This window comes from Molothrus aeneus, chromosome Z (assembly GCF_037042795.1).
Source record: "Molothrus aeneus isolate 106 chromosome Z, BPBGC_Maene_1.0, whole genome shotgun sequence".
Lineage (NCBI taxonomy): Eukaryota > Metazoa > Chordata > Aves > Passeriformes > Icteridae > Molothrus > Molothrus aeneus.
In genome coordinates, this window is record NC_089680.1 from 71,971,481 (window position 1) to 72,114,898 (window position 143,418).

Sequence of the window (143,418 nt, forward strand, 5' to 3'; positions counted from 1 at the left end):
AGGGTGGGCAGGCCCTGGCACAGGGTGCCCAGAGCAGCTGGGGCTGCCCCTGCATCCCTGGCACTGCCCAAGGCCAGGCTGGACACTGGGACACTGGGAGGTGTCCCTGACATGGCAGGGGTGGCACTGGATGGGATTTAAGTTCCCTTCCAACCCAAACCATCCTATGATTCTGTGATTCTAACTCAAAATAACATAGAGAAATAGAATAGAAATCTGGAGGAGAACCAAATTGAATGCAATCTATCAGAGCAGGAGTTCTTTTTAGTTCGGATTGTGAAACCATGTCCACACTTTATTTAAGAGATATAAAGAAAAAATAAAAAGGAAGACTTGTGCATCATAGTATGGTACCTATGCAGCAAACTTAACCATTGAGTCCTAACTGCCCTTGAAATTTAAAGATGTCCTTTGTGCCATAATGAAAAATGGAGTTGCACTTCTTTCAGATGTCAGAACACATTTTTAAATACCAAACTTTACAGCAATCCATCTCATTCCTAAGCACAGTGTTAGTGACACATGCTCTAAGTAATAATTCTTTCTGCATCTATCACTATGAAGATTAAGAAGATTCATCTCATAAATACTGGATTAAAACCAAAGCTAATTTTGTGCTGAGATATCTACAGTGGTGTAAAAAAAACCTGCCAAGGCAAAACTGGTTAATTGCAAAGCAGATGTTTGTAGCCTAAGAAAACCTTTTAAAAACAAATAAAATTCTTTTTTCCATCTTTTTTCAACCTTTTTTTTTCTTACTTATCTACTGTATTATAAACAATCTGATCTGAGGGTGAAACCAGTCTATATACCTGAGTGGACAACAATAAAACACATCTGGCAGTGTAAGAAAATTCTGATTTGGCAGAACCAGTCAGTGGTTTGGTTAATTGACCTGTGTTAGGCAACAGAATGACAATCCTGCTGAAACCAGGAAAGGAACACAGCCAGATCACTTCTTGCCTTCAGCAGCAATTTTGTTTAAATAAACTGACCAGTTTGGGCAGCTCTGTCCTCCAGGTTCCTCTGGGAATTTTAGACACATGTCCCACAGAAGGATAGACTTGCTTTGGGAGCAAGAGGGATAAAATTAATCTGAGACCTGAGATGTCAGGAGCATGCTGGTCTCTTTATTTAGACCTGCTGTCCAACCTGCCTCTGCCCTCTCTCTGGATGTCCTCCCACCCTTTCTTTCTGAGAAAGTAAAATCCAGGTGAGAGCCAGCTCAGCATTTCCCTTGTGTGAGGCTTGTCAGGTCTGTCCTGTAGCAGTGCCAAACACCAAAACCTGACACTGGACTTTATGATGCTGGGAAACAAAAAAACAAAACAAAACAAAACAAAACAAAAAAGCCCAAACCAAAACAAAACCAAACCAAAACAAAACAAAAAAAACAAAAAAACCCCACCAAAAACCAAAAACCAATAACAAAATAAAACAAAAGAGCAGCCAGTGTCAGCTTGCCAGCATTCCATCTCTGTTCAGCAGCAGGGATTAAGAGAGGGTCTGGAAAGGAGTCACCAAGATCCCGAGCTGACTCTCCCTCGTGTTAATTTAAATGCTGGTTAATTACACGTGTCACACCAGCAGGGTAGGATTACACCCCTGGAGAGCCTTTCCCCTGAGTGCTGTTGTGCTTCTCAAAGCACAGATGAAGAGGAGAAGCTGACTTGAGCCTCTACCCTAAAGATTTGTCTCCTACTCTAGGCTTAGGGACTGCTAGCTACTGTGAGAGCCTAAATGAGGGATGCAGGACTCCATGGGGCTCTCCAAAATGCAGTTTATTCCATCCAAGAGGTTACACCAGTCCAGGGTGGTGGGTGACAGAGCTGTGCCCACAGGCAGGCCTGCAGACCCTTTGGTTTTGGTCAAATGCATTGTAGACTTTTCTTTGCTGAGCATCTTAATACAGTAGAACCAATCTATACCTTAACTATTATCTATAGCCTATCATAACTACTATTAATTGCCATATTCATGTTACTGTTCTCCAGTCACTAACAGTCAGTACATTACAGTTTAAGCCAGAAGTTGTTTTTCAGTTTTCTTGCAGTGGAAAATTCTGAGACCTTTTTTCTACTTTCTGACTTGTTTGCCTGTGCTCTCTTTCTGCTTGGTAAAAACATCTTCTTGTTTGAGGTGGGTTTATCCTTTGCTCTAAGCCATAAGAACCCCTTCTAACTAACACACGCTTTGCCTCCTTGGTTATGCAGTAAGACTGGCTCAGCAATTCTTTTCTTCCATATCAAAACTTGCTTCCATCTCTATTCCTTTATCAGACTCTACATTTAAAAATCTTTCTGCCAAGCACACACATATCTGTGAGACTTTCTTGTCAAACTTTCATCCTTCCCAACAAGCTACTATGGCAAAACCAAACTCCTGACAGAAATACACTATGTATTTACAGTATGTAAACATGAGCCTGCAGCTTTAGCTGCCCAGCAGTGGACACTTGCTATTTTTTACTTAAAACTTTTTTGGGGAAAGGAAAATGAACACACCTGATGACTGAAACACCTCAAATGGAGCATCAAGGGCATCCTCCTAGCACCTGCCTTGGAGATATTTATATGCACTAATGAGATCCCATCTCAGTCACCTCTAGACTAAACAGGCCCAGCTCTTTACCTGTGTTTGGTTGTTGTGACCCTTTGTGCCCCAGTGATACCCTCCAATAATGTGGATTTTTTTCATTATACAGTATACCCACCTGAGTGGGTGCCCAAATTCCATGTTTCAGGTGGATGGAGGAGAAGATTTTGAGGCTGCTGCCCACTTTCTGGTACATAAAGAGTGGAATGAGGGGAATGTGGGAGCTACCAGCCTTCCCTTCCCTTCCCTTCCCTTCCCTTCCCTTCCCTTCCCTTCCCTTCCCTTCCCTTCCCTTCCCTTCCCTTCCCTTCCCTTCCCTTCCCTTCCCTTCCCTTCCCTTCCCTTTTTGTCCCCTACCTTTCACTCTACCCCTTTTATCCAAACCCAACCTTCATGCACTCACAGCAGTACCTCAGGGACTAACACACCAATTTTTATGGATGGTCTCCAACTTTTTAACAAAATGTCACAATAGAGTAAATATTACTATTGCTCTTGCTATTTCTATTATTACTATTACATTACTATTATTTCTATTGCATTGCTATTATTGCTTTTGCATTACTGTTGTGAAAAACGCGTATTTTATGATTGGATTTTTCACAAATATTAAAATGAATATTATGTGTGTTATGTTAGAAAGTTATGCTGTGTTAATTTTCTTAAGTAGTGTGTTAAACATAGTTTTAGGTTATAACATAAGGTTAAAATAGAAACTATGTTATGTAAGATACCTTTTTAAAAAAAAAAGAAAGGACTCACACCGAGCTAGCAGGACACCTAAATCTTTCAGAAAAAGAGAATTTATTGCTCTCTTAGCGAGTTCTTCCTGCCTCGCTGAGTGCTGAAGACGCCGTCAGGAATAAGAGGAAGAAGTTGACACAGACCAGACAGAATCCTGTGTTTGAATGGAATTTATGCATCACGTATGAGGTGTATGAATATGCAACAGGCTGTTTTTAAGGGTTAATCCTCTGTTAACGTGGGTCCTTTTTCGGGTTTATGTTGCCCCGAAAGAGGTACCCGGACGTCCGTAACTCTTTGGGCTTTTTGTCTCGTATTGTCCTAAATCCTAATTATCCAAATTTTAATTACTCTAAACATATTACTATTTTTATAACCATCTTATCACTAATAAGCTTCTAAAATTCTAAAATTAAGCGATTTGCCCCTTTTCCACCCTCCTATCCCCCCATTCCTATTACTTATTCGCATTTTACTTTCTCTTGCGGGCCTCGGCCGCTCCCTTTGTGCCCCGGGAGCGCTTCCCGGGCCGGAGCCGCTTCCTTCCCGTGGCGCGGGCGCGTCACAGCCGGCGCTGCCGCCCCGCCCGCGGCCCGGCCGAGCTCCCGCAGGTGCGTGCGGGACCGCCTTGGCTTCTCGGGCCTTGTTCCCTCGGGACGCGGCTCTTCGGCATGCAGCAGCCCCCGGGATCGGGATGCAGCAGCCCCCGGGATGCGGGTGCCCCGGGATGCAGCAGCCCCCGGGCTGCGGCTCCCCCGGGATGCGGCTCCCCCGGGATGCGGGTGCCCCGGGATGCGGGTGCCCCGGCTCCGTGTCGCCGCGGAGGGTCCGGGCACAGGTTTGCGGGTATCGGCATCAGCGTGCGGGCTGGCTCCTTGCGGGGCAGAGGGAGGAGGGCTCTGGATACACTGTACCCCGTTGGGCTCGCCGGCGGGGCCCGGGGGGACTCGCTCAGAAGTTTCCAAATGGAAATGTTTAAAAGTCTTATTATGTTACATGTCTATAATGAATATAATGCCTACATATACATAATGAATATAATGCCTACATATACATATACATATGCAGATTATATATCACACACACAGAGATATATATGTATGTATATTTGTGTATATATATATGTATATGTATATATGTGCATGTATATATGTATATATATATGTGTGTATATATACATATATTTATATGTATATCTACATATATTTATATATATACATATATATTTATATAACTATAAATATATATACTTATATTTATATATATTTATATATTTTATATATATACACATATATATACATATATTTATGTATATGTGTATATATACAGATATGTATGTATGCAAATGTATATATGTGTGTATATATATGTGTATATATATACATCTGTCTATGTATATGTATATATGTATACATATATGTCTATATATACAAATATGTATCTATGTATATGTAGATATATGTATATATATACATATATATACACATACATATATATGTGTGTATATATATATATATCTGCATGTGTATGTAGGCATTATATACATTATAGATATATAACATAATAAAGAGTTTTAAACATTTCTATCTGGAAACTTCGGAGCAAAACCACCCAAACCCTGCCAGATTGTATATATACATACATAAATATACATATACATATATATACACACACATATATATACTTATATATAAATTATAATTTATTTTATAATTTTTATACTTTTTTATATCTATAATATATTTCCTGATTTGTTTTTCACATATACACACACAAAAATATGTATCATATATCTATGTATTGTTATATATATAGGCACACAAATGTGTATCTTATATGTAAACATGATAATATATTTCATATTATTTTTATGTTAATATATGTGTATATTTGTATATACACATACATTAACATAAATCTGTATACATATATATAAATCTGTATACATATATATACTCATGAAAATATTTGTATATTTGTATGAATATATACATATGTATAGGTATATATATGTGTGTATATATGTGTATACTTAAATATATATATAATATATATATATTTATATTATATATATGTGTATGTATGTGTATATATGTGTATACTTAAAACACACAAGCTGTACATATAAATAAAATATATACATATCAATATATTGATATGTATCAATATAATATACAGTATCATTATATATATAATTAATATACAATATCATTATATACATATTATATGTAATATACAGTAGCATTAATATAGTTATTCATACAATACACCAAAGCAATATTAATTGTGCATTAATGACATATTAATATTACCTTAATATGACCTACATAAATATTGATATGTATTATATCAGCAATATCCTATATTTTAATGTTATTGCTATGTTTGGTAATATGATAACATAATAGGCTGTGTAGCATGTAAGATATTAATATAATTTCATAAGATACATGGTTATATATAAAATATTGTATGCTGTGTTCTATAATATATATGATGCATATCTTATCCTCTATTATGCTATTTTTACTGTTAACTTTTAAGCTCCATTAGAAACTTTACATTATGGTAGTAGTGTGGTTTTTTGTGCAAGTTCTGCACAGTATTCAGAACAGGCCATTACAGCAACCTGTTGGGTGCAATTTAAATTATCTGGTATTTGAAGTGTGGCCCTGGACCAGGTTCTAGGATGCACTCCCATGGCCTCATCCCTCTAATCTGGAGGGGTTACTGAGCAAAATATGTTGACAAATGTGACACTTCCATCTTTTCTGTGATGGAATGCAGTGTATTTCTGTGGCATTTTCCCCGGGTTACTGTAGGAGAAAATGCATGGAAACATGCACTGATTGATGCATAACATCACCCCACAGACACAGCTCGTATTGCTGATGGTATCTTTGAATTTCGAGCTGCTGCAAGAACCTGGTTCTCCCTGAGGGACTCCTAGAGTTATGAGCACGTGCAGAAAAGATTTTCTTGTGTTTTGCAGGCCTCCTCTGAATGTCTGGTGGGGTAAAAGCTGCGTGGGGATCTCCACAGCTGCAGGGTGTGCTGTCTCCACTCACCTGGGCTCCCTGGTCTGTGTCACCTGTTTTCCTGTTCAGCATCTCCTTGGTAGGTAATCAAATGCAGACTGCCAGGAAATTTAGTTTCCTTGATGGCCATAGCTGGTTTTGAATGAGGGATAACAGGAGATAGGTGTTTAAATTGCCATCAGCATGCATCCTGGTATTTGCACCTACTTTATCCCCCCCATTGTCTTTCAGCTGTTACTTAAAGGTAAATACTTCAAGGAAAATAAATCCATGCTTGTCTTTCCTTGATTGATGCTGAGATTAAGTTTATACAGATGCTTGCCTCATCTAAATAATGGATGGTTTTAGTGTCACAACTTAGTTTTCCTGCAGATGAGGATTTATTGGGTGATGTAAATTCTGTTAATGGGAATTGAGTCCAACTTGGCTTTGCAAAATAGAGCATGGGCCAAGCCCAGACTCAAAAGAATAATTTGTTAAATCTGTAGCTTTGTGGTTTAGGGGAGGGTAAATTCACAAGTTTGCAAGCATCCTTCTTTGCATTTATGTGTTCATTTTTTTCCCTCAAGCAAATCTTTATAATTGGGGGTAGTCTAGAGAGAAATCCAGAATGATGATATGGGAAGTTTTGTGCATTTTAGTGTCTTTGGTATCATTTTGCTTAGGTGAATAAATAGACAGACAGGACTCTGGTTTTTTCAGGTTATTTGTAAAAACAGCCAGTCAGACTCCTGTTAGCCCTGGAAACAGCAGATTCTTCTGGTCAGTGAAGATTTGCTGCTAGATTCTGAAGGTAGAATTTCTTGTAATTACATCAAATTGATGAAGAAGTTAAGGCACTACTGGCTGGGGTTTTTTTGGTTTTTTTTTGTTTTTTTTTTTTGTGGGGCCTCAAAGTTTAGGTACTGAAACTGTTTTATTCATTCCTCTTCAGCTGATGTTTTGGTAGTTGTTGTTTTCAGGACAGCAGAGTATGGACGGATCAGGAAGGGAACTCTGGACTGAACTGGAGCTGTTTTATGCACATATATGTGTGGAAGGGAAAATGTGATCTATGGAAATCTGTGCTTTTTTCATTCTACTATCCAAAAAAAAAAAACAATGTGAGAGCATCTTCCTCATTTGGAAGGCTTGCTAGGCTGGGAACAAAAGTGTTCTTAAAAAACTTGTCAGCAAGCAGACCCTTTTTTTTGCCTCCACTTTTTATCTTGCATGTGAACAGGCGAACATGCTGTGAACACTTCGTGCCAAAACTGCATCTGTTGTGGTCTTCCATTTGCTGTGGGTTTAAAAATTTTCCACGTCCGACTGAGGCTCTTCCTGCCCTCCAGATCTGCCTTTTTCCAAAAGGTTCCAAGCTTGCCCGCACATCTAACATTCAAAATCCCAGGCAGTTCTGTTTCCACCTTGCTAAGTGAAACAAGTGCAGTAGCTGCCAAGGACTGTGACCTTTGGCAGTGTGTGCTGTGCCAGTCGCTGCTCAGTGACAGGAATTTTACTGCTCTGCCCCTTGCAGCTGACTCTTACTAATAGCTGCTGTCTTTTGGCTGTGCAGGAAGATTGGTAGAGCAGTGCCCTGTCACCCATTTGATTTTTTTTTTCTTGTGGTTGTGGCTTAGAAATAGAGCATTTAAAGTTTAGAGTCCACTGCAGTGTTCTTCCTTAGTGGTTATTCTGCATAAACTTTCCTCTTAGAAAAAAGCTTCGGGATATTGGTACTGAGATATCCAGTGAAGCAGAAGAGCACTGGGTTCTGTTTGATTAAACATCCCAAACTGTGCCCAGAAGCTGCAATGAGTTCCTCCTCACTCTTTAGCTGCTAGAAATTGTGACATCACGTTGTGTGTTTAGCTTTAGATAATAGAAGCTACAGGTAAGTCAGGCCTGAAACTGAGCAGAAGCAGTTTGGCTTTGGGTAAAAGGGATTCAGTTTGGTTTTCCCAGTGTAAATTCTGACATCAGGTGTCATGGCTGCTGATAATGACCATGCAGACTCCCTTTGGCTTCCTTCTTTGTCCCTCAGTCTTGTAGGGGTCACATTAAGACAAAATCTTGGAGGAAGCAGTGTTTTTATCAATGACATTATGAACAGGTGACTTCAAGACTCCAGCATGGTGCCCTTCAATAACACTTAACTTATTCAGATTTTCTCAAAGGAATTACAAACCCATCAATTAATTTGCTGTTGCAGGAAGGACTTGGGGCAGTATGAATGCTTTTAATATTACCAAGTTAAATCATCTTGGCTACAGCTTTTTTTACTCACCGCAGAATGCATTGTATTAATATTCTGATTAGGCACAGATTAGTTTTTTTGATGGAATAATTCGGGTAAGTAGACTATGTCAAACGCTGCAGCAAGATTACAGAGGTTCAAAGCACAGCACTTTGCATTTTTAAATATGTAATTCCAGCTGGCATCTGTGGAGCTGGAACAGCATAGTGCATTTATGTCAGCATTTGTGTTAGGGAATTTAAAAGAGGCATTTCAACAAGGAAACGTAGGTGTTTTGTTGTTCTTTTCTTCTTTTTTTTAAATGGAACTGCTGCTTTTTGAGCTGCACAACGTTTCTGGCCTGCCACATAGTAAACCCACCTCCCTGATGAATGTGTTGATAGTGTGAGGATAAAAACCCTGGGTTGAATGTTTTGGCTGCGTGTGATTTAGAGCCGCCATGGAAGCGTCGCGTTTATCCTGACATTAAATTTCATGAGCTATAACTTGGAACAACTCAGAGGGGTTTTTTTGTTTTTTTGGGTTTTTTTTACTGCCTGAAACAGGATGATGGTGCTCTGTTTCCTGAGCAGAGCCCTGCCACGAGCCAGGCATTCACCCAGCCCACTGGGGAGACAACTCTGCTCAGCCAGCACGAATAAACCAACCTTGACTTTATTCACCAAGGTAAGAGCTGTTCACACAATAAAGCTGGGCAAGACTGTGTCTTTGTCAGCTCTGAAACACAGGAATTGCAGGTTAAATGGCTTGTCCTTGCCCTTTATTTTCCCCCATTCAAAGTGGTGTTGGGCGTTTTACTTAGTGGGTTTCTGCACACCAGGCTTTGCTGCACAGTCCCGCTCTCATTGTAAGAATTAGCAATCAACAATTAGCAATCAACAAATATTTCAGGGCAGTTTTGCCTCTGTGACTCTGTGGTTCATTTACCAGCTGAAGATTTGGCCCAGCTGCCAGAGTTTCACCCTGAAAATGGAGAGCAGAGATGAAATGTTACACACAATCTGCCAACCACAAGCATCAGCAGTCAAAGCAGGCTCTTCAAAGTGCTCATGTTTAATTTCAGCACCACCTGTGAGACTGTAAAATGTGTCCAATTAGTGCTGGGAGCACGTGAGGGAAAAGTAGATTTTTCTTTTACCCTCTTTTTTGCTTTATTGGCAGCAGAAAAAAATGGGTGTAGAATTCCTAGGCATATTTAGAAAACAGATGAGATGAGCAGGAAGGGTCATTTGTGGACTGTCACATTTCATGAATTGTTTTCAATTATTACCTGCATAGTTCTGCACTTTTATAAAGGATGGCACAAGATGGGTTATGCTGAATTTATGTGGTTGTTGCAGCTTTTAAGAGGAGAATAACTACAAATGCAAAGCACTGAGAGTGCTGACATCAGTGTGGTGGTTTTAGATATGATTAAAATATTTTCCTCCTCCTGCACAGTGTTTTTCATTCCTTCTGTAACCATACAGGAGTGTGGAAACTGTGTGACAAATGAATAGGTTAAAAATAATAGGTCAGCATCCATTTAATAATCAGAACTATACTTTAAAGTTGCAGCTTTCTCTCCCCGTGCCCAGTTCAGCCTCAACTAATTCATAATTCAAATGGGGTAAGGTAGGGAATAATGCTCTTACCTTTGGGTTAAAAATTGGAAAAAATTATCTTTTTAAATTTAAAATGTGTCTTAAAACTCCTAACTAGTAAGGCACTGTGTGAAATCAAATTTTCTAGTAGCAGATTTCCAGCACTTCCCTGAAATGGCCTTTTGTTGAAGGTGTTTTTTAACTCTAAATGTTTACTGTTAACTTCAAATGTTCCCTGGCAATTGCAAAGAAAAGTGCAGTCTATTAAAAAAATCTAATCTACACTGTTATCTTATGCTGAATGATCCCTTGTTTGCCTCCTTCTTATTTTTAATAAGGAGAAAAGAGGAGGAGAAAGCAGAAGGGGAGTTATGACTTCTGGATCAAACTGATAGAAACTATCAAATGGGTTTCCCTTTGTAGTCCCCTTTTCTGACCACCCCAGCAACATTTGCTTATATAAATCTACTTCTACAAAAGATTTCACTGTTAAAATAATTCACTTCTGATTTTAAGCCAGTACCACCTAGTGCTTAAGCTTGTCATGAGAATGAAACTATATTTTTTCCTAAAAAAAAAAAAAAAAGAAAAAGTTCAGCCACCTTTACCAAAAGCATTTATGCGCCTGGTATGTTGGGAAGCTCTCCACAGGCCTAGAGGAACCAAGTGTGTCCTGGTTTAACTGCACACACTTGGGGGTTTTTTTGTGGTTTTTGGGGTTTTTTTTGTGTGTTACAAAACTGGTGTGCAGGGTTCTGGGTCAATTCCTTTCAGTCACCAGTATCTGTCAAACCAAAAGCAACCAGGACTATGAGGAACACAGGACACTTCAGTGTCCTGCGCAGGTTTTCAGAGCACAAGGACTTTGTCCATGTGGGAAAGGCAATTTAGGCTGGATCTAAATAAAAGCAGAGTGTTTAATCTGAAGTAATTCACATTACTGGAAAATTCACATTACAGGAAATAAAAAGTAGCTGTTGCAAGTTAACTTCACATTTAAACAAGCTCAAGGAAGACTTTTCAGAGGGAGAGTGAGAAGAAGATCTTTTCCAGCAGCGGGAGGTGTTTTGGGGCAGAGGGACAGAGCAGTCATATTCACCTCCAAGTACTTTGCCATGTGAATTTTATGGGCCAAATTCTGCTGTTGCAAACATTGGAGCAGCATGCTTTCATATGAATTAATTCTTCAGTTCCAGCCTTGGTGTCAGCAGAACTCAGATGGGGGAGTTTTCAGAAATGTGAGGGGTTTTTTTTGACCTGATCAGGGGTTAAGACACTGAAGGTGTTTGCCAGTTCTCCTTTCTGGAGGTTACTTTCCTTCCAGCTCTGCTGTTTGGAGGATCCTGCTTAATTTCTTCCAGTCAAAGCCACCCAGTCTTAAATTGCCTGCTTTTCCCATTTGAGCTGAGCCATGTTTCTTGATCTGAGACAGGCTGGAAGTTACTTGTGTGGCTTTCTCATTCCTGTTTTAGCAGGAGTGGTGCCTGCAGCTGTCTTCATTTGCTGCTGAAAATACTTTCAGATCATTCCCTTGGATCTGATTTAGAAAACTGTAAAATTTGCCCCATGAGAAATGCAATAGGAAATGTAAAATGATTAAATTCAGTAGCTGGATAGTTTGTTGGGGTTTTGTTTTCATCCATACTGCACTGATAAGTAAAGTTTTAGAAAGCCCCTAAGGCAGGGAGCTTGGTGCAGGGAAGGGAACCTGAATTTACAGTAATGAATGTAATGTCTGTGTGTGTTATTTCACAGTACAAACAACTTCTGTGTTTTACTGCACACTTTAAGGTACTCTGAATGTTTTCATTTAGAAACCATGCCCTCTGTGTGATGAAGCAAAAGAAGTTCTTGAGCCATATAAGAGAAGGGTAATGTATGGAAATTCTGTATATGTTTTCTATATGGAAAGAACAGTTAATCAGGATTCATTCTTTGTAAAAAGAAAATTGCTTGGATTTATTTGCATCTGTTATTCTTTCATGGATGACCTCTTCAAGACAATTTCAGCTCTGATTTACATAAAACTCATTATCCAAAAGCATTTTGTGATAATGCTACTCAAATAAGTATTGGCAAACTAAGCCAATATAAACCATATTACAGGAGTTCTTGAAAATACTCCTTTTGCAAATACTGTTGCCTTGTCTGAAGGAAGAGCTTGGAACTTTCATGAGCCAGGATGTAATTTGGGAAAGATGTAACTAAGTGGGGTTTTGAATATTTGAACTATGTGGCTGCAGTTTTCGCCGTTTTTCAACCAGTTTTTGATGTCTCTGTTGAAGGATGAAACTTTTAATGGAAGCATTGAGGCCTGTTGCACTCTGCTGCCTGTTTTGTTCCCGGCTGTGTGTTTGTTGGGGTTGCTGCCCACGGGAGAGTGGAACAGGAATATTCTGGGCTAGGGAGGCAGTCCCTTGTGGGGAGGCAGCCAAGGGTTGTGGCTACATATATTCTGTACTCAAAAAAAAAACCAGGCCGCAACACAAAGAATAAACCCGCAAGCTTCAGGAAAACAGCCCTGCACTTGTGAGGAAAGCACTGATCAGAAGACAAGCAGGTTTTGTTTTACAGTGTCCACTGGGAACTGACATATCTCTTCTCTGCCACAGTTCATTCTGCAGGAGGTGGACATCACCCTTCCAGAGAACTCGGCCTGGTACGATAAATACAAGTATGACATACCTGTTTTTCACTTAAATGGGAAGTTCCTGATGAAGCACCGAGTCGACATTCCAAAGTTTGAGGACCGGCTTAGGAAGCTGGAGCTGCAAAATGAGGGAAACCAGTGAAGAAAATGCAGCTGCTCTGAGGCAGGCCTCAAAGGTGAAAAGAACTTTGTGGAAAAAAAACCAAAAAACCAAAACCAAAAGCAACCCATATTCATTCATCTGGCCTTAAATTTCTTAGGACATACGAGTGTGAAAAGCTTGAGTGGCTTGTGTTCTGTTTTGTACTAATCACCCAGCCCAGCTGCACCAGGAGCCACCTTTTCTGTGCTGTTCATTTGCTGCTCTCCTGGGCTGGTGTTTTTTCTCCGAGAGAATAAAAGCTGCTCCACAGCAGCAGATAAAGTAAACTCTGTCTGTGTGGGGTTGGCATGGCCAGGTTTGGGTAGTGGGGGGTGGCACAGGGGTGTTTTTTTCTGAGAAGCTGCTGGAAGCTTCCCCTGTGTCCAGCTGAGCCAGCCAGCTCCAGGATGGATCCTCTGGCCACATCTGAGACCATCAGTGGTGAGGAGGAAGAAGGAGAGAATGCTTAATAAAAAGACCACAAACCCTGTTCTCCATCTCCGTGAACCACTGAGGGGAAGGAGGAAGAGAAAACTGGGAGGGAAGTTAAGCCTTGGTAGAAGGGAAGGGTGGGATAAAGGAGTATTAAAGATTTAGTTTCCTTTGTCTTTATCCTGCTGTGGTTTGATTGGTAATAAACTAATTTCCCTAAGTCTCTTCTCTCTGTGTTCTCATCTCAACCCAGGAACCTTTCATTGTATTTTCCCTCCTCTGCCCAGCTGGTGATGGGGGGGACTTCTGGTGGGTGTGTGGCATCCAGCCAGGATCAGTGTTTAAAAGATGATTAGCACGTGTAGATGGAGATTAGACTGTAGATATGTCAGAGAATTCCTTGAAGAAGTCCAGGAGCCTACCCTAAGTGATAATTCAAAATAGAAAACAGGGCATTCAAGTTAAAAGGGCACTTGATTAAGGACCACACACTCTCGCTGGAATTGTATCTGTAAAATGATCATCACAATTTGATACAGTTATTGCTAACACCTCACACTGAATTGTTTATTTTTCACGTTTCAGTTCTGTCTGCCACGCAGCTGCAAATCCATTTATCCTGTGGCAAGAAAGCCATTTTTTCAAGGATTGCTGCAGTTACATTAGTTACACAGGCAATGCGGGCCTGTGAAGGAGACAGAATGCCCAAGTTAAACATGTTTTCAGGACGTAGAGAATGACAGATTCAGGAAAAGACAACCATTTTAGGTTAAATAATCTGTAACAGACTGCAGAAAGTTGCTGGTATTTTTGATGTACTTAATAGATTCTTTAACACAGAAACTAATCCCTACCTGCTGCATTTTCGTTCTTATCGTGGTGATATTCAGTCTTTTCTTCTCACTAGGAATTTAAGCAGGTTCACTTGACAGATGTGTCTTCACAGAGGGAAGGATCCAGATGCAATGCCTGGCTGGAACAGCAAATTGAAATACAGCAGGATTCAAGAAAGACTTCAAGAAAGAAAGAAAGAAAGAAAATTCAGAAAGATTCAAGAAAGTTTTGGAGTATGGTTTAATAAGAAGTCAGCTGATCTGCTGTGGTGAAAATGGGCTTTGTGGCCTCATCCTGCAGTGTCTTTAGCATTTGACAGATAATTTGCAATCTAGTTTTGATGTATTCCCCAAGGTGAAAAATTTCTGGGGAGGTGGGAGTAAGAAATTAAAACTTTCCTCCAGTTTAGCAGCTTCAGTCCACTCAGGCTGGGGTCTGAAACTATCCAAGGTTTCCCAGGAGAGAGACCTATGCCATTTTTATTGCACAGAACTTGAGGTAAGTTCAGCCAGATCATGGATCCACAGAGTTTTTCATCACCATTAGCAGAAGAACAGGGCTCTAGAGACAAAAAACTTCTATACTTTCTGTAGTTCATGATGCTACAGTCAAAATTCTGACTGTTCCATGGGAAATAAATGATGTTTTCATTTGTTAAATAAAAGATTTGAATTATCTCTGTATCAGCAAGTGCCACTTGCCTTTCTTCTATGATTTGAGATGGTTTCAGAGGGCCCAGGTTTTTTCCTTACTGAGGTTTTTGTGATAAGAGAACTGCATAGAGCACTTGTCAACCATAGCTCAAGTGCTCTTCTAAAATGCAACAGAATTATCTCTAAGATAGGGACAACAGAATTCATGTGGACTCACCCCACTTCCCAAAATACGTAACTGACAGAGACTGGCAGAGCTCTCAGAGATCTTTTTGCCTTTGTTTTATTCTAGTAAGATCTGTTTCGGGAAGGAAAAAAGAAAAGAGGAAGTTAAAACCAAACTTCTTAATCATTTTAGAGTTGATGAATCCCTTGTTCCTTTTTCTGTCAGACTGTGGAGAGTTTCCTCTGTAGGCACTGCCAGATACTTTTTCCCCCATTTATTTTGTAAAGTGAATGATAACAGTATTTCCATAATACCTTTTGTCCATTGCATAGCTTTTATGAGTGAGATTGAGCTTTTCCATTAGGGCTGTGCTGCCAAAAACCTTCCAGTGGCTTTACTGCTCTGCACTTTTAAGAGAGTGGGAACCCTCTTTTCATCAGCTTGGACACAGGGATAGGAGGTGGGAATGTGTCAATATGGAGTGTTGGTGGCACAGCCTCACCTTCATTTTCCAAAAGCAAGAAAGGATGCATACTACATAAATTTGAGGGGTTTTTTTCCCCCTTCTTCTTGAATGAAAAAAAATGGAGCTGTGTCCCAGAACATGCATCTCTCTAATCAAATGTGTTGAAGTATAACACAGGTATTAAAAGGAGAAGGTATTTGCCCCTGCTGAATATATATTTATGGAGCAATGTGCAACTTTGTGAAAACTGGCAATTTACTCTTTTGGCAGGAGTGAGTATTGGCAGGAGTGCAAAACCTTGTAATGCACTATCTCTGTAGTAAAAGGAGAATGAATACAAGATGGATTTATTTTCTATTTCTGGCCAATTAAAAAGCACACAGACAATGTCCCATCTTCTTCCAGTAACTATAAAAAGCCAAACACCCACTGGGCTTACTTTCTTCTATGTTCTGCTTCTCTGACTGTTTCTTTGTGTCTTTAAATTGTACACAAGACATGGAAGAAAATGTCTCATTTTCTTTTAGGCACAGCACTGCAGGCACAGTGTCTTCCTGTCCAAAGTGCCCTGTGGTACATAATCTCATATTCAGCTGTAATCACATGGCCATCTGGGTTAACTACACGTGGAAGTAAACAAAGCCCAGTGTGCAAGTGTTTACAACATCTTTTTTTCTTTTTTCTTTTCTTTTTTTTTTCTTTTTTTTTCTTTTTTCTTGTTTCTTTTTTCTTTTTTTCTTTTTTTCTTTTTTCTTTCTTCTTTTTTCTTTTTGTTTTTTAATTTCAGTGGCAATATCACTTTCCAGGCAGTTTCGCTTTACAGTCTACCAATAACATCCCTCTTCTTTTCCATCGTGCCCTGCTGGCAAGAAGGCTCCATCCCATTCCTGTGAAACTGCTTTGCCTTGTAGAACCAAACCTGAGTTTTTTTGAAAGTCATGACTGGAACTGTGAGAACAGAACAGTTTCCAGTTAGGAACTCCATCTGAATAATAGCTTGAGCTGCTTTGGCAAAAAAAAAAATCATGGTAAGAACAACAAATTATTTATTTGTTATAAATAAATATATATATTTTTCTCTGTCCTCTATCCTCACCACTTGTAGCATTTGAGATCAAATTCTGGTTCTTGGTCTGGATCTTCCAGAGATAAATGGCATATGAACATCCAAAGGGTAAAATGAGTTCCTGCAGGAGAAAAATCCTCTTTGCTTGTCCATGGAATGAGCTGCAGGGACTGAGGGCACTCCAGACCTTCCTCATTTTCCCTCAGTGCTGCCTTCTGGGGCACATATGGTTGATTACAAGGATAAAAACTAAACCCCTGCCAGTCATACACAAATCTCACTGAAATGAGACACTCCCTGCATCCACTCCCTTCTGGGGGGAAGGCAAAAGATGTGGATTGTGTGATGTGGATTGCTGGAGCGCCCCTGGACACGAGGTCAGCATGTGCAAAATTCAGGGTCTTGCTGCAGCCCAGGGAGTTTTACCCTGCCACATAAAGAAATGAGACTTAGACCATGTAATCTTCTGTCAGTCTCTTTTTCCCTTCTTTTCGCCCCTTCCTGAGTCCTTCTCGGGAATATTTAACCCAGGGACCGATACAACAAGGTGATACAGCTGGGTTTTTGTCTTGAGGGTTTTGGTGCTGCATTTTTTTGTTTAGTTGGTTTTGGTTTTTTGTGGGTTTTTTTGTTTCTTTGTTTGTTAGTTTGGCGGGTTTTTTTGTTTGAGTTTTTTGGTTTTGTTTTGGGGTTTTTTTTTGTTGTTGTTTTTTTAATGCTTGGTTTTGTTGTTTTGGTTTTGGTTTTGTTTTGAATTGGGCTGGGCTTCTTTCTTCAGTATGACATTCCCTGAACATTCCCTGGAGATCAGCTCCCAGAAAGGTGGCACCTTCCTCTCCATCCAGCGTAGAAAAGCACGGTGAATCAAACCACCAGACCACACGCGGGTCTGATTTGTACACCAGGCACCAATTCAAGCTTCTCCTCCAGCAGGTGAGACACCCATTGCTCCAGGATCTCCGAGGTGCCAGGAGCTGAAGCTGCAGATCCGTTTGCAAGGGTTGGATCCAAGCAACCTCACTGATGTCCCCACTGCACGGAACACCTAAATTTCTACTAAATTTACCTTTCCTGCTAAGATGGGCTGAGTAACTTGGGCATGCCAGTCTCTCCCTTTTTATTTTAACACACACACAAGTATCACCTGTGTGCTGTTTCCATCTCCACCTGGAGGTGTACCTGTGTTGCTGGGGTGGGGCGGGGTGAACATGCAGGTGCAAATATTGGTGGGCATTTTTTTGGGAAAGCCAAGCAAGGGCAGCTCCTCCCTGCCCCTGTGATTTGCCTTCAGGTAAAATTTTAGTGCTGCTTTAACAGCTGCATTCGGGCAGCAATTTCATGAAATACCATCTCAGTCCTTTCATTTCCAAACAAAGCAAGCGTGACAGAGGCAGTGGGATGGAGAACTGCGGTTGGGCAAGGAAAAACATTAGCCTGGGGGGTTTATCTTTGGAACTTGGGGCCGCACCGTTTTTGGACGCAGCTCCAACTGAGTCTCAGCAAACTCTCGGAGCTTTCAGCACCGAGGCAGCTCCGGGGAAGCTCCTTCCCTTCTCGGACCGTGGACACGGGGCTCTTGTGAGGTTTTTAACCAAAAAAAAAAAAAAAAAAAAAAGAAAGAAAGGAAAAAAAAAGACAAGACAACGATGAAATTCCTTGATTCCTCGCGCTGTTCCAGGCTGGCACGGAGCTGTCGCTACCCGGGCGCTCCTTTGTGTCGCTGCTGCTCCGCGGGTACCGCCAGGGGAGGAGGAGAGGAGGAGGAGGAGGAGGAGGAGGAGAAGGAGAAGGAGAAGGAGGGGTTGATGGAGAGAGGTCCTGTGGCGACAGCCGAGCCGGAGGCTGCTGCTCCTGGCTCTCTCCCGCGGGTCTGGCCGCTCCATCCCTGCTTTTGGAAGGAGAGCTGAGGGTCCGGGAGGAGGAGGTGAGTCTGACGCGGGAAGGAAAATCCGCGGTCCTCGCGTTTTCTGTGCGGCGGTAAATTGCTGCTTTTTTTTTCCTTCTTGTTGTTGTTGTTCTTCCTCTTCCTAATATTATTGTCATCGTCATCAGCGTTCCCCAGCGGTTCAGCTGGGGTTTGGGGTTTAACTCTTTCATTAATGAAAAGGAGGGAAATCCATGTGGAGAGTGATAATGCCCAGCGTGGAGCTGGAGCTGGCTGGAGGCTCTTTCAGGCAGAATTACCTTCGGGAACTCCGGGGAGGAAAGAAATGCAGTTTCTGTCTGTTCCAGAGACTGTGACAAACTGTAGCCATTTCTGGGATTCAGACTAGGAATTATAAATCCTTCTCCCTTTTTATTTTTATTTTTTAAAATTCCTTTTTCCCTTTTAATTGCCGGGTCTCAGAGGGCTCTTTGCAGATATAAGGGGTTATGAAACTCCCCAGTAATGTATCTGCCCATGCCAGAGGAGTTTAACTTTCAACGCAATTCAAAGCGAAGTTTAAATTTCAAAGCAATTGTTTGAACTTAAAATTTAACCCTGTGTTGCCCGCTCTGGGTCTGCTGGTGGTGCACGCAGGGTGTTTACCGAGTAGTGTCTCAACTTTGGACTGTGCAGGGCATCCCCGAGCCATCAAACCAGTGAAAGCAGAGCATGTAAATTAATTAATTTGTCTATTAGAGATCACTCGTTTGGGCAAGGATGCTTACGGGCCAGCCAAGGTCCCTTGGAATAAACAGGAAAACTCGCTGAGGAATGACTCATGTCCGTGGGCTTCGGACCCAGTGCAGGGTGTTGGAAATGTGCTTTGCCGAGTGGAACTCTGTGGGTAACCCTCCCTCAGCCCCCCTGGCTCGTAAAGGGTAGTAGGATGAGGTTTTTAACAAAAAAGGACAAGAATGGCCTTGGTGAGTGGTGTCAGACAAAAAAAAACTTGCGGGCTTGTGGCTTGCTTTAAATACATTTGCTAATTGCACGTGTGTTCCCCGGGGTTTCGCATGCCATTGATCTTTAATTAATTGCTAATGGCTGAGCCTGCTGCTGTTTGTGCGGCTGATGAGGCAAAATGCAGCCTGTCCTTCTGCAGTAATTATTTATTTGTGGTGGCATCTCGGGGCGTGCAGCGTCTGCCCTGAAACTTCCAGGTGTGGCGTGCTCGAGTGTGAGGCACCAGACTCACCTGGGAGCACACAGGGCAGCTGGATGACGGACTTCCCACTCAAAAGGGACTTCTTCTGGTACATTTTCTGATCTCTTGCTTGTCACAGGCTGCACAGGATCTCACGGATAAATCCTGCGTCGGGCCCGCGGCTTCTGTGAGGTCTCCGCTTGCCCCTATGGACAGGCCCCATCCGCGGCAGGGCTCCGAGCGTGTCTGAGCCACTGCCTGGGGGCTCGTAGGCTTGAGCTCGGAAAGGGTGAGTGACATCTTCCATTTAAAATGGCTGTAATTGGGCTGAGAGCCGTTTTGATCTGTCAAAATGCGTGGTCTTGCAAGTAATGCCTGTTAAAACACGTCAGGGTAGCTGTGGCTGTTGTGGCACTTGTGTTGGCAGAGCCACTTTCTCCTTGAATTTGTATTTATTATCTTTCTCTGCAGCAGATGCTAAGAGATGCGTGTAGTTTCTGTAGTAGCAGAAACTTCACCCATATTTGAAAACACATCTAGCTAGCATGTTCTTTGCATCCCTGCAGGGTCTCTTGATACAAATTTTAGGGGGGCCTGGCTTCTGAATGATGTTCTGAGCGGATTCATCCTCAGACCACCATTGCCCAGATAACAATATTACCCTAAAGATAACTCCAGCTAGTTGGATCAGGCCCAGAAGAACCCCTGTGGGCATCCTTCCCTTAAAATAAAACAGGTTATAGAGCAATGAAAAGTACCTGTGAGCATCACAGAAGTGGTCACGGCAGATTTCTGCTGCCAGGAGGGTGTCCTGCTTTCCTTATGGAACCTGGCAGGAAGAAATTCTGCTGCTGCTGCTTGAAAACCACAGTCTGAAAGGGAGGGAAATTACTTGTGACACGGTGCAGGAAGGCTCATCACGAAATCAGATTGCTGGAAACCACCAAAGTGATAATGCGGGCACCTGTCAAGGGGCTCCTGCACTGCTCCTGTGCCATCCTGGCTGTGCCAGCCCCCTTGGTGATATGCTGAGGATAATTTTTAGTGTCCTTGCTGTGGTGCACCCCTCCACACAGCAAAGAATCCCATATCTCTCTTTCTGGTGATTACTGAACCTGTTTTCAGAGCAATACAAAGCAACGGGGAGGGAAAGAGAGTATCTGGCATCTCTCTCACTTTGCTCTCATTTAAGCTTCGCGCAAGGTAATGTAGACCAGAATTAATTTACTAATCCTAATTATACTTGTCTTGGAGATATTGATGATATTTTCAATTTCGAATTTATGCATCTGCAGCTTCATATTTTTTTTTTCCTCCACTGCAGCAACAAAGCCAGGAAAGCTCTTAAACACATGCCTATTTTAAGCCTGCCAGCAGTCCCTTTGACTTAATTCAGCTGAGTGGCCCAGGGCAATTGTTTGATATAAAATTCTCTCTTTCCTGATGGCAGCTGAAATTGTTGTGCTTTTTTTTCATGGTTTTGAGGGAAGAGGAGAAGGGGGGAGAAGGGAAGAAGTTGTTTATTCCTGAAGCCTTGCACATCTTGGCCAAGATCTTCTGGGTAAACCCTCAAAATGGGGATCCTTGCGTGTTAAAAATTCTGGTGTCTTGGTACTTGCTTTCACCCTGAAAAAAACCTTTGGGTTTTGTGTGACACTCATTCCAGACAGGAATTTAGAAGGCCTTTTTCATTCCCACAACACTTATTAATTATATATTATATATTAATTAGTATAATTATATTAATATAATTAATATAGTGATTCTATTAATATATTATATATTAAAATATATAATATATTAATTATATATTTTATTAATTATAATAAAACTGCTGCTAGATCTGCCTCAGACATGTCCGTTTCTAACCTGGAGTGTGTCCATGCCTTGGCACTTTACCATCCTTCCACACTTCCTTGTCTTCACCTTTTTTCTGCATTAAGCTCTTGCACTTTCCCTTTTTTCCCCACAGTTTGCCAGTATTTACCTCACATTTTTTCTTTCCTTGATAGCCTTCCCCTGCTAAAATGCAGCTGGCAGAACCAGTAGATTTGCCAGCATCTTCACTCTGCATTTTGTGTTTTCTCTGTTCCCTGTCAGCTTGGACACTCTGAGCAGCTCAGGACAAGGATTTCAGTCAGATTTTGGACGTCAGCATGGTGATCACAGAGATATTTCTTTGATTATGTCTCGGAGAGGTGTGCCATTGGAAAACTGTTGGGTTTATGTGGATTTATATGGGATCAGTTTGGGGGATAACTCATCACCCAGGTCTGGGAGGTACCAGGGGAAAGGAGGATCAGCACCAGGGTTATAAAGGGAATGTAGCAGTGACACTGATGAAATTTGACTAATATGGGCTGGATATCACCTCATAAATTCCTCATCTTTGGACCCTCCCTGGCTCTTGAACTGAAAGCTGCACCTTGCCATCCTTATTTTTTTTAATACATGGATGTTTTAAGGAATTCCCATCCAACAGCAGTGTATTTGTTATGCTCTGGTCTGAGAAATGATGATTACTAGCACACTTCTTTCCTAACAACCAGCCTCCTCTTGGAGTTGTCACTCAGTTTGATTTTTATGCCACAGATTAGCAATATCAGGCTAATTCCTGCTGGTGAAACCCAGTGCTTGACACCCTGGTATCTGAAAATACACAGAAAGGATGAGGGGGCTATTTATAAGACAGGCAAAAAGCTTGTAGCCTGTGTGAAGTGATGGAGAAAATGAGGCACTACTTGAAAGAAGTGATAGCAAAAGAGCCTGCAAATTACCTGTCTTTAAATTCAGTATTAAATTGAAGTTATTACAATGTGGTAATATGCATGAATATGTGTTAATATTTTGTCTCATTTGAAATGCTCTTCTGTTTGGTTTTTTTTTTGTAAATTAGCATTTGGTCCCCAGCATTGAAGCTACCTGTGTAAGGTGTCTGTATTAAATTTTAAATATTACCTCCATCAATTTTTACCAGTCTCCACTTATTAAATGTATTACGTATACGGTTTTTAAAATGTCATTTCCTAAGAGTTTCTGAGCCACCTTTAAGCAGGTGTAAAGCTGCTTTCACCTCATTTTGGAGGTTTTGGGCAGCAGTGGCAGGGGAGGTGCAGAGCTGTTACTAATTCACAGAGGATTTCCTTTCTCAGGTCACTTACAGGTCAAAGGTAGCAAAAAACACCAGAGATTTCGAGTGGGCTTTGATAATGATAAATAATAAGTATAACTTAAATATATGTTACATATATATATATATATAAACTTACAAAATATAAGTATTATAAATAATAAGATAAATAATCTGTATAACTCCAGCCAGTCTTCAGACAGGTAATTTTCTTTCAAACAGGTATTTAAAAGGAAGGGAGAGATATTTCTAAATTCTAGTGGCTGTGATTTAAAAGTATTAACACTTAACACAGTATTTTAGTCCTAGTGATTATTCAAAATGAGGTTTTATGTTTTCCTTTTGCTTTCCAGCCTTGCAAGTGACTTTTCCTTGTACTTCTGCCCCTTTTTGGATTGAATTCTGCTGTCTGCACCTCAGTGAGGAAATTTGCTCTCTTGCAGCCACTGCCAATGTAAATTCAAAGGGCAATTTCTGGAGAGTTTTGAACATTATGCCCACAATACTTTTTATCAGAAACACATAAGAACTGCAGTTCTGCTATCTCTGTGAGGATAATATTAGCAGAGTTCTCATCATCTTTGCACTGTCCTTACTGGAGTCTTAGCTTTGTGTTAAGAGCTCTTCTGGAGGCATTCCATAAAATTAAATGGAGATTAAAACTAATTGGTTTCTATGTTTTCTAAGCCACTGTAAAAACTTGAATAATAAGTTGAGGAAATTGTCTTTTTGAAAGGGTTTTTTTTTTTTTCTGCTGTTGAAAAATTTTATCACCAAGGAGTTACTTTCCTCTCCCATCCTATAAAACTTTTACTAATGGCAAAGAATCATTCATTATATGTCTTAAAAGAAAACTGTAAACAATAAGAGATAAGATTCAATGTGATTATTGAGCAAAATTTATATCCCCAAAGTCTCGGTGATGCAAAAGCAAATTGCAGGACAACCTCCAGTATCTCGTTTATTGCATTCTGCTGATGTTAGTCATGGTGAGTTTCTGGCTAGAAAGATGAAAAATGCAGTTTTCATATTTAATACCTGATATTTAAGCTTTGAAAATCCCACCAAAAAATGGAATGAGGAGGTGATTTAGTGGTATAAAATGGGACAGGAAATGTCACAGCCCTTAGAAGCCAAACCAGTGCATTTTGTGACCTTTGCTGCTGTCCTTTGGTGCCCATCTGAAATCCACTATGAATTTCTCTGCTTAGGAAGAACTTTTTCTTCAGTCATTCCCCATTGTCTGCAGAGGGCTCATTTCCATAGTGAGGAAAATTAGGAATGGATTTTTCTGCTGCTGACCAAATCTTTGCAGCAGGATCTTCACTGGACCTTCTCTGATTTTTGAGTCTCCTCATCTCTGCCTCTGTTTCCTTGTGGAGGGCATTCTCATCTGAAAATACATTTAGGGGGGATTAGCTGAGGCATGGGAGTCAAGACACTTTAGAAATGCATAGCATTATAATCTGAAATAATTCAGTGCCCCTGCTAGGAACAGGTTTTAATTTAATCTACTCATAATGAAAAGGGAGAAATACAGTGTCAAGGGGAAAAACACTTACATATAATCATGTGAAATGTAGGTAGCTACTTTTACTTAAATACCTAGGTTACCTTACATTCTGTTTTACTTAGTTAATCTTGGCTGTTAGGTGTCTGTTGCCCAATCCAAATATTTGGGTCCTGTTTAAATTGAATTTGATTACTTCAAGTAATTTGCCAGTGTTTTGTTTGCTCTCAGTGTTAGTCAGAGAACACACCAGTGGCTATTCAGATCATTTTTTCTCTAAGATTACAATTTTAAACGAATATTTTATGTGAATATTTTAAATGGAAATCATTGCTAAAAGGCATTTGTGTATTTAGTATCAGCAAAGGATTACAAACTGACCTGTGAGCCAGAAGGGGAGAGGCAGAGGTGCTTTCTCAGATCTGTGAGATCCTCAGCATTCTGCAGGAGAACCTTCAAGGCTTTATTGGAAGTGGAAAAAGAAACTGACTCAGTTTATCTTTGAAAATTGCAGCTATTAAAAAAAAAAAAAAGAAAAAGGGGTGGAAAATAAACGTGGTATTAATTTAAACAGAATTTTGAAGCTAAACAGAAATCTTTTCTGCATCCCAGCTGCTTACAGGAATACATTTACTAATGCCAGACTTAGACTGGCTCTGGTTACTGATGGGAACCATCTCCTCATGCTAATTTAGGTGGTTGAATAGATGCCCAGAAGCCTGGGGTTATTTAGCTAAAAGTAGGTTTGTAGTAGAGTTTTGAATGTGAATCTGTTATGAGAGAGACTCATCCTTCGCTTGCTGCAAGTCCTGAGCAGAAATAACCCAAACTCGGGGTACCCCATGCAGGGGACTGCTGCAGAAACCTCTAGAAACTTCTGGGCTCACATTTCCACATAAAATTCTTTGGATTGAGCACTTTCCCACTTCAGGCAATACACTTTAAATCAGCCTCTCAGGCCCTTTTGAAAAGAGCATTCGGGGGGGGGCATTTTTCTTGTCAGGGGACTTCCAGTGCCGTGGAAGGTTTTAGTGAAGTTTCAGATCCATAAGCTTCATTTTGTTATGGATCTGATCATGAGCTCTGTGGGCACGACCTGGAATTCCCTCCCTTTTCAAGGGAAGGAATGGATTTGGAAGCTATGGGTTTGTGTTCTGAATGTTGGAAGGAGTTTGAGGTCTGACTGTCCAAAATCCTCCTGAGAGGCTGCTGCAAACACATCTGTGGCTACCCAGCCAGTTTGTGCTGGGTCTGGCTGGGGTGGAGATAATTCCCTTTAGTGGAAGCCCATAAATTGCTGAGATTTTGGGTTTTCCTGGAGTGTATTGTCAAGGCTTTTGCTCTCTGTGCCTCCCCTGCCCTCTCAGAGAGCAGGTTGTAGGTTTTTGGGGGGTGACCTGTGCTGGCCAAAGGCTTTTCCACAGAATGTGTTGTCATGCCCAGCAATAAAACCTGGGGTAGGGGAAGGTGGATTGGGGGTTCTGCCCCACAGCTGGCTTAAAGCTTTAATTGGCCGTGATATTTATAAACACACATGAATAAATAAATACTGTTGTGAAGCTGTTACAACCCAGGCAGTCTGAAGCCTTTTAGAATTGATAATTTGTAAAAAGCTAGTATAGACAAAGAGCTGCACCGTATTTCACCCCTGCAATGGGATTTCATCCAACATTTTACTTTTTACCCAGTGATCAGGTTATGGCACCATGCATTTGCTGCCAGTCTCCACTGGGACCATCTCCATCATTCCTTTTGCTCCTCTCTGAAGCCCCTGCTCCAGATTAGCTTCATGTTTCACCTATTAAACTGCTGAGTCCTGTCCACAGAGCTGAGGGTCACCCTGGGAATGTGGGGGCAAAAACAAACCTTTGTTTTTTCTTTGCTGTGAGTGCCACCACTAAAGCTGAAACCTGCTTCTGTTCTGTTGAGTGAGGTAATGGATAACCAGCAGTGAATTTGAACGCTGCCCTACAGGCAATTAACTGCAGATTGCTCCAACCTTGTTTTTCCCACTGGCCACAGCAGTCCTTGACACTGATTTGTCACCTTCTCCCTGGATTCCTCCATGGAACCGAATTAAAATCCTCTCCCAAGTCCCACATAACTCTCTGCCTGCTGGACACCTCTGTTCTGCAGTGTGTTGTGCCCACGTGAATCATCTCTCTGACCACTCAGGCCTGCCTCATTTTGTCCTTTGAGTTCTCTTCTCACCGTCTCTGTGTTTTCATTCGTGCTGCCAAACGTGGGAAGCTGTTCATGGTGCTGTCACCTGAATTTTCTTGCTGGTGGAGTGGAGATGGACAAGGTGGATTCTGGAGGTCCCTTCCAACCAATCAGCCTTTCTGTGATTCCGCTTGGAAGAGCTGTCATCAACCCCTCACCCTGTAGTTTTCAGCATTAGATATATGTATTGGATAGATAGATATGTAATATATTAGATGTTACATATTAGATATGTATCATTAGAGCTGACAGTCCATTTCAGTTAAGCTCCAGCCCTATCTCATCATTAATTCCTGTAACACTACAAAAGGGGAATTATCTAGATGTGAGCACCATTTGCCTAAATAAGCTGTCACATTTCCCTCTAATTTACACCCTGATGCTTCATTGTGTTTGGATTACAAATGCCCTAGGCTGAGGAATTTACTTATTTTTCCTATTTGGAAAATATTTTGTCTATCAACGCAACCATTAAGAAATTAGCAGAAAATGACTTTTGGGTGCAGTGAAATTATCACTTCATGGCTCTGGCCTTCCACAGGCGTGTTACTGCAAGTCTGCACGTGGTGTCCATCTGTTCATGTGATTCTGGAGAGGCAAAATGAAACTTCAGCCCTAACTGAGGCTGAAGTTCTTCTGCACGTGCACTGCCACCCATCCTGCTGTCACCAAACAAGCTGCCCCAGACCAGGGGGGCATTTTGAGACTCTGCCTTCACCAAGCCCAAGAGGATTTCCAGCGCTGACAAAGGCTGACGTGCACTTTTGCAGGTGGTGGTTTGCTCCTTGCTCTCTGGATATTTGAAAAATTGCTGTGGTAAGGAGGACGTGGTAAATGTGTAAGTCCTACCTTAAAATTTTTGATAGCAAAAGTGGTGTGGTCTCATTTAATCTGAAAAAAAGAGGAATTATTTATCTATCTCAGAACTGCTGATTAGTCCCTCTAGTATTCAAGGTGTTTAAGCAACATAGAACAACAATACAAGCACAACAGTGCTTAGAAATACAGATTTGAAGGCTGTGCTGTTGACCTACCAAGGAGTCTGTGTTCAATAACTCTACTTCAGAAGGGTGGGGATACTTTAAATTTGTTCACCATGAGTCCATGAGGGAATTTACAGACTCATGGTGTCTGTAGGTGATCAGCTGTAAGGTGAATATTCTCTATCCTGTGCATATTCTGTAGAATATACAGATTAATCTGTAAATATGTGAACACAACTTTTTTTGGAAATTTATTTTCCTTCCTTTTTGAACTTAACAAGTAAAACAAATTCTGTCTTGGTGCTGCTTGTGACTAAATTAATTTTTTTTAAGGCAATCCTTATGAATAAAATCTTAGTAGTGGTGCTGGGATTTAACACATTTCTCAGTTGCAGGCATAAAGCTAAAGAAAACTTGAATTATCCCTTGGCTCTTGTTCGAACAGTGAATCCCAGACAGCTTCACCTTTGCCAGAGTGCAATCAGTGTTGCCAAGGAGCGTTCAAGGGTTTTCTGGGCATTTGTAAATTGGGCAGAGGAGAGTGATCTTTCATCTCACTTAGGCAGTTTGCAGTGGAGACATATATGAGAATTTCAGGAAAAAAAACCCAACCTTTTCAGCAGCACCATTGCATCTGTGGAAGGACCAGTTGAAGCCCAGAGTTAAAGATAAATTTGATTTATAAACGCAGCAACCACAAACTGCAATGCAAACATACCTCTGTGTCCTACCTCATTAAAGAAAAAAGCAGTTTTTGTCTGTTGTGTGATCCAGTTGGTCTATGAAGCAAAAGCTGAAATTCCTCCCTTTTCATGTTTTTTGGTTTTCTCTGCATCCTGCTGGAGCAGCCAGCAGAGAGTCTAACACCAGAGAAAACGTGGGGGATTAAAGCAGGAGACAAAGTCTTGAATGGAAACAGTCTTTCAGAAAACTGTAAATTATTACAGAAAGAGATCCTGTGAACAAACTGCTGTCTTCTTTAAGGAAAAGTTAAAATTCTGGCTCACTTTGATCATGCCCACGATTTGTTGTGGCTGTATAAATGTTTTCTGGGAATCAGCAGAAGCTTAGTGTTTCTCCAATAACTTGTGGTAAACATAAATATTCTCAACCTCTCTTCCTTCCTCTCTCAGTGGCAAATGAGTTTAACAGGACTGAATATAAATCTTTGCAAATCTCCTCCTTCACAGAGGTGTTTTTCCCTTTCTGTCCCTCTCTCAGCTCTGGAACTGCACCTTCCTTGTAGACGAGAGCTTTGGGTGGTTTCTGATGTTTTCTGGCTGAGTGAATCTCTGTGTGGTCACACAGAAAATGAAAACCCCTCAGTTTTCAGGCCAAACCAATAGTTTCATCCCCAAAAAAGGAATCTGAGGGGGCATGCACGGGCAGACAGGAATGGGAACATGGACTGTGCTCAGTGCAAGGTGGAAAACAAGGCTCTGCCTGGAGGTGCTTCGGGTTTGTGTGGCATTTGTTCCACAGCTGACCTTAATGTGCTCGCTTTTGGTTGTGCTGCTCAGAGCACACCTCAGGCTGCGTGGTGCTTTGAGAAAGTGGTGGAAAATTGCCCTACAGAACCCTGCTCTTCTGTAAACTCACCGACTTTTACACTTCACTTGTAGTGGATACTGCTGCCGTGGCCTCTGGAGAGAGAAAAGGGAAATTTGCCAGCCTATTCCTGCCACTGCAAGTGGGAGAAAGCCAGGCAGTACTTCCTTCCACCTCGGTTTTATTATTTGTAGGATGAATATGACTGCCTGAAAGTGATGGTTTTATATTTTAGTATGGGTCCACTTGGCTTAGAAAGGTTGTAGCAGCCTTGCATGCTACCCATAACTTCAGTAAAATGACAATAGCAGAATTTGTTTATCTGTGATGGTCAAACCCTTCAGGACATCTTCTGAAGCAGCATCAGACATGCTGTCTTCCTTCTGTTTGTAGATTATTACCCGTTTCAGCAGTGCTCATCAATCACTGGGTTTTCCTTAATGGTAGGGAATGAGTGATAGCCAAAGGCAGGAGTGATTTGTCTTTCCTTAGCTTTGCATTTCACTTCCCTGTGCTGAAGAAGTTACATAGTTCATTCTGTTCCAAGGTTGGCTCAGCCTTCTGCATGAAATGATTGTGATCAAAGCTTCACTTCAGAAAGGAGCTTGAAGAGGTCATTTGAAAAGGACAGAATAGCATTTCTTGGCTTTTAAACCTTGCCAGTCCTCAGTTCATTTTTTGTAGCTGCACAGATATATTCCCCCTTCCAGGAAAAGCTTTGAATTTTGTTTATTGGTTGCTTTGGTTTTGTTGTGGTTGGAGTTTTTTGGTTTTTGGGGTTTTTTTGCCTGCATTGTGTGTTGTGTTGTGCCATTGATGAGTAACTGCTGGTTGATTACCATTTCCCTGTCTTCATTTTCCCTCTGCCTTGGTTTGTCACCTTTCCCTTCTGCTTCCCCTTATCTCTTTCTTCTCTCCCATCCTTGGTGGCCGCCCCATCCACAAACCCTCAGGGCTTCCCAGCAGCAGGAGCCACCAGCACCTCTCAGTTCCAAATCCTGTAATTCCTGTTGTGATTCGTGTTGTGATTTGTGTTGGTAGCGCAATTTCTGGGACAAAAGGCCCTTTGCGCTGCATTTTCCATGCTGACAATGATCTTTTCCAGGTGAACATGGCACTCACCCACAGGGACATTCCAAAGCTGATGACCGAACCTTTTTTGCAGTGTGTGCTAGTGCCTCATCCCATCAGAAACACCAAAATCTATTTCATTAAACACTGGGGGAAATAATTGTCCTCTGCAGATGTCTGCTTCCAATAAACTCCATTTATGGATTTGGGGATCCTTTCCAGATGGATCAGTAGGAAGATAAAGCACATTGTCTACTTCATTTGATGTGGTCCTGGATCCACAAAGAATTCCCTATTCCATGTAAAACTCCAGCCACCTGCAGTTGGTTGGTTCTCTTAAATCCATTACCCAACTGTGAACAGCAAATGGAAATACTGGTTTATTATTTATCGCCTTTTCAAGGGCAGTACTTCCTCACTGCGTTTTGGACACAGATCAATGAAAATATGACTTTTTTAGGCAATGAACCAAGCCCTGGATTTCAACCTTTGTGTGCCCCTTGTCTCGTGCCGCTGTGGTGGTGCTGACTCCAGAACCCTCTGCCCTCACTTTCCTGCCCAAGCGGGTGTGACCAGAAGCCTTTGGGCTCCTACTTTCCTCTGGATTTGTGATTTATGGCCACTCAGTGCAAATTATTGAAGTATTTCGCAGATGACCAAAAGGGGAGGTTAAGAACACTCTTGAATTTCTGCCAGTCATTTGCAGGAGCAAGAATAAAACCCACAAATTCCTGGGCTTTGGGATAACCAGGAGTGTTTATGGGATGGTGGCTGGTTACACCTGATTGTGGATCTCTGGCTGGGAGTTTAATCCTGTTACTTCTGAAAGACATTTTTACACCCCATTAAAGATTTTCAAAGTGTCATGCAACAATATAGGGGTGTTTAAAACCGTGCACAAGCATGTTGTGCTCTTGCCAACAGCGTTTTCCTGGCCAGAATAATTTTTTTTTTCCTTCCCCAGTGTGTCACATTTTATAGCTTGGGTTCACTTTTTAAGGGCTCCTGGCAGGTCCCTAAACTCTGGGCTCCATCCAGGACAAGCAGCCAAAATTAAGCTGTGCCAAACCACAGCTACTGTGCTGTTGTTTTGTTCATTTTTGCACAAATTACAGTATTTAGCAAGCAGTCATTCCCTGACGTTTGCAGCAGTGGCTGAGTTTCTCAGTGTCTTATTATTAAATAAAAAATAATGAAATTAGTCATAAAAAGTCATGAAAAGCCTGAAGCAGGGTCTTGGGACTTAGTACTACACATAACTTAGATATGATCTGAGCTGGAATCTACTCTGTTAATTTGGGGTTTTTTATGCTTTTTTAAGGGAAAACTTTGGGGTTCTTTTTAATTTTTTTTTTTTAACTAGTTACCTTTTAACAGCTCATGTTTCTTGTGTTTGAGAAGACTCATTAGCCCAATTTTCTCCCAGCACTCCAGGATGTCACCACAAACTGTGTGTGTACACATATGGACACACACAACACACAGATATTTATATTTAAGACAGACATTAAAACACTTGAAGCTGATTTACAGGATGTCTTCAGAGTATTGGGGGAAAAAAAAACCAAACACATTAAAACCCCCACATTTTCAGATTATTGAAAAAGACATTCAGCCTTCTCTGGGGGTTGGGGTGGAGGGTGAGGGAAGCAGCTGGGTGGGAGATAGCAGCAGCTTTTTAGTACATGCTACCAAAAATAAATTAGGATTTTCCTTACACAGAGACACAGTGCTTAAAAGAGAAATAAACCCGTGCAATTTTGTGTCTCCTCAAGTTCTCTGCCTGGAAATATTTTGACTAAACCTTTGGGGTGCAGATGTGGTGTTTCAATCTCCTCTTCTGCTTTTTCTTCTTGCTCGAGGGTTCATTGGAATATACATAAATTGGAGTGGGAGTTTGGTCAGGCTCTGCCTACAAGAAAAGAGCAGAGTCTTTCACAGAGCTCTCTGTGCCCTTTATTTCCTATTAGAAGCCAGTTAGATTTAACAAACCCACACCCAGTGTTTTAAATATTTCATCTCTTCCTTGTTTCATCTCTTGCTTTAAAATATTACAGTCAAAATAGAGGGTTTTTTTTTTTAGTCTGATGAGGTCTGACAGAGAAGTCAAATCTCTTATATTCCTAAATATTATATCTATTATCTTCCTAAAAGCAGAGAGAAATACTTTCAGGGTGATAAAGCTGTGTCTTTATGTGAAAAGTGAGACTGAGAGCACCAAGACATTTTCCTGTCATTTGTGGATCTTTTTAATGGGCAAAAATCCATATTGGCAGCCTTGTGTGTCAGCCCTAAGCCTGTGTAATTTCAATCTTGCCTGAACTCTGTTTCCCTTGGAAGAATTACCATTTCTCATCACTGTGAAAAGGAACAGAGTCTTTCAGTGCTGTTAAAAAAACTTTCTGACTTTCCCAGGCAGCTTCTGAAACAGGAAAGTAAAGGTTGTGTGTGTAATTTAACTTTTCAACACACAAATATTTGCCAGATTATTTGCTTTCTGTGTTTGCAGAGGCTGCTCCTCTTGTGTGATAAGGTCAGGCAGCCTCTGTGCCCAGCTCATTCCTCCCCAGCCCCTCTGTAAGACATTAACTCAGCAACAATGAATGAAGAGGTTTAATTTTTTTTTTATTTATTTATTTTTTACCCTAGGAAGTGTTTCCTCCTAGCTGGAGGCTCATGCGAAAGAGATTTCTGCAGAATAATAATAATAAAAAAAAAAAATAATGCATACAGTGAAAATCCAGTGTCCTGCTCTTTTCCCAGAGGGTTGGGAAAGTGACTTAGCTTCACAAACATTTGCAAACCTCTGTTTTCTCATTAGTTTTGTCCTTGGACCTCCCTAATTTTTAGATGCCACTAATTGCAGGCCTTCTGTGTACAGCTTGTACAGATGCAGGAGGAGAGAGCAGCTGAGTGAAGAGGGGAAAGAGAATTTACCCAGCAAAAAGGAGTTTTAGCACAGGGGAACAAGGCTTAAGGCTGAGATGCAGGAGTTGAAGGGAGAAGAGAGCACAAAAGGTGTGTACATCTGAAAGAAAAGGATTAAACACAATGAATTCCACTGAGGAAAAGGCACTGCAAACTCAAACAAAATTTAAATTTAAAAAAAAAAAAAAGAGAAAAAAACCCAAAACCAAAAAACCCCAGCAGTCACAGTATAAATTACTTATCTCTTTCTTATTTCGAGGAAGAAGTGATTTGATCTGCATGCTTCCGAAGGAAGTTTTAAACCTGAAATTCTTTCACGGGTTTTTGACTGTTAAATGCAGAGCAGGGCCAGTGCTGATGGGAAGGGCAGCAGGGGCTGCTCCAGCTGAGGTAATTTTACAGCAGGTTGGAACAGGGGTCATGAGCCCACAAGTCATCCACTGGCCCCAGTGCCAGCTAATCCTCAGTGTTTTACTGTTGAGAACAATTTTGGTTGGTTTTAAGTCCTTTCCCCTTACCAGATGCTGGCCTGTCAAAATCAGGGAAGATAAAGCTGTGCCTGCTTAGCATGCTTAAAAATAAAACCACAAACCTTTTTTTACTTCATAGCTGGGATTTTTTCTGCCCTTTTTAAAGAAGGAGAAAGAACAGAGAGACAGAAATGAGGATTATAGCTTGTTTTATGGCATAGCCTTCTCATAAGAAGGTATAACATCCTGTTCACTTACCTTCTGTACATTTTTTAAAATTAAATAGCCATCTCAGAGAAAGCCATTGCTGGTGAGTAGCTTTTTCAATTCTTGGCAGTGGGTAGGAAATTTATAAGTGTGCTATACCTGCTCTAGTCCTCAAGAGAGACTGTGGCATGTAAAAATTTCTGTCTAAATTACAAATTAAAAATAATATGAAAATTTAAAAACTGCTATTAAGAAAAAGTCTTTGTCCCATACCAGTCACCACTCACTGTTTTGTGTGATTTTTTTTTTGTTTTTTGGTGGTTTTTTTGTTTTTTGTTTTTTGTTTTGTTAAGTGACCTGGCAAAGTGACTTTTCTGGTAAAATTGCCATATTTCCCCTCACCATTCACCATATCCTGTGTGTTTAAAAACATAATTCTCTGGATGTTATGCTGCCATGTGTGTTCAGGTGAACTGCATGCTCCAGGAAGTCTCTCTGTCTGCTGTCATGCATGTTCTGTGGCCTCAGTTAAAAGAATAATAAAATAATTAAAAAATAAAAAAATAATAAAAATAAAATAGGAATAATATTATTAATAATAAGAAGAATAATAAAGGAGCCAAATGGCTTCACATTTCTTTTAATTTCATATCTTGGAGCTGACATGCAGCCCTTTGTGCGGCATGCAAATGGCATCAGAGATCCCCTTGCTTGCTGCTTCAGAAACAGAGAAGGCAAACATAAACAGGAGGGCATCACAGGTTGTGAGGCTTTGGGGGTGAATTATGGACAGGTAAAAAAACCCAAAACGCTGGGAAACAAAGCAGAGAGGACCAGTTTTAATTTGCTTTTGGACTGTCTAGCATGGCTTGCTCTGTTGGCGTGGTGTGACGCGCACAGTTCTGGTGTCATATTTTGGGTGTGTGATGACTGTGCAAAACACCCAGTGGTGGAAGGGCTTTATTTTTTTTTTGTTGTTGTTTTAATTTTTAATTTATTTTTTTTCCTCTTGTTATTCTGTTTCTTGGTAGGAAGGAAACTAACCCATCTCTGCAGAAAGTGCTGTCAGAGATGCACTTACTCTCCAGGACAGAGAATGCCCCGTTTGCCTTTGGCCTTTTAATAGCACTCCTTCAGGCCATGCAGTTTCCTTAATGGAGCCACGTGCCTGATCCTTTTAGCTGAAAGAAACATTTCAGCATTAATGACTAAGAAAGGGGTTGGAGAGAGGGAGAGAGGACCTCAGGAACACTGTGGGAGGCAGCTGTACATGCAAAGGTGGTTGTGGCTCTGCTGAAAGGATGGGAAGTCTGTAAGGATGGAAAAGGAACACAAGATTTTACAGAATTTAATGAAATGCAATGAGATTGTATTGCATAAAAGGAACTTGTGCTCCTTTTGCCATATGTGTGGGGTCTTATTTGATTGATTTATTTTTAATGCGAGCACAAAGTAGAATAAAGAGGAATGGAAGTGCTCAGCTCTGTCAGTTCTGTCCTTCCATGGTCACCTTTTAAACTATTTTTAACAATTTTTAACCACTTTTAACCATTGAGCTGTTAATGTATCTGTGAGCTAGAAGTGGTAGGAAAAATTCACATAGCAGTCAGCTCTTTCAAAATCCTGAGGTTTTTTTTTGAAGAGTGACGCATTTTACAATTAATTTGTTTTTCTCCAATTGAATACCCCTGTGTAGAAAAGTTTGGATGATGCACATGCAAAATTGGGCATTGCAGAGGTTTCATGGGTGCATTTCCCCAAGTTTTTAAAGGGGTTAATTTACGAAGCATTGTGGAGAAATTTAAAAAATAAAAAAAAAAAAAAGTTATCTGTTTGCTTTGGAAGTGCCATCCAAAGGTGCACAGGGAGCTGGAGCACTAGAATTGTCATTCTGGATTTGGAGGAGAGGAAGGAAAATATATCCAGGGAAATGAAGCCTGCTTCTTCAATTTTCTCTGCACACCTTGGTTTTCAGATGTTGATGTTTGTGACTGTGGTTTGGAGAGGAAAGGATTTGTACACAGGGTTTGTATTTTTGTTCTTCTAAAACTTCCCCATATCAAAGAAAATTGCTTTCACACAGTCTGCTAAGATATGTGGGAGAGAACAGGAATATGTTTCTGGGAGTGGAAAATGCTCCTTTTTTAGGCACGCTAAGCTTTGAAATCTTCTTGTGAAGTTTTCCTGCCAGGTGTGACAAAATAACGTGAAAGTAGCTATAGTAGCTTTAAAAGTCAGAAATCACAGTTACTGATAACTGCGCAACATTTCAGATGTGGTTTTGAAACTTGGAGTTGAAGACCAGGTACATAAATCATAGGGGATGGATAACCTGCAGCACGTTTGGATATATCATCTAATTATTGTGTTTTGAAGATATTTAATCTAGTTATTGTGTTTTAAAGCTTCCTGAAGCTTTTCTCCCATAAGAAATCGGGAGAAAAGTTAGGAGAAGATGGGTTTGAATTTTGTACCGTGAACAGCTATATGTGTGTTCATGACAGAAATAGAACTCTTTATTTGTCCCCAAAATCTCAAGAAAACAAGACTGGGGGCATGTGGGGCGTCTTCAAAGTTGTAGAAAACTAAATGAAGTGTTTGTGCAGTGCCAGTGTGAATGACTGGCTAAAGATGCAAACTCAGTGGTTCTGAATATGTTTGGGATGGCCATAAAAGTCTCAGAAATGCGTTGTACTCGGTTTTGGTAAATAATTAAGCGCATGTTGTGGGACTGAAGCACTAAAAGCTCTGTGTGAGTGCTTGGAACTCAACTGGTGGGGGCAGCAGCCCTTGGAAGGCAGCCCCTGTCCACAGGGATTTCTCAAGCAGCTTGGCTATGTTTAGCCAGAAAAATCTCCCTAAACAAATAATCTTTTGATTTTCACTGCCATGAGTTTATAGAGAAGCTGCTTATCGGGGCAAGGAACAATCAAATGGGCTGTGAGCACCTGGTGCTTTCTTTTGCATCAGACACCTGAATGCCCTCCTGCTTCTGCAGAACTGAGTCCTGGTAAAGCAAAACATTCCTAGAGAGGGGCACTGAAAAGCTTAAAGTAATTTCTGCCTTTCACCTAAGCTGTGGCTCATTCTGCCCATAGATGCTGATGCTGTTCTGGAGCTGTGTTGTAATTCCCAAGCCAGCCTGGATGTAATGGAACTGCATGCCAGCTTTTCTTGTGTGAAAAATGCCAGTCACTTGTTTTTTAAAATTTTAAAAGTTTAATAGTAATAAAATGATTATAAAAATAGTAATACAATTAGATTAATAATAATTTGGAGAGTTTGGATTAGGACAATATGAGACAATAAAGACAAAGAGTTACAGACGTCCAGGTACCTTTTTCTGGGCAACATAAGCCTGAAAAAGGACCCACGTTAACAGAAGATTAACCCTTAAAAACAACAGCCTGTTGCATGTTCATACACCTCATACATGATGCATAAATTCCATTCAAACACAGGATTCTGTCTGGTCATCAGCAACTTCTTCCTCTGAATCCTAAGGTGTCTTCATGGCTGAGTGAGGCAGGAAGAAGTTCATTTCTTCTGATAAGGGAGCAATAAATTCTCTTTCACTGAAAGATTCAGGTGTCCTGTGGCTGCTGTCTCAGCACGAGCCCTTTCTGTTTTAAAAAAAGTATTTTACATAGCATAGTTTCCATTTTAACATTTTGTTATAACCTGAAACTATATTTAACACACTACTCCAGAAATTTAACACAGCATAACTTTCTAACACAACACACATAACATCCATTTTAATATTTGCGAAAAGCCAGTCAGAAAACACGCATTTTTCACATCTTGCATTAAAGCTTTGACAGGAAAAGGGTGTCCAGCTGAGCCAGAGATCTGCCCCCACAGCCTCATGCTGAAGTCACTTTGAGCTTGCCGGGCTGATGCATCTCGTGGAAGCCTCTTTTCCATCTGCTGGTCTGATGGTGCATGAAGCTACAACAAAAAATTAATTCCCAGAGCCTTGAGATGTTGCCCCTCCTGCCTGGGGCATCGTGAGTGGCTGGGTGAATTTTGGGGCAGCCAGCAGCTGCACGGATTTTACTCACAGCCACCTTTACTTTACCCACAGGCAATTTTGGTCTCAACACACCCCAAATTCCACTGAAGCTCCTTGTACACATTGAAAGCCTCCCAGAATAGGAGGAAGTAAACTCCTTGAAAAGATATAGTACTTCTTAATAAGATGACCACGAAGGTGCAAGTCTTACCACCAGTGGAATAAATCCTATTGCTCCTTATCAGGTATAAAAGGAAAATATGTGATCAGTTATAGCCCAACTGCTTTTTCTGCATTTTTAAGCATGCAGACAGGCATGCAAACCCAAAATGCTTCATGGTTTCATAAAACCTAGCACAAAATAATTCCAGGAAAGTCTTCTAAAATTGAAATCAATTAGAAACTTGGTGAAACAGTCACGTCTCCAACTCTCCAGATTATCCCAATTTTCCCAGAAAAGCCAACCATCTAAAAAAAAAAAATAGCATTAACATAGGCATCACTTCAACGTGACCAAAACTCATAGTTTTGCATCACGTTTTTCCTCACAATTTAACTGTAAGTGCTTTTCAGAAGAACTGAAAGTGAAGCATGACACTCAGTTTGGGAAAACTGGAAAAAAAAAAAGAAAAATTGAAAAACTGGTTTTCTTGCTCTTCTCCTCATTTAGCTGGAGCACAATGTTAATTTCCACCAAGTGAGGCACAAGGCCCTGGGGGTGGCTGTGTTGTACAGAGAGGTCCAAAAAATCCCCGTGGCCGTGGTGAAGTCCCACCTGCAGCTCATTGCACTCAGCAGCCCTAAAAATGATGAAGCTTGGACAGCTTGGACAGTGTGTGCTGGTCCCCAGAAATGAGTAAAAGATTGTGTCAGCTGATGGGCAAATGCTAAATTTCATGGGAGGGACCCAGCCTTTTCCCCCTGTAAATGGTTTTCTCTGTGGTTGCATGGCCAAGGAGCTCCCTGATGATAATGATGAGTGGCTGAGGTGCCCTCTCAGTCTCACTCAGAATAGAGGTTTTTGTTTTTCACAGCAGCATTATCTAAAAAAGCCCCACAATACAGACAATAAGAGGTTTCATGGATCTGGGGTTTATCCTTTGGAGTAATTAACAGCTCGCTGGACTGAGGATTTCATCCTCTGTTCTTTGTGGAAAAATAATAAAATTGGTAATAGTTGCCATTCATTTTTATTTAATGGAGTGGTGGGTTTTTTTTTTTTCATTAGCAGAATAAGGAAATTAACAATCTTGTTAATGTGTTCTGCTCTAAGAAGCTGGTTGTCTTTGCAACGCTGTTCTGCCAAGGACAAAGGAACGGGAAATAACTTTGGATAATGTAGTCTATAAATTATTTTCACCTGAAGAGTTAGTGTATTCCTGTGCTGAGCAGATCCTGGAAAAATGAATGTTAATTAACGGACTGGTAGACATTTGTTTCAAAGGAAAAAAATTAGGAGTAGGGGAAAAAATGTTATTAAGAGAGAACAGAGATATCATCTTCTTTTAATTATTCAACAGTATTTTGTAGGGATGAATCATTGCTGGCGCTGGTAAAGCAGAGACAAAATATTTAGTCTAACACTGTAAAAAAAAAAAAAACCCTCTAGAAGCTCAAGAGAGATCTTGGATGCTTTTCCTTTGATTTGTGCAGATCTTTACTGAGTTTTATTTTGTGGGAATCACACAGAACCACAGAATCAATTAGGATGGAAAAGAGCTCTGAGTCCAACCTGTGAACCAGAGCAGAGCACTGGTGCCAAGTCATTCCTTAAACCCCTGCAGGGACTGAGACTCCACCACCTCCCTTCCAATGACCAATCACCAATCAATTTCCAATCAATTTCACCAGTCACCAATCAATTTCCAATCAATTTCACCAGTCATCAACCAACTTCTTCACTTGTGTGAAGAAATTCCTCCTCTAGTCCCACCTCAACCTCCCCTGCTGCAGTTTGGACTAAGAGAAAGTGGAGTGCGATTTTTTTTTTTTAACCTCTTTAACTTTTTCTTTTAAATATTGAATGAATCTGGTTCTGCTTGTAACACAAAACTGCTGAATTTTGAGGGCGAAATTTCCTTTTCTAACTGTTATGGCTTCACATAGAGAAGCACATTGGCTTGGATAGAGCACACTGACTGGGACTCTTTTACTCCCACTCAGTTTTACTGATTTTTTTTAATGTTGGGTGTTCCGTGGGGGGATGTGGAGACATCTCATGCCCTGGAGGCAGAATCTGCAAGACTGGGGGTTGCTAAAATGAGGGAAAATAGTGAAAGCCATGGAATGAATCTGTGGTTCATGAAGCTTGCCAGAGGACCTTGACAAACTGCTGCTCAAATGTTGGGTGTCTTTTCAGAAGGAATAATTAAAAAAAAGGTAGAAGCCATGCTTTTCTTCCTGGTATAAAGCAGCAGTGGAGATGGCTGCTTGAAATTTAGAGTAAAACCCTGCTAGATAGAGATGTTTTTTAATTATTTATTTGTTTATATATTTGTTTGTTTATTTATTATATTAGTAAATAAAAATAATATAATAAATATTATATTATATTATATTATATTATATTATATTATATTATATTATATTATATTATATTATATTATATTATATTATATTTTATTATATTATATTATATTATATTATATTATATTATATTATATTATATTATATTATATTATATTATATTATATTATATTATATTATATTATATTATAAATATAACAATAATATATATAATTTATTATATATAATATATAATATTATAACAATAATATTATAGATAATTTCTTATACATAATATAAGAAAATTAATAATATTTTATATAATAAATATATTATATATATAATAGATATATATTATATATAGTAATTATATAATAAATTAGTTTTATATATAACAATATATAATAAATACAATAAATAATTTATTTATAATATTATAAAATAAACAACAGCAACAACAACTATTATTATTATTATTATTATTATTATTATTATTATTATTATTATTATTATTATTATTATTATTATTATTATTATTAATGTGGCTTTTTATTACTCTGTCACACTTATATTGGGCAGCCTAAACATTACAGCAAGTGTTGTAAGTATATAGTTGTACTAAGCAAGCATTAAAAATTTAACGCAGAAAACTTGCAAAGGCGTGTCTGTGCTAAAACACACAGGGAAAAAAAAATAAACCCAAAACAACAATAGCAAAAGAAATCTCTCTTTCTGGCTTGATGATGACAGTCATGATGAATAGGCGAATTTTGCAGAAGGTTAACCAAAGGATACAGGCAACTGGCATAAAGCTTTTATTGACTGTGATATTTATTGGGATGTGACAGTAAACACAAATTAATAAATACTGTTGTGGAGCTGTTACAACCCAGGCAGTGTGAAGCTTTTTAGAACTGGCGCTTTATAAAAAGCTGGTGTGGAAAGAAATTGGCCATATTTCACCCCCGCAGTGGGATTTCACCCCGCGTTTTAACTTTTACCCAATGATCAGGTTGTGGCACAATGACAGTGGCTGCCTAATTCCATAATTCCCTTTTCCTCTCTCTGAACCCCCTGCTCCAGGTGAGCTTCGTGTTTCCCCTATTGAACTGCTGGGTGAGCAGCTCAGGGTCACCCTGGTCACTCCTGGGGGTGAGGCCCGGGAGGTTGGTGCTGCTGCAGAGCTGCAGTTGTGCAGCTTTGCTGCATTTCATCATTTTTGTGGGCCTGGGATTCCTGCAGGTTGGTGTGGAATTCAGAGAGGTTTAAGGCTGCGCGCTCAGAATGGTGGCTGCTGCTTTGGGGTGAGGTGCTGACCCCATAACCTGGTGTTTTACTGGTGATTAACCCTTCCATGAAGTCAGAAATAGAAGAAGAAATAATCCAAGATGTTTAGATTGCAGGTGAAGTGTAATTTTTTTTTGTTTTTTGGGTTTTTTGTTTTTTTTTTTTTATTTGTATGTTTGGTTGGTTTTGTTTTGTTTGTTTTTTTGGTGTTTTTTTGGCTTTTTTTGTTTGGTTTGTTTTGGTTTGGGTTTTTTTTTGGTTTTTTGCGGGTTTTTTGTTTATGTTTTTTGTTTTTGTTTTGGTTTTTTTTGTTTGTTTTGGGTTTTTTGGTTGTTGCTTCTGGAGTTTTTTTGTGTGGTTTTATTTTGGTCTGTTTTTTTGGGGTTTTTTCCTTACTTGTTTTGTTTTTTTGGGGGGTTTTTTTGTATGTTTTTTGTTTGGTTGGTTGGTTTGGGTTTTGATTTTGGGGGATTTTTGGGGGGTTTTTTGTGGTGTTTTTGTGTTTATTTTGGGGTTTTTTGGTTTTTTTTTTTTGGTTGGTTGGTTGGTATTTTTTGTTTGTTTGTTTGGTGTTTTTTGTTTGTTTTGTTTCTTTTGTTTGGGTTTTGGGGGGGGGAGCGGGGGGTTGGGGTTTTTTTGGGGTTTTTTTGGTCATCAAGTCTGGGCTCTGGTGCCCCAGTTCTCATTGTAATCACTGCTTTACCTCAAAGTGGGAGAGCATGAGAAGCATGAGGCAGGGTCAGGGTCTGCAACCCTTTCTTACCCACCTGTTTTTTCCTACCTCTGTGTGAGCTGGGTGCTTTACAAGCATCACTGGGCCGAGCACTGGGGAGATTATTTTTCTCCAAACTAGCTTATGGTCGAGGTAATTGGTTTTCCGAGGGCTTAAAAAATAAAAATTGTAAATCTGACACGAGGACAGTGTTGGTTCTTTGCTTATCTGCTCTAGGCTGTTTGTGAGAAGCATCAAATGCATTTATCTCTAAAATGCTTGGAAATAAAACCGTGTAGCATTTCATGGCTGTAGCTGGAACATAAAGGCCTTGTTCAAGCCCTTGGTATCTCCGCATGAGGACAGGTTTACACCTTCATCTTCTGGGATTTTTTGCCCCCATTTTAGTCCTTAAGGTCTCTATGAAACAGAATGAAATACCTCCTGTGGATGCCACTGGATGCCACCTTATGTTCTGTAACATAAAGTTATGAACTTTATATTTCAGAAATCCTCAGGCTGCTCCTTCCTGAGGTACCGAACCATGTCTGAGGGGGCTGGTGCAGCAGAGGGATTCACATGGGAGCATCAATAACACTGTTTAACCTTTGTTTTCAGGGAACAGTCCCTGAAGACCATCAGGAGCAGGAAACTGAATCCCACCTCTCTTTTCTCCTCCTCTCAAATTGCAGCTCCACTTTTTCACAGCTGCTGGAAGTTGTGGTTTCTCTGACTTAGTGCCAGGACTGGCAGGGAGATGAATGTGGGAGCTCTAACCTGCCCATTCCTGCCCTCCTACTTGTGCCAGAGCCTTCCAATCCATGCAGCCTAAAAAGGATAGTTTCCCCCTTGCAGCATCTTATTTTAAATTTAGACGTGTTCTGAAGCCCAGGAGATCAAAGTATCCTCAGCAGCACGAGAGGAACTCATCCCTGATGGAGCCCTTAAAGCCAGCTCCTTGCCTGTAAGCTGATTTCATTGGGCAGCAGTGGTTGGTGGCTCAGTTTCTGTAACTTCAGGGTTCTGTGACAATCCTGATGTTAAGAACACGTCTTGGGCTGGCAGGAATTGGCAGCTGCCAGGCTGGTTTGGGCTCTCAGCTGTGACACACAACTCAGAGTTGATTTCTAGCTGCTGTTGGACTGCCTGCCATCCAGTTTGTGCTGTTTGACACTGCCAGGGGCTTATAAAGGCTGAAAAAACTGCAATGGGGAAGAGCAACTGAGAGTACTTCACTGGACATTGCTGCTGTAATCAGGTTCTGCTGCCACTGAGGTTTAGAAAATAGAGACAAGTCTCTCAGTTTGAAATATTTCATACATGTACAGGTTGCTTGTGCTGGCTGGCTCTCAACCCACTCGAACAGACTCCAGACAGAGTTTGATTTAAAAGCTTCTATCAACTAAATCAAATTAAATAATGAAATGTCAGATGGGAAAATGAAGAAATGAGAGTGACTACAGCTCAGTTTCCCCCGTGTTTTGTATAAATCTGTGTTAAAGCCACAAGGGCAATTCCATCCCTGCTCACTTGGGCTGTGGCTGCCAGACCTTCACCCTTTGCCTGTTCACACTTTGATGAGGAGCACAACCTGCCCAGGGGTGTGCAAACATGGCTTTTTTGTCTGTCCTCTCTGAAGGCTCAAAAGGCAATGAATCCGTTGCCACCTCCCACTTGGGCACAAAAAACTCCACCCCCAAAATCCAAGAGAAATTTTTTACCACCTGGACTCCATCACCTCCTCCAGTTCTGGCCTGTTGCAATTAATTGCCTTTGTTGATCATGAGGCTTCTGTTGTTTTACTTTTGACAAAAGACAAGTGTGCTCTGGCCTGGGCCAATGTTGTTGAGTATTTTGGGGCTGAGGCAGTGAATTTCCTGTCTCTGTTTTGCTTATTTCAGTCCTGCTTGTTAGCTGAGAGCTGATGGCTCTGTGAGACAGATAGTCCGAGTTTCTGGAAACACTTGGTCACAAATTCCTATCCATAATTAATTTATCCTCTATCTGTATCAGCAGCCAGGAGTGTAATGTGCTTGAAACAGGTAATGACTGCCAGAAAGGACAGATGTCACAAATATTGGAAGCAAATAAGTGCAGTTATTATATATATGGACTGTTCAGCTTTGGAAATGAGCTGCACTGAGGAGGGGTTTGAACAAGGCTTTGGCTTACTTTAAACTAATTTTTTGTCACTCTTTTAACTCACTGTTCTTCATTAGGGCTACAAATTTGTTGTATGCCTGGAGGATGTTACATAGGCAAGAGTATTAAGATATATTTTATAGAAATATGAGATATCAGGGATTCACTCTGCTCCCACTGTAGCTATGGTAGGAGATAAACCAGGAGTTAGAAAGGAAGAAGAGCCTTTGGAGGATGTCAGCTTCCTCAGAAAAACACTGGGGATTCATTTGATGGAAAAAATGAACAAAATTTAGGACTAGTATGACTAGCTGAGAACAATGCCCAGATGGCATGGGAAATGTAATTAACCTCTGGCAAATGCAGCAGTTCTCAAAATGATGATGCAGAAATTCACTAAGATTCACTAGTTTATTAAGATGTTTGTACATAAAGAGATCAGTTTTTCAACTTCAGCATCCATGTTGTTATGAAATACTTGTGGAGGTATTCTAATAATTTTTAATTAAAGAGCCAGAAACACCCACTTAAAATCTCACTAGTCAATGGCAAGGAAGATAAAAGGGATGGAGATAGCATAACATAAAACAAAAAAATGATTGAATCTTACTTATCCAATTTGCAGGGTGAAAAATTATGTTTCCAGCAATGGGCAAAAGCTGGGAGACCTGGTACTTAATGAGGAAATTTGTTTCAGTGTTTTTCTCTAACAAGGTGTAATTTCTTCCTGACCTGACAGGCTGCTAAACCTTGGGATGCCATTAAACTGGTAATGAAGTGCCATGCTAAAAATAGCATTTCTGCTTTCTTTCTGCTTGCCAAAACCAGCAGAATCATCTGTATACTCAATTTACCCCTGTGTGTGAGACATCTCTGCGTGGAGGCCTCCAGGGGGGAGGAGGAGTGTCATCTTTCCTCTGTCACACAGAGCAGAGCTCTGTGCTCATCAGGTGCCAAACAGGCAGGCAGAGTTGGGAGCTGGGCATTTTTGGGTTTGCTCACCAGGCCTGGATTATCCCGAAATGTGCTTTGAAGGTCCTGAGCATCAGCTGAACCAAGGGAAGCGTTCCTCGTGGAAAATGGGGTGTGCGGGGTTATTCTATTAAATAGCAGAGGATCCTCAAACTTTACATTTCATGGGCTGTGTAAATGTAAATTGCCATTGATTAAGAGGTGCAGCTGGAGTACATAGCTAGAGCTGGTTTTTTAGGGCTGGTAAAGTTTCCATTTTTAGGTTCCATTGGTGATTGCTTCCACCTAAATTCTCCTCAATTGCTGTAGCAGCCATTGCACCACAAGTGTCAAGAAGGAAGGTGAGTGAGTAGATTCTAGAAATCTCCACAGCCCTACGGTGAGATAAAGCTGTCTGACCCTAAAAGGTTAAAGTAGTGGAGAGGACAGAGACCCACAAAACCCTGCGGTTTGTAAGGCAGAAATCAATCAAGAGTTTGTGGAAAACCTGCATCCTAAACTTCCAGCAGGGTTTTCCTTTTCACCTGCCTCAGCAGCAGGAAGGCAAGTCTTGGAGGAGAAATCTTTTAGTTGCTTCTTTACTAAGAAAAAAAAAGTTTTTTGGAAGATGAAGTAGGCTGGTAAAACACATTGCTGAAAGCAAATAAGTGTTTCACCAGCCTACTTCAAGTGTTTTATCTTATTAAAACACTTACTAAGTGTTTTATCTTACTTTTTACTTCTGGCTGTTCACAACATCTCCAGGAACCCCAGAATTTTGCAGCCCCAGGGTAAAACTTGGAGATGTTTAATTACTTTGCCCTTTGGCAACAGCTAACTTCACACAGATTCTTCTGCAACAGAGCCAAAGTGCTCAGCCAAGCTTTAGAACTTCCACACTTCTGGATGATTTTTGTGCCATCAGTGATGTCTTAGGATGTGCACGGTGGCACAAAGACGCGCAAACATTTTGATGAGGTACAAGTGAATCTTTAATAAGATTCTGCTTTAAAAAGTGTGGTTGAAGGAAAATCACAACCATCATGTTCTCAGGCCTCGTGGGACTTGGTGCTTGGGGCAGCTCCAGGGATATCAGCCTGGGGAAGGGGAGATTTCAGGGGGAGCCAATTGTGACCATTGTGATGCAGAAGGGAGGCTGCAGGAAAGATGGAGGCTGTTTGTAAGGGTCTGTAAGTGACAGGACAAGGGTTAATGGCTTCAAACTAACAGAGAGTAGGTTTAAATCAGATATTAGGGAGAAATTCTTCCCTGGAAGGGTGGGCAGGCCCTGGAATAGAATTCCCAGAGCAGCTGGGGCTGCCCCTGGATCCCTGGCAGTGCCCAAGGCCAGGTTGGACACTGGGGCTTGGAGCAGCCTGGGACAGTGGGAGGTGACCCTGCCATGGCAGAGCTGGCACTGGATGGGATTTAAGGTCCTTCCCAACCCAAACCATCCCCTGATTCTGATACACAAACTCCACCAAGCAGCATTAATACAGTGCTTCATAGATGTGGTTTCATGTTTCTGGGTTACACACACTCAGCTTCTTAAAAAGGATTAGTAATTCTCTGGTAGTGAAAACAAATAGCAGAGCTTGCTAAATGGCACTATAGAAATCTGTGACATGTCTTGCAGGTCCAATTACACAATAGTATATATTTTTAGCATCAGTCTGACTCACTGCTGCTCTGCAAAGTTCTAATAGTCCTATACCAAGCTTGTCTTGGGTATGCAAACAAAGCTGCATGTCAGGGTTGATTTCAGAAGAAGTCACAATGACACACAGAGCAAAATCCCAGCTGAGATCAGCTCAAACCCACTCCAGGCTTCCACTGACTTTATTTCTCATAGGAATAAGGCTAATACCTACTTCATTTCTAACTCTTGTTATTTCTCTTGTTGATATTTCTCTCAGATTTGATAAGGACAATAATGTTGTCCAACAAAATTTTACCTCTGCCACTTTGATTTAGTTCTGTCTTGTAGTTTTGATTCACTAGTGCAGCATTTCAGTAATTTGCTTGAAGATTACTGAAGAGAAATTGAATTTTCTGTGCTTCATTTTGCAGCAATAACTTTTCCTTTCCATGTCTGCATGTCAGATCTGATTTGTTTGACCAGTGCCAACTTCGTGTGACAATGACTAAAAGCATTCTTGGTGTGCTTGTTACTGGAAAGGAAATGGAGCTGTTCAGTCCCCACAGCATATAGTTTTATGTAACACATCACAAACCCATGTAAAACCAGCTACTGTAGGGAATTATCACTGATTTTAATTAACTCACAGTATCCCCGTGTGTTTGTCTCATTCTGGACTGCAGTGCAAGTCTCGGAGTTTGATGAGAAACTCTTCCCCTCCTCCCAAACTGAAGTTCAGAGGGAAATCTTTATGTAAATATTGCAGAAACCCATGGAGTCCACACTTTGCTCCTGCTGAGAGAAATGACTGATATGGGAACAGGGAGGGTTTATCTTCCCATGTGAAGGAAAATGCAGCAAGAATATTTTTAGCTGCTTTTGACTGAAGGGTAAAAAGGGAAAAGGGAGAGGAATAGACCTGGGTTTGGAGGCATGTTGCTTTTTAAAGTGTTTTCCTCTTTCTCAAACAAGATGTTTGGAAGACTAATTTCCCCCATTGCTAAACATCAAACACTCAGCTGCCGCTGCCAGCTGAAACACAACAAGATAAAATCATGCTAAGTAAATTCTCTTCGGGGAAGGAAAGTGCCTTGTTGGATGGCACCTCCAGAAACACCTGGGGTGATCCCACAGCCAGAGAACAACTGAAAGCACATATTCCACGTGTAAATATATTAGTTGGGGACATGCTTTGCAAAGCATCACACAGAAGCCAAGTTTCGTGTATTTGCAGACTGCCATCCAGGTGATTCATTGCTGAATAAAACATGAGAATTTAATCCACCCCATGGGGTTTTTCAGTCTTGTTGTAGAAGTGACAGACACAGGGCCTAGGAAAGAAGAAAAATATCTTCTGATTGCACTTGGTGCATGTAGGCTTCAGTGCAGAGCACCAGACAAGTTTTTTAGTAATGCAGGTACCTTGCAGACAGTGAGACGTTTGGGATGCATCACATGGAAAGCTGAGAAGTCCTCTGTGGAGGAACTAAGTATTAAATTTTTATGCAGGTGAAGACTAAGGAAGAAAAGAAATTAATATGAAGGTACCAGAACGATTTCAGGTTAAATTACAATGCATCCAAACCGAGGTATGCAGGGTATGATAATAATCTTTGCTTCAAAACTGGAGTCTTAAGGACAAGTTGTGCTCATTGAGCTTCTAATGAAGCTTTTCTCAGATGCAAGACCGATGCAGCCAATATTGCCGAACTCTGGAATTAAAACATAAAGCTATTAAAAAGAGAAATGTTTTCAATTTTCTACTTACTTTAATTTGAAAGTGGGTTTAGTATCTTTTCTAAGTTTCATTCACTGAGCTGTTTTGCCATCAATAGTCAGGAGTATAAATGCAATAATTGTAATAGGATCATATTCGTGTGCAGTATCGACTGCAGGACCTGGGAGAATGAAATATACTAAAATCAGTCAAATAATTAACTTAGCAATGATGAACAGAAGAATTAGCATTTTTCTTAAGCTGTCTGTAGAATTACCATGACCACATTTCTCCAAGCGTCCCCCGTAAGTAGTTCAAAACATTTTGCTTTTTTGCTGTCTCTTTTTGGCCCGCAGTTATCAAGCTCTTGCCTCCATCACCTGCCGGCACCCTCTGTGCTCTCTGTTGCTCAGACTCTTCTGCAAACAAATTTCTTGGTCACAGCTCCAAAACCTGTGTGGATTTGGCCACTGTGAGCCAGGTAAAACCATAATTTAACCATAATTTAAGAGTTATTTGTCAAAGAGTTAATTTACACAAGATTTACATGAAATGGAGTTTGTCACCAAACCCTCAGGTATTAACTATTTACACCATTTGCAGTTTAAATGAGTAATTTTCAGCTTGGCCTTACCTGGCCAGGAGAAATCAGTTGGATTCAGCTGATATTTACCCGTGTGAGCAAAAAAAAAAAGAAGCCAAATTATGGATTTTTTACATGGGGCAGGGCAATGATCTGTGTGACGCTGGTGGCCCTCCTTTCAGCCTTGCAGTGGAAATGGGGAGAGCTATTTTTAAATGTGAAAACGTGGCCTTGGGAGTACACAAATATTTAACTTTTGAGCTGTTTTCCCCTGAGCTCCATCCCACAACTGTGGGACAGTAGCTCTGAGTCCAGCCTAAATGTGGGGAAGGTCAATAGGGACAGTTCCATCAAGTGCAGCACATTTGGATCAGATCTGACTCCATTTTCCCTCCTAGGACCTTGTATTTAAGAAAGGCTTCAAGACTTTATATTTGACAGAAACACTGGTTCCTCACACTGTCTCCGTTCTCCCCATCTGCTGAAGGAATAGTTGAAAACATCGAGGTGTAATTTCTGTTCAAATTTTTGGTGCTGTGTGAGTCTCAGGGGGTGGGGTGAGCATCCTGCACTCTCAGATTTTGCTCTTTCTGACAAGAAGAACAAGCAGCAGGAATGAAGCACCTAAATGGAGCAGAGGTCAGAGTGCAGAGGCACTGGATGATGAACGTCCATTTAGTGCAGATATCCTCTGCACCAAAACTGCAAAAAAAAAAAAATTTGGAAATTGCAAAAGACAGGTTTTCTGATGAAATCCGAGGTGCTTGCAGAGAATTTGGCTGAAAGTTTTGCAGTTCCCATGATGAAGGAAGTGCTTTGTCAGTAAAACACAGTGTGTGCAAAAAAATACTGTCACTCTCCAGGACAAAGTGATTTTTAGAGATGAAGCCTGGCTTTAAGGGCTGACATGGAGTTCTTCGTCCTTTGACAGCTGTTGAGAGCAAATTAAATTCTCATTTTTCACGTTTTAGGCCAAGTAATGCTTGACTCATTTGTATAAGGTGACCTAATTTGGAAGAGGAAAGAGAATCCAGAGCTTTCCGGTGCAAAAAACCCCAAACTTCTGGGCCTTTTAATATGCAATCTTTGAGTATATAAGCAGATACTAATTCTTTCACTGCATTTTGGTGCCTAAGTGTGGAAACAATTGTGGTTTACACCATTTTCTGGGGTATAAGAAGGAATTTTGTGGACAGGAAATAGGGGAATGGGGGTCTGAAGCAGATGTGGCAATGAAAAAAAGGAAATTTAGGAACACATGTAAGTGCCTTTGTAACCTGTGAGGAAAGACATTTCTGCTAGAAAAAAACTAGTACAAGGAAAGAAAGCATACATATTTCCTTATACCTTGGGGAAAAAGAAACCCTATTTCCAGATCAGTTGTAAACTGAATTTGTGTCTTCTGTTTTTTGGGGTTTTTTTCTTATTTATGCAAGGCTAAAATGCCAACACCACAAGTACTTCTAGTATTTATTGTCATCTGAAAACTTTCATTTCAACAACCAACAAAAGGATACAAATCTAAGCAAATAACCCAAGTTAGTGGCTGTGCAGGCATGTAAAGCAATTTATTAAAAAGTTCACATTGCCAAGAAGGGAGTCTATTGCTCTCATGGAAAGTGGTTCAAGGTTCAGTTCCTAACAGAATAACAATGATTCATGGGTGGGCACTGAAGTTTTAAATGCATGGTCAGACTCTTAAGGACTACTTATGCTGAACTGCTTTGTGCTGCTGCCTCAAATGAGCACTCAGTTTTTCTGATGTTCTTGTTTATAAAATTGCGCTTTGAATGCAGCCTACAGTGTGGCAGCTTTTAAAAGCCCCTGCAGCTCTCTGCAGTCAGACCAGATGAATGGGAAATGCTGTTTACAGCTTTGAAAAATTAGTAAAACTCGGGCTGAAACAGAGTAAAATTACCCAACGTCATCTGTGTTTGTGCTGTGCTACTTTCTGTGTGTCGAAACGCCTTGACTTGAAATCTGCCCTCCTCCTCTGGGGAACAATTGCCACATCTTCCTCTTGCACCTTTCAGTGGTCTCTCAGAGCTCCTTAAAAGGGGGTGTGTGATGCAGCAAACTGGATGCTCTTGACCAAAATAAAATTTTCTCCAGCCTTCTTCTCCTGCCAGCGTGTCCCAGCACTGCCATGCCCTCTCTCACTGATGCCTTTAGAGCTCCAAAATGAACAGGTCAGGCAGCATTTTTTTTTTTTTTTAATTTTTTTTTTTTATTTTTTTTATTTCCTCTCCTTGTGCTGAGCCACATGTCATTATCAAATATAGGAATTGGTCTTCTCAATTTAGAGAGATTAATTTTTTTACTCTGGGGGACTTGGGGTGTGTTGTGGTGCTTCAGCTGGAATTCCCAGTTACTGCACCAACTTTTTCACTCAATCTTTGTGTGTTTGAAACCAGAAGGGCAGCCTTGAAGCTCTGTGGTGGATCCAAGAAACATTTCAAACTATTCCAGATGTGAGCGTCCAAGAAAGAACATGCATAAAAGTCGATTTTTTTACACTAAAATAGGATTTTCAGGTGTCCCAGGGGTTCTTTCTTTTTAATAAGTGATCTGTGCATTCCACCTTCACAGTACCCTGCCTTGTTTGTTAGCAGGTAAAAATCCAGGAGGTTCCAGAGTGCTCTGGAGTGGAGAATTTTGGTTCTTCTTCTGCATTTTCTTTTGTGGGAAGGGGAAAGAGGGATCACCCAGCAGCTGTGTGTGATCCAGTGAGTGCAGTGCCTGTTTCGGTCTCTGGGCCATCCTGAAGGGTGGCATAAAATTATTGCCTAAGCTTCAGTGAGGGAAAGGTGAGTTCCTGTTCCCCTTTTCTAGAAACAAAGGTAACACTTGAGCCGGTGGAGAGCACTGGAACACCTTTTTCACCCAGCCTCTGACAGCTGCATTGCTGACAAAAACATTTTGAGATTTTGAAACGTTTATTTAAAACATTTATTTATTACTTAGAATGCAGCAATTTGCATTCTGAGCAGCCAGCCAGGATTGATAGCAGAAAAGAAGGAGGGAGATTCCCCTCCATGATTTGCACCATTCTTCCAGCTTGCAGTGAGGTGGAAAATTCTATCTGTGCTCCAGATCTTCTGACCTGTCCCAGGTAAAAAACTGTCCCTGGGGCCCAAAAATCTGGAGTGAACTGCACCAAATTATGTGAAATTACATAAATAGTATAAATAAATAAATAAGTAAATAAATAAATAATAACAATCAATATATGAATAATATAAATTATTATATTATTATAATAGTATTTAATATAATAATATATATTATAGTATAATATTATAATATCATTATAATATTATACTATAATTATATATTTTTATATAATTTTATAGACCTATATATAATTCTAATATTATAACATAGGATAATATTATAGTAATATTAATATAAATAGAAATAAATAATAAATAAACAAAAACACATCTCTGAAAGCTTCTGAAAACTGGAGGGCAATTTTTTGGTTGTTTGGGATTGTTGTTGTTGGTGGTGGTTTTTTATTTTTTGGGATTTTTAAAAATTATTTCTCTGTGTGGGTATGTATTTGGGATTTTTCTGCTGGTGTGGGTTTTTTTTGGTTTTTGTTTGGTTTGTTGTTGTTGTTACAATTATTATTAATATTAGCATCAGTATTTTGGCTGTTTTTTAAAAATAACCCAGTATTTCTTGGGAAAATGTCTCCAGATGGGATGCTGGTGGTTTTTCACGCATATTTTTGAGTGTTGAAGCTGATTGATGCAAGCTCATGTCACATTTCTTGAAATTAAGAGGGTGAACTCGTGGGAACATGGAATAAGAAAGGTGAAAGGGTTTCCAAGTTTGAAACCATGACTGAGAGGTGGAATAAGAGCTATTCTTAGCAGAGGTGCTGAAAGCAAAAAAATGAAAAAAAAAAGGAAAAGGGAGCAACTCCACGAGTATTTGTTCGACATTTGCAACCCACTGCTTGAAGTGTAAAGATCATTTTGGCTTGTGTCAATCCCAGCCAGTCACAGCTCCAGCAGGAAAGCAGCACTGCCTTAAAAAAAGCTCGGCTGTGATGATTTAACTCGTCACCCTGGTGCTGCTTTGTGGGTCTCCGAACTGGGGTGAGCTCACGCACAGACAGAGAGAGCGCGACAAGGATTCCAGCTGCGTTCCAGGTCTGCAGATGGGTTTGCCTTTAAATTCCATTTCAGGGCAGCAGTTCTGGTTTTTTCTTCTTATTTGGGTGCAACTCAATTGGAATGGCAGTGCCTTGCTCACTGGCACTTGGTGAGCCTTGTGGGCTCTTTGGTCCAGAAGTTATAAATCTCTTAAATAGGAATAAACCATCCCGTAAATTATTAAGGGGCAGAGGATGTCTTCTGCACTTGAATCTTCTACCTAGCTTCAACAAGCCCTCAGATACTTTCCTTGAGTTTATTGGTTGGTTTGTCATTGTTTTTACACTTACTGCATAAAGAAAATACCTGCAACACCTTTACTTTTACTCTGATACCCATAAACCCATATACATACATACATACATATATATACATAATAATGTGTGTGTGTATATATATATATTTTTATATATAAATATATATATAAAAATTATATATATATATACATACATATATATATATATATATATATAAAAGTTAAAAACTACAGCTAGTGAAACATAGAAAAGAAAAAACAGAGAGCTACCTACTACCATACATTCATCATGCCAAATTCAGCCACTTTTCTCAGAATTTTCTGGTGTCTGGAATAAATATTGATATTCTGTCTTCCCCAATGTAATATCATTTCTCTTCATAAATACCAGCTAAACACATCTTCCTGGTTTTGTTCTTTATTTTTCTCTTTTATTGAGGCATTTTTGACAGTTTTCCACTTGTTTCAGGTGAAAAACTTCAAGACATAGTACATACATATGGTAAATACTCACTTTGGGGGTTTATGGCTGTAAAAATTTACAGTTCCCTAATGCCAGCTTTAATTTAGGATTTGCTTAGGATCTCTGTGCTTCTCAGGACAACTAATCTCCATTATTTACCATGGGGTTCAGTATTAAAGCACACATCATTTAATTCTATAATTGTATCACTTTTCAGGCACATGCACTGATTTTGTGTGAAAATGGTTCTTCTGAATTCAGAAAAATGTGTTGTAACTTTCAACATCCTTTTAAAAAAAGGAGAAAGTGATTACCTGAACCTTCCTTCTTTTTTTAAAAAAAAGTAGAAAGGGATTACCTGTATCTGCTCTGCCAAAGTGGGATATCAATGCAGTGCTGTAGGCAGAAATTTGAATTAACATTCCTGAGATACAGCCAGATAATTTCCTGTGTGCTTTAAAGCTTTGCATTTAGTTGCATCTTCTGATGCTCCAAACTCATCAAGTGACTGAGGGATGTGTTTGTAAAGGCCTCGATGGCCGTTATATATGAAATTATAAAACCACTGTTGTACTTAATGGGGTCAGTGAAGCAATCAGGATAAAAATACATAATTCTGCAGCATGAGTCTGTAAGCATGATACTTCTTAGGCTTTTTAAGTTTAATGAAGCAGCTACTCAGCATCTGAACGTTCTTGTTAAACAGTCTCAGCATGGATTTTAAAACTAAAACTGAACACCATGGTCTCCTTGGAGAGTCTGTGGCTCTTATTCTCTTGAAATGTCTGCATCTTTTATATGTTAATGGTTTTGACATCAGCCATTTGCTTCATTTTCATTGTAAATGAGGCCCAGAGTCCAATTCCCTGCCCCATTCCCTGGACACTCTCTGCCCTGTAAGCTGTCTCATCAGCCTCCAGCTCTTTCCCTGGGGGATGTGTGGTCTGAAAACAGCTGAAGTCATCCTGCAAAAAAAACCCCCTATTTTCCTATTTTAGATGCCTTTCTAAGAATATGAGTCCCTGTGTGAAAACTTGTGTGGTGCAAGTGGGTCCAGCATCCGCACCAGTCCTCACGTGGCCCAAAATCTTACTGCCAAGGCCATCCCTTCAGGGGGCTTCCAAAGGTTGGTGCTGCTCTTCCTCAAATCCAGCAGAGTCAAATCACAGGGTTTCACCTAAATCCTTGGAGAAACACCCCTGTTTGGAGGGTTTTGTTCATGTTTGGTTTTTAAAGATTCTTCTCAGCTGCAGTGCTGACGCTATACAGCTGTGGTGAGTGATGCAGAACACTTTTTTTTGAGGGGGAAACTCCTGGTTTTAACATGGGAATATCAGCGTTGTAACCTGCAAGTTTTACACAGGACTGCAGCCAACTGTCCCAGGGTGTGCTAGGGAATCTTCTCACCCTTTTACAGAGGGATTAACCCACCCTGTGTGTGTGTTTTTGGTGCCTGACCCAAAGGGCAGGGACAAAGCCTGGTGGAGCCCTCCAGGGCAAGCACACCCAGCCAGGAGCATCCATCCCACCAAGGCATCAGGAATTTACACAGTCAGCCTTCTTCTGGTTGGGATCCAAAATGCAGGGCACTCTCAGAACTTTAGCCTGTAAGCCAAAGCTTAGAATTAAACACAGGATTTGATCTGAGACCTCGGAAAAGGCTCCCAAACTGAGGTGCTAGAAGTGAGAATGTGGATTTATAGTTTAGAGCAGACACCCGTTAAGTGGAAGAAAGTTTAGAGTTTTAGAGTTAAAGATATAAAAATTAAAGTAGTTACAAAGGTAAACAGGAAGTTTAGAATGCAGTGCTGTAGGTTTGTGTGTCATTACATGATTGGCTAAGGAAGCTTACACAGTGACATGGGTCCATAAGACGAAATATTTAAGGATTGGGTCAAAACCATAAATATCCTTGTTGGCAGTGTTTTATTGGTCAGAAACTCCTTAAAAGGTCTTGTAATTAGGGGTCTTGTAACCTTCTGAACCATGGGGTGAAGATGTGAGCAGAATTCACCCTTCCTACCTATGCAGAAGATAAGAACAATAAATCACATCATCAAAACCAACTCAGAAGTCCTGTCTCAAATTCCTTACACAATTCCCCACAAGTGGATTATCACACTTGTTCCCAGCACAACCCTTCCTTCCCATTTGCCAGGTGTGAAAGCACTGTGCAAAACACTCACAGTGATGTGAGAGACAGCAAAGCAGAGGAGGGAGGCACAGGCAGGCTGTGATTTCTGCCTCACCTTGTGGCATAAATTACTGCTTTGCAGGCTATGATTAAGCAGGTTTGTGTGACTAAAACCCTGTACAGGATTAATTGCCAGGTCTGTGCTCTGCTGTGGGTTGGTGATAGAAGACACTAAGCAGCATGGAAGTGTTTTCAAAGGGGATTTGAAGCCAATCAACCATTTTCACCTCCAGCACATAACTTTCCCCCTTGGCGGACAGTGGCAGCCTTTAAATTTGAAAGTGCACAGACTGTATATACCTTTGAAACCTTTGGAGGGGGAGTGACAAAAGCTTCAGCCTCTCTGTTTATCACTCATGACTTTAGGAGTCTGCAGAGAGAAGAAGACAAGGTTGCTGCCTTGCTGCTTGTGGGATGTGCAGGCTGTTTTTTCTGTGACACCCAATACTGCAAACCCCCTTTCCCTGCTCAGTGGGCTCTGGAAACCTGGGGTGGGCACTGAGGGATGCTCCTTCTCATGCCTGCTGTTGGTCAGACAGGGAGGGATGTGCCCCACAGCACCTCCCTGTCCCCATTCCTGCCTAGATGGGGACCTGCTGCCCAGCGCCATGAGGACCAACCGCTGCAGCCACCTGCCTGGAGTGCCTCCAGATCACCCACACCCTCCAGCCCCTGATGGAAAGAGCCTGCCTGGCAGCAGCGGGGGCCTCGCCACCACCTGTCCCCAGTATGTCATGCAGGTGTCCTCCAAGGATGGGCAGCTGCTCTCGTCTGTGGTGCGGACCCTGGCCGTGCAGAGGTATGTGGGGGGAAGAGGGAGGGACAGGCCCCTTCCCATGTGGTGCGTGGTTAAACCCCCATTCCATCGCCACAAGGATCATGCTGCAGAAGGCATCATGCTTTTTAAATGCTTCACCAGCCCCTGGTGTGCTGAGCAGCCATACAAGCTGTTTCTAGCACCAGTGTTGCAGCTTCTGTCATTGTCCGAGGGATTGACCTTTCTTTTTGCTGCTGGTTTAGAGAGGCGGATTAGAGGTGAAATATATTGTTAATCTATGCCTTTGAAGCGTGCTTCAGGCTGGCTTTGTTCTCATTAGAAGCAAGGAAGGGTATTCTGATGTGCTTGGCCTTATCCAGACTTGATGCTTGGGTCAAAATTAAGTTTGTCTTTGCTGGTGGTGAGCTGGAAAGGCTTCATGGATCTTAAAGCAGTGCAGAAGAAATACCCACCTGCAGCCCCACAGCAGGGATGTGTTTGGCACACATCTCTTTGTATCCCTCTTTGACCTGCCTGTGGGCTGCCCCAAAGAGAGGGAAACCCTTTCCAGGGAGAGGAGGTTTCGGCCTTCATGTGCTTTTTTCTGAAGTCGTGGCCCTGCCTTTGGGGGCTACAGGGAAAGGTGATGATCTTTCCGCAGTCCTTTACTGTTGGCCAGTGAAAACAACATTTATGTATCAAAAAGGACAACCCCCGTGGCAGGGAGGAATGATGAGGACACTTCCAGCTTATCAGAAGGCTAATTAATTACTTTATTATACTATATTATATTATATTTATTATATTATATTACATTACATCTAAACTGAATCTGCTAAGCACTCAACTCTGCACACAACTGCACTCTAATTCCACAAAATTTCGTGACTGTCAGCCGACAGTCCCAACACACAACACACTTGGCCCTGATAGGCCAAGGAAACAAACCACCATCACTTTGGGTAAACAATCTCCATATTGCATTCTACTTTGGCACAAACACAGGCACAGCAAATGAGATAAGAATTGTTTCGCCTTTCTCTAAGCTTCAGAGAATGTGAAACCCAGAAATATTCTTGGGAAGAATTGTGCTCCTCTCTGTGAGGAAAAATGGGACTACATTTATGTCAGAGGATCACCAAGAAGTGCCCAGCTGAGGCAGATTTACAACCTCCCTGATGCACTTTGGGATTCCCTGAGGCGGCTGCACTGCTGCTTTGTGAAGAGCTGGGAAATACAAAATACAGAAGAACCTGGTGTTCTGCCTCTCATCTGCCACTCTGATGTTTTTCACTCTAAACTTTCTCCCCACACCTAATAAAATAGGCATTTTAAGCAAGAAAAGCAAAATGCCTTAAATCATTAGCCCACCAGCTTGGATTGCTAATTAGAGGGCAAAGCAATGCAAATATTTCTAGCTTACGACAGAGAAGCCTCATGTTGGGAGCCACTGGATGTGTTTGTCCTGGTTCAGGGCAAATTTTTGAAAGACCCCCCGAAGGGGCTCCTCTAGGAAAGCAGTTCACAACAAAGAAGCCCCATGTTGGGTGCTACTGGATGTATTTGTCCTGGTTCAGGGCAGATTTTGGAGAGAACTCCTCAAAAGGGCTCCTCTAGGAAAGCAGTTCATGACAGAGAAGCCACTGGATGTATTTTTCCTCATTCAGGGCAAATTTTTGAAACACCCCTGAGGGAGCTCCTCTAGGAAAGCAGTTCACAACAGAGAAGCCCCACGTTGGGCGCCACTGGATGTATTTTTCCTCGTTCAGGGCAGATTTCAGAGAGAACCCCCAAAGGGGCTCATCCAGGAAAGCAGTTCATGACAGAGAAGACGCATGTTGGGCGCCACTGGATGTATTTGTCCTGGTTCAGGGCAAATTCAATTGGCCCCTCCCTCCAACCAGTCACCACAACCCTCCAGCCCTGACCAGCATTTTTCTCTCCCTGTCCTGCAGCAGCCCCTTCAATGACCGGCCCATCTGCAGGATCTGCCACGAGGGCAGCAGCCACGAGGAGCTGCTGTCCCCCTGTGAGTGCACGGGGACCTTGGGGACCATTCACCGCAGCTGCCTGGAGCGCTGGCTGTCCTCCTCCAACACCAGCTACTGTGAGCTCTGCCACTTCAGGTTTGCAGTGGAGCGCAAGCCCAGGCCACTGGTGGAGGTCAGTGCAACCCTGAAATCTTCATTTTGGCTGGAAAGAAATCCTGCCTGCTTCCGTGCAGGCATCACAAAGGCTCTGTGGTTGCAGTGGGATTTGGCAATGTGAGGTGGGAGCTCAGGGAAAAGGTGGGATGGGGCAGAACCCCTGGTTTTGGAGGGAATCAAAACCAAATCTTTAGGATCAGTGGGTTTGCTCACTGCAAACCTGAGTGGTGGGTTTTTTGCAGCAAATTCCTGGGATGCCAGCCAGCTTGGCTGAGAGTGGAAGAGAGGTAAGTTGAAGTTTCTGTGGAATGTGGCGGAAGTCTCTGGACTCAACATATTAAACATAGGTCAGAAATTTATTTATTTCTTCTTGCTTTTGAGAGGTAACAATCTTAGGAGCCTTGGAAACCCAGTTTACCTGTCAAGCCCACAAGAAGGAATGGTTCTTGATGAGTATCTGGCATGTTTAGACATTTGTGAGTCACCTTTTGGCCCTTTCTTGCCTATGTGCCAGACTCAAAAATGAATTGGACAAATTGTTTCTCCTTTATCAATGACAATTCAGTTTTTGCCAACTATAGATAGAAGCTTCATTAAGTTTTCCAGGTTTTAGGGTATTTTTGGTTCTCAGGAAAAGAAAAGAAATTAAAACAAGTTCAATCTCTTGACCCTGCTAATGACCTTTTCCTTTCCTTATTTTGTTTTGGGAAAATGTGGAGCAAAGTTAGGGTTTCTTTAGTAATTAAAAGTGAAATACAAGCAATATTTTGGCAAAATGAATGAGAAGAAGTATTTGGTACCTGTTGGTGACACAGACGCCTATATGCAGAGTTTGGGTTCAGGATAAAATGTCTTTCCTGTGCATCTTAATTGTTCCTTTAAACTGTGTCAGAACTGGTGGAAGGAGGTACAGTATTAAAAATGGGTAGGGGGGAAGCAGCATTTTGTTTTCCTCCTGCTCACAGAGAAGAGGACACAGGACAGAACTCACTGGGAGGTGGGTCAGGGGATGAGCAGTTCAACACTACCAAAATCACTTTAACTGAGATAGGCATGCACATTTTGTGTCTGAGCCTAGGGATATCTTCCTTCTTCCTCAGGATCCCCCCACAAAAGGAATATGACATGGCATTTAGCACAAGTTCTGCACCCAGAGCAGGTCCTGGCCAGCTGGGTTTGGCTCCCTCTGGGTTGCTTCTGGATCCCCTCTCAATCTTTGATGCAAGAATATAAATGATATAAAAATGATGCCATTCTGAATCTGCCCTCTGAGAAGAAAGATAAGCGATGCTGAGGCATCACAGTTTGATTTTACATCCCAGCTTCTGGAGGTTGTTCCCTTTGTGATGGCTCCTGGTGAGGCTTGTGCTGCACAAAGTGGATGTGGTGCTGGCCAGAGCCGCTGATGATGGAAGGAGCTGAAAGCAAAGCTGACCCTGCCCAGGATGGGGCACTGTGGTTGCTTGGTTGTTCCCTGATGAAATTAGGCTTCTTTTTGGCAAAAGCACTAATAAGTAGTAGAAGCAGCAGCGATGATATTTAGAGTAATAATGGTAAACCTGCCAGTTGTTTCTATTTGCTGAGGACAAATGAAAACCCTGAGCAAGAACATTTTTGAAACATAGTGAAGTTTTTTTTATCTTTATTCATTATTTTCTGACTTCTCAGCTTAGACCCACAGTATTTTAGTGCAGAAATCAACAACTGGGTGCAGTTGCAGGAAAGGTCATAAAAACCCCCAGTCCTTTGTGATCTTATAAAGGGAATATGTTTTCAGTTTAGAAGGAAAATGAAGATGTACTTTCAAAGCTGAGAGCAGAAGAGAAAAAGAGTAACTAAAATGAGCTGTATGCCAGGAGGAAAATTAGGCAGAAAGATAATCAAACTCCTTGATTTCTGTCAGTGTAATTTAAGTTTATCCTGGACATTTCTACTTATTTAATACACAGCACTTTGAAACGCAGAGACCTCCCCATGCAAATAATAAATAAATAAAAATAAATTGCAGCAAAAATCTGAAACTTCCTAAAGCAGGACAAAAGCAGATGCAAGTTGCCAGATTCCCTCATCTTCTGTGTCCTAAAAGCATCTTCCTGCCTGTCTCTCTGTTACCCAGAGCGTGAGGACATGGCAGGACATTTACCAGGTGCAGTAGAACGTTTCCTCACAAAACCCCCGCTGTAAAATTTGGGTGAATGACAATCCAAAGTGGCCACCTGCTTTTAACACCACAAGGAGTGTAAGTTTTGGGGTGGGATGTCAAAGTTCTCTTCATTTAGCAGTGAGGTGATTAGTTCTCCAAAGATTCCCCTGACCTAGATAATGGGAAGAGTAAATGGTCCTCCTCTCACTGGAGGTGAGTGATGAGTTTTACCGATGCACTTCAGTAGGTCAAGAGGGGCCATTGTGCTCATAAAGTGATTTAAAGGGCACAGACTTTAAAAACCTACCCAGTAACTCCTCAACAGGCCCTGTCTCACAGAGTGAATGCATCCCATTCAGGGGTCAGTGACAGGTAGTGAAGAGGTGCTCAAAGCAATCAGTCACCATATTGATCTTTTCTGCAAGAAGTCTTCCACCAAGAGGGGGGAAAAATGTATTTCTGACTATTCCAAAATGTATTATACTCTTTTTCAAAGGGCCAAAAAAAGGACACAAAAAAACCCCCCAAAACCCCCCAAAACCTCAAAAAAAACAACAAAAAAAAACCACCCCAAAAAACAAAAACCAAACCCCCTAAAAAAATCCCCAAAAAACCTCCCAAAAACAACAGCAACAAAAAAAAAAAACCAAAAAAACCCAAAAAAACCCCAAAAAACCCCCCAAGACACAAAACCAACAAAACACAAAGCCAAACTAAAACAAAACAAAACCAAACAGACACCAGAAACTCCACCAAAAAAGCCCCCCCAAAAAAACAACAAAACAACCCCAACAAAACAAAAAAAAAATAACCATGCTATTATGTTTTCTCCTCATCCCTTCACTAGATTGATCACTGTCTCCTGGTGGCTTAGGCACGGGTGTGGAAGAAATCTGTTTCAGAGGGAAACAAATTGAGGCACTTTCCTAGTTTTATCTAGAAATGTCATATGTGAATTTAGGAGAGGCTGCAGCAGCAGTGAGATTGAAATGGAACAAGTGGTGTGGCTGGTGGCTCAGCCAAATTCCTTCCTCCCTCTGTCCATCCTTATGGAAGCAGCAGAGGAGTTGACCAGACACAGCTCTGTGCTTCTGCTTTGTCTCTGCCACAGGATGTGTATTTTTGTCTGAGGGAGAATCTTCTCCCTGGAAATGCACAATTTGATGCCCAAAACCCAGCCAGAGCAGCAGGCAATGGTGGTGCAGCCTGTCAGGCAGATCCAGCCCCTCAACAATGAATTTGTGATGCTTCTTGGTTCATTTCTTTTTCTGAACTCACATTATTCTCCCCCCCCAAAAAAAAATTGTGTTTCCACACTGGGAATGTGAATCAGGCACTATGGTGGTGATTAAAACCCTACTTCAGCATTCACAATGGTGCAGAATTCAGTGAAAGGAGTCAAGGTCTGAACCCACCCCTTCCACGCCCTGACAGGAAAGAGAAGGAAAGGAAAGAGAAATCCATAATATGGTGGCTGATATGCACAGAGCTGATATTCCTTGTGACAAGCCAGCCAAGCACCTCAAAACCAGCGCAGTGAAATCTCAAACTGCAGTAATTCGATTTCTGACTTTTATGGACCTTCCAGTTCTATATAAGCTGCCTTTTTAATGCAGCCAATCCACAGGAAAAAAAAAATCTGCATTAGGAATGTGTGGTATTATTCATGTGGCAGCTTTTGCTGTGTTTCAGCATAAAGATTAGTCAAGCTTTATGTAAGTATTATGTATCATCTTCATTTTCAATTTCCACATTGCATCTGTGTTGCTTCCACTTGGCTCAGTGCAGAAGCAGGCGCGAAATGCAGCAGTACAAACATATTTATGTGCAATAATAAAATGTTAGGGAACAGCCAGCTACAAAATAAAAATGGTATAAGAGTATTATGTGACCATATAAGTCAGGCTTGTATTGCTTGTAAGTTACTTACATGTTTTAAACCAGCCAGGATTTGGTATCTGTTGGTTCACTTTTTTTTTTTTTCTTCTGCAAACAAACAGAAAGCACTTAATTAACAATACAAAGCTCATGAGCAAAACAGCATGACTAGGAGAAAAAATAAAGTCACGATAATTACAGCAATATTGGGCAGAAATTAACTTCAGTTTTTCCCTGCTGTGTTGCTGGCTTTAGAGCCTACACGAGTAAGGTAAAATAAATTAAAAAACCCTCTTAAATGTACACCTATGCATGAAGTATTTTAGATGAGCTTACATTATAAATTAAAACCTCACGAAGCCTTACACTGAAATATGAATTCATTTCCTGTGCAAGACTTTGAGTCACGACATTTTTATCTGTTGGGATTATTTTTACTTATTTTTCCTCTCCACTGTTCAGTGAAGCAAGTCATTAGCATTAAATTACTGTAATGAACAGACACCAGATTTGCAGCAGGTAGTTTATAAAAGGATCACACCTCAAGCCAGAAGGAAAATAAATGGTTCATCAGCATAGTCACCTACCAGGAAAACTTTCATAAATCAAAGTTTGGAGGAACTGCAGCTGTCCATAAGCATATTAGGGCTGGGAGCAGATAATTAAGGTGTGTCTGTCCTCCTTCCTTTTTTGACCCAAAAAGGGCAGATTAAAAGGGCAAGGTGATAGAGACATTTTTGTACCTAGTTATCTTTGGCTGTGAAAATAATCCCCCTAAGACCAACTCACACAGGGATTTTTGGAAGCAGACATGTAGATTTTCAGTAGAAGTATGTCTGAGTTAAAGCTGGTATTAAAAAAAAAAAGTAATAAACTCCCCAGCATGGATTTAAAACCATAAACTCTCCAAGATCCCTTTTTTTAATCTATTTATTCCTAATGGAGTGAAATTCAGAGACCAAACCAGAATGCTCTTTCTCCTTTAAAGAGAAATTAGGTACCTGTTTTATGTTCCCTGCAGCAAGGATTTGCTACAGTGCACAAATCTTTCTTATAGTACTGGCAGCAAGAGTGCAAACAACAGCAACCTACTCCCCGTAAAAAAAAAAAAAAAAAAAAATTAAATTACTTGTCAGTGAACAGACTAGTTCAAACCATCACATCTGTAACTGCTCATCCCTAACTTTATAACAATCAAGGGCAAAAAATACTGGAGGAAATTTCCTGGGAGAAAGTAACTGAACAATCAGATTTGCTTCAATAATGAGCAAGATGGGGGAAAGATGCTGGAGTTTCCAAAGGCACAGCTTCTTCTGTTTCAGATAATGGGTTTGGTGACATTTCTTTGGACATCGTGGCCCTGTAAAATAGTCCTGAACTGCCCAGTTGTCATCTATCATCTCTGTCCTTCCTGCTGGCAGCATTTCCCAGCCCTGACAGGAGCCAGTCAAAGTTTACATTTTCTAGGAAAATTGAAGTGGTAAGATTTATTGCATCTGTCTTTATTTGTAGACCTATCGAGAATTTATTATCTATCATGTCTTTGCTTCCCATATATTTGAGTTTGTCGATCAGGACATGTACAATGTCTTGAAATAAGTTTTGCCAGTAGCAAATCTGCTTTGCTTTTATTTTAAAATGTGAAATGTGATTTTTGTTGATTTTCTTGAATGCATATATATTTGTCTGCCTAACTGGGAATACAGTCACTCAAAACAGAATGAGAGCATTGCAAATACAGATAGAAAGACACACAGCTTTTCCCATAGTTCCACAAAATCTTTTTTTTCTTGACACATCCTGAAATCTTTTAACTGATACAACCATCTCCAGAACTATTAATTAAAAGTAGCTAGTAGGAAAACAGAACAGCAGTGAGCCAGACTAATGTTAAAAAATTATACTATTATGTAATTGGACCTGCAAGACATGTCACAGATTTCTATAGTGCCATTTAGCAAGCTCTGCTATTTGTTTTCACTGCCAGAGAATTACTAATCCTTTTTTAGAAGCTGAGTGTGTGTAACCCAGAAACATGAAACCACATCTATGAAGCACTGTATTAATGCTGCTTGTGTATCAGAATCACTGAATGGTTTGGGCTGGAGAGGACCTTAAAGCCCATCCAGTGCCAGCTCTGCCATGGCAGGGTCACCTCCCACTGTCCCAGGCTGCTCCAAGCCCCATCCAACCTGGCCTGGAACATTTCCAGCAGTCCATGATCAAGTCCATCTCTCCCCAGTTTGGAAAGAAGGCTGTTCTGGGAGACTCTTTTTGCAGAAATCCAGGTAAATTATATCTGTAGCCCTTCCCTTGTCCACTGGTGTGGTCATCTCATCAAGAGAAGGCCATTGGGCTGGTCAGGCAGGGCTTGCCCCTAGTGAGGGATTTGGCTGCCCCAGATCCCCTCCCTGAGCTCCAGGAGCCTCAGCAGAGCTTCCAGAGGCTCTGTCCCATCACCTGCCCAGGCACAGAGGGGAATTCAGCTGGGTGTTCCCAAGCTCTTCCTTCCCACCCTTTTTGAAGACAGGTGCAATATTTCCCCCTTTTCAGCCACCTGGGGTCTCACCTGACTGCCAGGCATTCCCGGGGCCATGGACAGTGCTTGGCAGCTCCTCCAGCCAATTCCCTGGGGACCCTGGGCTCCATCCCATCAGGTGCCACAGAGCTGAGCATTTCCAGGCTCCTCAGCTGGCCCTGAGCAGGATCTTTCCTCCCAGGGCAGAGCCTGCGCTCCCCAGGGCCCATCCTGCTCTCCATCCACCTGGAGGGCTGGGAGGAGAGGCTCCCTTTGGAGGCTGGGGCAGGAAAGCTGTTGGGTACCTCAGGCTGCTCCCCATCCCTGTCACCTGTCTGCCAGTGCTGTTTGGAGTGGGGGAAACACCCCCTGTGACCTTCCTGTTGTGTTTAATGAGGCTCTAGAATGTCCTGGTACTCTTCCTGTTTCCAGGTTCAGTGCCAGCTTCACCTTGGCCCTCCTGAGCCCAACCCTCCACAACCTCTTAGAGGATTTAATCTCTGGACTCTTCCCGGGTCACCTGTCCTTGCTTTCACAGCCTTGTGCATTTATTTGCTTCTTTCCTTTGTCCAGCAGGTCCTCACTCTCCTATGCTGGTCTCTTGCCTTCCCTACAAGACACCAGCATAGGACCTGCCTTCCCAATTTCTTGCTCCCGTTTTTCAGCTGGCAAATGACCCAAGGTCTAAATTGAAAACTGAGTTGTGGTGTGACAGCAACCACAGCCTGTGGTGATCTCCTCACACTGAGGAACCAACTCTAGCTGTCTGTGTAGCTGTCTGTTCTGTGATTTACCCTTTCTAGAAAACAAAACAAAACAAAAATTAAAGTTTTATCATACACCATCCTTACAGTGGAAAATGTAATCCTTCCCCTTTCAGAAGCACGCAGAATAATGCAAAATTTATTTGCTGTTTCAAAAAGAAGCCTTGGCTCATTGAGACATCCACATTTAAAATATTTCCTGCACTTTGAGTCAAAATAGGGATCAAACTTAAATAAGAGCAGACTCATTTGCAAAGAGGCCATGATATTGGCACAATAACATTACAGAGATCAAATAATTTTTATTCCAACTCTCAAATACACTCTTTGGGACCAAAGAAACATCTCTGTGAGCTGTCACCATGGCCTTTCTAAAGGCACCTACTAAAGACAATATGACTGTGCCAGTAACAGAATGTTTGATATAAGGAAGAGACCAAAAAACTGGAGCATAAATATTTTTTTCTGCCAAAAAAGTAACTGTCAAATGTTTGTTTTCCTTGGCAAAATATTAACCTAGGAAAGTTTCAAGTCACCCAAAATCTTTCATGACACTGAAAACAAGCATATATATCATTCTAGTCTGGGATATTTTATTTTTTAGTTACATGTAGTTAAGCCAGTTTTCAAAACATTTCGCTGAAAAATGTTAAAATGGATATTTCAAGTAAAAATAGTGTCAGAAAAAAAAAATTGCTCAGATGCAGTATTTGGGGATGGGCAATGAATGGGAGGAGGAGAAGCAAGAAATGGTCTTCCTGATCTTTAAAAACGTTCTTCATTCCAGAGAACTATTCTTTGAAAGAAAGAAAGAAAGAATGTCAGCCTTTTTCTGCTTAAAGCCCAAGGCAAAATGCTCCCATTGGTGGCAGAAACCAGAAAACACAGTAATTTCCATCACTTCAGCTTGTGTACAGCCTGCTTCCACCAGGACTCACTGCTGAGCCATCAGCGTGAAAACGACAAAATGAACTGATGAGTTCTGATGTGCAACGAGCTATTTTTGGCTCAAAGGACAATGCACTTAGGGGAGATAATTCCTTCCTCTACGCCCAGCTTCGTGGTGTGACTCCAGAAATGTTTGAAATCACTTCTCCAAGAAAAACGAACTGAACCAGAAGGGGCTCTCCAGCAGAAACAGATGGTAGCCTTAGGACCTGATCAGGAAAAACACTGCGCACACACTTTGCTTTTACATTTGTGAGTCATCTAATTGGAGTTAGACCTGCAGAAATGAGTACTTCCAGGGCCTGGCCTTTGGCAGTGGTGAGGCAGCTCAGAATGGTGGAGGTGTTTTACAGCAGCGCTCTGCTGGCAGCTCATTTTGGTTAGGGTAGATAAATTCAGGGAGCCTGAGCCTCTCCAGCTGTTCTGGTCCTTGGCTGCTGCTTGCTCCAATGATTTCCTCCTCCAATTTCAGCCCTGCTTCGTGAAGTGACTGCAGCAAATCTTTCTGTGCGTGGGGTGGAAGAGCCCCAGGTGTGTTCACAGTGTTTTGTCAAGTCGAATGCAGTGCATCAAAAATCTCTTTCAGTATGCAAGCAAGCTCCTTCTCAGAACTTTGTCAGCTTTTAGTCTAAGCTGCTCTTCTTGGGAGGCTGCTCCAGGGTAGGATCCTCTAAAGGATGGGGATTTTTTTTTTTCTGATTCTTATGCTAAATTTATTTGGGGGCAACAATTATCCATCTATTCTTAAGCCAACCTTGTCCCTCACCTTAAGCAGCACTTTAACTTCACTGATGGCACCCTTCAGCTCTCCCTTCTGGCTTTCCCCAAGATGCCTTTAGAGAGTGACTTTGTTGAGATAAGTGTTAACTCCCATCTCTCTGAGGTGCTGGATTATCAAAGGGTTTCTTGGCTTGTCTCAGTCACGGGCCAAGATTGGGTTTTGCATCAGGTGCTGTGCTTAAAGCTCTTGAAATAATTTTTGCTGCCATAGCTGAAGTCATTTCATGTCTTGTTACTCCAGCTCCAGTTACCTGTGGATCAGGAACAGGGAACACTGATCACTTTAAGATTTCACTTCACAAAAATCCAGGCAGGCCAGCATTTTACTTCAAACATGACCCTTTTTCTACCTCCTTTTTTTTTTTTTTTTTAATCCTTCCCCTGCTCCCCTAAATGGAAATTATCACTCTGAGAGTCTGGATTTATTGCAGATATAATTGGGCACACTGACACATTTTAATAGGACAGATTTCAGGGTGTCACAGTGCAGATCTGACAGCTTCATCTGGCCTTACATCTCGTTCTTGGCCAGCAGGGTAGTCCATACCATACTGCCACAGTAATTAATCAGCTCAGGGCTTTGTTAGGATCCCTGTGTGGGTATGAGTTGCACAAAAGGATCTGCTGACTTGGCTTTTTAGCTATAAAGTAACTTGACAGTGCCCATTCCATTCCCAAAACAAATGACTGAAACCTAGAAACAGAAGCAGATTTAGAAGCAGGTGTGCACTGCTTCAGGAGAAATATAAGTGCTGTGACTGAAATCTGTACAACCACTGAAATCGCTTAATCTTTGCTTCTGACTTATACTTCAGAGCTAGCTAATGAAATCCTTCCGGCTTTTTGAGGTTAGACTGTAGAATTGTGATGGCTTTATTTATTATTTAATACTACTCTTGCCTGTCACAGCCTCATCTAATATTTGAATTGCTTGGGTTTGACTCTTTGTTCGTGTGCCACAGGGCATCAGGAGCAGGCAGCCATCAGCCTGTGAAGCAGCTCCACACCTTTTTAATCTGCTCAAACTTTCAATCAGGTTTGATGGCACAGTGAGAAATGCTGTCCAAATTCATATGCACTGCACTGTGTGCAGTGACAGTCACAGGGCGGGGATAACAGCACATGCCTTGACTTTTGTGCTCCCTCCCTGCATTCCTGATGTTCTTCCTCCTTCCTCTGAACTGGGAACTACTTTTTGCACTACCTGAGTGGCACGGCTGCCAAAATTTTGAAGTCTGTCCTGGGAAAGTGGTGAACCCCTGCAATTACTGTTGAAGTCAAGGAGAAGTGTAAAAATACCCAGCATTTCTCTTCCAGGTCGCCTTTCAAACAAGTGCTTTTCACAAAACCTTTTTTTGGTTTTTGTGCAGTCTTTAAAACCTTTAAAAGCACAATCTCTGCTATCAGGTCCTTTCAGTTCCTCTTGTTTTCTTGGTGGTTTCAGGGACTCCTGGAAATTGCAGGGACTCCTGGAAATGGAAAACAAGGGGAAGGCTGCAATCAGTCTTTTCAGAAGCAACCAGATATAACCTGGAGCTGTTGTGCATAAACCCTCGGTGCTCTTTTTAAGTAAATGGATACAAAGCTCCAAGGAAAGTAGTGTGACACTTTTACTCGCTCTTTAGCTTTCCCTTTAAAGCTACAGTAAAAGAAAAAGGTGTTCAAATGTAAATGTGTGTCCACTTATTTTGCACAAGCTCTGCTGAAGAAAACTCTGCTTGCAGCTTTTTGCTGTTCTCCCCCTCATACTGATGGGATGGAGAGGTGAGGAAACGTCTGTGTTGGGCCTTAGCTGCTTCCTGGGGTAAACCACACCTGGTTACTATCTGTCCTGATCAAGGAGAGGAAAAAAACCAGTTTTGAGCCTCCCTCTTGAGCATCTTCCCTTACAACTTCTTGCCCACAGCAATACACAGCTGGTTTAAAGTGCTTTGCACTTCCTTAGCATTTCAGAAGTGTTCAAGCAAGTTAAAAGCCTACATCCTAAAAAAAAAAAAAAAAAAAAAAAAGAATGTATTTTTTGTATTGTAAATTCCTGAGTTGTACATGAGACAGGACTTCTACTGTAAATGTGTAACACACTTGCAGAAATAAGAGGACCAATGTGTTTAGGGATGCATGAGCCTCATCTGGTTCTACTGGCCCCAAAAACCCAAAAAAGGATGCTGCAGAACAGGTTTGCCCAAACCCCACGGCTCACATTGGCAAAAAGTACAGGGCTGGGTAGTTTTCCTGTTCAAATATTGACTCATGTGATGAGGTTTCACTTGGTTTACTTTATTTTCTTTTTAATTAAAAGACCTCAACGTACTGTTGTAGGAACTTCTTTCACCTCTGCTATCTCAAATCCTGTTTGTAGAAATGTGGGCGTGTGGGCTTGATAGCTGTTCAACCCTAACCTTTGCTTCATCAGCTGACTTTCAGGCACTCTGTTTCTCAAGATTAATACCCTCTTAATAAAAATAACCTTGTGTGCATTGAACTCTGCTTAAATGTGGGGGTATCTGAAAACAAGTCGAAAATGGCTTTGCAAATGTTATGAGCAGAATGTTAAAAAAAGCCCCCTAAAATAGCATGGGAAATGTTAAAATATTTTCTGCACGTTTACATATTAAGAAGGGAGCTTTTCAAAGAAGCCAGTGGGCAAAAAGTAGGGGCTGCACTACATAAAACATTTCTCAAGGCTGCCTTTACCACAGCTGAATGAATTACATGGTAGGTACAGATAAAGGTGGACACCAGCAGGAGGCAAGGGGGAGAAATTCAGATCTCTAGTGTTGCCTAAAATACAAAGGAAAACAATATCAAGACTGGTAAGGTAAAAAGCAGTTCTTTAATGAAAGCTTTCAGGTGCACGAATTGTAGGTATGAAAGTGAGTGATACAGGATTTCTACAATTTTAAAAATTAATTAGTATTAATTATAATAAGCTCAATTAATTTGTACATTTAGCAGGTATATGCAATGTTGTTGCCCTGGGGTCTGTCCCTTGGAGTTGGTCCAGGGGATTGTTTGCCCTACATTTTGTTATGTCTCTCAAATTCTGGTGAAAAACAAGGTTTCCTGGTTAAAAGTTCTCTTCTTGAGAGTGAGACTAAACAGAATTCCAAGAACCTGCTAGAAAGGGTTGGCTTCTTATTCTGAAATGTGAGAGAGGGCAGGAAAAGTGTCGGAGATGGATAGAAACAGGGAAGACTGATTTGGTGATCAGAATCTGATTTATTGTGGGATACAAATGCTTATATACTATTTTAGGGAGGCTAATAATGTTTCACTATAATGATTGGGTTAAAGATCACATAAAAAACTTATGCATTTTAAACATCTCTTGCTTGCTGAGAGGGTGTAATTTTCTTTTTCCAGTAAACCCATCTGATTGAATCTTCTTGCAATCCTCAATGTACTCTTTACTTTTGCCAAGGCATGATGTTATCAAATCTCTTATGTTAACCAGGTCCAAAGTCCATCATCTGTCTTGTGTCCCCCAACATTCCAACATTTCTCCATTTCCTTTCAACCAAAACCACTCCTTTAATTGCCTTATTAATTAATCTATGCGCAGATTGAAAGGTATCATGATTAATACAATAACCACATACATACCTTTCCTAAAAAGAATCTTTTAGTTAAAAACTCCAGCCACTAAAAGGCTCAGGCTTGATCTTTTTAAACTAAAAACATCCCTGATGGCAGCTGCATTACTGGATTTTGAAAGGCAGCCAGAAGTGTAATTGTACCAAAAGGTTTGATTCTTTTACATGGGGTGATAGGGAGAAAGTTTTAAAAAGTTAAAAAGTTTTAGACTGATTTCTTCCCGTGCGTTTAAAATTAACATCAAAATCCAATTCCAGAGAACGCAGGAACTCTAATTCTTGGGGTTCCAAGGGTGTTTCAGAAGGGCAAGGGATCAAATTTGATGCGATTAGGTTTGCTTTCAAAATTTTTAGTGTAAATATTAGTAAAGTTCTGGAGGAGCTATAGAGAAGTACTATAGAGCTATACATTAAAAACTCACAGATCCATGAGAGGCATCCCGGGGGGACGCCGAAAGCCATGTCCGCATTCAGTCCTCCAAGGGGTGGGTTTGTGCTTTGGGCTGGGGGTAAAAAAAATCCTCCTTGGGCTGACATCCGCCTTGGCTGTGTTGTGCCTGTGCAGTGGCTGAGGAACCCGGGCCCCCAGCACGAGAAGAGGACCCTCTTTGGGGACATGGTGTGCTTCTTGTTCATCACCCCGCTGGCCACCGTCTCTGGCTGGCTGTGCCTGCGAGGAGCCGTGGACCACCTGCACTTTAGCAGTAGGCTGGAAGCTGTTGGCCTCATTGCACTCACTGTGGCACTCTTCACTATTTACCTCTTTTGGACCCTGGTAAGTGTCAGGGGTTTTGTTTAAATCACAGGGGGAAAGGGAAAGGGCAAAAACGGGAAAAAGAATGGCACAGAGCGCTCTAGGTGATGGCACGGAGCTTTGCTTCTATTTTGCCTCCTGTGCTGGTGAGGGCAGACTGCACCTGCAAGAAACCTCTTTTTTTCCACACCATTCAAGCTCCCTGGGACACCAGAAAGACAGTTTGCTTCAGGGTAAGGATTCCCAAATGCCAAACAGCAGGAGGGAGGCAGGGAAGCAGCATGGGGGAGTTCAAGGCAGATGCTGCAGTGTTGGGACCCTGGATGCTGAGAATTTTGGACTTTCTGTGCTGACAGGCACTGACCCCCAAGAGAACACTGCATTTCACTTGAAGCCATGGAGAAGCTTCCAAAATGGAATGATAGAACTGGGATTATGAGTGTGTAGTATGAATAAAAGTGTGTAATGTCTCACAGCAGAAAACTTAAAGTTTTAGAATATAGTAATATATATTGAACCAGATAGAGATTTTAGGGTGAAGACTTGTCCTTCTCCTTCACCTTCTTCTTCATGAGTTTAGGTAGTATTGTGTAATTAGATAAAAAATTCCACATTGCGGGCCACAAGTAGCTAGTTATTAAGTTAAAAGTAAAAACAATATAAACGTCATTTCTTAATTAGACAGTTTATCCTTAAAAAGGCTTATAAAGAGAGAGCTACAGCTCCTTTTTTAGTTTGTTAAAGTGAAGTACTATAGAACTCTCAGTTTGTGGGATTGTAATATAGATAAAAACTAATAAACATCTGAGTCTGAACAAAAAATACCATCTGACACATTTAATGCCAACCTTAACAAAAAAACCCTAAAGAATCCACAATACAGGAGGGAGTTTCAGCAAATGTGATGTGCAAAGGGTGAAGACAGAGCACATACATGCAAAAAAAAAAGATTAAAGGTGAACAACTTGGCTGCCACAGAGGATTCAGATTTTATTCTAATGCAACTTACAATTCAAAAGTATTGGATGTGGGGGAAATCAGAACACACACATGCCCAGGTCTGTGAAAACAGAGCTGCTTTTCCAGTGCAGGTTAAATTGCATTCTGTGTCCCAGCACGAGTCACTCTCATGCCAATCCATCCTGAGAGCGACTTGTTCTGTCAAGTTGTTGAATTGAGATAATTTACTGGCCCCAGTGCACTGACAGGCAGCAGAAGTGAGAGGAACACAGGGGACAGCTGCCAAAATGGGTGTTTGTCAAGCCATGGTGTAGCAGCTCACTGAGAAGCCGAGGTTAATAATGGTTTGACATTTCACACCTTTTTGTGCAGTGGGAAGAGCAGGGTGGGTGCAGAGGGGGAGCACACACAGCAGTGCACTCAGATGGTGCCAGGCTGTGCTGCTGGGGCAGGAAAAGCCCAACCTGTCCGTATGTGTGTCCTGGTTGAGGGCAAATTTGGGAGAGAACCCCCAGAGGGGCTCCTCTAGGAAAGCAGATTCAACTGGCCCCGGCGCCCAATCAATCTGGGAGAAAATACCTCCTTGGAGAAAAGTGGAAAAACCTGTTTATTAAGCAATAAAACCTAAACAATATTAAACAATGAAACCTCTTGCCGCTCCAAAAGAGAGACAAACTCACAAAGTCTCCTCCGTGGGCTGTGGCTCAGCTCACTCAGTCTCTTATCAGTCCTGTGGTGCTGGAAATGCCGCGACCCAGGCCCAGCCCGGTGGGTCACAGGTGTGAGCTGCCAGTGCTCTTCTGTTATTCAGTCTGGAGAAGGTCTAAACAGGTCCAAAGAAAAGAGGAAAAACCTCCCCACAGTCTAGGGAACTTCTTTGTCTCAGCTAGCTAAAACTAACTAAAAGCAAAGGAGAGCTCTGTCCTGCTGTCTGTCCATCCGCAGACATCACAGTCCAGGAGCAAGAATGTGGAGGAGTGAGTGCAGTTTCTGAAAAGAAACTCCGTGCTTCTTCTCTCCCCCCTTCACTCTTGGAACAAGTCTTAAAGGTGCAAAACTTATTATTCAGCAGAAACAGAATGAGACAACTGGGGATAAAAGCATCATATAGTCAACCCAGGACACTGTGGCATGGCCACATCCCACAGGGCCAGCACACAGCTCTGCCCCTCTCTGGTTATGGCCATACTCTATCCTAGACTCCTTCCAGCAGATTTGGACCCGTGTAAGCTGCTGAGGAGGTGCCACTTTTAGAAAAACTGCATTGGTGGAGCAAGAAACCCCCCCCTGTGCTGAGCCCTGAGGAAAAGGGGGTGTGCGGGGAGCACAAAAACCCCCACACCTCCTCATGAGTATCTCCAAGAAAGCTGTGAAAGGGAAATATCATTTGCACATTTGTGAACCCTGTCTCACCCACGGAGCAATGCAGGCAGGAGGGAAAGCTCAGAGCTTTGCCTCAGCCTCGTGCAGTTAATCTTTTTTTGCTGTTTTCTGCTTTTCTGTGAGGCAGCAGCACTCTCCTGAGACAGGCCATGTACTCCAGCAGTGAGGCCACACTTGTTTTTTCCTGCAGTGCTGGGTGTAGATGTGCCTGGCAGGTATGCAAGCAAATATTGTTCAAATTTGCTTTGTGTGTGGCTGTTTTGGAAACCAAAATTCTGAACAATTTACCTAGCACAGTTAATTCACCATCACCAAATTGCTGGAAGTGGTAAAAGGCATTTTTCAGGTGGATTTAATTAGCCATGACACAATCTTGCTTATTAAGACTACTGCAGCATCCCAACTTTGGTCCCTATCCCTGGGTGTTGCATTTGCAGCGTTAGAGGCAAAAATCCCTTATATTAACTTTATAAATTTTACCCCTTCTAAAGCACACAGGAAAATGTGCTATTGGATCTCGGAGAACATGCTAGTGGTACTGAGCCTTATATAAAGGCATACCTTGGTTGATTTAATCAAAATTCAGTATCTTTGATGCTCGCTCAGTGGTGGACAGCTGTAATTCCGTTTTAAATTGTTATTTGGGGCAACAGGAGATGGATGGGCTAGGGGAGCACTGTGTTCACTTGAGAAGGGCAAGGCAGGAAGGCCTTTAGGGGTGTGAATCACCAAATGATTGAAGCTTGGAGTCAAAATAAGCCTCCTTTCAGTGAGGTAGGAAAGCCCCAGCCTGGGTTTGCCTCGGGGAGGGCTCCAGGCTCCCCTTGTGCGCAGGAAGGAATGGTCCCACACACAGAAGTGTTAATTTCATCGAATTCTTCAGCAGCACATGCCCTGTCACTTTCAGGAGTGGGAGAATCCTGTTACATAGCTATGGCTGTGCAGGGAATAGGTTCAGAGCTGCAGGGTAAATTACACACAAGATGACACAATATTCCTTTAGGTCCTGGGGAAATGAAGGGAACTAAAACTTTGTTTTACTTCCAGTAAATCAGCCTTCTTTCTCCGGAGGCAAAAGCTGGCATACAGATTATTTACACACCACAGTTGTCCCAGTGAGCAGTGAGCAGCAGGGATGTTATTTTTAGCATCCCAGAAGCTGTTTTATCCCTCCCTCTAAACCAGACAAGTTATCCATAAAACACTGTTGCTTTTTCCTCTGTATTTTTAACACACACACACACACACACACACACACACACACACATGCACACCAAAAAAGGCTCCTAGTCCTCCCAAGAAGAAAGCTCCAGGCACCAAAAGGGGGTTCTTACTTAAACTAAGAATTTAAATTTAAATTTTAATTTAAAAAGTAATTTAATTTAAATTTTAATTTTAAAACTCTGCTTTCTCTTGTATAACATACATACCTAGTTTAACACTGCAGCTATTACTCAAAGAACCTCATGTTGTGCTGCTTGAAAACCTAACCTGAACTCCAGCTCACTCTCCTGTCACTGCATTTTACAGGGCATCCCTTTGCAGGTGTTGGGGTGTTTTCACCCTCCTCACTACTCCAAGTGATTTCTGCTCCTCCTGCAGTGCCTTTTAGGAAGAGATTTCTCATATTCCTTCATACACACTGCTCCACAGAAACAGAGGATGCAGGATGCTTTCCTTCAGGGGGAGGAGAGGAGTTAGGAAGGTGGGGGGATCAGTCTGAAGAGCTGCCTTTGCCAAACTGCTTAGTCAACCAAAGCTTTATAGGTTTCCCTCAGACAGCTGTGAAAAGGTCTAATTAAAAAAAGAAAAAGAAAAGCATTTTTTAGCCCTTGTAGGACATTGTTGAAAGGTACATTTCTTTAGTTCTTTAGCTCTTTTTTGCAGTATGGAAAGGATACAGTGCATGGGTCAGCTCCTGCCCACAGCTCAAGGAGAAAACAATCATCACTTGGCACATTTCTCTCAAAATTTACAGTTTGTTTTTAGGGGTTTTTTTTGTTTGTTTGGTTTGGTTTTTTGTGGGGGTTTTTGTTTGTTTGTTTTTTGTTTTGTTTGTTTGTTTTGTTTTTTGTTTTTTGTAAGCTGCACATACACATTCTCTTACACAGCTACAACTCCCACAATGCTTGGCTGCCACTAAAACAAGTTGTAATCTATTTTTTAAAAACATGAGGCCAAGCTATCTTGCATCTCCACAGCAATCACATTTCCACATAAAGGTTGAAATTACCTGATGACAACAACAACAAAAAATAATTTTCAGAGACAATCTAAATTGAGACACACACATTGTCAGCTCATTGCCTCTGTGCAAGCCCCACTTTGATGCATTCAGCAGTAAAATATTACAAGGTAGAACACATCTCTGTTCATCGGCCTGCAAACAATTACATTCTTTGTCAATTTAGCAACCTGAAGCAGGAGAGGATGTCCCAAATTCTCATTCCACGTGTGCCAACAGCTCTTGGGAAAGGCAGAGGCGGGATGTCTGATTTTTCAGGCTGTGAAAAAAAGAGGAATGAGAGGTAAAATAGTTCACAGGCTGTTTTTCTCCTGTGCTCTGGTAGCTTGGGGCATGGTGGGTCTCTCTTTTCACCAACTCTCACCCATTTTGCCCCACTGGGAGGCATTTGGAGCCCCGGCTGGGTCCTTGCAGGGTGTCAGTGACTGAAGGCAGCTCGTGTCCCTCCTGTCCCCAGGTGTCCTTCAGGTACCACTGCCGGCTGTACCACGAGTGGCGTCGGAACAATCAGCGGGTGATGCTCCTCATCCCAAAATCTGCCAACGTCCCCTCCACCCAGCAGTCCCTGCTGGGCCTGCAGCCCCTCAAAAGGAGCTCCAAGGAGACAATCGTGTGATTTGGGGTGCAGCTGCGCACTAAAGGAGGTTTGTTTTTCCTCAGACCCATCGGGGTCGGGCACCCAGAACCCAGGAATGTGCAATTTGGATTTACAGACTGAGTGCAGAGGGATAAATCACAGTCAGAATTCAATCCATCAGCCGTGGATGCTGCAGTCATCTGTGGCATTTGCTGAGCTGCCAAAGGTGTTTAGTGAGCAGGGACCCTATGGATTCTGCAAATATGTTAATTGTTGCGTCATCGAGAGATGCAAACTTTTTTTATTGTTTAAAGTATTAAACTATGGTAATTAACAATGCAAAACAGGTTTAAAAAGTGCTTTGTTTTTATGATTTCTTGTTCCTACAGTAATGTTTCTTTAGGCAGCTGGACAGTAACCAATATTTATTTCTGCTTCCTAAAGCGCAGCAATGGCATTTCCTCATTTGATTTTATCTGCAGGTCCATTATACCAATGTTTTGATTATTAAAATCTGTGTGCAATGAGCTCTACAAATTGGCACATTATTTAAATGCTGCAAAATGATTGGAAAATTGTATTACCCATTTCCTATTTGGCAGGGAAGGTCTGACAGGTAGATTCTTCAGTTATGACTCTAGCACGTGCAAGAGAAAAATTACACAAATTGCAATAATCTTCCTGTCAAAAGTATTATAGTGCATAGCACTCAGGAAAAAAAAAAAAGATATTCTGCTTTTCCACGAAGATGCACCACCACATTCTTCAGTGAAGTGCACATTCTGCTGGTGTGAATTCAAACTTAGCCAACATATCCTGCATTTATACCAGGCTGAATTTAACTCTACAGCTTACTTTTGTGTAGGGAAAGCTCTGCATACATAATGAATGAGATCATCAGATAAGTTTTAGGAAGCAGGGACTCATCTTGAATGAAGAACAGCATTATTTTAAAGCAGCAGAAACTCCAGCTTGACAGGTAGGATTTGGCAGAGTGTGTGCAAACCCTGACCTCTCATGGTAGCACTGAGACAAAAAAAAAATTTAAAAAGATTTAATAATACAGTCTTCTATGGTGACCAATTGAATTTGGAGTGTAAAATCAAGACCTTATTCCTGGGTGACTTTATCTGCTTCCCCTCTGTTTTATGCTTAATTCATTCAGCAATCCTTCACTCCCAGAAGAGACACACTTATTTTAAATAACTACACAAAATCTCATTTTCAAAAGCTGCTAGAATTAGAAATTGATACAGAGCCCCTCTGAACAAATGAATTTCTTAAAACTGTGCATGGATGGCAGTACCACCATGTGCTTTGTTTTCCAAAAACTGCAGGAACTGAAAATCAAAAGGAAGACATAGCAGAAAGGCTAATAATTTGTTATTCATAAAGTTCAAGGTATTATGGGTATTTACCATCAGACAAGAAGTTATTTGATGCTTTGTGTGTGCTCTGTGGGGGTGAAAAAGCTTAGTACACAAAGCCAAATCTGTTAAATTTCTTTATTCTGTCTGTGGACCAGTCTAGCTGTGAGCATGTTATTTAAGAATGTTCTTTGTGACTGTCAGTCATGGGGATAGGAGAATCATGGGGATATAAAGCAATAACAGCCTCATTCCAACAGAAAGGCACTTACACCATGAACCAAGGTGTGTAGGAAGGCCATGAACCTGCAGATCTGTACTCATCTGTCTGACAAGGCTGGGGTTGCTCATGTTTGGCTGTGAATAACTGCTTCTCTTCCTGAGAAAACTAAACAAGGCTCTGGAAATAAGGATATCACAATCCCTGTGATAGCCAAGACCTGTAGTCCTTTATTTTTTTTTGTACCTCTTCCCAATGGTAAATAATTGTTTGGAATGAAGACTGAACACTCATTTATGCAGAATTCCAGATTTAAAATAAATATCTGCTGGCCAGGGGCAAAGAAATAAAGCAAATCTAGCTGGGTCAGGATGCTGTCAGTGTTTTAATGCCTACAACACACACTTTTGGTAAGCTTTCTTCAGAACTTTACTACTGCTCTTGAATTCTTTAAAAGAATTGTTATTCTTAGTGAGTGCTATTGTTGGCTTTGCCTCATGAAACCAAAAATCAGGGTGATAGGGAATTAAGTGGCAAAACATTCAGGAAAACATTTATTCAAGTGAAGCTGCAAGGTCTGTGCACAGGGATCGGCACAGTGGCTTGGCCCAGCTCATGTGTGTTATTTCAATTTTATCTTTTTTAATTTGTTTTTTGGTTTTGTTTTTTTGTTTGGGTTTGTTTTTTTTTTTTTCCTTGGTGTAAAGACATCTTTACTGACCTGAAGAAGGCATATTCTTCAGGTAGAGAGAAGCAGACAGAGAGGAAAAACTAACCCGGTTTCTGTGCTTGATGCAGCAGCACCGCAGAACTGTCTGATGAAGTCACAGTAGCGTCCCATGGATTTTCGTGAGGAAAAATCCAGTCAGACACTTAACATTGCACTAAACCCATGGGAAAAAGCACTCTTCCTTGTTTTTCCTAAAACATAAGAACTGGGAGGTGAGAGATACTACTTCTTAATCCCACTCCTGCTCTAAAGATTTACAGACAGAAGAATCTCCCAGATGGGAGCTGATTTTTCTTCCATGAGTTGATGCTGTAGATGGCACACCAAGCCCAAATTTCCATTAAAAACTGCATTATTACAGCAGATTATTAAAAAGAGATTATTACAGAATATTTTCTACAACAGCAGCAACACCCATTTGTCTGAATAGAAATGAAAGACAAAATTAACCACAGCAGAAGCTGCAGCCTGCAAAGCTCCTGGTAGTACAATGACACCTTTGTTATGCTCTCCTTAAGAAACAAAATTAATTAAAGAACATAATTAATGACAGGATGAGTGACCACCTTTGTATCTTTTAAAAATGTCAACTTCTCTCTCAACAACTTTATGCTTTGTTGTCATGCAGCTGATCTTGTCATTTACATTCCTTTTCCAGATAAGAACGTACATGGAAGGAACAGTCTTCAACAGTATTTGAGCCAGTGTTTTCAGTTGCAAATGAAAAAAGCAGCCTGTTCTGATTCAGTGTGATGAGTGTAATGCAAAATGAGGAAGTTTTACTTTTTTTATATAGTCTTTCCTCTGCAGGACTTGCCTATCACATTACATAAAGATTGAGAAACACCCCAGCTTTCTGTTCAGCCGGAAGGAAGTCACAACAGAAGCAATTAAAGATACTTCAGTTTTTGGTGTTGTCTGGGGTTTTCTTTTTCATTACTCAATTGAACAGTTCTGCCAGACTGAGACCTCAAAATGTCATTTACATTTCATTTATTTAAACCAGCTTTGCACCAGTACAAAGTCACACAGGGCAGAGTGACAACTCTGCAAAAAGGAACCTGGAGCCAATAAATGCAACTGGCCTTTGATGCAATGGGTACAACCAGAAAGAGGTTTGAGAACAGATACTGGGACAGACTCAGGCACTAAGAGGGCTAAAGAAGCTCTCCCTTTGAAACAAACAAAAAAAACCCTGTTAATAATTAAACATCTTTACTTGTTACTTTTAGTGAGACGGCGCTTCATTTAACACAGAACTGGGTAATTAAAGAAGTATTTTCCTTGTAAGCAGAACTGAGCCCTGCCTCTTTACTGCCAATTATTGGGAATTCAAAAGCATCTTTAAAACTACGAGGGAAGCTCATAGAATCACACAATTTTTAAGGTTAGGAAAAGATGATGCATTGAGTCCAGCACCACCTCGTTGACCACAAACCATGTCCCCAGGTTCCACCTCCACAGGTTTTGTTGAAACACTCACAGGGATGATAATTCCCATCACCTCCCCAGGCAGCCCATTCCACACTTTCAGTGAAGAAACTGAAGTGAAGAAACTTTTCCTAATGTCCAGTTTAATATCCCTGCCTGGAGCTCCATGGGGTTGTTGTGAGCCGAGGGCAGGACCCAGCACTTCCCCTGGCTGTCCCTCAGCCCACGGATCCAGCCTGGCCAGAGCCCTCTGCAGAGCCCTCCTGCCCTCCAGCAGATCCAATTCAGTGTTATCCAGAACTCCAATTTATCTCCAAATTTACTGAGGGAACACTCCAGATCAAAAAAGATAAATAATAACCAGAGCTTGTCCCAACACTGGTGGTGACACCTCACTGACCCACTGTGTTATTCCACATTTCAAACTTAAGTTTCATGTACATTTCCAAATGAGACAGCTTTTTTTCAAATCAAGAGTTACATCTTAAAGCAGGTGACATCCCTTAACCTGCTTTCAGGGATTTAATCTTCTGCTGAGAGCCTCTCCTCACCCTCTTGTGGCAAGGCTACAAAGCACTTGTCCTCCCTTTGGTGTTGAGAGGTTATTACAAAACCAAAAGGAAATTTCTTTATTCTAAGTGTACCAAATACTTTCCCAAAAAACTTGTCAAAATAGAGAACAAATGTTGATATCCTGTGTACAGAATGCCCTTAGTAGCAACAACAAAAGACACCAAACTCAAAAACAAGATGCTGCAGTTGCAGGGGAAATCATTGTCACAGTTTAATTCCATAGCTTCTATTGTTATGCAGAAAGTAAGACTTGCTTGCCGAAAATAATATTTTTTGTTCTGAAAGTGCAGAACAGCTATGAAAACTCACATCCAAGAGTGAATTTTTAATTGTAGGAAAATTCTATCAGTCAATCATCTTAAGCTGTAATGTGCCTTCCTTTACTGATGCCCCAAATGCAGCTTTTCTTTGGGGCTAATCACAGTGTTTTTATCACACAGGAATCCTGTATTTATGCAAACCTCCTAAAAAGAAACCAGGAGATCAGCAAAAGGCTCTGAGCAATAAATGCACACCAAGCAAAACCTGAGATAAAATAGCAAACTTCTGCCATAATCCTGTGATGGAGCTAGTTGAGTATTATAAATAATTAAGTGTCCCAGCCTTTCCTCGATGTCCAGGAAAGGCTAAATAAGCATTCACATCCATCACACTCAGCCTCCACTCCCTTTCTAAAAACCACTGGCTATTATCACTTGTCCTCTCGGGACAGGGGCTTTAAGAGCTTTTATTCTCCATCAACTACTTGATTTCTTTGACTGGAGAAAAATCCTTCATAGTTATCACGTGGCCATTTCTGTAAAAGCAGCAGCATTCAACTTGAAGTACAGATACAGCTTACAGTGCAATATGAATATGAAATGCAGTGTTTCACAGATAAAAAACATCCCTTTCAATCCAGAAACCCCTAAATTAGTATCAAAATGATACACTGATAAGATAAATTTTCATGTGAAAAAATTAAACTAAGACTAGTGTTTAAAATTGCATAATTTATAGAAGGAAATTAATAATTAGCATCTGTTGAGCAGAATTTACTGATTAATTTCTCTGTCCATATTTTGCTTCTGCTTGGACCAATGTGATGGAAAATCATGAACAAGGAAATACAAAGCAAAACCCAATTTTTAGCACAAAACTGCTGTCAACAGCACCATAAACTAATTTGCACCAGTTTTGACTACACTGGGGTTTTTATAATGAACACTGAAAAAAAAATAATGCAGTTCACAGGTTTGCTGCACAGATCAAACCACTTGTTTCCTAAATTCCTCATCTGTTTCTTACAGGAGTGAGTGTATTTGAGCAGAAACATTTCTGGTAAAATGTTTATCCAGCTGCAAGCAGTAAATTGCTAAAGAGTTTTCAGCTGCAGGAGGATGCAGTTTGTATCTAATGCCAGAACCAACGATGATCAAGTTATGGAAGTTGCAGGGAAGTGCAGGAAGTGTTGCTGTACCAGTATTAAAAAAGAACAAGCAAAACAAGACCTCCACCTTGTGGCAGCATGTTTCACAGTTGTGTTTCCCCACACTCCCTTCTTCTAATTTACAGTAACTCCTGCCACAGCAATGAAAAAAAGGAAGAATTATTCTAAGATCTGCATTTCTCCCACAGTCATCGAAGAACAGGCTCTACAAAAGCTTTAACCAAGAATTTGATCATGCAGGAAGGTTCCTACCATAACTTCAGATTTGTACATCAACTCCTCCCTTTCTACCTTCTGCTGGCACATGGTTGAAATTCCACCAGAAAAGGGCTTATCCAAGGTGAAAGACATGTTTAAAAAACCTTAATTTTGCCATGAAAAAAAAAAAGTCCAGTCAATTAAAAAAAAAATTCTAATCGATTTCCAAAATTCTGTCTGGGCATTTAAAACAATAAATTCAAGCTATGTCAAAGATAACTATTTTACAGCACTTCTAAATTTCTCTTTATGTTACTGTGCTTGCTCATATTTGCTTAGGCTGGTACTTGCAGGATGCAGTCAAAGCCAGTCCAGTAAGAACAGAACCATGAGCCAAGATAAGCACAAATGCAACAGAGTGTGAATAAAGCTCTGAAGAACTGATTTTATAAATGTGAAGCAGTATCAGTCATTATTCAGAAGAAATCTTTGCACACCTCAAATGCTACTGTTCCATTTAATGGATGTTTCTTCAGCTTCAAAGCCCATCAAATTTCAAGGATTCAACACTCATTCAACTTTTAGCTCAGTTCTAGAAAGAAACAAATTCCAAAAACTGTACTCGGCAGCACAGACATACTTTATTAAAATGTTTTTCAGACATTGGAATAATGTGAAAAGGACAGAAAAACTTTCAACATTGGCAAAATTACAACTGTTTCCCATACAAATGTGGACTAGACCTCTAGAGACTTTGTTTTGTTACTAAAAATTGTAAACAAGTAAGGCAATCCATATTAAAACAGCTTTCTAATTTGTTAGAAAAAAAACACATAAGAAAATTTAAGCTGGTAACACTATCTTAACAACACAGCTACAAGGTGTAACATGAATCCTCTTCCAGAATTAGGAACTCTAAACCAATCCCCAACAGCACCTAAAATACAAAGAGGTTGTAGCAACTAGTCTAGAGTGGTATAATCTAAAAAAATCGATCCCCAAAACACACTGGAATATTCCTACTCCAGCAAGGTTTCAATGAAGAGAGACTGGTGTATGAATCTGAGAGAGAGAGAGAGAGAGGAGCATCAGCTGGATTCTCCTTGTCAGGAGCTAACAGCTCACATCCTGCAAGGAAGTCGAGATGCTTGTGACAAACCTTCCTTTTTCCTTTGTTTTTCTTTTATTTATTTATTTATTTATTTTTTTATTTTTTTATTTTTTTTCTCAGTGGCAGAGGAAGTTTAAGGCCATCAGACTCGTAGCTGTAAAAATTCACAGACAGGAAAATAACGTTGTGCTTCTCAGAAGGCTCTGTTCTGCAGGCAGGGGTTACCACGGCTGGAGGAGCCCGGAGTGGCAGGAATTTCACATGACCACACAGCTTCTGTTGGATGCCCTTTGCTCTGCCTATTGAGAACAGGGAGAACCATTTTAAACAAAAAAAACCAACCAAACAAAAAACAACAACAACAACAAAAAAAAAAACCCAGGAAAAAAAACCCCAAAAAACCAACAAACTACCCAGCAGCAAAATGCTAAAAAAATGCTTTTCTACTCAAAAGAATCTACTGTGCTTTTTAATATATACTTTTAAATAAGTAAATATTAATTTTATAGGAATTATATATTAATTATAATACACAGTATATATTGATTACGTATTAATTATATTCATTCTATATTAATTACCTATATTCTATATTAATTATTATTAATTATTATACCAAACATAATTAATGATATATTTATATATAATAAATGATATATTTAAATATTTAATGATACTTAAATTATATATTATTATATTTAATATATAATTAAATTTATATATATGTATATGTATATACATACGTATATATACACACATATATATACACATATACATATATATACACACACACACTTTTTAATATATGAAATTATTGGCCTGGCAGGGTACAAACAAGAGTCAGCAAAGCTGTACAACTTATTTTACCCTGGAATTAAAACAATGTTACATGTCCTTTCCTGTTGAGGAGTAATAGAGGTCAGGCACCAGAAAAATACAAATAATTGCCATATTTGAATTAGGGAGCATAAAGAAGAACCTTGTGAGGTTGTATATAATAAATATAACATTGTCCTCCTTTTTTTTTTTTTTTTTGGTCTTAGAAACTTCATTTTTTCAGCATGCCAGGCACATTTTCTCTCAAAGAGTTTTCAAATCTCAAATTATCTCTATCAGAGAAAATACGTGAATATAAGACACTAACATGACTTTCTCAATCAGAGATAAAGAGAGATTTAAATTCTGAAAACTTTAAGTAAATTTAGCTGCTTAAGCCAAGCTTTACTATAAATTTGCATGGGGGGAATCTTAAGAGGAACAGAGTTTAAGGGGAAAAAAAAATCCCCATATCTTAAACTTTAAAAAAAATGTACTTGTCTGCAAGAGGCTATGTTAGGCAATATTTTGAAAAAGACAGCCCCATGCTTTCCTTAATTAGTGATTAAAAAATAAATAAAATAAAAGAACATCCACACTGGATATTTTATTTTATTTTTTTTAAGAATTCATTACTTATATCTCAATTTTTTTTCAACATAAATAATCTTGTTAGCCCTAAAAGAAAATACCTGCTGATGGTAAATGTCTTCCTCGTTCAGAGCTTCAGCTACTTCTTCCTCAACTTCCTCATCTTCCCCTTTACGTGCTGTTGTTTTGAACACAGTGCTTCTCTGAGCAACCTCCTGCAAGACAGTTTTAAGACTTGAACTCTTCAAAACAACAACAACAACAACAACAAAAAATTTCCCGTTTCTCACCTGCTCAAGACTTTTGAGAAATGAAAGCTCCAGCTGCTGGGAAAACTACTTGTACTCATTTTGTTTCTACACTTCTCAAGTATTGGTCATAAGCAGCTTAGTTTTAAATATCTTAAAGATTAAATTGACTGTTTCTGACAACACAGTCATCAGGTTCTTCCAAAATCTGATTTTTTTCATATATATTTAAATATTTTCTTTCATTTGCAGCATGTCTCAGTAATTATCCCACCCCAAGTTTTACTAACTCCTCATTGCTTCATGTGGATTTCACTGTGGGATCCCCCACTCCTCATAAGCACACAGGCTTAAGAAAAACTGACTTAGAAGACAAATCACTCAAGAATTTACCAAAAATTTCTTTTCAAGGCACTGCCCAGCTCCTGCCATGAGGAAGGTGCCTGAACATGTAGTTTTTTCACTATTTAGACTCAATACAGAGTGAAAAAAAAAATCACAGGCTTCAGTAGAGGCATTTCTAAACTGCAGCTAGTTCTCCAAAAGGAGAAAACTTTACCTAAAAACCGCTGCAGTGCATTCCTGCATGGAGCCCTCATCTGAATCCTTGTAGGTGATGCCACCTACAGAGAAAAAAAATCCCACACAGATCTGAGGTTCTTTACCTCTCCCTGAGAATTTTTCAGCACAACTTTCACATCTTCGCCAGTGCCCCAGGAATTCTGGTTCTTCCAGATGAGGTCAGTGGGAGGGCTCGCAGTTACTCCAGCATTTGCAGCCCAGATCTGACAACAGAAGTCACACAGGAACATTTTTTTGTCAGTCTTACCACACTTCCAAATTCAATTAGCGTATTTAATTTAGCAGTATTTCAATGTATTTCGTTTCACAGTGATGCTGTGAATCCCTTCCAGTGAGGAAAGCCAAGCATCTCCCAAAGTTTTGCACAATAAAACACATGTGTTTTTAATGCAGGGACTTTAGAATATGCAATATATGTAAAATTTTCACCTGCACATGGTGAAAATTAGTGCTTCACTCAGAAAATTCTGAAAAACACCTCTGTGTTAGTTATCCCAGTAATAAACACAACGAATGCCCAACACAAACACAGGTGATAACTTCCTGAGAACATACAGAGGAAGGACGAAACTAAAAATCCTTTTGTCTTTTTCACCCACAGAAGTTGGCCTCAAGTCCATTTCAAGCGAAACTTGACCACTTACTGTAACAGTCTGGCCTGCCTTTAGTACATATCTTGAGGTATATCTGTAACTTGCAGAAGTGTCTCCTATTTTTCGGATCATCTCCCAGCCTCCCATAGGTTGATCCTAAAAAAAAGGAGAGGAAAAAGAAAAAAATTTAGTATTTCCATCAGCATTCATTTTTCTGCTATGCATGTAGTGTGTTTTATCTTTAAGGCTGTGACACACAGACAACTGTCAGTGAAGGGGTTTATTATCACTTGATCTTCAGCATGGAATTAGAATAATTTTAGGTTAATTTATCTTACCTCTTATTTGAAGTTAAAGCTTAATACACTCTGCTTTTGAGTTCTGATGTTAACTTAACTAATGTTTATGATTTGCATCAGTTTTGTTATCACTTGGTTCAGAGAAATACATATTAGTAATAGGTATTAAATATTAAAATCCCCTTACAAATATTTATTGTTTTTTGAAGCACAGAATGGCAAGCAGGCTTCCTAGAAAACAAAATATTGCTGTTAGTACTCCTGAAATATTTTTACATATGCACACTTGCCACCGCATACACCCTATATTATTTTTTTTCCTATCAGCTACTTGAAAAGTGTAAACAAATCATATACAGGTCATCTTTAAAGAATGACTGCTTCAAAACAAGAGCAGGTATTTTTTAAATTCAAAGCAAGTGTTTTTTCAACTCTCCCACAAACACAGGTTCTGATCATTCAACAGTTCCCACTGTCAGTTAAAATTATCTAAAATAAACAATCATATAATTCAATGGATGCTGACATTCAGTTTGTCATTGCACCACAACATACCATACTTAGAGAGGATTTTATAAATTTTTAAAATTTATTTATCTATATAAACTGTCAAAACGCTCATGAATATTCCCCAAGTACAGTTTATTACACAGCACTACAGGGAGTTGCTCAAATATCCAGACCCCCTAGAAAAGTACTAAAAACATGAACCACCCATGGTTACTGGGAACAAAACTGATGCTTCTCCTTCCTTATGAAACAAGGGATGTGCAGGGAAATTAAATAAAAGTTGGGGGGGCGGCAAAAATCTATGTGTTAAACGAGTATTTGTGTGTGGGGAAGCTCAAAAAAAACCCTCAAAAAAGCAAAAAAAAAAAAAGGCAGGTTCTGACTCACCAGAAACAGTTTTTGACCTGGCTGAATTGAGTCATCTACAGACTGAAGTGTCTAGACCAAGAGAAATGTCAAGGTTTCTTGAATTCACTAAACGAAACCATCGCTCCCCAGGTGTGGTAATTACAGGTAATTAAAACCCACATTATCACTGTCTGGAGGAGCCTGTCCATATCCTCACTGATTAGAGGGGAATGGGACACTTGGAACCAGGCCAGCTCATTGCAACAAGATGCCTTTTAGTGAAGATAAAGGAGGGAAATGTGCTGTATGTAACAGCATCATTTTGAGGGCAAAATAAGGAAGTGATTATTATTTATCAAAGGGTTCTTCATTTGTGTAGGTATGTGTACCCTTCCAATACATATTCTAACCTATTCACAGAATCGTATCATCTCAGTGGTCACTGTAACAGTAGCTTTGGCATGGGAACTGAGGGCTCATGAAATTGTGGGTGCAGCCAAGGAAGAAGAAAAACCATGATTTAGGAAACCTCTATAGAGATACAAAGGACATTAGCAGTTAATTTTATCTAGACCTTTATTCTGCATCTCTGTTTATTTATTTTGAGCCTTTTTAAGGCAGAGAAAGTGCTGAAAAGGCTTCTAAAGCAGCCTGTGTGTCTGCTTGCAGCATTTCTGATCAGGAACAATGTCATCTGTAAAGTTTTACAGGTGCATTACTCGCAAGGCAGACCGCAGAAGTGCGAGGTAACGATTTGGTGGACAGGCCACCTTGCAGTAAAACAAAAGCACCAGAAATCCTTGGGGAGAAGTCACCATCAATCCAGATCAGTGTGTGAAAGCTTTCTTTGGGAAACACCAGTTCCTTAATGCCACAAGCTCTGGGGTCAAAGTGAATGAAGCCTGGGAGCTGCGAGGGCACCGAGGACGCCCTCAACTCGGGGACGCGTGTGGTCGCTTCCAAACCTGCTCAGAGGTGTTCTTCAAGCGGATGAACTTCCCATCCACGTCTATCTCCTCGATGGACACGTTCCCCGTGGCAGAGGCAGAGTGGGAAATGGTCACGCTGCTGCTGGCTTCGGACTCCTCCACGTCAATCCTCTTCCTCTTGCCGCCGGCCGTGCGGACGCTGCGGCTGGACGAGGCACGCGAGACGGTCACCCGCGAGGAGGGGCTGGGGGAGAGCTTCAGCCTGATGTGGGAAAGGGAGAAAACACACACACACACACATCACATCAGGGAAGAGGAGGCTCAGGGAGGGACCTCCCCGCTCTCCACAAGTCACTGGCAGGAGGGTGAAGTGAGGTGAGGGTCGGGGTGCTCTCATGGGGAATGTGGGACAGAGTGAGAGGGAACAGCTGGAGCTGGGACACATGGGATGGTGTGCACTGGGTATCAGGAGGAATTTCTTCACTGAAAAGGCAGTCAGGCTTTGCCCAGGGATGTGGTGGAATCATCATCCAAACATCCAACATCCATGCGTTTCCACATGGAAACATGTGGATGTGGCATTTGGGGACATTGGGGCACTTGGGTTTAGTGCTGACCACGGCAGTGCCATGTCAACAGATGGATTTAAATCTTTCACTTTTTCCACCTTTTTTTTTAAATAAACTTCCTTCCATCTCCTCTTCTTCCCATAGATTGATACAGCAGCATAGTAAACAAAGTATGTTACATGAAGAAGTGAAGGCTGAAGTACTGAAGAGGTGAATAAAACGTTGTCAAACAGCTGATTAATGTTCCTGGAGCACAGAATACTGATGGATTACTACATTAAGAGCATAAAAGCATTTCTGTGCATTTGTTGAAGACTACAAAGAAACAAAAACCCTAGGGAGACTTAAGCCACTGTGTGAAATTAATGCAAAAATCCCCACAGTTGAGAAGAATCAGCAGAGAGTAGCTCAGAACACAGTGAAGAACAAAACCGCTTTAAATGACAGTTGTGACAGAGGTGAAAATTCTCAGTACTAGAAGAACTCTGAGGCCAGATGTGGAAAATGCAGCTGGCTGATGAGCTGGGCAACAATGGCTATGAGTTTATTAAAATTATTCTATACTTAGAGGAATTTGGGTAGCAATTATATAACCCTGCAATTAATTTTGCAGAAGAATATTAAGCACAGTGCCAAGCAGGGATACAATGACAATTCCTTACTTCTTCTCTGCTGGACCTGAAGGGGGAAAAGGAAGGGGGAAAAGGAAGGGGGAAAAGGAAGGGGAAAAAGGAAGGGGAAAAAGGAAGGGGAAAAAGGAAGGGGAAAAAGGAAGGGGAAAAAGGAAGGGGAAAAAGGAAGGGGAAAAAGGAAGGGGAAAAAGGAAGGGGAAAAAGGAAGGGGAAAAAGGAAGGGGAAAAAGGAAGGGGAAAAAGGAAGGGGAAAAAGGAAGGGGAAAAAGGAAGGGGAAAAAGGAAGGGGAAAAAGGAAGGGGAAAAAGGAAGGGGAAAAAGGAAGGGGAAAAAGGAAGGGGAAAAAGGAAGGGGAAAAAGGAAGGGGAAAAAGGAAGGGGAAAAAGGAAGGGGAAAAAGGAAGGGGAAAAAGGAAGGGGAAAAAGGAAGGGGAAAAAGGAAGGGGAAAAAGGAAGGGGAAAAAGGAAGGGGAAAAAGGAAGGGGAAAAAGGAAGGGGAAAAAGGAAGGGGAAAAAGGAAGGGGAAAAAGGAAGGGGAAAAAGGAAGGGGAAAAAGGAAGGGGAAAAAGGAAGGGGAAAAAGGAAGGGGAAAAAGGAAGGGGAAAAGGAAGGGGAAAAGGAAGGGGAAAAAGGAAGGGGAAAAAGGAAGGGGAAAAAGGAAGGGAAAAAGGAAGGGGAAAAAGGAAGGGGAAAAGGGGAAAAGGGAAAAAATTTAAAAAATATTAAAAAGAAAAGATAGATAAAAAAAGATTAAAAAAAGAGAAAAAAATTTGAAAAAGAAAAAGGGTAAAGGGTGTTTGCTGCCTTGAGAGCTGGTCTGATAATCAGTGTGCTTGGTCTCTTGGTGACTTAGAACTGTGTGAGATAGGAGGGGGCAAAAACAGTGCTTGGAAAGCAGTCAAGCACCACTAAAAACTGCTTTTTACCAGAGAAAGAGACAAGAAAAGCACAGGGATAACAGAGACACCACCTCCTTGCCATGTCCTTCCCTACCTCTCCTCTTCACCCTCCAGCAATTTCCGGTATGCATTGATCTCCATGTCAAGTGCCAGTTTAACATCCAGGAGTTGCTCGTAGTCAGTCAGCTGCTCCTGCATCTGATTTCTTATCTCTGCAATTTCCTTCTCCTTCTCTGCCAGGGTTTTGCGGCAGTTTTCCTGCTCCTGGGCCAAGCTGCTCTCCAGCTCCTGGGCTCGGTCCTGCCACGCTCTGGACTAGAGGAAAAGCATTGAAAACATCAGTGGTGGTGCAGAGGAAAGCCCATGCAAGCCTCCACGTGCTCCTCCTCTGCAGTTCAGGCAACACCAAATTCAAAATAATAGAAGTTATGTCCTCCCCTGAGTTCAAACTCACCCGTGTGTTCAACTTCCTCCTTTCCAACCCACCTACTACAAATGTAAACACCTCAAATTCCAGTGAAACTTGCAACATCCTTGGGAAAACAACTACTTTGCAACGTTTTTCTGAGGTCTGACAATATGCTACTGCACTTGGATTTACTCAGGAAAGAAAAACTGAGCTCAAGAGTTTAAGTTTTTAACATGTGCCAGACAGGAAAAAGAGCACGGTCCTAAGCTGCACCAAGGGAAGGTTTAGTCTGGACATTAGGACAGATTTCTTCACCAAAAGGGTGGTTAGATATTGGAATGGGCTGCCCAGGGAGGCAGGCAGAGGAATCACCACCCCTGGAGGTGTTTCAGTGCTCTGTATTTTCCAGATGTCTGCTCTGTGCTTTGGCTTGGTGCTGCCAATCCTGAATTCTGGGAGGCAGCTCCCCTCACGGAACAGGGGTTGTTGTCAGTGCAAACCTGCCTGCCTACCCCTAAAGCCTCCAAGGCTTGCTCAGAGTGTGGTGATAAGCACTCCTTGAAGAAATCTGATTTGTCTCCTGCTTCAAAAATTCCATCAGGCCGGCATATCTTAAAAGTGTACACCCAGAATGGAATGCTTATCAAAGAAAGCCCAAAATGATGGCAAGCTTTGGGGTTTCCATAAGCATGTTTTCTTCTGTTTCACAGCCCCTTGAGATTCAATTTTTTTTTTTTAAATTAAGGAGCAGACAGACGAACCAATGCCCCATAATCACAAAGTTTGTTATGCATGCATCCAAATTTAGGAAGTCACCACATATTCCAGAGACAGAGAGGAGAGGGAGTCTCCATGTCTGAAACAAGGGACCAGTATAACTGGTTGTCAATGCTGAGAGCCAGATAAGGAATTTAATAAATGGAGTTTTGTGTCACATGGAAGATCACAGTGGAGTCTATTACAGAGCTCAGTGCTGGCAACTCAAACCAGACCAGCACCAGGATAAGAGATTTCCAAGAAAATAAAATTAACTTAATGCTACTGAAGTGGAAAAAGAAAGTGTCCTGGCTGATTACACTAATGCTACCATAAAAAAAAAAAACCACCCCAAAACCATAGCAAAAAGGTTTCTTTGGCAGAAAATCACAGTCAAAATGACAGAAGTTGATTTTCCCTGAAATTAGCAACAAACACTTGTGCAGTTCAGAAGAAGCAAGTCCTCTGAAGCAAGCTGTCACTCCTGAAGTCACAGAACAGAGGCAAATAACTTAAAAAAACTGTTGACTGAAGCCCCAAAAGATGAAAGTAATCTAAAGGCAGAAATAAGATCTAAGTGGCCAAAATTTTCCATCCAACTCCTGTGGAACCTCATGCACATTCATTACGTCACCTGATCTTTTCCAAAGACTAACCTGTCTAGATAAAAGGAAAACTAGGAAGACTCTTACTAGTATCTGCCAATTTATTTGGAAAATAAGGAAATAATATCCCCCACATTTGTATTTTTCACTAGAAATACACAGAGTTTTGATGTCCTATTAGAGTCTACTGTACGGGAGGAATAAAATTCAAAATGTATCACAGAAAGGATTGAACAGTACTAGTATTTTATATTAATAAAATTATAATTATAATTTTTATTATAATTATATTTTATTATAATTTTTATTTTATAATTATTTTTTAATTATAATTTATATTAATAAAAATGTTTAAATGTTTAGTTGCATTTTCGATTGAGTTATAAAAGGTTACTGCAGAACCTCCCTCCTAACTCTTCTGATTTTCATTCTGGATTTCCCACTGCAGTGCACACAATGTTACAAACAGGCCAGTACTGAACATATCACTTGTCATGCATTATGTCATACTTCTCTGGGTGTGATGTATGCCCTCTGTGATCTAGGAATAACCAATTTCTGCTCGAGGGCCTGCCCTACAGATGGCTTAAGCACAGTTATTTAATGTTTTGACTCAGTCTCACATTCCTAATCTGGGCAAGATCTTGTCGTTAGTTTTGGTTTTTTTTAGATGTCTGGATCTAGGATGAAAAAAGCCTCCAAATTCCAGTTCTGGCTTTGAATGTTGCTTTGTAGAATTCTACATTAGGCTGGTCCAGTCAGTATTAAGCTGCTCAGAGCGTCAAGAACATTTAATAAACATTTGTCTAAAATTGCCTCATCTCTCCACAAAAAATTTCACAAAAGCCAGTTAACAGTACCCCATTTCAAACACTGGCTCTACAGCAGAATACTACACACAGAAAAAGAAAATAAAGTTTGTCAAAAGGAGACAAATCCTTAAAGAATTCGAAAAAGCACAGAGCAGGAGGAAAGAAGATGAACTCCGGTCATGACACTGAACAAACTTAGGGGAAAACACACCTTTAATACAAAAAACAACAAATGTAACAGGAAGAAAAGCCCTTTAATCCAAAACCCAACACGTGTAAATAGCAGGAGCGAGGAGGCAGAGCTGGATACCTCTTTCTGGAGGCTGGTGATGTGGGAGGACAGGTTGTCGATGCGCATGCGGCTCTCGTTCAGCTGCTCCCTGATGGTGTTGGCTGCAGAGCTGCTCATCTCCGAGGACAGCCTGGCACTCTCCAGCTGCAGGGCACCAAAGTGAAGACATCAGTTTCGGAGTAACTTTCACCAGAAGAAGGAATGAATCACCAAAAACCCACAGGCCACGCTAAGCCACCCGAGTTCCTCTCTGCAGCTCCGACGCACTGAAACGTTTCTTTCTTTAGGGCTAAAATGTGGTTACCATGTTGGATTGCCCTGCCTGGAATTCCAATTCTCTGAATATTTACTTTAGGATTAAAACTGTCCCTTGTAGACATTACTGAAACTGAGCTACTGAGCTCCATTTTCATGCTGGCTAAAGTTTATTTAATACACTTAAATGTTTATTTAATATGCTTTAGCTTCTTCTTAGTGAAGAAGCTAAACTGAAATGACCAGGTCTCTAAAAAGAGGCAAACTTGTTAACTTTCAGGCAATATAAGCAAACTGGTACCAGTACTACAGTCCTAAACCACTATTGTTTCATTCTATCACTTCAAACTTGAACAGTTTTACTTTTATAAAGTAACTAAATCGTTCCTGCTTAACATTACCACACTCACTTGAGCTACACCACACATTTATTGAACTTGATGACGATGATGTAAAGCAACCTCACTTATTTTTTTAACTAAGTTTCCAAAAATACAGAGAATTATACCTGATGATAAAGGCCAAGGAAGCAATGAGAGGTTGCATTTTTGGCTAGACTGTATTTTAAATCATCTTTTCCAAGCCAGATTGAAGGCCTGGAGATAAGCACGCTGAAAAGATCAAAACCAATGCTAATAAATTCAGTTTATATGAACTTTTCTGATGTAAAATCCATCTCACTTTGCTTTTAAAAATACTAACTGCAACAAGCACAGCCACAGAAACCAGGTTCAGTTGAGACATCAGGGTGCCTCCTGACATAAATGCTGAGTAACAGCAGAGGAAGGAAATGATGATGTCTAACTGATTTCAGATTTCTGCCCAGATGAGTGAAAAACAGAAGTTACAGAGCATTGTAAAACTTCCCCATGTTTTGTACAGGCTCAGAGGACTCTATTTTCTGTCTTCTCAGCAAGCCCCATTATTAGTTTTTATACAAACCATGGGACACCTTATTAATCATTGCTCAGTATCATGCTTAACAATTCAAACATTTTCCCTGAATTCACAGCAATCCCAGCATTAATCACTTTTCCCCCCAGACCACCTTCACACAGTGCTTCCTTCCCTTCTGCTGCTGTACCTGATGAGGCTTAAACCTGCTCCCAAAGCGAGATGTGAAAATGCAAATCCACACCCAAACCCATGCTAATTCCAAACCCAGCTCCCTAACAAACACCTCCGAGCCGCCAGCAATTACGCTATTAAGCCAAACAAAAACAAAGTAACATCAAACAGCTGTGTGAAAAACATTGTTCTCACTTTGGAATGGTAAGTCTCTTCCAGCTCTTCCTTGTAGAGCTTCACTTGCGCATCGTGCTGCTCTCTGATCTCGTGGAGGGCCTGGGCCAGTTTGTGCTCATACTCAATCTGGCGCCCAGAATCGACCTCCACCAGGCGAGTTTCATGCTTCCTTCTTGTCTCATTGATTTCCTGTGAGAGCCAGAGAAACATGCTAACACTCGGGAAATACGGGACAAAAAAGTTCCAGGAGGCTATCCTGTTGAGTGGGGAGTAATGCTGTAGTTAGGTTCCAGTATCAGATTATTCTGGCATGAAGCTTTTGGTAGAAATGGTTCTCCCCAGTCTTATTTTGCAATAGCTAGTCATTAAAATAAGAGCCAGGATACCAACAACATTTTTTTTCTGAGAGTTCTCTGAACTTTCAACAAATGCACCTCAGCATCATCAGATTTTGGAAATATATCCCTCCTTTCTTGAGGTATCTCGTGTGCTTCAACAAAATCAAATTACTGTGAAATAACAGTCACCCCACTTTCCCCATTTACTTGTGTGCTTGCCTGTGCTTTCTCTGGAAAGAAAGGGATTCCAACAATGAAACAAAGCTGAAAATACTTCTAGCAAGAAAAAGCACACGTGGAACAAAAGACAGTATGGTTAAGTACATTTGTTACTGCCCTAGGGTCCCTCCTGGGAAGACTCAAATGCCACAGGTGAAAGGGAGGGTGGCAAGACAAAGTTCTAAGAGACAACTATTCCTCCTCTTTTCTTTCCATGATTCAAAAGCATCCTATTAGAAAGGTTTGAAAATAAAAACATTGCAGGTCCAGAGCACCTGTTTGAGTCTCCCTCTACTTTATTTCTTATAACGGGATTATGTGGGAAATTACTAACCTTTCTCATTAATAAAAGAAGATATGTGCATTGCATACCATGATCAGAATTTATGATGAAACAACATGATACATAAAGTTATTTTGCCACAAGGATTCAGAGCTAAAATCATTTTTCCTAGAAAAAAGGAAATTAGAAATCTTCATGCCAGAACAGAGGTGAACCCTACTCTGAGTAGGAGTTCAGACAACTTGCAGAGGTACCTCCCAACCTATATTATTTTTCCTATTCTAGAATTTCCCACACCAGTTGCCTTCTTCTCTTTAAAAATGTTAATTCTTGAGGCTAAATTTACCTCCTCATACATATTTTTACGGAATTCCAGGTCCTCAATGAGGCTCTGACAACGGTTCTCAAGGTCCACTTTCTGCAAGGTTTCGTTTATAAGCTGGTCCTTGGCAGCAGCTAAAGAAGCTTCAAGCTTTAAGAAATAAAAAATCAACACAAAAATTATGCAGCAGAACTCACAAAATGGCCAAAGCCTCACAGAATTACAGCTAACTACACATTAAGCTTTAACTTCACAATCAAATACCAGTATTTATCCCAGTAATATTATATATCACACTTACACACTCTTGCAGTTGCTTATACAAGTGAGTTCGATATTTTTCACATTCGTAACTGGCATTAAAATTGCTACCTAATAATTTTCCTTACAAATCAATTTTTAGTACATGGAAAACACCAGTTTCCTTGTCTCCACAACTCATCTTCTTGAGGTGGTGATGCTCGAGATTACAAATCTAAAGGCTAACAAAACTAGGACAAGAGGTTTTTCTCCTCATTGTTCCAGTAGAACATCCAGAACCAGAGGCAGGAACAAAAGGGGGACAGAGAGAAATTGTTATTTGTCACTTATTATCTGTTCTTGTGAAGTCAATCTGCCCCCCAAAACACTTCTGGAAAGTGTCAAGTGTACTTTGAGTCTTGATCTGCTTTCTTCCCCCTAAGTAACATCCCTCATATTTTCAGCATCTTCAATTTTAAGAGCTCTCTCAGCTCTTAAGTTATATTTCATCAGAATGGCAGCTCATAATACAGAAAAGCACCTCACTCGCTAAGAGAACCTGATGGTTAGATATCTTTTCTTCTCACCCCTCTAATTTGATCTTTCAAGTCTTCAACTTCTCCCTCCAGGCTTTTCTTGTCACCAAGGGCTGTGGCCAGTGCAGCTTCTTTAGAATTCAGGGCTGCTTCAAACTCACGAAGTTTGACCTGGGCTCCGTTGAGGTCAGATTCCTTTTTTGCATAGCTGGAACAAACCAGAGAAAGATAAGTCGCAAGAAAACCTAGAAATGCCTGGAAAAAGGTTGCAAGAAAATCTAGAAATGCCCCCAAAATAGACTGCTGGCTAATAAAGCAATCTGAATCTTGAACTTGAGAAACACCTGTCAAAAACATTTTGTGTTAGCTAAATTTACTGGGCTTGTGCAGCAACCTTCAAAAATGGCAAAGCTCCACAGACCCAAATCCTTCTATACAATATAGATCCTGTCTATATCTGCCATCATAGAAATTACACTGGTGCAGAGGTGATTTCTTTATGAAGGCAAGCACAGAAGATTTTCAAATTACCTTGAAATTAGTTTTTGTGTCTTGACAAGCAGTCAAGCATTTTCTAGATGTTTATCTCCTAAACCAGAATATTCAAACAGAGAAATCAAACAGGGGGGAAAAGTAATGTCACATAAATACAAGTTTTTTATCCACAAATAACACAGTAACAGGCTACTATCAAAAACAGGAGAAAGGAAACCTATATTCAAGAATCAAAGTGTTTCTTGTCCTTAGATGGCACAAGCAGCCATTAAATGTGTAACAAGTTCTTCAACCTTGGAGTTCATTATTTTTCTGCCTGGGATATCCACATTTGTCTATCAAGGGCAGTAGCAAGCAGAAGTCCTAGATGGTTTTAATAGAACTATGAATGTTTAAAGGAATGGATAGATTGAGGCTCAATAATATGAGAACTGGCATATCCTTCTTCAGTTCTTATGCTTTTCTTCCCAGACATTAAAAAAAAACAAAAAAAACCAAAAACAACACAACAAAAAACCCCCAGAATTAACAAGATGATGTGCAGAAAATTGGATAAATTGAAATTAAATTAAAATTGGATAGATTCAGAATACATCCACTACTCTTTTTAGTCACTGTAAGGTTTATAAGACACAACAGCAACGCATCTCGACAAAATGAGACCTAACGCAAAATCAACACAATTTTAAAAGGAGACACCCCTCAGCTTTAAAAAAATTCCTTTTTTTCCCCCCAAGATTACCTGCACTCATCATGCTCAGGAGAGGTGCATGCACATAGAGGGATGCAGGAATGGAATGCCTGTCTGGAGGGTTCAGCACCACAGCCACACCACATGGCAGGGGCTTTACGCAACAGACTTAGCGCTCCTTAATCCCGATCCCGTGGGATTAGCACCTGCTCCCCCCACGGCATCCAAGGGCCAGGCTGGGAGCCCCTGAGACACACAAAAACACTCTCCTCTGCACTCAGCTGCTTCCTCCTGCTCAGCACTCCCCACTGCCTTAGTGGGATTTCACTCCTCAGACCCACAGCCGGATCCAGCGCTCGGACAAAAACACAGGATTTAGGGTTTGGGCACTCCTGTTTCCAGCTCTCTGCGTTATTCCCTAGAGGTTCTGACCTGTCCTTCCTCTTTCACTCAGGCATGTTGGGACTTCAGTGTGCAAGGAAAGTGTGCAGCACAAGAGGTAAAAGAAGGAAGGGAAGGTGTGTTGCACATCTGTACAAAAACACATCTGTAAAAAACCCCAATCCCTCCATCCTCCTATTAGGAAGTATGAGGGTCCACAGCAGACATTTCTTGCTTGATGACTTCTGGGATAAAAGCTTTTATCAAAACAGGAAGAAGCTGCTTCTCCCATGCTGAAACCAAGCCTACTAAGTCAGACCCTGAAATGAGAAATTTGCAGAGCTACAGATAGTGTGCTGCTCCCCAAATTATCCTGGACTCTGAAACAGAGAGATTCCCCAAAATGTGCCACTATCCAAAGTGTGTGGATACCTTAAAACTTCTTGGATCTTAAATTATTTTAATGCAAGTACCTTTTTAATGCATTTACAGACTGAAAGGCAGCTGAGAAGAGCATTCTTGCCACGCATCAGCAGAGAAAAAAGGGTATTATAATAAAATACACTAACAACAACAACAACATGACTAAAACCCAGTGTAGTACCTGTACCACAAAGAGTATTACCAGTTAGATCAGCCCTTCCTGGCTTGTTTGCAACAAGACTGTCTGTGAAGCCACACTATAATTTAATGCAACAAAAGCCACAGCAGGGGGGGTGGTGGGTGGGTGGAGAATTAAAATTAAGCACTATTAGTTGTTAGTGACATGAGCTGTCTAACTATGAGACAGCTCATCTGAACACATTCTCAGAGAGAAAACAGAAACCAGAGCTCAACACTTCAAACGCTGGAAGCCAGATGAAATCTCAGCAACTCAACAGTGTCATCCCAGCCCTGAAGGGAATTCAGGAAAGGAGGAAAAGATCAGAAAAGCCTCTGTGATTTATAAAAACAAACACCAATGTATACAACACATACTTCACCCTTACATCCATTAATTTTGAGCAGGAAAAACTTCAGCCTCTTGACAATAGCTGGCTTCTTCCTCCCCAGAGAGCCAAAGCTACATCTGAATACAGCAAATGAAAAAACCTCAAACACCTTCCTGTTGCAGTGTTCAGAAATTACCTAGAACTGTGCTCCTTTTCAAGTAGTTTGACTCATGAAAGGAAAATAAGAGCAAACAAGTAATTGCTGACTTGCATCTTTTTCAAAGAAGCAGTTTGGTTTTCTCTCTTTTGACTTCAAAGTGCGTGGATCTCCTTATCCATGGAATTTGTTTACAGCAACCTAGAATTTCCCGTCATCTCCTTAAACATCTTGCTAAGTTAATAGAAAAGCCATACAAAAAACCCTCATCTAAACAAAAACCCCACAGAAATAATTTTCTAGCTGAACTGACCATCTGGAGCCAGACAAACCACACACCTAAATGCAAGGCAAGCAGTCAGCAGCCAGACCTTGAGAGGTGTAATTCAAAATTTCGTTTGAAAGTGACCAAGTGCAGGATGCCACCAGCCTACAGCAGATTCTTCTCACCTCCCACACCCCACCCACTCTTTTCTGCAGCTACTTAAGAGCCTGATCACCAAGCTAAGCATTACCAACATTAACCAAACCCTCCTCGAAAAGCATGGGCTTTCAGCCAAGTCGTGACATAGATACACACGTGTTGCCATTCCTGATAATGCAACCTATATTTAGACCCCTATAAAATTACATTTACTGCACAGTGGGTTGGTTTTCTGCTCCACTTGTAGATAAATATGAAAATTAAAATAAAAACACCCAACTACAGTAATGAATTTTTGATGTTTTATTTAGCTAGCAGTCAGTTTCCCACATTTTTCTCCCATGGCAGACAAAATGCTAAGGCTGTATTTTGCAAGAAAGTGACTTAAATAACACAAGAAGCACCTAAGAGCATTCAAATTTTCGATTAGAGACCAACATAAAAGTAAGAGAAACTGGACAAGTTTGGCTTTCCTGTAAATAAATATATGTAATGTTGTTTCAACCTTGTGTCTCATGTTACCCATTTTATTTAAATGTTTGCAACCAACAACAACACATCATCTCTGGCCACATACTGTTCAGCTGTGACCCTGCTTGAAGTCACAAATCCAACCTGAAGCTCACGGTCATCTGTGTGAACCCCATTTTAAGCAGAAACTACACACACGAGCCACTGCCCACTACCCTGTCCTCATCACATGTCCACGTATTTGAGACCAAATAATTATGTCCCACACTGCACAGAAGACATGCTGACTTCAGAATATAAATTCTTACATTTCACTGGCTCGGATTATTTTGCAACAAGTCAACCACCCCACTCCTTTCCCCTCTGGGTGCTCTATGGTAGACATCCAAACAGCAACAGATTTCAGATTAAAGCTCTGAATGAAGTTCCAATCTTTGCCTCCCTTTTCAAGATCACCTACAACAACAAAAACACGCCTAAAAAAAAAAAAATTCAAGTCAGCTTCCTTTCCAGCTCCTCACAGCACATATGTGCCCTGGAGAAGCCTGGAACAGGTGTCACATCTTTGCCTGCACCAACACCACATGGTTCTGTGTAGCTGCTCAGGGTACCAGCTGCAGAGTGCCACACACTTGCACAGTAATTCAAGCCACGGGCTGATGGGAAGCTGTTCCTGATATTTATTTTACTGCCTAATCTCAGTGCAAAAATGTACTTCGGAGTGTGGATGGAAAGGAAGGCCAACTGGAGATGCAAAGCCAGCCAGATAAATTATCTCTTTGATGTTTAAAATTAAAGTTGAACTCCTTGCCATAATTTCATTTGCTATTAATGCTTGCACTCAACAAAACACCTGAAGACAAAAAAGGAAGATTAAGTCCTTTACCAACACCTTCAATAAAACACAGAATTTCCTTCGAAGTTACTTTAATCACATTGTCTCTCCTCTTCCAGGAGAGCAGATGTCCCTCAACACTGGCAAAGTGCCACAGTGAAACCCCAGCCTGCCAAAGACAAATGCAAACAATGGGTTTCCTAAATTAACTGGAGTTAACACCAGCTTACACCCCCTAAAGAACACAATTTCCTCACAGGACCAACATGGGCAAGTCCAGCCGGGGATTTTTGACCTGCTGTACATTGAATTAAGTCCCCATTGCAAGCATTCTTAGAAGCAAATTTTCTTTATCTTGGAAACCACTTCCACCAGTGGAAAACTGTGCTGAAACCTGACCCATCAGCAGAGCCACACAACGCAGCAGCCAGCCCTGGCTTTCTGAACGGCCCTTGTTCAGCAGGACTTGGTGACACAGCTGTGCCAAAATTCACAATGTGCACCCTTGTTAAGTTAATTGCTTCCAGGGACACACGAGACCTTTCTGCCCCCACCATCGTGGCCCAGCAGTTCTCCCTGGTGTGCACTTGTGGCAAAGGATGAGCCCATGACACGTTTCCCCTCAAAAAGCAGAAGCTGTTTTGTCCACTCTTGTAGGATGTGATGGAGCATTTGGGACCTGCTGCTTAAATGGTGGCATTATGACATGCCCAAGGATGACATCCTTCACTGATTTGTATGCCTTGTCTATTTAATCTTTTTCTTGAGAGATATGGAACTTGCAGCAATCTGAACTCCCAGCCAAGGCAACGCTGCTCTGCTGTAGGAAGTGAACTCTTACCTAAAAATAACGGGAGTTGTTACCCCAAAATAATTTGTTGTTAATTGTATCATCACATATTTTGAGACTTCATGGTCCTGCTACCTACAGGCAACCTTTCAGCTTTATTGCCCACGAGCAAGTCCAGCAGCTGGAAATCAATATGCACAGACATTTTTTCTGTGGAGCTACTGCTGGTGTCTGCCACAGCCCTTGACTGGCAAAAGTGTAGCAGTCACAATTAATTACACAGTTTATTTAAAGGACAGAAGTAGAGGCATGTGTCTACAACAGCCAACACCAATGGCAAAGCATACAGTACAGTCTTGTCTAACCACTAATGAGAAAATAAATTGGAAATACTGTGAAATTTGTACTGTCTCTCAATTCTTTCTCAAACTATGAAAGAGAGACCTTCCTCTCCTCCACCTCCCAAGAGCTCTCCAAGAATTCTATACACCCAAACTCAAATTACAGGGTTTCTTCCCCCAAGTCTTAAGACACAGAGATTTATTTTCCTTTATCTCCATTCTCCCCATCACAAGCTTCCTACTTACAAAACTATGAGTATCAGTTTCCCATCCCCTCTCCAAAACAAAAATAGGGAAGCTCTTTTTTTCTTAATCTCACTTTTTTTCACCCCTAGTTCTTTTAGAGATTACCAACTTTGAAGTATCAAGTTAATAGAAAAGCCATACAAAAAGTATGTATGAAGTATCAAGGGAAACCTTCATATTTTTGCTAGAGCAGAACCCATGGCTGCATGGCAAGCACTCTAGGAGAGCATTCAACAAATCTGCTATATATAGGAGTGTAAACAAATGCAATTTTCTTGAGGGATTTGAAGTATGAGCAGAGCAAGCTTTTTGGTGCATCACACCATATAGATGGCACTGAATTCAGCAAATCCAACAAATAGGCGACTGGAGCTTTAATTTTTGTAAAGAAAGAATAAGTGAAGTCCTACAGCACTTCAAGAGTAACCAGAAGCTTGAGATTGGGGCACAAAGAGTGACTGAAAGATGACTGGAATAAAATGGATCAAGCAATTAAGAAGGATGCTGTGCTAAACAGAGGAAATAGAGTTAAACAAGAGTAACACCTGCAAAAATATTCAAGTAACACAAGAAGACCAGCTAGACCATGAATGGTATTGCCCAGCCTCAGATAATCAAGTGGCAAATCATCTTTGCTCCCTCCAGAGACCCAGAACACCTGAAGGGCCATTTCTCCTCCACTAGCTCCCTAAGGAAACAAAGCCATCTCTAATTTGAATTTTATGGCTACCAGAATGCCTAAACCACACAAACCAAATGTGCCAGGTAACTTTTCTTTTTTTTTTTCCCCTTTTTTTTCTGTCAGATCCAAACTACAACATATCACATTTTAACTAAAGCCAGTGCATGCAGCCACTGCAGTTCAGCTTTCAGAGAGGGCAAGGAAAATCCTGCTGAGAACACACATCCTTATCTTACCTTGCAAACCTTTACACTGCTCCTAAGCACACTTGTGCAAAGTGCTTTTAAGAGCATTTTTTTTGTCAGGTTACAATGTGATTTAACAGCTTTAAGAAGCCATGAAGGACCGTGCCCCAGTTCAAGTGAAAAACCCCTCTGCTCCTTTTTAAGGCTTTGCAAATAGAATTACAGATAAGCTTAGATATCCCCAAGATATCCATCTTAGCACTCAAAGAGGACTAAGAAACTGCACGCCCACCGTGAGGTCTGGCAGCACCAAACACCACCAAAGAGCCACAAACAAGTGGAACCCAGGAGCCCCAAACAGCACTAAGTGTTTGTTTTACTAAACCCTCCAGGAGCTCTTGGCAATCAGCACCCCGCCCCCAACAAAACAGGTTTTTGCCAAGCATCACAGGCAAATGCAAGACAGAATATGCAGATGGCCATGCCCACGTTATTAAAGCCTTGGTTCCAGCCACAAAAAGGGAAGCCACCACAGACTGCATCTAGATCCCAGTCCCACGCACGGAGTCCTGTGAGAAGCTGACACAAGAGTGCGTCTTCCTCAATAAAATCCCTAAGAGATGGAAATTCCTGGCTTGACCCCGGAGTCAAGTAATGCTGGTGCCTGTCAGCAGCTACACCTGGCGTTCCCCTATCACTGTCAATGACTACTTTGATTTAAGACTTTCATAAGGCATCAAGAGAGAACCTCAAGAACAACCAGTCTCACTAATTAGAAGCTCACGGTTTTGGTTTTTTTTAAATAACAGGGTCCAAAAGATATCAGAGCTGTCTGCAGACGCGGGAGAACATCAATATGCTGGTTACACATGAAGTATCTTCCTCATCATGAAAAATCAGGGCTGAAAGGGCATTTAAGACACAGTAGCAGAGGAAGAATAACAACCCTGGAGGGTTTTTCCCCCCCCATCCCAATAATGTCACACCTTGTGATTCCAAGGCGAAGGCGCGAATGCCTAAAACTGCAGCAGTCATAAAAATCAAATTGAAGGTAAACACAAACAAGGAACCAAATAACAACTGAATGGAGCCGAGTGTTTAAGAAGCAAAATCTAGTGTCTCAAAATCAGTTTGCTACAAGAGCGGGGATCTTGGCACTGTGCCCTAAAGCCGTCAGTCTGGGGGATGCGTGGATACAAATTCTACCTTTTGTAACATCTGAACATCCAAGAGGGCACACAGAAATTACAGTTCCCTTTGGTTTTAAGCATGATCCATGTATTACCTAGTCAGGTAATACAATATTTTCACATTATGAAGCTAATCTGTTTGCGAAAGGTTCAATTTTTCATCCCGAAGCAGCCTAAGCCTTAAAGACAGCCCCTCTGTCCGTGTAGGGGGAGGTGAATAGTCATGGAATCACAGTGCTAAGGGACTGGAATGGACTCTAAAGCTCTCCCAGTCCCATGTTCCCAAACTAAAGCAGACCATCCCGAGCTCCATCAAGCCTGGCCTGGAACACTTCCAGGGATGGGAGCATCCACAACCTCCCTAGGCAACCTGTGCCAGGACGTCGCCTCCCTCACAGCCAAGATTTCTCCCCGCTATCCCATCTAAACCTGCCCTTCCTCAGTTTAAAGCCGTTCCCACTTTGTCCTATCACCCCGTGCCCTTGTCAAAAATCTCTCCGCAGCCTCCTTTAGTTACAGGGAGGTGCTCTAAGGTCTCCTTTACTCCGGGTAGCAATCAGAGCACTTCACCTCATTTCTTACGCGCCAGCCTCCCCGTACAACCTGTTCCAGCCCACAGTAAGGAACTCCTGCTTAATATCTAACCTGTCTAACAAAACTTCCCCCCTTTTTCCGTCCGCACCGGAGCATCCCGCGGATGCTGCGGGGGCCGGGGCACTCGCTCCCGGCAGGGGCGGCGCTCGGGGCCGGCTCTTCCCGCCGGGGCGGAGCGGCGGCAGCGCTGCCTGTGCCTCCTCATTCATTCCCCCATTCATTGCCGGCCGCGCACCCCCGGCCGAGCGCCGGCGGGACGGGCGGGCGGGCGGCGCGGGGCGCGCCCCGCCGGTGCCTCCTCCGCCGCTCCGCCCGCAGCCCCATCTCCATCCCGCCGTGCCACCGATGCTTCCCGGCCCTTTTCTCCCGCACCTGACCAGCAGCTGCTCGTGCTCGGCGCGCAGCTTGCCCAGCTCGATCTGCAGCTTGGCGCGCTCCCGCGCCGTGTCGTCCAGCGCCCGCCGCGCGTCCGCCAGCTCCGCCTCGTAGATCGCCTTGAGCCCGGTGACCTCGCGGCCCCGCACCTCCTCCCGCTGGGTCACCTGCAGCTGCAGCGTGCTGTTCTCCGTCTCCAGGCTCCGCACCTTGTCGATGTACACGGCCAGGCGGTCGTTCAGCTGCCGCAGCTCCTCCTTCTCCTGCAGGCGGGAGATGCGCGTCGGGCTCTGCGGCATCGCGGCGACGGCTGGGCCGCGGGTCCGCGGCAGCGTGGGCTCGGCCATGGAGCGCCGGCTGGGGGTGAGGACACCAGCAGGGCGGGAAACGGGCGGGGAGCGACGGACAGGCGGACGCGCGGACGGACGAACCGACCGCCGTCGCCTCCTCCTCCACCGGCTCCGCACCGATCCAATATGGCCGCGCGCCCGCCCCGCCGGACCGCGCTCGCGGCCCTCCCGCCCACGTGACCGCGGGCCAGCCAATCGCGAGCCGCTTTCTGCCGCGGGCTAAATTCAAAACCCGCCAACGGCCGGCGGGCGCGCCACTGAGGCCACGCCCCGCCGGGCCACGCCCACGCCCCGCGCGCGTTCCCACCCCTCATTCCCGCCCCCCGTTCCCGCCCATGGCTTCGGACAAAGGGACCCGTGAGCCCGCGTCCCCTCCCGCCGCCCCGCCCGGCGGTCCCCGCACGGGCCGCCCGCAGCGCTCCTCGGCTGGCCGAACGCTCCCGGGGAGAGGCAGTGATTTGGCGGCGTGGCTGTAAATTACAGAATGGCGGGATAAATCAGGCGGGGGTGATGGAGCGCAGCGCACGGCCGGACACCACCCTGTCAACAAGAGCATGGCACTGAGCGCCGTGCAGGCTTTCCGTCAGCACCTCCGGCAAGAGTGAATCCAGTACGTCCCTGGGCAGCCCATTCCAGTGCCTGGACACCCGTTCTAGGAAGAAATTCCTCCTGATGTCCATCCTAACTCCCCCCAGCACAGATTCAGGCCATTTACTCTTGCCCTTGTTCGCTGGGAGCACAGCCCGACCTCCCCGGCTGTGCCCTCCTGGCAGGAGCTGTGCAGAGCCACAAGGGCCCCCTGAGCCTCCTTTGCTCCAGGCTGAGCCCCTGCCCAGCTCCCTCAGCCTCTCCTGGGGCTCCATTCCCTTCCCAGCTCCGTTCCCTTCCCTGGCCACGCTGCAGCCCCTCCATTGCCTGCGTGAGGGCCCAGAGGTGCCCCAGCCCTCGAGGTGTGGCCTCAGCAGGGACGGGCCCTGCCCCGCTCCTGCTGCCGCCCCACGGCTGGCACAGCCCAGGGGCCATCGGCCTCTCGGCCCCCTGGGCACCCTTGGGCTGTGTCCGGCTGCAGCTGTAAACCCCTCATAAATAAGGAATTTTGCTGTGCCAGATGTTTTCTACCCAGAATTTACGTCTCCCTCACCCACAGGCTGCTCGCTGTGGTTTAAAACACAGCGTTGGCTCCTGCTGCTTCCTGAGCACCCAGTGCGGGGCTGCTTGGAAGGAATTCGGAATCCAGGGATCTCCCAGCTACAGGATGAGAGGGCAGAAGGGGCTGTCCAGGGAGGTGCTGGAGTCACTGTCCCTGGAGGTGTTTAAGGAAAGGCTGGAAGTGGCGCTCAGTGCCATGGTCTGGGTGACAAGGTGGTGTTCAGTCACAGGCTGGACTTGATGACCTCAGAGCTCATTTCCCACCCAACTGATTCCATGATTCTGCAAGTTTCAGGACTCGGAGTGCAATTCCTGAGGTGGAGTCAGCCCAGCTTTGGAATCTGCATTTTCATATTCCTTGGCTGATGTCAGTGTGGCTCCTGAAGTTTTGCTGCCAGCGAGACGCACTCACTTTCAGGTTGAACATTAATTTCTTCAGGAAAAACGGGAGTCCTTTTGCAAATTTTCACTGCTAGGTGACAACCCTTCAAACTGCAAAAAGAATACATTCCAATCACAGGGGTGTACATAACTAAAGTAATTAAGCCATAGCTGGGAGCTCCTGCTTTTCCCACATGGTGCTTTTGCTGACACAAACCATTATCTCTGTTTTTTCCTTCCCTGCCATTTACTAGAATTTCCTCCTTTTCCACTGGAAAAACAGAAAAACTGGGTTACAAGAGTGATAGCAACTGGTAAAAAATTCTACAGCACCTGCTGGAACATAAAATTGTCAGCACAGTAGGATTATAACCCTGGGTAATTTTACACTGCAGCTGGCACTGCTGTGAAAGGATCTGTGTTCACAGGCAGTACAAGAGATAAAGTTTGGGAGGTTTTATTGTTGGACAAACTGAGCCCTCTGCAGGTGTTTAGTGCTGGCTTTGGTTCTGTCTGCTTCCAGAATTCAGTTTGGTGCTTGGTTTTAAATCGAGGACTTTTTATTTTGTCATAAAAAAAAATCGTGGTATCATCCCTTCCCCACCCCACTACATTTGTCTGCCTGAAGCAAAGCACTTTTCTCTCCCAACAGAGGTATGGGTGTGATGTGTTCTATTTCACCGCCCAAATCAAAAGGATGTATTAAAAATCCAAACTATTTGTAAGGAGGCCTTCCTTTCCCCTTCGGAAGCCTCAAGATTCATATTTTTGTTGTTGAAACCACTGCATTTTTTAGCTTCTGGTCTACCACATGAGATTAAAATAAATGGTGCTTATTTAGCAGACAAGATTGGCTAATACTATAAAAAAGTATTAATGGAAACAAATATTGTAGTGGAAGCAGCTGGCCAGATCAGTCTTCTTGTTGTAATTACCCAGTGGAAAAACTAAATGTTGATCTTGCCTATTCCATGCTTATTTTTCACCAGTCTGGGTTTTCAGGTTGCTGCTTCCACCTAGTAAAAAAGAAAGATGTGGCATTTCCTATGCACATAAAATTATAATAGTTGAATCTATTAATATCTCATTATTAAAAAAAAAATAAATAAACTTGTGTTGGTATCAACAGCAAGACTAGCTTCCATAAAGAAATAAGTAGTCATTGCTGCTGTCAGATTTCCCTGCAATTTTCTTTATATCTGAGATTTCTTTCTGGTGCTTGTGTGATTGAATTTTTCCTGCTGGATTAGTCTGAAAAGGGAAGTGAGTAAATGATGGGTCTTCAAACTGTGTCTGGGCTGATGAAACTGAGTATCAGCACTGTTCGTCTTTACTCAGGGCAGCTCCAAAAAAACAAAAAAAAATAAAGGGAATGTGGTGTTTACCCGTGTGACTCAGCCCTGCCTCTAACACACCTCTAAAATACATCACAAGTATTTTTTTTCCACATGGGTTCAAAATGCCACTGCAGCTGCAATTTATTAATTTTAAGTTATTAATTTTTTTGCAGTCAGCATAAATTGTGTATATGGGGCTTGTACACAACTTACAGACCCAACAGAGTGCACCTAGTAAATGAGCCATTTTTGCTGTTGCCAACTTTGTATTGCTAAAACAGATTTTATATGTGTATATAATAATTTGTATTTATACCATATTTACTTTTAAAGTGGACACAGTGAACACATTCTGCATATGTGTCCATAGTCTGAGGGTTACCTCAGTGATTCAGATACTGTTCTCCTAAAGAAGAACAATATACAAATATTTAATTTTATATCACCTAACCTGAGTACATATGAGAAAACACCATTTGTTTGTTTCCACCTGTGGAATGTCTGCTAAAGAAGAGCCAAAAAGAGAATTTGCTTCAGTCTGGGCTTTCAAGAAACCAAGCAAAACAACAAAAAATGAATACAAATGTTTGTTTTTTTTTTTTCTGTAACAGCCATGGTAGAAGGAGAGAGCACAGGGGTGTCTGCATCTGTTTAGAAAGAGAACAAAATCTGGAGACTCCTCACATGAGCAGATGGGATAATAGTAATACTCCTCCCTGGTTTTTGGCTTCAGTGATGTGAAAATGATCACTGTGACTGCTGCATGGTCCCTGTGCAAATTCTAACTGTTGCTCTGTATAGCAATAACTTAAGTTTGACTACACTGCACTTTGTAGGTTCCCTCATGCAGAACTTGAAGCCTTTCCCAGAAAAAATACTTTAAAAATATTAATTTAGCCAGGATTGCCAGGATTCAAAGAGAGCTATCAATATTGTTTGAGATAAATGAGTATATGAAATGAAAACAAACAAATGACATTAAAAATCTGCATTTTGTTTTTTTAAACTGCTGTTTCAGGTAGAATGGAAAGCCTGTTTTTCATTTCTGCTGAATCTTTCGCACTGAAAACTTTTCTAAGTTTGTTTAGTGTTCTGCGGGGTCTCTTTCTCCAGGAAAAGCCAAAATAAGATGAATAAACACATTTGGGATGTGGACACACAACGTTTGCCTCTGACAGTCTGATCAAGGAATGCTGGGGCAGGGGAAGCAGAGCAGGAGAAACAGAAGCAGAAAGAACCCATCACAAGAACTGCCCTGCTCTGCTTTTCATCATCTAAATCATCATCTAAACCAGCACCCTCCAGCTCGCCCTGCCTCGGCAGAGGCTGAGCCACGCAGGGATATGCGTTTGAAGAGATAAACACACGGGGAGGGCGTTTGGAGAACGGCCCAGGGAGTTTTCTACCCGCACTGCAGAGCTGCCCACAGGGGAGAAGCAGTGATATGGCTGTTAGTTGTGGCTGGAATCACTCCCCGCAGTGATTGCAAAACACTGAGAAAGAGAGAGAGAGAGAGAGAGAGGGGTGGGGGGAGAAGCTGTGGAAGGTGAAGGAGAAGCAGAAACTCGTAATTACACAGTGCCACATGAAGGTCAGGTTAGGCTCACTTTAAAAAAGACCATGCAAAACTGGAAAAGTTGCATTTCTCCAGAACAGGCTAGTGTAAATAGAGAATCTCCTTGCTGAAGAGCCCAGTTGTTCGCACAGATGGCTTATGCTTATAGAGAAGTACTAGTTTTTGGTAAAAAAAGGTTTTTGCCATGAAGTTACAGAGGCATTAACCCTACTAGTACATGAGAGTGCATTGCTGTGGCTGGTCCCATGACAGGACAACTTTAATTCACATTGTAAGTGCATGGTTAGGGAATACATCAATTATTGCCATGTTCTGAGACTTTGTAATTAGTTTTATGAAACTGTCAGCTTTGTTTTCAAAGGCTAGTTATATGAACTGTGTCAGATTAATCACAACTCAAAGTCTTAGCAAGATCCTTGACCCCTTAGAGGCAGGGGAGAAAAGCAAACCTGTTGTGTGAGTCACTGCAAAATTAAACATCTTAAAGAAAATTAAACACTTGCCCTAAGTCTAATCTGGCATGTGACAGGTAACAGCAGGCATGGTGAGTTTCCCAGATTCTCTGAGTTAAGGTGAGTGCTTGTGAAGGTGATGTGCTCCACATCTCTGGACAAGTATAGCACACAGAATTTCAGAAAAAAACAGAGTTTAGCAGCCTGCTTGTCTTTCACAAATACTGCTCTCCTGCCAGTCAGGGAGCCTCTCTTCTGTTTTTACAGAGATCTAGAGAGTTTGGGGCTCTGGAGGGTTTTAACTTCCAGAACTGCTCATCTAGAAAATAATATATTGCTCTTTCTGGAGTGAAAATGTCTCATTTCCACTCACCCACATCTGGAACATTGTCATTATCAGCTCTTAAATAATTACTAAGCACAACTATGTTTATTATGTTTGCACACCCAAAAATAGTAGCAGGGATGGAAAGCCAACCTTCTCCAGCAGGTCTTGGAGAAGGGATGGCTATGGGGTGGGCCCAGAGGGTTTAGGGAACCCTGAAATTTTACACACACATCTCTCCCCACCCTGCTGCCTTCATGAGGTCACTGGACACAGGGCTGGCCTTGTCCCTGTCTCACCTGTGTCACCCCCACGGAGGGCTCCCACCCACCACAGTGTAAAGAGGGCAGTGCTGTCCCTGGAGGGTTCCTGTTGTCCCTGAGCAGGGGACACTCTGGTGTCCCAGCACAGCTCCAGTTGTGCCCACCAGCGAGCCCTGGGTGTCTGTAGGGCCCGTGAGCCCAGCCTGTCTCCCAAGCCCAGGTACACCTGAAACCACCTTTCAGCATCAGAGAGGGATGGGAAGGGCAGCTGAGGACAAGGCTGCGCTCCAGAGGCTGCACCACCCTCACCTTTGGCCCTTCCAGGTCCCAAAAATTGTGGACAGCAGCCAAGAAAACCTGGAGCACACCGACGCAGTGTCAGCTGGGGAGAGCCTGGCTGCCCTGCCTGTAATGCTGGCCCACAGCATGTTGACCTTTGAGGCAGAAAATAAGAGCTATCAGCCCCAACAGCCACAAGATCTTGTTCCCTGTGGGCAGAGGGATCCTGAGGCTCTCTGGCTGCCAGACCTGAGGAATGGTGCAGGACATTCCCTAGCAGGGACAGCTTCAGACTATGGGAGTGGATGTTCTTCACACCTCAGACTCTGGAGAAGGTCCTGCACATCCAACTCGGGCACAAAGGGCTCTTCCACACTAAGGAGGAGGACACCTCATCAACTTGGCTGTGAGTCAGTAGGAGAAGCCCCAGTGAAGCCAAAGCTGGTGCTGGGAACCAGGAGCTGCACAGTGCGGGCAGCCTCGCTCTGCCGGGATCTCACTGCTGGGGTCCTGTCAGCTGCTCAGCTCCCACCATGAGAAAGAGAAATCCACTCTGCAGTACAAAGCCTTGAAGCTCCTGACATGCCCAAGCAGTGGTCTGCTCTTCCTGCTGCTCAGGGGCCTCACGATGCTGTCCGAGATGATGAGTGAGGGAGCTGGCTTGGCCTGAGCTGGAGTCAGGAGGCGGTGCTGGTCTGGGAAGCTGTGCTGACTTGGAGCTTCTCACAGAATGGAAGATGCCTTTCATACATGCAAGAAGGATGCATGGGGGCATGGGGGCATGGGGAATGGGGTCAGGAGAGGGGACTGACACCTCCCAGCGGTCCCAGGTGTTGGGGCAAGGGCTGCTGGCAGCGTTCTCCCAGCCCAGCCCGAGGGAAGGGTCCCTGCAGATCGAGCAGGGGCAGAGAAGCCGGCACGGCCATTTCCAGCACCTGCCCTGCCTGCTCCAGCAGGGCCTGGCAGCAGCCCCCGGCCGCAGAGGCTGAACGCCGGTGTCTCCGAGGCTTCCCAGCGGTCCCCACCGGTGTGGGAGGTCACGGCTTTGACCCTCAGTCCCTGTCCCCAAGAGTGCCCCAGACACTTGGGTGGGAGCACATCCCAGCCGGGATCCGTAAGGGCGGGATCGCCCCAGAGCAAAGCCCCGAGCTCTCCTTCCCTGGGCTCTGTTGCCGCCTCCCACCTTCTGCTGTGCCGCGGGTCTCCGGGGAAGCGCTCCCGGCTGCTGCAGAGCTCCTCAGGTGGAAGGAGCCGGAGCTCCTGGAGCAGCCGCGGGGGATCGGCGGGGATGAGCCCCAGGGCCAGGCTGGGCCGGGGCTGCCCCTTCCCTCCGGCTCTGCTGCAGCCGCAGAGCCGCGCCCTCGGTCCTGCCCTCGACAGCACAACCCCCGAGGGCTCCGGAGCCCCTCTGCCCTGTCCGGAGCCCCTCTGCCCTGTCCCGCCGAGCCGGGGGAGGCCTCCGGCCAGCGGGGGCAGGGGAGCTCCGGCCGCAGGGCCTGCTCTGGCGGGCTGCGGGCTCTGGGACGGGCCCGTGCCCCTGAGCTCTCTGGGCTGCCGAGGGACGGGAGCCGGGCTGAACAGAGCCTCGGGTACCTGCAGGATCCCCGGGCCCGTGCGTGAGGCTCGGGTTCGCTGGTGAGGCCGTTCCCGGGGTCCCTCTTGGGCAGCCGGGCTCCGTCCCCCAAGCCCAGGGGACGCCCCGGGCAGGGCCTCGGGCCCCCCCTGCTCTTTCTGCCCTCACAGCCGGGCTCGGCGGGCACCTCGGCCAGTGCCGCGCCCGGGCTAACGCTGCTGCTGCTGCTGCGGGCAGGACTGGGGCGGCTGCGGGCAGAGCTGGCGGAGCTGCTGGCGGAGCTGCGGGAGCTGACGGAGCTCCGTGCCTGGGGATGGCCGCACCGAACCGAGGGGCCGGGCTGAGGAGAAGCCGGCTCCGATCTGCAGCTGAGTGCGGAGCGAGGGCTGCGGGCAGCTCTGCAGACACGGGGGCTGATGTGGGCTCTGTTTCTTTGGGTCACAGCCCTCCAGCCCCTGGAGGTGGCCCTCGATCCCACCGTGCCCGGATCCTGAGGAGACCAAGGAAGCAGCACGGACCAGGACGCTCCCTTGGGTGCTGTGCTGCTGCCAACTGTGCCAGCAGCAGCGTAGGTGGGAACCTCAGACAAGGTTTCACAGAAAGCCCAGAATTCTGAGTTGGAAGGGACGCAGAAGCATTGTCAGAGTCTGGCTTTTAAGTGAATGGCGCATAGAGGGATCCAAGCCACAACCTTGGCATTATCAGACACCCACCTGTGTCACTGTAGGACACGAGATAACACGAGCGCACACACCACTGCTCTCAAGGTGAAGAAAAAGGGGAGTTTATTTTCTCACTCCAATATTTAGAGTTTTCTCAAAGAGGCAGTGGATTGGAGGGTGAAAGTGTCACCTCTCCAATGACACTGAACAAACCAACAGTCCATCAAACTTTTCCTCCTCCATAAAAGAATGCAAAACAATAAGTTATTTACAGAAAGCGCGTGAGAAAGTTTGCTGCAAGAATGTAAGCATCAGAAGGCTTAGAAAATCTTAAAAAATTCAGGGCGACACACCTGCAATGTCATGAGTGGCAAAAATGACCTCCAGAATTTGTGAAGTCCTTCTCAGAGAGGAGAAGGTCCAACCCCAGCCCCAGGGCTGGTCAGCAGTTTATGTCTAAAGGACCACACAGGTGTTATTGAGCCTCACAGGACTCAGGCTGGCAAACCAACTCTATTTATGGAGGTAACACAAATTATTTATTTGGCAGCCCAAAAAGCCAGACGTGCCTTGGGCTGATCCCCCATTGTGGGCAGCGGGGCAGGGGGGATTCTGCCCCTTTTCCCTGCTCAGGTGAGACCCCACCTGCAGAGCTGCTCTCAGCACTGTTGGAATGACTTGGAGTAGGCTAGGCTGCTTTTTGAGACTATGAAAACACTAAAATCTTAGAATGTGGACAGCCTGTCTGCTCCTACAGGAGTTGCTGTGGGTGGCAGCGCAAATAAAATACAATAAACATGCAGCAGATTTCTGGTCCAGGCATGCCCTTATATTTAGTTTTATTCCAATAGCCTCCTCTACATGGCTGCAAAGATAAGGAGTGTCAGAGTTTGTTCTAGGGGTGTTGCAGGCATTGGAAATACCAGTTTTCATACTTTGGGGACACAGGGGCGTACAAAAGCCTTGTGGTTTTGTTAAATGAGTTAGCAACGTACTAATTATGTTTTGAAAGTTTGGCATCTTGGCTGTAGAGTTATTCTTTAAGAGTCACATTCGTGAAGGAGCCTTGTGAATATTGTTTCAGAGTTAGGAACTTTGATGACTTCAACCTGTCAAGGGATTTCTGATAGAGAGGACTGACATAAGGAAAATATTGTAAGCCGCAAAACAATTTCAATGCAATTAAGGCGGGTCTTCCTCCTAAGCCCAGAAGAAAACTTCATTTCTTAGATAAGTAAGACTGCATTACAGTATCTCTCCAGTGGAAATTCAGTATGTGTTTTTTATGAGTTCTCTGAAGATTCAGAATAAAGGAGACTTGCTCAGCCTGCTGAAGTTGATAGTTGAAAACTCTTCATTTTAAGTGTTGCTTTAGCTGTGTCTGTCAAACTGTCCAAAATCTCGTTTGGCAGAGGAAAAATATTGCAATTTCAAAACTGTCACAGCAGTGTCTTTTCACAGCCCAGCTATTTGTGGCCCTAAGTTAGGTGGGACTGTGGATCCCCAGAAAACTATACAAGCACTCAAGAAGTCATTTCAGAGAAAAAAAAAATCCTTTGAGAACAAATGTAAAGATTTGCCAAAACTTGAGAAGGCAGTTTCAGTGTGTAATTGGTTATAAGTTTGTAGTTCTGGGCTTTATGAACCACAAGTATTGGAGAATTTCTGTTCTGAAAATTTAAAGAGATTTTATTTTTTAAATGATTTTATTTTTTATTGCTTTTTAACTATGGCTCTATTTAATTTTGCCATGCTGCTTCTTCCTTCTGGAGGGAAAGGCACATTACTGGCAGGTTCTTAGCTTTTAAACTACCAGTAACATGATTGTAAGCATTTTTCAGTGCACAGGTATGTGCAGGATTAATTATTCATAATTAATTATTCAGAAAGAAAGATCTATACCAGGGTGCAGAGCTTTATTGTTCAGATCCTGGCTACTTCAGCAAAACTGATCTCACCCTATAATTTTCATTAATAACTGTCTTTCACAGAATAAATTTGCTTATAGAACAACACTTCTTGAAGTTCTCTTACATCTGTTAGAAATGGTGCAAGAGCACCCTGGAATTAACTACAGGAAATTAAAAGTTTTTTATTTCCACTTGCCTTCAGTGGCTAAAGTAATGTGTTGTGTTTGCCTCTAACATTCAGCTAGCAAGTTCTCTGAAAAATCAGCTCACTGCCCCAGCATGAATTAAGGAACTAAGGTGAGATAAGCCAAGGTCCAACAACACAAAATCTGATCTCTCAGCTTGAGGATCACAATTCCTGCGGTGGGGATGGGAGGGGAAAAGTTTAGCAGTCCCCTCAGCTACTAAATTAACAAAGCACGGACTAAAGATAGGATTATTTTTTCTATAACGAGGATAATTTTGTTATTTTATTATTTTTTTACCTGCAACTATTTTCAGCTCTATATGTATACTTGTAAATTCATGCTCCTGTATTTTATTTAATTTTATTTTTCTGCCAGATAAGGCTCAAAATATAAGACTTTCCATGATCTATGAGCGTCTCATTGCGAATTTTGGCCTTAGCTGTCACCAGATGGACACAGTTTGCAGCAGTTTCCCCAAATCAGCTTCATTTTTGCACTGAGTGCATTGAGGCCACATGTGCTTCTTGGTCACTACAGTGTTTCTTGCTTAAACTACAAGAAACTACATTTAAAATCATATTACCTTTTGAAATTTCTCTAAGGGGGGATGAGAAGAGAATCAATATTGTTAAGTCACACCTTTGTATGTTTCAGATCTTCTGTTAATTTTCTACAGGGCCATATTTTTAAAATTGCATCATCGTAAAACTATTTTACAATAATACATAAAAATTATTTTACGCTGATAATTGGCTGCCTTGCACATGAAGAATTTTTGGAATCCTGAAGCTTAGTTCTTCATGGTTTAAGAGATTTAGGTATTAATTCCAAATGGCATCTCACAAAGGGCCAAATTCCACCCAGGGATAAATGACTGCTCATCCATGCCAACTTTAATGTGATCTGCTCTGCTCAGCAGAGGACAGGATTTCACAGAAGGCTCTTATTTGATTCTGTACCCATTTGCAAAAGTGAATACTTTATGCTTCTCTTGGGCACTGTTGAAATGGCAAATGACGTTAAATGCTGCCAAGGGCACCAAAAAGAACTTGAGCTAATATTCTTACTGATAAAAAAAAAAAAAAACCATTTTGGAATTAGCAGACAGAAACCTTATCTCATGAATGAAAGGTGCTCTGCCTTGTAGTAGCCTGTGAGTGGGAAAAACAACCTTTGACAACAGAGGATAATGCACTTCCTATTTGTTCTTACAAGGAAAGTAGTGTAATGCAAACAAGGTGATAGCTAAGATACTGATGTGCTGGCTACAAAAGAAAACCCCTGTGCTTTCTGGAACTCTGAGAATCTGTTCATCATCTCCCAAACTTCTCGAAGGCTCAAACAGTACTCTGCTGCTTCCAAAAGTTTGAAGATATCTGAATAATTATTTCAGGCCTTGTGCCAAAGATTGCTTGAACATCTTGCAGAGATGACTTAGTTCTGAAAATATGTGTGCAGATAGGCAATAGTGGACTTGCAAGTTATCATCTCCAAAGTTCTGGGATAAAAACTTAAAGCTACAAAATCTGTTTATTTCTCCCCTGCCTGTCCTTTCAGGATGTAGCTAATTTTTTCTTGCCTGTGATTTCCCCTAAATGTGCCCTGGCAAAATACCACTTCCTCTTGTGTGTACCAATATGGAAGGATATTTTGCTGGAGAAATATAGGGTATAGAAACAACCAAGAAAGAATAAGGAAGTAATTTATTTTTTATCCAGCCTGCATGATAAACTTCATGCCTCACTCTGAATCAACTGCCAAGTCCAAGTAGAAAAGGACTATCCTGCTCACAGATACCTGAAAAATCTAATGAGTAGTTACCTTGTTAATCAGTTGATTTATTTACTATAAACCTTTTCACTTGCAAGTAGTGTTTGTATGCTGTAGGATAGAAAATTCATTATTCATTCCTCCTCCCCTGGTAACTCTTTGTAATTACCCGACTGAGCTATAAAGGTGACAACTGTAGCTCTACAGACAAACATCATAAAACTACCTTCAAAGAAGTGGCTTGGAAACAGAAAGCAGTGGTAATGTGTTATCTTTTTTATTATCATTATTCTAAAGAGTAACTACTGTTGGTCTCTGATAAGCACAGTCAAGCAGCCAAACAACCCCACAGCTTTTTGACAAAAAGCTATTTTAGTGCCTGTCCTCCTCTAGGGAATGCTTGGGCAGGAGCGACACTTAGAGGAAGGCAGAGAGGACACACTTTGTCAGAATTTTTTAAAATTAGTTTTTGATATAACTAAATACATACAAATAAAATTATTTTTCTGGCCCATGCTGAGGCAGGGATATGGTGGGTGCCTCCTTTTGGATTTTAGGACTTTAGATGATGTGGCTTGCTGAGTTTGGCTCCAGATCCTGCTGATAACACCTCCTTAACTTCTCAAACTGCTATTTCCTTCATTTACTCTTCCTCTGGGGGAGCCTGTCCTCCCAGCACACACCAGATCCAGATTTCCTCCCCTCACATTCCTGATTCACAGACATTATCCAGCACCTGCACAGGATTTCCTTCAGGGATGCAACTGCTCAGTTTGGTGCCATTCCCACATCTTCAGCTTGAACCACCAGTCACTGAACATAACTCCTTCCTATTTGTCTTTCAGTTTAAGAAAAACCAGCCGATTTCTCTCAGGTCTCCTGAACTATCTCTGAAAAATTTCCAGTACTCTTAGCCCGTAGACCCTTAATGTTTTTCCTTTTTTCCAGTTAAGGGAAGGAAGCTCACTCCCAGGTGAGGCTGAGTTCCACCTCCTGGAAGGTCTAACTCCCTTTCTCCAAAATACTGTACAATAAACAGGGTAGAAACCATTGCCCTGATAGCCTTGAAACGTTTAGGATAGCCCAGGGGTCTGCATGCTGCTGGTGAAGTCTGATCATCCTTGGAGAGAACTGAGGCAAATGCTCTGCTGTGCTTGTGTGGGGAAGAGGAATTATGGACAATCACAGAGCTAAATTCACAGAGCTAAATTGGAATATTTTGGAGGGAATTGTGGGCATGCAGAAATTCCCATGTAAGGAGCAGGGAAACTGCAGGTGACACTTTCTCACGTGTTGCTCTTAAAGCCTTCTTCCCGTGCCCTGAGTAGGGGTGAAATATCTCAAGTGAAATTACTCCTCCCACCAAGAATCACTGGGTTATGTTTCAATGGAAATGTTTTTCCTCTATTTTCTACCCTGTGCAAATCAGGCTTGCAAGGAAATGGAAGCTGCGGCAAAAGAAAGCTGCAGCACAGCCTTGTTTCCTGCAGTACAACCAACTCTGGACTGCAGTCCGTAGATAATTTTTAGGCTTTTGAAAGAGGCTCATTAAATCCTACTGTGTGGTGTTCTCCATTTAGAGGCTAAAGGTTTTACAAATTGAGCTGTTAACATCTACCTACTTCGCCTTGAAGTATCAAGGCACTTGTATCTACTTTATGTCTTTTTTAGGAATTTCTGAACTACAATGAAAGTGCGCTGGTTTGCAAATTGCAAGTAATTACATCTTTAGAGAAGAAAATTCTGCTTTTCCCACTTAAATGCATTCCCTCATAAAAATAAAATAATCCTAATTATTTTATTGCTTTATTACTGAAATCAAGTAATTTCACAGAGGTGGTTTAGCATTGTTATCAATTCCTGTTCACTGCTGGGAGGCTTAAATTTCCCTACATAAAACTGGCAGCTCTTAAACACTCCCAAAAGTCCAAAGGAGCATTGTGGGGTTTTCTGTGTGTAGTGTTGGGCACAGTTTAAGCAGAATATTAAGGTGCTGGAAAGCATCCAGAGTCCCACGTCCCATGAAGAGCAGCTGAGGAGTTTGGGTTTGTCCTGTTTGGAGGGATGACCTTGTGGTTCTCCACAGCTTCCTGAGGAGGGGATGTGGAGGGGGAGTACAGAACTCCCAGGGATCCAGTGACAGGATGGATGGGAGTGGCTCAAAGCTGTTTCAGAGGAGTTTCAGGAACAGAGCTCCTATAGAGGTGATGGATACCCCATGCCTGACCCCTGCCTTAAAACAAATTATTTGGACAATAGCCTTAATAAAGGGTTTTAAATTTTCTCAGCTCTGGAATAGTCAGGCAGTTGAACTAGATGACTTTCATAGGAATATTTCTATTACTATCTATTTCTAATTTCTATTTCTATTTCTATTTCTATTTCTATTTCTATTTCTATTTCTATTTCTATTTCTATTTAATTTGTATTATTTCTATTTATATTCTAATTCCCCATTTTTTTAAGGGTTTGATGGAGGAACCTGTTGATTTCCCTCTTAGCTATCATTTGGGCAGGGACTTTGGTTTTGCAGATAGCAGCAGAGTGATGTGTTAATTACATGAACATCCTCTTTCACGCCTGCTTTAATCTCATCTGTTAAATTCCTCATATAACTGCTGAGATGACTCTAAGAATTACCTTATGGCTTATGTGACATGCACACACCCCTCCCTTCTCTGCAGGGGTTGCTGTGCAGAAAAAATTGCAGCAGGTTTTTGTCTCGCTCCCTCTTTTCATTTGTGAAGAGAGCAAACAAACCTGCAGCTGGGAGGAAGGGAGGGAGAGAGGAGAGGAAGTGGTGTCCCGAGGGGCCAGGGCCCTTGGCATGGAGCTTACCCCATAAATGCTTTTGGACCTATCTACAGGAAACTCCTGGAGAAGGTCACTGCCAGAGCTGGCTGCTGAGCAGGGTGTTCCTGAGAGCCCAGGCAGTCAGGCAGAACCCAGGAAAATAAATCTTCAAGGTGAGGAATCCTGAAGACCAGACCTGCTTGGTCCCTGATCTTTTCATTCCATCATTCTTCAATCTGCAGATTATTGCACTTTGCAGCTGTGGGGCTCAGGAATTCATCTGCTCTACACTCTTTTGGCTTAATTGGGGCATCCAAGCCTGCAAAAAGCTCCAGTCTTTTGAGAGGTACTGGGGATGTTCTGGCACAGAAACTCATCTTCAGTGCCTTTCACTGGGGAGTATCTGGGTAAGGTAAGAAATCAGGCAGTTTGCAGATAACAGCTCAGAGGAATAACATTAAAAATAAAAACCAAATAATGCTGATATGTTAAATAGGCTCACCAGAAGGTGTTACCTCTTCTTAAAGCATGGAAATAGTATTATAAGTAACTTCTGTAGAAAAAGAAGGTTGTGTCAACCATAGATCTCTATCTACCATGACAGAAGTTCTTAATGGAGCAGCAACAAGGTGCAAGATAAATTTTATATATTTTCCTAAATAAATATAAATGCAATTTGTTTTTTAGATTTGACACTACTTAGGAAAAAACAAGATTGGGCTGCTACATAACTCCTGTACATCTACACAGATATTCTGATGTTCCACCAAAACCCTGAGTCCTAAATATTTTAGGTTGTCATATTCTTTAACAAGGAAAGCGTGTCAGCATAACAACAAATTGGTGGGGTTTTAAAATTATTTTTCTTTGTCAAGAAAGTACTCCACACAACAGTTTGGTGCAGTTTTGTATGCCTTTTAAATATTGCATACTATTCTGTCCCAGTTTGTTTTCTAAGAGGATAAAGCAGCTCATGAGTCTTCCAAATGGAAAAGCAATCACAGTTGCCCAACATCTGGAAATGGGAATGTGTGAGGATATCAATTAAAATTTCTCAAAGCTTTTTTTTTTTTTTGGAGGTATTTCTTTCATCCTTGTGGTAAGGTCTCTCCTGGTGCTCCAAGACAGAATGGTCTTCCAGGATCTATTTCCCCCAGTTCTGTTCATTGAATAAAGATATTTTAGTGGCTGAAATGGTATCAGTACAAAACTCGTCAGTGGTAACTAAACATCCAATGTAAAATAATGACTGTAAATAGCTGTACTGTCCATTGGGGGAGAAAACCAAAACCCAAACACCATTAATCAGCGATGGAACAAATGAAAAATCCAGACTGAAAACTAAAAAAGTGAAACTTCCACAGAAAAATGAGAATACCTTTCAAAGGGATTATGTCTTAAACAACAATGCTGATATATATTGAGTCACTAGTAAGTTTTCAATTAATAAAGCGTTCTATTTGGGGAAAAGTTTTCAAGATAGTATTTTTTTTCTGTATGCATTTAATGATACAAAATTGTTGTTTTGATAGGATGGTCTGAGTTAAGGGGATAAATAGTGAGCATTGTCATACTAAAGTTTTATGACTCATAAAAACTCAGAATTAAAAAAAAACCCTCAAGAATTGTCTTTATTACTCAGTCTATGACTTCACCTTTTCTCTGAAAAAATACAACAAATTTAAAATGTCATGATTAATACAATCATCTCCTTTTCCCATCACCTTTATACCTTGAACTGTGTCATTTCATGCTTGGTTGAGAATTTTGGTTTGGAACAGCAGTTAATAAGCCCAGAGAGCATAAGAACACCTTAATGAGATCACCTACTTGGAAGGGGAAGGAGAATCTGTAAAATTGCAATTATACTTCAAATGATGCCTTCAAGATCCACAGTTAAACTGAATCATTAATAAGCTATTTTTTCCAGTTGTACCAAAAATCACTGGAATTTTGGATGCAAGGTAGCAAAAGGTCTTTGGTTATAAACAAGCTTTGTGTTCCCAGACCAAAGCACATTTCCCTCATTTTTCATCATCTTCTTTGGGTATAACAGAGATGGCTCATTATGCTGGTATAGTTTATGGGATGGAGGGTGATGTTTGTACCAGCAGTAGAGAGTCTTTATTTCCAGAAAAAATAATGCCTCAACTTCTGCTCATCAGAGAAACCTGAAGAGCTCAAACCCCGACCTGTTTTGCTTGCATTTTTTTGTCTGCAGAACTTCAGCTACCAAAACTGACACAGATCTGCTCCCAGACAAAAAAACAAGATCCCTGTGCAGGGACCAGCCCAGGAAAACTGAAGGTGATTAATTAGGAGCTGAGAGATAAATTCTGTCTCAACTGCAGCACCACACAGAAACTGGTGCTGCTTAATGCAGCCTGTTTGATACCAAACACAAGGTTGCTGGTGGACCAAGCCTGAATACTTGGCTACTCATCACTTTGAACTGGCTTGGCTTCTGGAAGGGCTCCACTGAAAGCCAGGGAAAATAGACAACAACCACGAGGTAAGAAAAGGTCTCTTGGACACTGTGAGGAAACTGAACCGTGGAATGATTCCAACAGTCATGGGAAAGAGTGGGAATCAGGTATGGAAAAGTGCCATGGATCTGAGGAATATACCATGGCTGGGCTGGAGGCTCTCTCCTCCTGAGAAATGGCTGCAGTACAGTTTTATCTGATCACACCACTTGGATGTGTCTCTTGGACATATCTTTATAAGCATAAAGCTGGAAGATTAATAAAGGTTGTTATCAAAGTATCTGTTTTTTTCTTGGGAGGCACATGGACAACACCTCCTGCTCTCTATTCGTCCTGTAACCTGATGTTTTTCAAAGTAGCTCTTAGTGACAAAAATATAGCATTCTCTTATTAACAAAAATATAGCATTCTCATGAAAATAAACTGCAGATGTAGTAGTGGTAACAGTAACTGAACCATGGAATCTGCTGAGTTGGAAGGGACCATCCAGTCCAGCTCCTGGCCCCAACAATCCCACCCTGTGCCTGTGTCCAAACACTCCCTGAACTCTGTCAGGTTTGGTGTTGTTACCACTGCCCTGGGAAACCTGTTCCAGTGCCCAACCACCCTCTGGGGGAAAAACCTTTTCCTGATACCCAAACTAAACCTGAAAACCCCGACCCAGCTCCAGGTTTCAGGTCCTGTCACTGCTCAGCAGAATGAAGAGATCAGTGCCTGCCCCTCATCTTGCCCTCCTGAGGATTTTAAAGACTCCCCAGTGAGTCTCCCCTCAGCCCCTCGGCCCCCTCTCCTGACCCCTCCCCACCCTCACTGCCCTCTCCAATTGCTTAAAGCCCATATCACCCTTTTGTTATAGACAACACTTTACACACCATTTCAGTACCCCTTGCCTGGGAAATCAACGTTAGAAATATTAACATTAAAAAAATACACAGTGCAAATTACATAATGATAAAAAAGTTGCTTAAACCAACGTTACAATTTGCTGATTCTATCCAGAAAAGAGTTAAGACATATCCCCAAGCAGTTCCCAAAACCAGGATGAAATGGTACAGTCCCAAAGCAATTAAACAGCACAAAATTCTGTTTCCCATACAGGAGTTACCAGTTTACTCTGACCATCACTGGTTAGGAAAATGAATGAAAAAATAAGAATTTTTGTTATTTCAGCACGAGCAACTACTACCAGCTAAGGCATGCTGCACATCTGATTAACTTTTTAACAATTAGGAGCTCTGACATGTGAAACAGATAAAAAGCAGAAAAGTCAAAACCTAGGTTTAGTAAGGCAGGTAATGGAATGTGCTGTTATGTATAAGAAATGTTTCTTCAAATGCTGCAATCCTTTAAATGCCAGCTCTTGGCAGTACTGAATTGTTCAATCTTATAAACAGATTATGTGTTTTAGTGACACACTTTCCTTCTGAAACTCAAGGACTCAAATGTGAACAAAATTTATGGGCAAAAATTGGGTTGAATAGTGTCTACTCACGAAAAAAGCTACAACTTATTAGTGATAAAATACTTTAGACATAGAAATCAGTGTTGCACGTGTTCTTCAGCTATATTAAAAACAATACTCAACATAAAAATTGTTTTCGGCCGAACTAACAAACTACACAACAGTCTCCTGCATCAAGTAAATAATAAAAAAAATAAATATCCCCTGCAAGAGTCAGCACAGAAAAACTCCAGATGTTCTGCAAGCTGCACATTATCTCACTGCACACAGGAGGAGGACAGAAACAAGAACTGCAAGGAAAAGGGTTTGTATCTCCGTGGACAGTCTAAAGATCTTTGAAGGGAACACAGCTAAGTGAAATCTCACTACTCTGAGGGCTTTCAGTTATATTTGTCTGCAAACAAAAAGATCCATGGAACTTAGGTGTGTGTCTAATCATGGAAAATGTTTAGACAGAACAGATTGGAAGCTCAAGTCACCATTGGAACACAAAGATTGAAAATACTGCAGAAATCTGAAGCATACATTGCTCAATACTGCTTATTTACAAGGTTGTTATTCAAAGGTCACTGACCACTAAAATTGTTTCACAAACCAATCTGTTTTTACAGGTCTTAATCCTATAAATACTGTTTTTGTCAATACACGGCCACATTAAGAATATGATCATTTATATCAAGACTAAAATGATTCTGTTTTTTCTGTTCATCTGTAGTAAAGAGCATTGCTCACCTGATGACTTTGTGTACTTCAGCAAATTAAATGAGAAGTATTTGGTTAAAACATAGCCTTAACTCCTAAACCTAACGTGTGACTAGAAACACTTCCTAAGGTGATGCAGGGCTCTTATCTAGAAAAATCTTAACAGTTTCTGAGGACTCAGCAAACAAGTAACAGGACAATTAAAACTCTTTCATGCTGTTAAATTTAGCTAAGAATTACCTCCTGTTCTTCAGCATCAAGTACTCCCCCCATGCTTTGAAAACAAGAAGCCACGGGATTACAAGAAAGGCTCATTTAACGTGTTTTTATAGAGACTCTGCTATCAAGAATATTAATAACTAAAAGATCTCCAAATCGTGGGCGTTATCGATTTCAATGGAATCCTCAGGTTCCATCTTCGCCTCGTGGTGCCCTTCCTGCAGGTCCTCCAGGGAAGCCAGAGCCTCATTTGTGTCGCTGGCAAAAGTCTCACGAGATGCATCATCATATTCCTGCAGGTTGAGCCCCTTGATGGCCTTCTTCATCTTCTTCCCCAGAACTTGTATCCTCCTCTTCTTGGCAGCTTTCTTGTTTTCATACTCCTTCTGGTTTTCCAGATAGAATATTTCCTTGAGAGAAAACAAGTAAACAGCAAAACATTTTTGCATATTCATTTTACTGGTATTTCCTAAAAAAAAAAAGCAAGTGAAGCACTAAAAAAGAAAATACAACAAATACTAGTCAATATTTAACTAAGCTACTTGCTATTGAGAACAGAAGTGTGAGAAAAGACTGCACTTAAGGAAGAGGGGTAGAACAGAAAATTTACTTTCTAATAGTGTAAAGTGATCAGCCTTGCAACTTCTAAAAATTTTTCTGACCACTGCAAGCTATGAAAGGAAGTTGGAGTTTTATTTTCCTTTCTCTTTTTCTTTTCTTCAAACAATTTCAATGCTGACACAAAGTTGACTTTTTTCTCAATTCCCATTACCAGACTCTAGAAGGGTTTACAGAATTACCTGTATTGACCTATAAGCAAAATAAAAACTCTAACAAAAACTTTTTTAATAAAGTAGCATACGCCACCAAAAAAAAAAAAAATTGGTATTTTCTCCACTAAGTTAAAAGAACTAAGAGAAATGATATTTACAAGCTTACAAAACTGATTTAAAGAGCACCACAGATGAGCCCAGTGAGCAATTCAGATCAGACCATCAACTGGTTTAATGAGGAATTCTGCCTGGTGCCACAGCTGGAGCTATACAGGACAAAAATATTCTACTGGGAGTCCTGCATTCAATCCATGCACAATGACACAAAGCTCCAAGGGGAGAAACACAATGTGGACAGCTTTGCTGTAAAGAATACAAATCTACAAATCAGGAAAATCTAACATTTTCCTCTGCCAGACTCTACAACCTCATCTTCCTCAACAGGTTTTTGCGACTGGCAACATGCAAAAATGAGTTCTCTCTGCTTAAGAGTTAATGGCAATTTAATAGTTTTTGAGTAGATTTTTTTATAGTTTGCCTGTCTTTTGAATGTGAAAGCCTGGTTTCAATGGAATACACAGTTACATTTGTTAGAAGTTAGAGAGTTTCAGTCGTGACATTTCTAGTAGGAGGAAAAAACCCAAATGAGAATGTATATTTGAATTCCTGACATTTTTACCTTGATTTTTTCTTCTTTGATGCTCGGTGTGTTCTTCAGCAGGTTTAAATAAACACCCCCAGGTGTTCTTCTCCTGGTGCCATTCTTAATAGGGAGAGAGGAAATTAGGAACAGCAAGCTTAATGCTAAGTGTTAGGAAAAAAAATAGCCTCTAAGGCAACACTCAATGTTGAGGCAGAATAAAGCCAATTAAAGTTCTGGTGTGTCAAATACCACATGAAAATAACCTTGGCTATGTCTCAATTGTGACTGAATTAGTCATATGAAGGTCAACAATCAGCCTGCTAAATCTGGACAGGAAAATAATGAAGTTACAAAAAAATTCCCTCAGAATATAATGTTAAATTGTTAAAACTACATACTGAAGCTGATTTTGGTAGAGAAGAAATGAAATACAAATAATATTCTAACCACTCTCACAGCTATCTGCAACAAGTTTATGCACTAGGTTAAACATTCAAAGCATTCCTAACACATAAGCTCAGTAAAATGTCTAAAACAAATCTAACAAAATTATGTTCACCCCAGTTTTTGGTTTTTTTTTTTATTATTTTCTGTGCTCAGAAATGCTACAACTTGAAAAATGCTGCAGGATTTTGCATTTCTGTTGAAAGCACAGGAAACACAACCTGCACTTTAAAATTCCTCCCCACCACATGTTTGACCCAGAAGTTTTCAGTGCAGCAACAGCAGTGTATGTAAAGGGGCTCAGCTTTGAAACCCCTGTAAATTACAAGTGCTAATTATCATACTATTATTCAATTAAAATTTGCAGTATAAAACACTGCTTTTACTCCAGTAAAAAGTGGATGATACCAGTGCAAAGTGTGATACTTTCCTCATAAATAATGTACTCTATAATCTAAAAATTACGAGAAGAGGGATGGTCAGGTTTTAAGTAGGCTCTTGAAACAGCACATCTGAACATCTTTTTATCAGCTGCATTTCATGGTGCCTTTTGTGATCTGCCTTCTTTCAAAGAGTGTACCCTGATCTGCTCCCAAAGCAACCTGTGCCACCAGGAGCTGTGTCCCTTCATCTCCTCTGTTAAACACTTTTTGATTTCAAGACAACAAAATGCTTCTAACACAACTAGCTAGCTGGAATTTGTTGATTTGTTGCCTTTTGTTTTTTTGAAAGAGGAAGGTGGTTTTTTTTTTGGTTTGGGGTTGTTTTTTTTTTTTTAGTTTATTTTGTTTTTGTTTTTTTTTTTTAAATTGTGCTCCCCTACTTGTTTTTAGCCTCCTCTCTAGTTCCAAGTGATGGAACTTAAAAATTGTAATCAAGTGAAAGCAATTCCTCATTCTCACCCACTTTTTCCTTACCCATAGCTTTTCTTACCCACTGTGCTTTTTGCACTGAGGCTCATCATTTAACAAGAACAATAACAGACCAAAAATGGACAACCTAACCAAGGAGTACGGGGTTTTTTAACACTATTTTTAACAGATATCAGTGCTCAGTCCTGCTCTCCTGATACACAAGCCAGTGGTTCCCTAATAAAGGTAACAGTTTTCTTTTTGGGAGTTATTCTGAAACCAGGATGTTGAAAATGCTGGGTTTTATTCAAACCTGAGAATCCTTCATCCTCAATGATGAGGGAAAGATTCCAAGGAGAGCCACAGTAACAGGCACAGCATTATCCTTGCAAATCAGACAACACCATTCTCAGCACAACAGCCTGGGTAATTTCCAGGTTCACTCACCTCATGGTTTGCTCAAATCCTGCTGGAAGGTTACACAGATCATTTTTTTAGGGGTTACACAAATTATTTTTTTATGTTTATTAGGGGAGTCTCATGGCAAGGGAAGGGCATGAAACTCCAGGGGAACATGCCCAGCACGAGAAACTTGTGTGAAAATTCTACAAGTAGTGAAAATTCCACAAGGAAAGAGCTGCTGCCCTGCCCATCCCTGGCAAACCCACAGGATGACATTTTCCTTACCACGATGAACAGTCCACCATTCTGCTCTACTTCAGCTGTTTCCATCAGCAGCTCGATGGCTTTTCTCTTCCCGATTATTTTCACTACTCGAGCAATTAAGTCTTTCTTTGGCTCACAAAGTCTGAACAGAGAGAGGGGGAAAAAAAAAAAAAAAAAAAGAGGCACATTTACTGTCAGAATAGTTCCTTGAGTATAACTGACTGTGGAACTTCCACAATGAATAATAATTAATTTTGTGCTGAAGAGTCTATGTGTTCAAATGTGTTTAAATGGTTTACTGAATCAGATTTCAAAATACTGAGCTTCTGAAGCATGTTTTTTCCCTGAAGCATGGATTTTTAAAACTTGTTTCAATGAAAATGCCTTGAGTGGTTATTTTCCTTCTATTGATGTGTGAAATATCAAACCAAATACGAAACTGCAAAGACCTGCATAAACCTCTGAAATCAAAATATAAAAGCTTCTTGTGCATTTAACAGTTAAAATTAACTTTTTACTGTTAAATCAGCAACTGGAGAAAGCAGGAAGTATAAAAGTTCCCCTGTATCATGTGCCATTTCAGTCAAACCTACATAACAAAGAAGAAATCAGCTTATTGACTGATCTACGACAATGAATAAAAAGCAAACAAAACAACAAAAATTACACTACAACCAGTACTGTATTGATACAGCTCAGTGCCACTGCTACTACAATGAGAAAAAAGAGGCTTCTGGCCTATTTCAGTGAAGCTCTATACAACAAAAAGGAGTTTATTGCAAGAAATATGCTTGAACTTTTCAAATTAAGAAATAAGAAAACTATCCTGAACTATTAACAGCATTAATAACTAATGAAGTAATACTACATGCATAAAAACAACTATGACTAATAAACCCAATCCTTATCCAAGTCTTACTTAAATGTCAAGCTAAGTGTCAGTAAATCTAAGTCTTGTTTCCCATTTAATGTAATTTTCTTCCCTTGCACAAGTAAAAGAGGAGTGTGGCAGTTTAACTCCATCCAAAACACTGCACTGCCCAGTAATCTACAGTTTCAAAGGTTAAAACCAGATTTTTGTGATAACCACAGCATGTGTGCATTAGTGTCAACCTCGAAACAAGCACTGGGAATTTCCCAAAAAAGCCACTACTAAATCTGTATAATGAGAAGCAGTATTTTTCCTTGCCCTGTTCCCAAACAACAAACTATCCTAGTGGCTCTGTAAATAAAAATATAAAAATTCGAAGAAACAGGCAGTATTATTTGGATGTTTCTGCAAGATCACCAGCCACTGTGATGCATTTTCATCCCAGGATTTTGGAAAAGCCTTTTGTCATCTTTATGCCTTGAGAAGGCTGACCTAGAAGTGAGTCTAGACAGAATTAAAGAATGAAGTAGGGATTTTTTAAAAGGCTTCAATGGATACACCTTGGGCAGCACAAGAGCCCAGCCAGGGCTACACCCCAGGTGAACCCAAAATGGTCACAAAAATGGACAACCAGTCATGGGGTCTCTCACTTTTATAAGTTTTGGTCTATTTGCATATTGGAGTTAATTCCAGCTCCAGCCCATGCAGTCCCATCCTTCTTATTTTTCTCTCTTCAGCCTATGGTGTTTGTGCTCTTGGGCCTGAGATTTGGATCATTTGTCCTTGGTCCCCAGCTGGAGCAGGAATTGTTTTGTCTCCCTGCTCTGTGCACAGAGCTCACCATGCCCCAATGTGAAGCTGAGAAGAACACACTAAAGCAGCACAGAATCTGAAAAATAGAAAAGCCAAAACCTGAGGCATCAATCTGGTGTGACACCTCATTTAGCAGCAGGGGACCTTTCCCCCCACTTCTTTCTAGCAGCCACCAATATTTAGTGAAGATGCACCATTATTTAACTCACCGATAAGCAATTTCATCTGCCACTTTTTCCTCTGAATCTTCCTCTGTGATCTCATACCTTCCCTTGTATCTCATCTCCTGCCTTTCCCCCAGTCTGTCTTTCACCGGCCGCTTCCGTTTGAGGAAGCCCTGCCCGTTCTCCTCCTCTGCTGGACACGTCTTCTTGTCATCGTGCATGTATTCATCCAGCTCCTTATCCAAAGTCTCTGCCTCCTTCTGCTGGGCCTCCTTCATCAGCTTTTTAGCCAGCAGGTAGTTGTAAGTCTCAGACTGCCTGCTCCTGTCAATTGAACCATCCATGCCCAGAATCCCAAGCTCGGTCGCCACCGCATCCTGGTTCTGCTCCTGGAGCACGGCGCCCCAGATGTTGTTGACCTTCTTCCCACGCACAGCAGTCTCTTTTTGGTGGCTCTGGCTGAGCTGGAAGGGCTCGGGTTTGGCAGGGGAGAAGTTGAAGCACTTCTGCCTCTTCCTCTTCCACAGGCAGCTGTCGTCGTCGGAGTCGGAGCCGCTCTCCTCGCTGGAGTCCAGGCTCTTGGTGGTCCTGTAAGGAACACTGGGAGCACAGGATGAGAGGCTGCTCTGGAAGGGCCTGCAGGAATCACTGCCAGCATGCAGCTTCTGCAATTAAAAAGCCAATTGAAACCCATTACTCATGAAAATTAGAAGAGCTATCAAGTTGTCGATTGGCTAAAATACATAATTCTGGCCCTTGTGGCCATGCAGATCTCCACGAGCATCTCTTGGGCCACAGCACAGGAGCATCCTTTGAAACTCCTGCATTTTGAGTGCAGGAGCATGAAATAGAGCACGGCTGACACTGAAAAACGTCAGGAGCTGCTCTTCCCCTTAGGGCAAACTTTGCTGAGCAAAATTTATTACAGAACTGGAAAAGTGGTGAATATACGCAAACTGGGCAAGATGCACAGCAGGCTCTAAGAACAGGAAAATACCAGAACAACCCAGCAACCTACCAGAGCTTTGCCTAACATCAGAGAAGTTAATAACCTCTCTGCAGTTTTAAGTGAGAAGACCAAATGACCAAAAATAAACCCCAAAACCAAACCCACAATACTGGGATGGTGCTCAGACTAAGAATGCTCTGTGATCCTGGCTCAGTCAGGACAGCACATGACCAACCTGGGGACAGCAGAACCTTTACAGAACCACCCATTTTTCCTCCTTTAAACTAACAAGACACCATGGATTAACTATGTCTAATGAAATAGAACACCCCCCCCACCAAGAAATCATTCCACTGATATACAAATACTGAAGAAATGCTTTTACTCCTAATTCCAGTTATTCCCTGACTGATTCCTTATCATAAAGTTATATGCTGTCCCATTATCTTTCAATAGAAGATCTCTTCCTTCATTTTCAGGTGAAATGAAAATTCTTTCTTTAGTCTTACTGTTTTCATCGACACGGTGCTGTTTCTTCTTTCTCCAAACAGAAAAGGGAAGTATTCAACTTACCATGTTATGAAATACAAACTTTTAACTTCAAGTGTAATGCAAAAACCCCAAACACAGCATAAATAAAAAAAGACTGAACATTCCTGTAAGAAACTTCTTTTGCGCTTCATTTCTCAGAACTATATTGCAAAGATCAAAATGACTAGAGAAAATAAAATTTGTTATGCATACAGTGTCACACAGTGATCTTTGAAATCTTTCTCTGTCTGTGCACTGCCGTGAATACCTCAAACTCTCAGTACGAATTCCTCACAGAATAAGTTCCTCATATCCTCTGAGAATCCCAGACTGGTTTGGATTGGGAGGCACCTCAAAGCCCATCCAGTGCCACCTCTGCCATGGCAGGGACACCTCCCAGTGTCCCAGTGTGCAGCCTGGCCTTGGGCAGTGCCAGGGATGCAGGGGCAGCCCCAGCTGCTCTGGGCACCCTGTGCCAGGGCCTGCCCACCCTCACAGGGAACAATTCCTCATTGCCAAGATCCCAGCCAGCCCTGCCCTCTGGCACTGGCAGCCATTGCCTGGCTGCTGTCCCTGCAGCCCTTGGCAATTGTCTGTGTCCATCTTTGCTGCAGCCCCTTCAGGCCCTGCCAGGCCACCCTGAGCTCAGGCCAAAGCTTCTCCTGCCCAGGTGAGCAATGGCAGCTGTGCCAGCCTTTGCTGCCGGCAGAGCTGCTCCATCCCTCTGCCCGTGCTGGAGCCTCCTCTGGCCTGGCTGCAGCAGCTCCAGCTCCTTGCTGGGCTGGGGACTTCGGAGGGAGTGGACATAAGGAGACAGAGAGACACGGGGACAGCGCTGGCATCTCTACCCAGACACGGAGAGCCGCGGGGTGCTGGTGCTGGCAGCCGGCAGCGCTCGGGGCTCTCCTGCGCGGTCACCCGGCCGCTCTCCCTCACGGTCGCCGCTGTCCCCATTGTTCCCGCGCACCACGCGGCTCCGGGGGGAGGCCCCGGCGGTACCGGGGAGGGACAGCCAGCAACGCAGGGACCGCCACCAGCGCAGCGACAGCCACCAATGCAGGGACAGCCACCAACGCAGTGATAGCCAAGCCAGCAGCCCCGGGAGAGGCCACTAAGTCCCGGGAGAAGCCACCAGCCCGGGAACGAGCGCCCCACAGCCGGCAAAACCCCCTGAGGCGCGGCCTTCCCGCCCCGCAGCGCCCCCAGCCCGGCGCTCCCCGGCCCGGCGCTCCGGCCGCTGCCCACACTCACCTGTTCGGGGGAGCCGGCGCCGGGCATGTCCGCGTCGGAGCCCGAGAGCTCGCCGTCCTCCACGTCGCCGTCCATGCCCCGCAGCTCCTGCGCCATGTCCCGGCGGAAGGGAGGAGCGCGGTGGCGGGGCGGGACAGAGCGTCCGTCCGGGGCCGGGCCGGCCGCGGCTCCTCCTTCCCGGCTCCTGCCCTGTGGAAATCTGTTGGGAAGGATGAAAGTTTGACAAGAAAGTCTCACAGATATGTATGCCTAGCAGAAAGATTTTTAAATGTAGAGTCTGATGAAGGAATAGAGATGGAAGCCAGTTTTGATATGGAAGAAAAGAATTGCTGAGCCAGTCTTACTGCATAACCAAGGAGGCAAAGCGTGTGTTAGTTAGAAGGGGTTCTTATGGCTTAGAGCAAAGGATAAACCCACCTCAGACAAGAAGATGTTTTTACCAAGCAGAAAGATAGCACGGGCAAACCAGCCAGCAAAGTTGCAAGAAGAAAAAAGGTCTCTTTTCTTGCAGGTTTCCACTGCAAGAAAACTGAATAACAACTTCTAGCTTAAACTGTAATGTACTAATTTTTAGTGATTGGAGAACAGTAACATGAATATGGCAATTAATAGTAGTTATGATAGGCTATAGATAATAGTTAAGGTATAGATTGGTTCTACTGTATGAAGATGCTCAGCAAAGAAAAGTCTACAATGCATTTGACCAAAACCAAAGGGTCTCCAGGCCTGCCTGCAGCTGGAGCTGACAGCTGTGGGCACAGCTCTGTCACCCACGACCCTGGACTGCTGTAACCTCTTGGATGGAACAAACTGCATTTTGGAGAGCCCCATGGAGTCCTGCATCCCTCATTTAGGCTCTCACAGAAGTGCCTCTTATTGCCGGCTGGGGATCTCTGTACAAATCATGAATAGGACGGGACTGCTGTGGAACGTGCCTTGAGCTGTTTGATTTTCCAGCACCAGTCTCATTCCATGGTTATGACAATGGGAAGATGCCACCAGCTCACATCCCAGGCAGCAGACAAAGAACTTAATGTTACAGCTTACTTTATAAGTTTTTTGACCAATCACACATTGACAGTAGTTCTATCCAACCACTATAAGCACGCATACCTTTGGTTAAAACAATGCCTGCTTATTTCAAATACAATACCTGCTTGTAAGCCTTGAAATACAATGCACAGAGCTTCATTATTAAGCTTCAAACTTCCTAATATCTTGCTAGATAAACTTTTCTGTAGCTTACAGAGTTATTCTAGACAAGTGTTAATACACAGACCATTGTTCTATTTGTCCTCGCTTTTCTACTTTTTAAATCCTTTTTCTGCTGACCTATCTTATGGCTGCTGCTTAGCTCTAATCGTATATCTGCTGTCTCTGGGGCCTGCCTTTTGCAGCTTTCCCAAACCCCTCTGATTTTGTGGATTCCCACACCTCATGCTGGAAGGAAGCAGGGTTTTATCGGCCTTACAGTGTGCCCCAGGCGGCCTGTGGGGCTCTGGGATGCTCGGCACAAGCGTTGTGGGGTGTGGGATGTGGAGATTTTGCTTCAAGGCGAGTGTTCTTTGGGGTGGATTCTCAGTGTGAAAAATGCGTATCTTGTGATTGGCTTTTCGCAAATGTTAAGATGAATATTAAATGCGTTGTGTTAGAAAATAATGCTGTATTAATTCTCTTTAAGTAGTGTGGTAAATACAATTTTAGGTTATAACAAAATGTTAAAATAGAAACTATGCCATGTAGGATACTTTTTTTCTAAAGAAAGGACTCGCATTGAGATAGCAGCCACAGGACACCTCAATCTTTCAGTGAAAGAGAATTTATTGCTCCATTATCGGAAGAAACAAACTTCTTCCCACCTTGCTCAGCCAGAATGATGCCATCAGGATTAAGAGGAAAAAATTGACACAGACCAGACAGAATCCTGTGTTTGAATGGAATTTATGCATCATGAATGAGGTGTATGAATATGCAACAGGCTGTTGCTTTTAAGGGTTAATCCTCTGTTACTGTGTGTCCTTTTTTGCACTTATGCTGCTCAGAAAAGGTACCCGGATGTCCGTAACTCTTTGTCTCTATTGTCTCATATTGTCCTAATTCAAATAGTCCAAATCATTATTACTCTAATTGTATTGCTATTTTTATAACCATTTTATTACTATTAAACTTTTAAAATTTTAAAAGCAGGTGATTGACGTTTCTCACATCAGTGTGCTTTCAAGCCAGATCAAAAGAAAGGAGGTTCATTCTCGTCAGTGGCACGGGCAGCAGATGCATCCCGTAGTCAGGGGCATCCTGGAATTGGTAAGCTTGAAGGGTGTGGCAAATAAAGGTGTGGAGAAGACAAGGCTATGAAGGAATTAATTAGTGTGTATAAATGTCTCCAAGGCAGTTCCTGAGGGGATGGTGCCCAGTGACAAGGTGCCCCACTGAGGTGCCCAGTGACAAGGAGCAGTAAACTAAACCACAACAGGAAGGAGAAGTTCTTTCCTTGGAGGGGCAGAGCACTGGAATGGCTTCCCAGGAAGGTTGTGGAGTCTCCCAAATCCAACTAGATGTGTTCCTGTGTCACCTGGTGACCCAGCCTGGGCAGGGGGCTGGACTGGATGAGCTCCAGAGATCCCTTCCAGCCCCAACCATTCTGTGTTTCTGTATTAGAAGAACAAAGAGGACTTAGCATCCCCCACTCAAGGACATCTGGGAGCTAAGAAGCTTTAAGCTGATGGTATTATTGCATGGTAATACCAGTGCTCGAGGTATTATTAATTACTGATTGAGGAAAAAAGAAAAAACAAATCCAAGCAGATGCCTCATAATTCTTCAGCACATACCAGCTACTGGATAGGTACATTTTAACAAAAATAAAAAACAGCACAGTTGATAAATTTCTCCTACTGAAAATATCTTGGCTCCAGGAAAATAAACGTAGCTGTGGTTTTCCTGTGAAGAGTTACATCACAGCTAGGCATTTATGGTTTGGTGATGTGGCCCTGAGCACTCAATACATTTAAGAGTGCAGTTTTTCACTCCCACCATTAACAGGCCCATGCATGCACACTGTTTTTCCTTTATGCATTTTAGACTCTCTTACCTGAGGACTGCAAACCATCAGTGCCTCGTTCAAAATCCTTGTTGTGGTCTAATTGGATTTTCAGTGCTTGGACACTTAACTGCAATGAAAATCACTGGAAGCTACATCTCATTAACAATTAGCCATCCTCGTTATCAGTTATCCAGTCAGGCCTTTGTAAACCCTACTTGACATTTTTCTGCACCTTAGGATAGGTACTTAAAAATTTCACTCCTGGACTTAAATTTCCTACTGTCTTGAAGAGCACAAAGTTGAAGAAAGAACAGGAACAGTTAAAGCTCCTTCCCTGTTTGGTCCCTCAGGACACTCATGTTGCAGTGCTTCAGAATTATTCAAGAAACCCAGTGAAAATGAGATAAATTATAGCGTGCTTCTTTCTGTGCTGTTCTCACCTGACTTCCCATTGTGTTTAACGATGCATAGCACTGCACACATCCTCTTCTGCCAAAAAGCTGTTTTTCATCTTACTTGCAATTAAATAATATCTGTGGGATTTTGCTGGGTTACAGGGAGTTCCTGGGTTGAAGTTAAGGGGAACTGTGGAACAGGGAAAATGTAATCCTCCAGTAACTCACATGAAGGAGTTCTCTATGTCAGCATAACCTGTACATGGCACTGAGCAAAAACCACAAAGAAGCCACCACAACTTCTAGTTTAAGTTCAGAAGAATAATTCATTTGGGCACTTCTCAAAATGTTCAGAAGCAGGCCCAATAAGATAAATCAGATAACAGTAGAATTTACCTAAAAAAAAAAAAAAAAAACCCAAACAAACAAAAACCCCAAAAAAAAGCCAGTTGATTCACAATCTCATATCTTGATTTCCTAAATGAACATTCTGTATTGAGACATGTCTTCCTATCTCCATCTTTAATGCAGCTGTAAAGAACATTTTGTTTTCTCACTTCAGGCATAGTAGGGATGGTAGGCAAGACCTTGGGAAAGAGCAGAGAAATTCTTGGTTAAACACCAATTTCAATCATGGTCTCCTCAATGTCCTTGTTTGCACACCTCCAGTTTTCCCCTTACCAAAACCAGCTAAGCTGACAGAAAAAGCTTAAAAAACACCCTTTGATTGAGCATATCACCTTCAAAATATCACCTCCAAAAATAATTTAATCTATTATATCATATTATCATATAATAATTAGACTCAAAAATCAGATAATCAAGTAGCCAGCTTGATAAACCAGATAATCAGTAGCTGCCAGCCTGCAGCTGCTCTCTGTTGTGCTACTTTTTGTTTGTGTGAGTGGAGCCTCATCACTGTAGGTCCAGATAAGGCTCAGAAGATCCATCTCTGATTGCAGAAGCTTCATTCTGAGAAGAGAGAGGCCTGCTGAGTTTGTAGCAAGCACGTATCATGCCTATGAAAACAAAATGTGCAGTATTTTTAAGACCAAGTTGAATAAATTGTGGGAAATTACTCCCTCCCTGCTCCGGTGGATAATTCCATACTCCTTGCAGCTGTGACTCATGACAATGCCAGTTTACCTTTTACTGGCTGCATAGAGAGGGTGCACAAATTTCAGAAAATGCCACCTAATTTCTTTGTGAAATCCATTCTGGTTTTTCTGCCCTGATAAGCAAGTCAAACAGATGGAGAATATTTATTTCAAGGTGTACGTTTAATTAAAGCAACTGAGGTCGTCATGGCTTCTTCACCTCATCATGAACTGAATTCACAAGAGAAATTGCTCTTAACTCCTCCAGGTTTTTTTTTTTTAAAGAATCTAGTTGGTGGTGGTAAAACTAAACAATCTGTTCAGCAGGCACAGTATGTCCCTAGCCCAACAGGATGTTCACTTGGAAAGGGCATCATTCAGGAACACTTGTGCTCCTTAGGATGGAGCTAAACCTTGAGAAGGGGTGCAGCAACCTGATGCTTTTCATCTGTGCTTCCACTGGATGAAAGATAGGTTTAGTTTACCTGAAAAATAATGCAGAAACTTTTCAGATAATCACAGTTCTGTGTCATAAGTGTTCATCCTCCCACTCTGACTCCAGCACTGCAAATACCTGTTTTTAAAAGCCATGAATTCCTGAGATGTAGGCGGCGTGCCAGGGTGTTACCATCCTCAATGTGGCTTTGAAACAGAACAGCAAAAATGTTCTCAGTGCTTCCTTTTGCAATAGGATTTGTTCAATTAAATACTTTTTGGTTTATGCAGCTAGTCAAAACACTTAAAAAAAAAAAGAAATACACAAGCCTACAAATATCAGTAACAAACTAACAAATACCTATGTTAAGAGAAGGCTTTTACAATGCCAGTTGGTGAAAATTAAACCCTTCTGATACATTTGTAATGTGCAATTGTGAAATCCCAGTGAAAATTTAATCCTTTAAAGTGGTCATAAACTGAAGGAGATGAATATGCACACAGGCACAAGAAGTGCATGTGAAGCCATCTCCTGGGTTTTCATAAGGAGAGTTTTCAGCTTTTTAGGAATAGAGGGGTAGAGATGTTTGAATGTGGAGTGGTTTTTTGGTGCGGGTGTGTGGGGGTCTTTTAAATTGTTCTTTTGGGGGTGTTTTGTTGTTGCTGTTGTTGTTGCTGTTGATGTTTGTGGGGTTTTTTTTGGTTGGGTTTTAAATTTTTTTTTGTTGTTGTTGTTGTTTCTGACTATCCTACTCTGTTACAATTAATTTGCAGGAAATGTAATAATTTAAAATCCAACATCAAGTCAAGTCTGTTTTGCCTGTAAAGCAGATAAGTAATTTCTCTGGGTCCACCTTAATTTTTTTTCTATTTTCCTCACCTGTCCTTCCTGTGCCAGTGATAGAGCACTTGGGGGCCGGTAAAGGTCAACCCACCACAGAAATCAGTCTCAGTCCTAATCTCACTTAGAACTCTTACTTAATCAGCAATTGGCAGTTGTTCTATTTGCATTCAATATTTTCTTCCTAGCACATCTTTTATTATTATTCACAGCATTGCTGTCCTGTGTGACCCAAAGGCTGCATAAAAAAAGAGTTTAATTGAAAAATTTTATGAAACAGAAAGAAGTTCTGGAAAAACTTTTTGACTTCAAGTGTACTCTCACAAGTGTTTGGTTTCACTAAAGAGTTAGTAAAGGTTAATTGCTAACTGATAAAAATATGTGAGCAGGAAGGCAAAATGAGCCTTGTCACTCTATCAAAGGGTTTCACAGGCATTAATACAATCATTGTAGCATGTTAAAAAATGTATTAAACCTTTGCACTTGGAAATAGACAATTATTAACTCATTAAACAGAACTTGTAACAATGCTCACAAAGGCTGTCATTTATCAATAGCACAGATGTGCCACATTTAGATGAAAGAGATCCAACAGGAAACAGATTGTAAAGTGCCAAAATATTTAATTTTTTTCCAGTGCATTCCAGTAACCGTAAAGCAACTAAGTGAACCTGAAAATGTTGGAGGTTTTTGTTATGTCTTATGTTGATTGCTCCCAAAGTAAATACTGATTTGGATTTCTGGTGCTTCATATTTAGGAGTATTTCAGAGTGCTCAGCCCACAAAGTCTGACCTAAGCTAGAAGCTGACACTGGGCTGTAACATTCAGGGAGCTAACAGAGCTGCTCCATGGATTTCCAGTTGTGAAAATGTATTTTCATACATACATCACATCCAGTTGTTCCATGATGAGGTGAGTCTCTGAGAAAAACCTATAGTTGACTTTTGTCTCCCTCTGGAACAGAAAAATGAATCATGAAGGTGAAGTATTACAACCCGTGAAAGAAAATTGTAATCTCCATTATTTTCTATTCCAGTGCAATTTGAGAATGAATTCATGTGTCTACATTTTGTCAGTGAAATTTATTTTTATGAAAATAAATGGTCTGCTGAGATTTTGTCACTGAGAAATAGTAATTCCACAGCTCATATTACTGTGCATGCACAGAAAACCTTACTGGGATGACAGAGCAGCATCTCACTGCTGTAGATTGTAAGATCTTGAAGTAAGGATTTTAGGGACAACGAAAAATTTTAGACTTCTGTTCTCTTTCAACACTTTTTTTATTCTTTTTTTTTCCCCCAAAGAATGCATTCTCAGTGAAAGGGGGAAAGAAAAAAAAGGAAGTTTTTATTGGTTTTCCAGCTATACATCTTACTTTATACTGGAATACTTCTTTTGATAATAATGATGATAATGAGTAGTAATGAAAATAATAATAATGACGATGAAAATAAGAATGAAAATGAAAATGATTAAGATAATAGTAGTATAGAACTACAATTTTTTTTTCTAGTAATTGAGATTAATTCTAACTATAATATATTGACCCAAACAGAATTTGTTTCTTCATCCTATCCATGGACAATCAAATCTACTTATTGTGTATTCACTAACAAAACCAGCCTGGCTGGTCAGAGCTATTCAGAAGTGAAAGTTTTGTTATCTTAATTAATCTTAATTAAACCATTATTGCCATTATTGGGATCTCCATGCAGACTTTTTGGTAAACCAGGAGGGGCTAATTGTGCACTCACTGCTGCTCTGATGTAAAAGGCAACAACAGCAAAAGGTGATTTTGCAGTACATACAAACAAATAAGTAAATAAGTTCGTGTCCTTTATACTTTTTTTTTTTCTCCTCCGCCTGTTTTCATCCTAGCCTGGGATGAGTTATAAGGCAAGAACATTTTGAGATCACATCTGCAGTTGTTGTTCTGCTCCCCTCCTCTGATCTGCCTGGCAGCTTGGGGTGAAGGGCAGTTCCTGTGCAAGGCCTGCTGTACAGAATGCCATGTTCCAGGGCTGTAAAAAGGAAAAAAAAAAAACCCAAAAAACAGCTTTGTTCATGTCAGGGTCTTGGATCTCTCAAGCATTATTAAGTGTGCTCACAGGAGCAGATGTTGCTTGGAGCTGGCCTTGAGATGAGAACATCAAGAGCTCTGGTAAATGAGCTGCCGCTTTTACAGGCACAGCAGCATGATTTCCTCAAAGCTATCAGCGAGAAATAAGAACATTTCCAGTGTCCAAGCAGGGTAATGTCCTCACATGAACTGCAGAGCCATCCAGAACTTGGTTATCAGAATATAAATATTTCGATTATTGGGGTGAAAGAAAGATTGTGCTATTCCCTTTAATTTATTTGTCTCTTCATAAGTTTTTGTTATTTCTGTCAGAGACTGCAGACAGAGGAGGTAGCTGAGTGAGAAGTCTGAAACAAAGAGTTTTAAATCTCACAGCAAAAAGCTGTTAGATGAACATTCCTAATAAAAAAAAAATTGAATTAAAATTAGGAATTTATTCACTGTAGACATTTTCAAAAACCCAACAATTTTCAGCCATTTATTTGCAGTAAAACATCCAAGATTTTTCATAGACGCTACCAAAGATCTGCCCATTGTATTGCATCATGGTAGAGGTATTTTGTTTCTTTTAATTGCTACCAGAACATCCTATGTATCTTTGTTTAATGGATACCACAAGTCTTACCCAGATAAACAGTAAATTTGCTGTCCTGCCTGGACCATTACCATTAATTAAGTTTTCTGTGGAGTACAAA

The 143,418-nt window shown here is 41.8% G+C and overlaps 4 protein-coding genes across 10 annotated transcripts; 2 read left to right on the top strand and 2 right to left on the bottom strand.

Annotated features, from left to right (window-relative positions):
* The first annotated feature begins 3,896 nt into the window (after window positions 1–3,896).
* CZH5orf63 (chromosome Z C5orf63 homolog) lies at window positions 3,897–14,940 on the top strand. 3 transcript variants are annotated; one of them, XM_066569696.1, is made up of 5 exons: window positions 3,897–3,950; window positions 6,332–6,456; window positions 9,159–9,279; window positions 12,011–12,067; window positions 12,809–14,940. In XM_066569696.1, exons 3-5 carry the CDS (start codon window positions 9,160–9,162, stop codon window positions 12,986–12,988), a joined length of 357 nt encoding a protein of 118 aa, XP_066425793.1. In that variant the 5' UTR covers window positions 3,897–3,950; window positions 6,332–6,456; window position 9,159; the 3' UTR covers window positions 12,989–14,940. The 3 variants fall into 3 exon arrangements, with proteins under 3 accessions (XP_066425793.1, XP_066425794.1, XP_066425795.1); XM_066569697.1 differs by lacking the exon at window positions 3,897–3,950 and adding an exon at window positions 4,093–4,185; XM_066569698.1 differs by lacking the exon at window positions 3,897–3,950 and adding an exon at window positions 4,158–4,177.
* Window positions 14,941–18,407: 3,467 nt separating this feature from the next.
* MARCHF3 (membrane associated ring-CH-type finger 3) lies at window positions 18,408–79,776 on the top strand. Of its 5 annotated transcripts, XM_066569648.1 has the most exons (7): window positions 18,408–18,529; window positions 19,816–19,965; window positions 55,178–55,305; window positions 56,913–57,172; window positions 59,086–59,293; window positions 72,467–72,676; window positions 77,701–79,776. In XM_066569648.1, the coding sequence occupies exons 4-7, from the start codon at window positions 56,919–56,921 to the stop codon at window positions 77,857–77,859; spliced, it is 831 nt and encodes a 276-aa protein (XP_066425745.1). In that variant the 5' UTR covers window positions 18,408–18,529; window positions 19,816–19,965; window positions 55,178–55,305; window positions 56,913–56,918; the 3' UTR covers window positions 77,860–79,776. The 5 variants fall into 5 exon arrangements, with proteins under 5 accessions (XP_066425745.1, XP_066425744.1, XP_066425747.1 ...); XM_066569647.1 differs by lacking the exon at window positions 55,178–55,305; XM_066569650.1 differs by lacking the exon at window positions 55,178–55,305 and having other exon boundaries at window positions 59,089–59,293.
* Window positions 79,777–84,390: 4,614 nt separating this feature from the next.
* On the bottom strand, window positions 84,391–107,453 carry LMNB1 (lamin B1). The gene is made up of 11 exons (XM_066568785.1): window positions 106,993–107,453; window positions 98,258–98,414; window positions 97,455–97,580; window positions 96,287–96,457; window positions 94,787–94,912; window positions 91,989–92,209; window positions 89,832–90,057; window positions 87,761–87,865; window positions 87,200–87,319; window positions 86,388–86,501; window positions 84,391–85,178 (listed from the first exon to the last, which is right to left on the bottom strand). The coding sequence occupies exons 1-11, from the start codon at window positions 107,340–107,342 to the stop codon at window positions 85,137–85,139; spliced, it is 1,758 nt and encodes a 585-aa protein (XP_066424882.1). The 5' UTR covers window positions 107,343–107,453; the 3' UTR covers window positions 84,391–85,136.
* A 16,154-nt stretch (window positions 107,454–123,607) lies between these two features.
* Window positions 123,608–134,935, bottom strand: PHAX (phosphorylated adaptor for RNA export). Its single transcript, XM_066569291.1, has 5 exons — window positions 134,829–134,935; window positions 132,143–132,762; window positions 130,271–130,391; window positions 128,325–128,408; window positions 123,608–127,282 (listed from the first exon to the last, which is right to left on the bottom strand). The coding sequence occupies exons 1-5, from the start codon at window positions 134,922–134,924 to the stop codon at window positions 127,013–127,015; spliced, it is 1,191 nt and encodes a 396-aa protein (XP_066425388.1). The 5' UTR covers window positions 134,925–134,935; the 3' UTR covers window positions 123,608–127,012.
* Between the last annotated feature and the right edge of the window lie 8,483 nt (window positions 134,936–143,418).

Coding starts and splice junctions, on each gene's coding strand:
- CZH5orf63 (XM_066569696.1), top strand. CDS start 9,160: ATGATGGTGCTCTGTTTCCTGAGCAGAGCCCTGCCACGAGCCAGGCAT. Junction 9,280..12,010: donor CCTTGACTTTATTCACCAAG/GTAAGAGCTGTT, acceptor GTTTTCATTTAG/AAACCATGCCCTCTGTGTGA. Junction 12,068..12,808: donor TTGAGCCATATAAGAGAAGG/GTAATGTATGGA, acceptor TCTCTGCCACAG/TTCATTCTGCAGGAGGTGGA.
- MARCHF3 (XM_066569648.1), top strand. CDS start 56,919: ATGTGCCCCACAGCACCTCCCTGTCCCCATTCCTGCCTAGATGGGGAC. Junction 57,173..59,085: donor CGGACCCTGGCCGTGCAGAG/GTATGTGGGGGG, acceptor CCTGTCCTGCAG/CAGCCCCTTCAATGACCGGC. Junction 59,294..72,466: donor AGCCCAGGCCACTGGTGGAG/GTCAGTGCAACC, acceptor GTGCCTGTGCAG/TGGCTGAGGAACCCGGGCCC.
- LMNB1 (XM_066568785.1), bottom strand. CDS start 107,342: ATGGCCGAGCCCACGCTGCCGCGGACCCGCGGCCCAGCCGTCGCCGCG. Junction 87,866..89,831: donor TGAAGAACACCTCTGAGCAG/GTTTGGAAGCGA, acceptor CCTTTTTTTTAG/GATCAACCTATGGGAGGCTG. Junction 87,320..87,760: donor AGGCAGGCCAGACTGTTACA/GTAAGTGGTCAA, acceptor TTCTGTTGTCAG/ATCTGGGCTGCAAATGCTGG.
- PHAX (XM_066569291.1), bottom strand. CDS start 134,924: ATGGCGCAGGAGCTGCGGGGCATGGACGGCGACGTGGAGGACGGCGAG. Junction 132,763..134,828: donor GCGCCGGCTCCCCCGAACAG/GTGAGTGTGGGC, acceptor TTTTAATTGCAG/AAGCTGCATGCTGGCAGTGA. Junction 130,392..132,142: donor GCAGATGAAATTGCTTATCG/GTGAGTTAAATA, acceptor CTCTCTGTTCAG/ACTTTGTGAGCCAAAGAAAG.